Source organism: Trichosurus vulpecula, chromosome 2, assembly GCF_011100635.1.
Source record: "Trichosurus vulpecula isolate mTriVul1 chromosome 2, mTriVul1.pri, whole genome shotgun sequence".
Classification (NCBI taxonomy): domain Eukaryota; kingdom Metazoa; phylum Chordata; class Mammalia; order Diprotodontia; family Phalangeridae; genus Trichosurus; species Trichosurus vulpecula.
In genome coordinates, this window is record NC_050574.1 from 202057571 (window position 1) to 202201749 (window position 144179).

Genomic DNA, 144179 nt, shown 5'->3' on the forward strand with positions numbered 1-144179 from the left:
CATAAGAACATGCTAAAACACATATATACAGCTTTTTATTTTTAATGGAAAAATAAAGACAAAACTTTTAAAGTAATATTTACTTTAAAAAAAATCTTCCTCATTCATGGAAATTATAAAAGCAAAATGTTTTACATAAACTCTAAATTATCTTGTGAAACATTGCTACCTTTGTCAAAATCATAAGCTTATCTTAAAGATTTCCCACTTCTAGTTCCATGTCAAATAAGCATTTGACATGATTAGTACTATTAACTATATATATTTATATATATTTATACCATAAACACAAATGGAGTTTCTCTGAAGGTAAACTAAAGTAAAAATAAGCCCCTGCCGCCAAAGCTTTTACAATTTTTTTTTTGGTTCTAAATACAACAGTAGAGTAAAACCTTAAGCAACTCAAGTTGATTGCTTCACATTTTCTCATACATATACAGTTTGATTCTCATACCTTCTGCAGAGCCAAGTATCATCTCAATGCAGTGCAGAAAAATTGACTATTTGGAGAAGAGAAAAGTTGGGAGAAGTCACAAAGCTTTGCATGGCTTTGCTGTAGGAAAACATTGCAACCGATGTCACAGAAACATTTCCCTGGTTAACACTAACCACTTTCAACTCTAAGATGGTGAACTTGGGGGTAAAATAGTCATTCTAATTTTTGCTAACATTGAACTTAAAATAAGGTTCTACAAAATAACCAAAATTAATGAATAAGATAGTGACTGATGGGTACCTAACATTCTTTTAACACCAGATGTGGGGTATGCTTTATTTAATGTGAAAAAATCTCTTGGACAAGAAGTGCTCCCTGATAACAAAAAAATGCTATAGCCAGTTTTATCTTTCAAGTGACAAATACCAACCTCTAGAAGCAAGAATATAAAGTGATGCCTCTAGCTTCACTTAAACCAACTTCTCACAAAAATATTATGTATGAACATTTTAGTTTGAAGCACAAATAAAGGGGGCCTCATATGCACTGATTTATTTATAAGTACTCTTATAAGTATCATTAGAAAAGAGAAGTAAACTACATGGGAAAGGAAGATGAATTATTAAGTGAAACTTCGACGGGCTTAGAGTAAATACACCACATTGTTGCTTAACTGAATCATAAAATATCCATATTTCTGTTAGAGCTGTACAGTGTATTTCAAGTAGAAATAAATACTAGTACACGCTAGAAGAGAAGGTTTAATAATCGATAAAAATGTACAAAAATATTCAAATCAGAAATGCTTTAGAATGTGTACCACAGAAGTCAATACTTCTCACTGAGTAGGGAAAAGTTTTCCTCAATGAAAAACTGGACAGAGGATATTAAAAAAAAAGAGAGAAAGAGAGAAAGACGGAAAGAGATCTGATTTCTTTTTAAATCAAGACAACTTTTGTTAAAGAAAATGTTTAAGTCGACATTGATTTTTTTTAGACAAGGATATTGCAACTGTCACTTAAAATTTGGTGGCACATTCTTTAGTAGGTCCTTAAGGCAACATATTTAAATTAATTTACAATCTGATTTGATGTTAATTTCTTTTTTTAAAACATCGCCTCAAAATAGATGTTCAAATAATGCCCTCACAATAAATAGCCTTCTGTTTTATTCATCCAGATGCTCTTAAAATTAACAATGGTGGCTATAATACAGCAGTGCCCATTAGCACTACTATATAGTTAAGGGTTTCCATCAAAACACCTATTTTTTTAGTTCACCATAAAAATTCACATCAGTTAAACCAGTTAGGAAGTGCACAAAAAAGCATTTTGATCAGTTGCTGGTGCTTTTTTTGTACCACTATGCATCAAAAAAGGTTTCATTATATCTTCAAAATCCAACTTCTGCAAATTTCAAACCACCTCAAAAATGTATCATTGTGGCATTGACTTTAGAACACAAAAGGACGGACATCTGTGATAATCAATAAATCACCATCTCTAATCTATTTTGCTGTACCCTAAAAAGGGGCTTCAAAGTGATGATATGAAAATGATTCTCTATACAGAATCAAAAGTTTTCACGTTCAGTTTTGAATTTCCTTCTCTTTTGCAGATTTAAAGTCAACTCCACTATAACATTACTTAATGCACTTCTTCCTGTGATATAATTAAAACCCAGCGTTGCTTCAATGGAATTTAAAACATCAGAATCCCTGTCCTGAACTAGACATTTTTTAATTATACTGTAAACATTTATTTGGTATAATTAATTTATTGATCATCATCCAGTTGTTCCAAGAGGGTCCTTCTCCGCTTTTCTAATTCCCCTTCACTCAGTTCACTGCCAGAAGTATCCCAATTACCCTGGAAAGACATTAAGAATTAACAGTATTTTTAAAAATCTTGAAATAACATAAATTTTCTTAAGATGAAAATTACATGGTATTTTTAAACCCATTAATCCTTGCTGAGAAGAAAATTTATTATAAGCTATCACAATTTTATGCCGAACTGATAAAGTTGTTTTTCAAAAGTCATGTTATTGTCTACTTACCTCTTTGTCGCTTAAGAGGAAAAACAGGAAAACAATACATACAATCCATTAGAATCATGTGGGCAGTCAAGTATACAACACTTGTGTTCCTTATTCAAATAAACTGAGTAGTCTAACCCACTCAATAGACTTTACCATGAATAAACCCAAAGTATGATGCAAAAAACCTATTTCATTAGTTAAGACTTTTTACACTACAGGATTAGAAATCTAGAGCTAAAAGGGCTATCTGATCAAACTCACTCACCTTTTCATAAATCATAAACCAGGGAGGTTCTACTTGACTTACATGAGGCCACACACACAGAATAAGCATCAACTATACATACTATCATTGTTTATTGAATATTTTCATGTGCAAATATGCACACTTATCTTTCCTGTTTTTCAAAGCATACCATAAAGTTAATCCTTAAATACAAAGAAAAACTCTAGAGAAAACTCCAAAAGGCATTAGGACTTTGTCTCAGAACCTGACATAAACCTGGTCCCTTTTCTTCAGGTGCTTTGGTTCTACTGCCAGATGGATTATCACTTTATACAACCTTCCACATGGTATCTGAAAGCAGCTCTCCAGGTGTCTGTGGTGGGACTTCCACCTGCTGTCTTGTAGGTTTCATCAGTTTTCTTTCCCTAGCTCCTTCAGAACACCTGAGGGCCTAGCTTTTTAAGGGAGTAACTACACTGGAAATTTCTGAAAAAACAAACAAACTAGTGATTAAAAAAATAATAGCTTGGATTATATATGAGATGCTCCACTGTCCTTTCTTTTGAGAGAGATCTCAGTTTATGAGACTATTCACCTGGCTCCAAATGAACAGATAGTCTCTCATTCCACTTCTCTTTCCTGAATCTCATCCTCCTCTCATCTACAACACAAAAGAGGAAAGACCCTAGAATTCAAGTCACTATTTAATTTTACAGATAAGAAAAAAGCAATCTTTTGCTATGAAGAGTGACTTTGTAATCATACTATCATACCTCACTCTTCAGTGAAACAAGTCCTGCTATGCTACCGATTTTCATTAAGTTTATATAAAATGAAAAAACATTTTTAGGAGACACCTGATTAGCTGAGACTGCTGTTTTTCTTAAGGGATGTTATACTTGGCCTAAGATTGGCCTCTAAACATAACTTAAGTATATACACTTTTGTGTAAATGGAAAACATACACCTGAGGCAAAGTCAAAAATACTTACAGAATCCTTTCCAGTCTTCTTTTTAGGTGATTTGTGTTTTGATTCTGATCGTTGCCTAGTTCTATCCTTTTCAGTTTCTCGTTCTTTTTCTTTTTTATCCTTTTCTCGGTCAGCATCAGACTCTGGAGAATCCTACAAAAGGCACATAATTAAGAAAGTGCATCACTATTTAAAAAATGTTCACTGGGATAACAATTAAGATACAACTTGTATGAAGTAGCACGGTAGTGTTCTCTTAGATCCAGTAATGAGGAAAAATTTGTCTTTTGCTCGAGGTTCACATCAAGGACATGGCATTACAATATCACAAAGAAATGCTTCTCTGGCTATGGAGAGATGGGCCCACTAAAAAGCACTGTTGGTTGAGATGGTAAATGATTTATTAACTCTGGAAAATAACGTGAAATTATGCTAATAAAGTGACAAAAATGTTCCTAGTCTTTGACACACTATTAGGTGTATACCCCAGGGAGGTAAAATCAAAGATTGAATATATATCAAATTATTGTTGCAAATAACTGGCAACAACATTAATGACCATTAATTGGGAGACGGATAAAGAAACCTGTAACATGTGAATACAATAGACTACTTCAGGATAAGAAATGATGAATTTATAGGGAGGTATAGAATATGAACTGGTACAAAGTAAAGTAAATAAACCAAGAAATGATGGGAAAAAATGAACTCAAAACTAAGCACCGAGCACTTAAAATAAACAAGCTTGAGCCTGAAGAAAAGTTATGAGGAAGCATTCACCTCTGTTCTTTGTGGTTATAGACTATTGCATATATGGTCAGATTTAACTGATGTATTGACTAATTTCATTTAACTACTCTTTTTACCCTCTTTTTATTCTCATAGATGCCCTCAAATCAGGCAAAGATACTAGGGAAATAAAGATATAAACAAAAGATGGTCAAATAAAACTTTTTTAAACTGGCTATCTAAAGTTCCACTTCAGATTGTAACATATAAACCTTGTCATATTCTCCATCTCTCACAATAAAATGTTAGTTGAGCATATATGCCTGTAACATCTAGGTAAATCTCACATATTAGGCACAGGAATGACAGTTTGTCCCACCTACCCAAAAAGTGAATATGAATTAAAGGGAACTATTATGAGTATATATTAGGAATCCATTAATATAGTGTAAAAGGTATTGATGTAGTGGAAAGAACAATGAATTTGGAAGGCAAAGTTCTGGGTTCAGTTTCTGGCTCTGACACTCTGCTGGAACTTATCTGCAAAATGAAGATGGCTGGAATCAATAATCTCTAAGGTCACTTCCATCTCCCAACCTATAACTCTATGAACTAAAGCTCAGTTTGTCTTAGGGGTAGATGTAAGGGGACCAAAGACAGAAAAATGACAGAATACAGAAAATAAAGGATTGGTTAATGCAAAGTGCAGAGGCTAAAAGCCAAAAGAGATGCAACTGGAACGCAAACAGGAAAACAATCAAGGTAGAATCAAAAACTTCAGGGGTCAGAACCTAGCAGGAAAGTTACCCAAGACTAAAAATATGATAGGGTGGGTTTAAAAGTGACAAAGAGAACACTTAAAAGACATTAGTTGTAAAATATTATAAAGCTGTGCCAGTTGGATTAATTTTCCATTGTACAGTGTGGAGCCCCAAAACAATGCAGTAAAATTTAGTTTTGTAACTGAGCTTTGTGTGCTGGAATACAGTGAACCAGGAAGATTGTCATCAAATGGTATAGTACTGAATGGAAAAGTTTTTTTGAAAGGGGAGGGAGGAAGGAGAGAAAGGAGAGATTCCTGCAGCAATGGGACAGTGACTTACAAACTATAGACTATAAGACCTCATTACTGTCACCCTGTAATTCCTCACATATGGAACTCCATCTCTGTGCCTTTGAGATGGCCATTCTCCACTGTTTTACCTTATCAGCTCCGCTTCTTAGATTTTCTGGCTTTTTCAAAAACTTGGGTGACCCCCAATAGTTAGTGCCTTCCCCTTTAAAGTTAACTTGTATCCTTATTATCTACTTTGTATGTATCTTGCATATACCTATAACATGCACATATTTTATCCATCCTACCTCAAGCCCACGCTAGAATGTTCACTTCGTGAGGGAAAGATAACTGTTTTTTTTGAGAATGGACCTATATTTTGCCTAGGCTGGAACTGTAGCCAATACCCATTGGGCTTGATCCAAATACTGATCAGCAAGTAAGCTTTAATCCATTCTATTTTTCTAACCTGGACTGGTTTGTCCTCTCTTCAGTTAGCTTGGTGGCCTATCCTCTCCAGGGGGTCACCAACCATACTGGTGCCAGACTTAGTGTGGACAACTAATTGGCTTTAGCTCTAGTTTAGCTGAGAGCTCCTGAACTCAAGTGATCCATTAGCCTCAGCCTTCCCAGTGGCAGGGACTACAGGCTTATATCACTACACCTTGTCGTTTTTATACTTTCTCTGTATCAAGACTAAGAACTTAATAAATGCTTGACTGACTACTGGTGAGCCACCAAATGAAGTTGGCTGACTTACAGATTTGTGTCTCCTCTTCTTGCTTTTCTTCTTATGCTTTTTTGATTTCTTGTAACTTCTCTCTAAGAAAGATAAGAGCAATAGAAGTTTATATTCTGAGGCAACGTAAGGTCAAGTCAGTTTAACAAGATAAAGAGAAAAGCTTACCAGACTCAGCACTAGAAGAACGTTCTGAAGCAGACCGTGATTCTGACCGTTGCCTCTTTTTCTTTGAATGGCTGTCATCATCATCTGAATCTGAGCCCTAAGGGAAGAAATCATTTAAGATGCAAATTCATGATGATTCTAAGGAAAACATATTTATGGTTACATTCTGTAAAAAAGAATCTTACCGATCGAGAACGTGAACGTTTCCTGTGATGTTTTTTAGATTTTTTAGAATGCTTTTTGTTCTTTGAATGATGATGCTGACATTCATGCTATAGTTTAAGGGGAAAACAGAGGTAGATTTGTTTTAGATAGCACTTTTCACCCACTCCTAATGATCCACAAGATGTACACATAAGAAAGGGCCAGATGATGACATCTAAATGAATTTCTAGAAGCATTCAAAATAGGCATTAAAAAGTAGTCATTTATATGCGATTAGCCAAGGCAATTTCCAAGTTGAATTTTTAATACTATCCAAAAGGTTGTACACCTCCCTCCAATACTGCTTTCTTACCCAGTGATCTAGAGAGTGTTCGTCTATAATGACAGAATGAGGGTAGGGAGCCAAGTAGATTAGGAGTGGCACAAATGAGGCTAAATTATTTGCTGCAGCCTAGGTAACTTGATTTTTAATACACTGAAATAAACACTCTTGTCTTTAAAAAGCACAGTGAAAATGATCGTATTAAAACAAGGGTACTCCGGTTAATTTAGTTCCCTATGTTTCTATGCCAGTAACCTCCCAGAATACAGAGTCCTGTACCACATAAAGTCCAAAAGCAGAATTATCCAGTGGCAAAAATTAGAAAACTCTAGTATAGTCTTTCTTTTTCCTCATTTCTACCTGCCATGCTATCCCCCATTCACTCTTCAGATACACAATGGTGTTCTTCCTACTTTTTAAACCACCTTGCAAAACAAGAATCTTCTGTAAGTTTTGATAAATACCAACTGTCTCAAATATTTTCAATTCTTTTTTCCTTCAACTATGAAATTTGTAATTCATAACCCCTGCAAAATTGCTGGGGGAACAAAAGGAGGCTATTTATTGCCTTGCCTCATAAAGCATATTCTGCCTAAGGTAAACCAAACTTGCCTTTTAATATTAAAAAGGCAGGAGGCTAAATCAGAAGAATTTCTCTAATGCTACTCAAAGACATTGCCTCCATCCCCTACTACCCCCTAAATCTTCATGCAGTGGCCAAACTGCTAGAGATGAGCCACTCTGTATTTAGCTAAGTTGGTCATAGATAGTAGACATTTTTACAGAGATGATTATAACAACAGAAAACAGCCAACATTTAAAGTAATCATGGAGTAGAGAAGTAAAAAGAGAAAAATTGATAACTTAATATTTAATATTTGTTTATAGGAATTTCCAGGACACTTTTATCCAATGATATCAAATTACCAATGTAACAAAATTATGTTTTATACTGAAGATTTCAAAAATAAATTCGTTTTAAGTTGGATACCATTAGTGACATAGTGAATTATATTCCACACGATCTAGTTGGGTCAACTATAAGAAACATTCCTATTGCGTTCTGAACTGCAAGCTAGGAAGCTGGAGCAAATGCTGAAGAGCAAAAGCTGACTGCCCAAGCAGTCTCAAGAGAAAGATTCAGTCTAAATTTACTCTTTTAGCTAAGAGATCCAGGTGCATGGTGAAAGTGGCTGGGCATAATTGTGCTTATCTTATCAAGTACTTTCCGACTGCCTTATCTTTCAGAATTTTATAGTTTCTTTTACTTCTAATCAAAAATTTTTGGGGGGTAATACCTGTCATTTCTCATAAACATCTCAAATGCTCTACCTGGATGACAGTTTGGGGATTTTAATTTCCTTCTAAATTTAGTTTTGGCAAATGAAGAATGACCTTAACTTTGTATAAGACCTTTTTAAAATTGTGTTGACACTGCTATCCCACCACCAGATTGAAAATTTGTGGCTGGATTCTTAAACATGTAATTAAGACTAAAAATAATAATAAATTCTATAATGAAAAGGTACTGAAGGAGGATCCTCACATGTTACGCAGGAGATGGTACTAAATTTAAAATGGGTTAATCAGAATATCTCCTTTTCCAAGCCAGATAACAGAGATGCTACTACCGTACATGCACTGAAAAAATAAATTTAACTTGAAGAAACTAAATGGTACTATAACCTTAAATTTTTGGACTGAACTATAGACTTAATATTTAAAAACAAAGACACATAAAATAGATGTAAAACAAAACGCTTCTGTGCTGCAAATATATTAACAATGGTATAAAAGACAGTTACTAAAACTAGATTAAAATTACCTCAAGCACATGCATGAAATCTTTAAATATCCTTTTTCTTTCAGACTCTAGAGTGATATCTTCAAATGCCGGTTCCTTTACAAATCTTTCTCGAATCTATATGAAAAATCCATAATAACACAAATAAACACAAATGAATCCCTAATTTTGAAAATTAAAAATGAGGCAAATCATTCTTCAACTTCTTTCCATGTTTATGCTTCAAAAAAGACAGTCCCTGTAAGCCCCAAAAAGCCTAAGGTAAAACAAGTGATATTAATAGTATGAATAACCTATACATTTTCCCCTCTCACATTAACCCGGGCTAACTACCTTCAACTTCTATTTAAGCTATACACTTAGACAAAGAATAGTAAAGTAAAATGAATTAAGAGATATTTTGGTGCAGAAAACAGTTTATAAAGAACATTGCATCTGGAAGTCAGAGGATCTATGTTCAAATATTGGCTCTACCACTCATTACACCTATTTGACTTGGTAAACGGTTCTTTCTAAGTTTTTAATCTACAATCCTTTGATCTTCATGGGCCTCAGTATCCTTATCTGTAAAATGAGGAGATTGGACCTTGAAGGACTTCTTAAATCTATGACCTATGATGCATGGTTTTGCAATATATGGCAATGTTACTAATGAAATATCTACAGCGAACTTCACAAATACAAGAAAGAATACATACATCTTCCCAGACTGCATCCAATTCTATTGGAGGAGCAGCCTGTTTCAACATACTCTTGAATGCAGACTCTTTTCGTTTCATCTTACGAGCCTCTTCCTTTTCTCTTTCCCGTTCACGGGCTTCTGCCTTTTCTAACAACTAAAAAAAAAATTTCTATCTTAGCAGTAGATATAGTAGCAAATACACACAGTTTTAAATTCATATTGTTTTTGACATTCTGAATTCTTTTACAACAAAACAGCATCCCACTAATTTTAACTGATCTAGCTTTAACATTAGTTGATATGGTACATTCCAAGGGAATTTATTTTCTCTACCTTGCAAAATACAACTGTTATCTTACCTGATGTCCCTTATTGTCAATAACATTAGAACTAAATATTGCTTCATTGAACGTATTTTCATAAATGTTAACTTTACCAGTAGAAAGTTCTGTAAGGTAAGACAATAACTTACACTATTAAAAGCCAATTTGATGTTTCCAGCATCTAATGTTGTTGATCTTTTAGTTGAACTGATTACTGCAACAAAATCTTCAAATGTAGTATTTACTTCAACCAGAAATCCTTTATCCTATAAAATAAATATCTCATTTATATGAGAAATACATAAAATCCCAATTCGGAGAGTTCTTAAATACATAGTTAGCTGTTTACCATTGTTAAACCACTCAATGAAACACATCCCATCACTTTACCTTTAGGATGTCTTTTATTATCTTCTTTTCATCATGATAACGTGCTTTTAGATCCTCAACATAAAACTTGAAAAGATCAAGTGCAGTTGATCCTAATGAAAAAACTAGAGAAGTCAAAAGCTAGCTCTAACCAAAGAGCTGCAATTACTTTTTTCATTTAGAAAAAAAAATCTCCCACCCAAAATGACCCTCCTGCCCCCCCATATGTCCGTTCCACATACAATCAAATTATAAGTTAGGAAGGAAAATAACCTTACCAGGCTGACCAAGCATGTTGGTAAATCTAATATCAGAACTAATTGTTGGATATAACTCCATCCAAGATGACATAGAATGCAACTGTCCATGTTCATGCAACTCATCTAAAAATATCTGAAAATATTCATATTTAGATAAAAAATAATCAGCTACATAAACATAAGTTACATGATATTTTAAATTGTGCTCAAGAAAACCCCATAAATACTCATCTCAGGCTACTTATATCAAAGTTGTATTAAACAGCTAAGTTTCCACTTTAAAAAATAATTCCTATCAAAGAGATACTATAGACAATTCTAGTACTTAAGAACTTGCTAGTGTGAAAGGCTGTCAAAATTCCTGTACTAACCATGCCTTTGCACATGATAACTGTTCAGCAAGGACTCATTTAATTATATCTCTCAACCTCAATAACTGTTTCCAGTTACACATCTTTCTGAGGAGACTTGTGTGTCATTTCTCTTTGGTACTCATAAGTTGGTAATACTGACATTGCTACCTACTCTATTTATCTCCCTATGTCCCTCTAGATGATCTCCACCTTGAATTCTTTAGAGACCATGGTATTCTATGACTTAGTCATGTATCTCCAAGTCAAATAAACAAGTATTTATTAAAAATATACTATGTGCCAAGCACTGTGTTAAGTGCTGGTAATACAAAGAAAAGCAAAAAATCAGATGTGTAAGTGTAGAATTGACAGGATTTGTTAATAAAATAGATATGAAGGGAGTGGCAGATGCATGAAAGTAGGGAAAAGTTAAGGATACCACCTAGGTTGTAAGCCTTTGTGACTGGGATGGTGGTGTCCTAGACTAGAGGCCCTGCTGGTAGGCTAAGAAAGGCATTTACATTTTAATTGTGTTCAAAAAAAATGTAAAAACCAGTCTCACAGGCCCATGAAAGGGCAAAGGCCATCCCTTCATTTTGGTGACTCTTATCCCAGACAGTAGTAGGGAAAATTAGGAAGAGGTTAGTGTGATGATTAACAGGCTCAATTTTGGGTTTAAAATATCTATAGGATATACAGTTAGAGATGCGTAAGAGGAGTTGAAGATTTAAGACTGGAGAGCAATTAGGATTAGATGAGTAGATCTGAGAATCATCTACATGTAGAAATAATAACTGAATTTATGGAAGCTGATGAGATCACCAATAGTACAGAGGGAGAAAAGGACAGAGCCTTTGGCAGTACCTTGTTAGTGAGCATGACCTATAAGATACAGTAAAGGAGAGTGAGAAGGAGCAGTCAGCCATGTAGGAGAACCAGGATAGAATGGTATAAAAAAAGCCCAGAGAGAAGAGAGTATCACTGTCAAAGGATACAGAGAAAACAAGGATTAGGACTGAGAAAAAGCCATAAAATTTGGCAATTAAGAGATAATAAGTAATTTGGAAAGAGCAAGTTCAGTTGAATGAGATTAGAAGCAAACTATAGAGTTAAGAAGAGGAGAAAAAGTGGAGGCAGTGACTACATAGAATTTTTCAACGAACTATGAAGGGAAAGAGAGATACATGAGTCAGCAGAGATGGATGAAGTGAGGGTTTTATTGAGAGAGACATGGGCTTATTTATAGGTAGTAAGGAAGAAGGCAGCAGACAGGGAGATATGGAATAGAGATGATTGAGAAGACATTCTGCTGAAGAATATGGGACAAAATGGGATTGCAAGTGCACGTAGAGGGGTTTACCTTGATGAGAAAGGCCATCAAAAATTTGAGTTGTTTTTTTTCAGAGAAAGTGTTGGGTCACATAAGAACTGCATAATAGCCCACAGGCAATCCAATCTGTTCTATTTATTTCTGAGCTTACATTCTCTATTCAATCGTAGTGTTTGTCCAAATATATATGTACTGATGGACCAGTTTTATAGGTATTCCACCCAACTGCCTAACAAAAGTAGACATTAGGCATCCTTCATCTAGGTAGAGAGACTTCTGAACAATGATGTACTACATTTTGAAGGCTCTGAAATCTAAGGAATGATGCAATCAGCAGTGTCAATTGCAAAAAAGGAATGTCCAAAAGATCTCATCTTCCTTAGAACTCCTCTTCTATCTGGATTACGCATTTTGATACTGGAGATAACAACAGTTTTGCCAGTCATGTCTTCTCATTTTATTACTGCTTAACATTAATCAAAAGATCAGTTTTGCTATAGTCACAGACTTTTATACATCTTACACTATTCTAATATACTCATCAGACAAATCTTAGTGGAGGAAGTAGTTAAGGAAGCTCTATCTTGAACTACTGAATCAATTGCGTTTTTTATACCCCCAGCTCCCAATTAGTATGGATAAGAAAGATTAAGTGTGAAGTGGTTGCATTTTTCTAATTCAGGCTGCACCTATTAGGTGATTCAATTACTAGAGATTACAAGTGGGATCTTATATATTCTCTTACTTTTTGCTGTATGACCATAAAGAAACGGTCTGCTATAGACTATCACTTGCAAATGCCTATCTGTTCCCTTCTGGTAGTTTCATTGAGGTTGCCCTCAATACATATATAAATGACTCTAAAAGAATATATATATGAGTGGGAAAAAGATTATGCACCAGCAGTTGATATTCTCAATTCCTTTCCATGAGATTATAATAACCACCTATGAGCCACTGTTTCATGAGTGACAATAAGAAGGAAGTGTAGAGCTTAGTTTTGTGGTCAGAAGACCTGGATTTGAATCTTGGCTCAGCTACTTAATATCTACATGACTTTGGGTAATTCACTTAAACTCTCTGGCCTGAGTTTATCCATCTCTAAAATGGAGTGTTAGACTAGACTACTTCCTTCTGTATTCTGGTTTCATTTAAAGTGATAATATAAAGATGAATATGATTAAATTCTTCTAAAACCACTTAACTTCACTGATCACTAGATAAGAACTTAACATTTAGAATATACTAATTAGGTTTTCATTAATGGCCTAAAAAACTATGTGCTCTTTAATATCTTCTACCTGCTTTTCTCTCAGTCACGACAGACATCTCCTCCAGAGTACTGAAGGTCAATTTATGTATATATTGTATGTATATATTTTTAATTGCTTGTGAACTTTTAAAAAGGGGAAAGACCCCGAAAAGTACAACTTATAGATAATGAACTTCTCTGCTCTAGCTAGACTGGGTCTCAGAAAGCAGAGAGCCTGCTATTGAGAAAATATCTAAAGGCTTTCCAGTATGAAAGAAGTTGCCAAAGCTTTCACCCTGCTGATATAGCCATCTAAATGTCAGGGTCATCTCCATAACATGGGGAAAGTGAGATACTAACCTGAAAAGATTCTCTATTTTTACGCTGCCGTCTCCTTTCTCGTAACAAACTCTTCTGCTTTTCTTCTTCCTCTTCTTTTTCTAAGGCCCGGATATGTTCTTCAAAGCATATCAACGCATCTTCTTTGTCCATGTCTAAAGGGGGGATGAAAATGCTTTTAAAAATACGTACGTCAGTAAGGAAAGTAAGATTAATTGCCTGTCAATAAAATTACTTTGTTAATAATATACTGTACGATAATGACTTACTTTAGAAAAATGACCTAACATGTCTGAAAAAGGAAAAACAACTTAAAGATATGGAGATAAAAATTGTGGGGTAATAAATGTAATATGAATGATCAATGAAATTCACCTAAAACCGACAAGATGTGTTAGTTAATTTCAATCATCTCTTGGGAATTTTCCATCTTAGCAACAATTAACACATTTTCTAGAAATGGACAAATTCTAATAGTGTCCAAATGACTTCCCAACAAACAATTCTGAAATAGTTTCATTTGTGATAGCAATGGTTATATGTGAATGCTTCCATTAACACAAGGGTGGCACTGATCAAATGAAACTAGTTTGAATCGGGTTCCCCATCTTTAGTTATCTCTTGTCATCTGAGTGCTGGATTTTGTACCATACAGACATGTTTCAATGCTGTCTTTTGTGTTTTAGTCATGTGATTTTAAAAAGTGGGGAGTACTCGAATGATATGCTAAGCTTTGAAGCTCTAATGAGCACAATTAATGACTACTAGTGATATTGCGGAGCTGTTGGTGTAGGGAAATATGTCAACAACTGAAAGTAAACACTTTCAGAGGGATCTATCTACTGGAAAGGTTGTTACTTGAGTCCTCTACAACGGAGCAGTATATAAAGTTGAAAGCACAGCTATAAGACCGGTAAAAACAGATACTATTGGCACAAATAAAAAAAATTTATCATTGAGTAAGATAAGCCAAAGAATGGAATACTGAAGATGGGAAAAAAAGGTAATTTTTACTTATGAAAGTCACCTTTTAATTCAAAGATACATCCAAATCATTTTCAGAAGTCTAGATGAGCCTGCAAGACCTGAGCATCTTATCAGATCCAAACAGTTTGTCGGAAAAATGTTGTTAAACTTTTAGTGAGTTTGGAACATTTGTCCACAGAGGAAATGAGGAACAGATGCTGCCAAGAATTGTTCCAAATTTCAAAAATTTCACATGGAGATGAAATATTAGAAGATGATGACTTTGTGTCATACATCAGGTAAAGAAAGACATGTAAACAGACTGCTTTTGATGACTTGGAAACTTGCCTGATTTAAACCTATTATCTATAACACAGGTTCGATGTGGAAAAATTGATTGTTTGTCGATAGTTAATATTTAATATGATGAAAATATGGTTTCATGAAGAATTAAGGATGCAACAAAATCTTGTGAATTCAATGACAAATCATGTGACTGCATCGAAAGGACATATTACATATTTTTTTCAAAGATATAAAACATTGTAAGGCTTACTGTATAAACTAATAAATTTAAATATTTTACTTGGTCCCAGTTAATTTGTATGCCACTGTATATTATACGGCATTAAAAATCCCTCGAGCCAAGTGAAAATAATTCACTCATTCCTAGAAAATGCTGAGGTTTTTTTTAAGGTATTTCTTGATCATCCTTACTCTGTAGCTCCTCATCTTCTGCAAAGGTAGGGTTATCCATCAGATATTGCTGTGCTTCAGACCAAGTAGTGGAGTAGGTAACGTTAGCCATGTTGTCAAGTATATTTTTTAAGGCCTCCCAATTTCTCTTTCGCAATTGCTTTGCTTGTTCCTGCAACAACAGTATCAAAACACAGAAACAAATGACATCTGGATGTCAAAGAGTCACTGCTACTCTTATCTTCAAATATATGTAATTTATTAGCCAACTCAATGAAAAATGTTTTTCTTTTGGGTTTTTGGGGGAAATTTAGAGCATGCACAATAAGGGGTAAGGGTTACAATTTATCTCCTTACATAAATTTTCACTAGAGTATTGGATGTAGAGTTAGGATGACAAGAGTTCAAACTAGCCTAACACTAGTTAATAGCTGTTGAGACCCTAGGCAAGTGACTTAACCACTTTACGCCTGAATTTAGTCATCTATACAATGGTGATATTAGCAGCACACACCTTGCAGAACTGTGAGAATTAAATGAGTTCATGCTTCCCAAATCCTAAGGCTCTACCTAAATGCTAATATTTTTATATTATCATCACTTAGGGCAATAATAATTTAGCTGGTCCAGACTCAAGTTAAATTGGTTCTATAGATTCTCTAAGCATCACTAATTCAGTTCCTCCTTTTGTCTTATTTGGGCTATTCGTATTCAATCTCTTTATCCTCATTCATGATGACTACATTACTATCTTAAAACTGCAGTTCAAAGTCAAGTTATTTGGACTATGTCACCCCTTAGGTTGTCATGAAAGCATTTATGTTGTTCCTTACTTCCCAATTTATCAAAACTGAACAGTGAACTATACATAAGCCATCCTTAAAGCCTAACAACTTTTGGTTAGGTATTTCTACTCAGGAGAGAGTAGGTTGTTTCCAACCTGTGGACTAAGTATTTACAATTTCCAAAAACTAGTCCCTTTGCAGTTACTCAAAAAAACATTAAGTACTACTTATGTGCAAAAGCAAGCACTAAGTAAGATATAAAGAACAATTTTATTTTTATAAGCTTCATTGCTACATTTTGCCATCATTTCTGTATTGATCTATCCTTTGTCAATGTACCTTCCCTTATAATGAACCAACTCATACATCAAGCACAAAGAATCTTTTTTAAAAACTCAGATGCTTCATAATTGTCAAGACTATTCAGCTTGTTAACAAACCATTAAGTCTTTCATGACTCCATTATTTCTTCAAATACTGTAGAACAGGTACATGTTCCTTTTTGCTGATTTATAAAGAAGCAAATACCTTAGTACAAAGTATTCTGAGTAAAAATTATTTCCACATCCTCAAGTACAGTCAACCTAGCATAACAATACATTATTGGCATAGCTAAAATAAAAGCTTTTACTCTATGATAAAATCATGATTGTGGTTTTTTAAAAAAATTGTTAAGTGTTTTCATAGCATTGAGCTATACTTGCATCCTTGGCACAAATACTGGTCTTTCTCTTTGGTTTACCCTTCCTTGGCTTATCTCGCTAAGCAAATTTGGTAGGCGTTTTTTCTCAATATTTAAGAATCAATTTAGTGTTAGGTATTAATTTTTTTTAAAGTCTGGGAAAATTCTGTAAATGTGAACATATTCTCCACGGCACCCCCACCCTGAATTTTTAACATTATTTTAATTTCTTTTCTGAAACGTGATTAATTAGTATTTTGATGATAATTTTTTTTCAAAAATCCTAAGTTTTAGTAGTATATAACTCTGAATAGAAGGTTCTGATTTTTAAAATTCCTTTTCTGTTCTGATATAACTTTGTTTATTTTCTATTTGTTTACTGTTAATATGATTTTGCTCCGTCTTCCTTTTTTACTAGGCTGGCTAGAGGTTTGTCAATATATAGCTTCTGCAAAGAATCAGTTTTATTTGAATATCACAAGCTTTTTTCTTTCCTATTTATGGTTTTTTTCCTTGTAATTTTCAAGATTTAAATTTTCATGCTTGGTTTACATTCACATAGGCAAACTTGTTTTAGCTATTCCTCAGCTGACTAGCATCTACTTTGTTTTTAAGTTCTTTGCTAACACAAAAAATGTTACAATGAATATTTTAGTATGTATAAAAGAGCAGAAATACTAAATTTCTGTGTTCTATCATACAAGTCTCATGTGTTACTAAGAAACAGGTATTCTCACCCAGAAGACTTGTGAGTTGGGTCAGGAAAACGAGTTCAAAACCAGGGGCAAGTAATTTGTTTGCCTCACTTTCCTGATCTGCAAAATGGGGTAATAATAGCAACTCAGAATGTTGTAGTGAGGATCAAATATGTTAATATTTATGAAATGCTTAGCACAGTACCTTGGCACAAACAGCCACTATATAAATGTTTTTCCCCCTCCTTCCTTTTCCTTTCAAAGCATCCTTTTCTTTTCAAAGCATTTTATAATTATGCTAAGAAAGTGACTACTTTCTGACCCAAGACCCCACTATTAAGTTTATGCTCCCAACAGGTGAATGATAAATAGGCTCCATAGATAACAAAATTTTCATAGATGCACTTTGTTGTAGCCAATAATTAGAAAGAAAGTAGATGTCAATTGACTGAGGAATAAAAAAAGTTATGTTACATGAATGGAATGTAATATTACTACCCTGTAAGGAATGATACATATGATGATTACAAAGAAGCAAGGCCACATTTACATGAACTGATATTAAAAAATAAGGAAGAACAAGGAAAATGAAATATATACAACGACTATGTAAAAAAGTAAAACACATACAGAGAATTACGGAGTCTGAATGCAGATTGAGGCAAACTATTTGCTCTCCCTTTTTTGGTTTCATTTTTTCTTTCTCATGATTCATTCCATTGGTTATAATTCTTCTTTACAACTGGACTATTAAATGTAAATAAATTCAATGGGAAGGTACATGTAGAACCTATATCAGATTACATGCCATCTTGGGGGGAGAGGGGGAAGGAAAGAAAATTTGGAACTCAAAAACTTGTGGAACTGAGTGGTGTAAACTAAAAATAAAAGATAATTTAAAAAAAGTAAAACAGTGACACAATAAAACTTAATGCTGTGAAATTATTACCTAGACTGACTTAAGATATGAAAAACCAACTCCCCTAGTCTTTCATGGAGGTGAGGAACTATAGATAATAAATTTTATACATTTTATACAGGGAATGCTGTATAAAAATGCTAGATTAGGTTGATCTTTTCATTGGTTTTACCGCTCTTTTAATTCTTTCTTTTAAAGGATGACTTTCTGGGAGGGAATGGGGGAAAAGATATTGGGCAAACAGGCTGTTTCTACTCATGTTCAACTCTTCGTGACTCCATTTGGGGTTTTCTTGATGAAATCCTGGAATGGTTTACCATTTCCTTTCCTGCTCATTTTACAGATGAAGAAACTGAGGCAAACAGGGTTAAGCAACTTGCCCACGGTCATAAAGCTAATCACTGTCTGAGGCCAGATTTGAACTCAGAAAGATGAGTCTTCCTGACTAGTTCTGGTACTTGCTGTGCCACCTAGCTGCCCCAATAAAAAGTAAACTCATTAAAAAAACCTCTTCAAGTGTAGGGAGGGCTACCATTTCTATTGATATCTCCAGTACTGGCACACAGAAGGCACTTAAGCTTGACCAACTGGTTTGTGTGTATGTGTGTAGGGGATACTTCCCCCCCCCGCCCCCAACCAAACGTATTCTACTTCTGAGAAGCTAAAAACTCAGATTAATGGAAAAAGAAAATCCTGAAACACTGCAAAAGGAACATCTTTTTATCCTCTAGGCTTCAGGGAACTCCAGATGGGTAGAGAAAAATTACCTTTTCTTTCTTTGAAAGAAAGAACAAGACATCTTCATAAATTTCAAGACGATCTCGCTCAGATATTGCATTCCATACTTCCATCTCTCCAAACATTTGTTCAGCTTTTCTACATGTCAAAAAAAAAGTTAGTTTTCAGCAAATTTCTCAATGTACAAATTCTGCTAAGCCTTTTTGTCATTTGATCATATCTACTAATATGCTGTCATAATATTTTAAAGTTGATTATTTTAAATTAATGCTTTAATAATGATTTTGCATACCTAAGAAATTATTTGGGCACTTTAAGTTAAAAATTAATATAATTTGTACACGTCTATATAAAAATTTCTAAGTTTAAATGTGCTTTAAGAATTATTTTCCCTGGAAACCAAAACAAATAGTTTGAAATGCAAAGAAAAAAAAAAACACTGAGAAATTACTTATATCTGGTTGTGGAAGTCATTTTTTCATGGTTTTCAAGAAACCGTTGAAAGGATTCTTTAGCTTCCTTATATTTTGATCTTGCTTCTTCTTTTTCTTCTTTCTCTGTCTGGACTTTATATGCATTAAAGGCTTGCTTTTTTTCACTAAGCTTTGCCAGGGCACTGAAAAGGAAAAGAAAAAAAATCCTGTAATATTAACTTTAAAAAGGGAAAATATAGCCCATGCCTCAGAAAATACTGTACAATGTAATGGAGGAAATAAGTAGTTATTGTTCATGAAAAGGAAAATATGAAGGATCTTTCCAAAGAAGTCCTCTCTATCCTGAAAAACCAAAACCAAAACCAACACCAACAAAACCAAACCAAAAAACCCCAATAAATACTTATATTTCTTGAAAATAATTAAAAATAAAAAACTCAACCAAAACCCCCCCAAACCAAAAAAAAAAAACCCCTCACGATTAATCTGAAAATGTTTGCAAGCCTGCCCATGTATAACCTATATAAAATTGCTTGCCTTCTCAATAAGGGGAGGAAATTTGGAACTCAAAAAAAAAAAAAAACCCGTTCAAAATTGCTTTTACATGAAATCAAGGGGCAAAAATAAAACATTTAAAACAAAAACAAAAACCCCAACACAACCATGTAGTTGTTACCATACTGAGTTCACAGTGCTTAATCCACTAAAAAAGTTTAAAGGAACTTCTACTGTATCCAAACTACTTCACAAAATTCCAAAAGAATTGTCAGGTTCTGTTTCTGAATGATTAAATTTTCAAGAAAACTAATCCAAAGTATTCTAAACTTGAATTTCCTAAGAAACATGAACAAAGAAAAGGGTATGAAGTACTACCTGTATCGGGGATCATTAATAATCATTTTCATTGCTTGCTCCCATGAGGCATTAGATGGTACTCGCTGTTAAGATAAATCATATAATTTAAGTGGGCATATTAATAGTTATGACATTAACTTAAAAATACCTTTGTTTTTTGTTACAGTCTTCTATGGAAATATTCTTTTCTTTGCATATATTTATAATAAAAAGGGAAGCATGTGTCTTCAAAGTAATGAAATTCTAAAGCTATGCTATTTTCTAACAAATATTTTTTATTAAACACAAACTCAAGTGTTGAAACGAGTTTTGCTATTCTAATTCCACCATCTTTTAAACAGGATAGAGCATTGACCCTGGAGTCAGGAGGACCCAAGTTCAAATCTGGCTTTAGACACTTGACACTTACCAACTGTGTAACCCTGAGCAAATCACTTTACCATGACTGCCTCATCCCGGCTTCCCCAACTCCCAAAAAAAGTGTGCAGGGAAAACAGTGTCTTAGCTATAGTATACACTAAAATGTACATTATTTCAAAAAGAAAGAAATACAGGCCTATTTCTAGGGTTATATAGTATTACTAGCTACACATGTCTTAAAGCAGCTCTAAAATAAGGCAATGACATCAGGCTTTTTAAATAACCAGTTAAATATAATTATTTTATCTCGTAAAAAACCATCAAAAATGTTCAGAGACATCAAATACCTTTTCTTTTAACAACTCTTTAAAAGCTTGCTTTGCTTCTTCTTTTGTATTCCAAGTATATGTTTTCTTAGCAGGTTGACTATCTTCTTCCTCCTTTTTGGGGGTGTAACTATGAAATCATGAAACAAAATTAAAATGTTATTACTTTTAGAAAAAACCATAGGTCTCAATAGGAAAAGCACAGACATTTCATTAGCAAATATTCGATCAGGTTTTTATCTTTTGTTGTGGGCCTCAGACTTCATTGTTTGTAAGGAAATTCCCACTAGATATCCCTATCTCTAAGTGTTCTGCAATTTATAATCCTAAGAGTTGCCTGAGGGCACTGAAAGGTCCAATGTCATTAAATGGCTAAGCTGCATCAAAGGCAGAACTTGAACCCAAGTGTTGCTGATACTGAGGCTGGCTCTCTGACAACCATGCCAAGTTGCTTCTAAATTGGGGGTATCAGTTTTTTTCCTTAGCATAGATTCAAAGGTGGAAAGACCTTAAAGGCTACCATGAACAACCCAGTCATTTTTTCTGATACGGAAAATGAGACAAATTAATAATGATAATAATAGTGATTTGTCCATTATCACAGCTTATCTGAAGTAGAACTTGAACTTCCATCTTCATAATTCCAAGTCCAGTGCTTTATCCATTATGCCATACTGCCTCCATAAGCCAACAATGGCATTTTTATTTCAACCTTGTTGAAAGTTTTCAAAAGTACTAGTACGCTTTTGTGTCATTAAATATATAGAACATAATTTTCTTTTATGAATCTGACAACTGAGAACACAATTAGGCAAAGCAACACTCAATGGGCAATACTATAGTTAGCAGGGGAGAAACTTGGGCATGCATTGATGCCATGACCTTCTAAGCTAGTTTTTTTTTAAAAAGACTGATTCTTATCAGCATGCTTTTTTTGCCATCTGTCTGTGTTTCTCTTATTCTTTCAATCCCGTTCACTATACCAGGGCTTCTTAACCTTTTTTTCACTCGAGACCCCTTCGGCACTTCTTAAACTATGCCTTGCAACCCACAGTTTAAGAAGCGCAGCTCTATGCCATTTCCTTCTCTCCCTTATTTCCAATTTTCCCCTCTCCATTCAGCTAGTGTGTTTTTTTGTAGTAAGATTCAATTAATTGCCTTACAATTTTAAAACTACCATGCTGATGAGTCAGTTTGAAGTACTGACAGTTTGATGGGTGCAGTATCAGCTGGTCTATCTCCAATTCCACCCTTAGAATGTAAATAATCACATTCCACTTACTGAAGATTTTAACGGATACCTCTTGTGTGGGGGTGGGAGAGGGAAGGGGGACATGAAGAGGGCAGAAAGGAGGAAAGGTCTTAAAATTCTGAAATGCTGAAATTTGGTTCTGCTACATCTGGTAGTCATTATAAGCCTCAATGGTACCACATAAAGCCAACTTACTCTACTGAAGCCTCCTGCTTTGACGCTTCCTCTGGTACATTGCTAGATACTTCTGCACTTTGTTCATGAACAATAGGTGTAACAAGTTGTGCTTGTTCCTCAGTTGAAATTGTTACTGTATTGTCATTATCTATGACAGTAGCAACAATGGAAGTAACTTCAGGCTCAGTGACAATTGGTGCAGTTGAAGCAACAATGGAGGAAGGAGTTGATATGGCAGCATTAGCGCTAGCATTGGCTGCGGCAGCTGCTGCAGCTGCAGCAGCTGCTGCAGCAACAACAGCAGCTGCAGCTTCAGCAGCAGCCATAGTGCTCATTGTAGTTGTAATTTCTGTTGTAGGAACTGGGGCAGCTGATGTTGTGGTTGATTCTTCTTTACTGTGAAGTACATTAAGAAAGGATACATGGTTACTTCAATATTATATGTCACATAAAAAGCAAATCAACCATAGTTTGCAGCAGGATGGGATTCAGGGACAGAGGGGGGAGGAAGGGAGAGCAATGGTGCAAATGCACTAACGTTACACCTCCAATAATTCACCAAATCACTTCCACTCACAAAATAATACATCATGCTCTCAATAACCATGAAATATAACCCCCCCAAAATAATAAAAATCCAAATGACTTGATGAATTCTCCAAGAGAATTGGAGAAGAGTTTGAAAATTGGCTTGAAAATAAAGTGTGTAAATTAGTGATAAATTTGTAAGGTGTTTTTAATGTAATTTTCAAGGCTATTCAAAGGCACATTTAAGGACCAAAAATTTGTCACCTATAATTTATATAGTATGCTATCAAGATTTCTATTTTCTACAGAAGTATCATCTAGCAGGATGCCATTATGAATTTCATAAATTATAAATTTCCCAAATGAATTTAAAGCTGCCCAATTCAGCAAAGGTAGTATTAGACACCTACATACTACAAAAGCAAATGCAGAGTTAGAACATAAATGTTTTACTTAGAATAATGTCCGGTAACTGCATCTTCACATGTAAGGCATACCATAAGTGCCCACAGATCTATAACAACATTACTGAGTACCTACCTGCTTTCTTCAGCTTTGATCATAGCTGTTTAAAAAACAAAAAGAAAATTAATCCATTGATGGCTACCTTAAATATTGCTGAAAGACTTCAAAGAGAAAGGAACAAATAACTCCCACTAAGACAACTATACTATTTTTATCAACAGTTGCTTCACTACAAAGTTCTAATGTAGAAATTACATTTATCATCCATTAAAAGCTTCTCCAAACCCCAGTGATATCCCAATTCCTTTGTTTCTGCTTCCCATAAACCAGCTAAATTATGTCTTAACCTGCAGAATTAAGACAAGAGAAGTACTATTTTCCTAGGGATCAAGGAACTGATTGCTTAAACCTTAACCCAAGTTACTATAAAATCTGGAGCTCATGATAGATTAGAACTCAAGATGTCTAAAACCTAAATAATGCCACTCAAATTAAAGTTGTTAGAAATTAGCTTTCTTCTTTTTAAATGTCATGAGAAACAATCATAGACCTAGTAAGCAACATGGGAATTTAGACCAATTTCAGTCGCTATTTCCTACCTACCCTTTAATAATGGAAATTTTATATTCTGTTTCAACTTTTGCTCTTTCTCTAAAAGTCCACAGTAATGCCTCATTTATCCAGTATCATTACTTATATAGTATTCCTTAAAATGCAGATTTTCTACATAGAATTTTAACTTTTTAATGGGATTTTAAAAAAGTTTGTTCTTTCTGAAACAGAATGTATGAAAACCCAAGGACTCAGGGTCATAACTATGAATTTAATTGATGTACTACGCTATACTAGGCCCTCGAAAGCTACTAGGGTATATGAAGATATACAGAGCTATTTATTAGCTTTTAGAATTATGATGCACTTTGAGTTCATTCATCTGTTTCTTCATTCCTATCTCCTCCTTTGCTGTTTTCCATTTGCTGCACTTGATATACCTGCCTCTAATAACCATTTACTTAATTAGCTAATTCAATTAAATACAACTCATTTCAATAATCTTTCACCAAGTGCTTCCCATGTGCCTAGGAATACAAAGACAAAAATGAAACAGCACCCTCTCCATGAATTAGGTTCTGCTGAATGGAAACATGTACACAGAAACAAAATATGTATAAAGTAACTGGGACTGAGGGTAAAGGCTAAGTAACATTTAACAAGGCAACCAGGAAAAGCTTTTTGTAGATAACAGCACTTGAACTGAGCCTTGAAATGTTCCAAGAGGCAGAAGTGGGGAACGGGAGAATTCCAACAACAGGGAGAAGCCTATATAGGCAAAATCACTGGGGCAGGAGATGGAATGTTATGCAGAGGACACAGGAAGTAGGACAGTTTAGCTACAGAGTACCATGTATAAATGAGGGGAAGCAACGTGTAATAATCCTGAACAAAGCTACTGATAACAGTCTTTGGCTTTTTGAAAGACAGAAGCAATGTGGTAGAAATACCATCAACCTAATTATCCTTTGAATCTGTTATTAAATAGGCAACATGGTTAAGGAGACTGATGTCTTGTCTTAAGACACATTTTAGCTATATGATCGTGACCAAGTCACATCTCTGAGTATTCCAGTTGAAATTTCCACATTGGAAGTTCCCTACACAAATCATCTCTTCTCTTCTCTCCCTACCCACTCCAGTCTCTTTAACCCACCAAAAGAAGATATATGCTATAAAGGGGAAAAAAAATAGATGACCAAGTTTGCTTGAATTACACCCAAATAAGAGCGAATAAGGTCTGTATATAGCTGGCCTGCACAACATACCGCCCGCGGGTACTCTAAAATTAAAATACGCTTTAGTGAGTAGACTGTTCTAATTGTTTTGGGAAGCCTTTTCCTTCTTGCCAAGTTCTCAAGAAAATTTTGAATATATGAAGTGGCTGGATAAGTGAGGTATTACTGCACATTAGTTTCCTAATTGTTCTTTTATGACTTTGAAATATTACGCTAGAAATGAGAGGGCCTAACTTGAAATAACACATGCCATTTCTTACAGTATTCCCAGAACATAAAGCAGATATAGTTTCTTTCATTTTGGTTCATTTGCTAATACCATTAGTGGGAAACAAATACAGGCTGAATTTTATAGTGAAAATATGTACCAAACTAAAACCAGTCAGGTCTTAGAATATCATTATTGATAGTCAAATTTACCCAATGAGTTTGTCCAATAATGGAAAACAAACTCAAAATTGACATGAATCTACCTTTTAGTTTTACTTGATTTGCAAGAAATTAACATATCTTCAGTAAACTTAAGAACATATTACCAGTGTGATACAAGACCTAGATTTCAACTGCCAAAGAATTTCAAAAGAAATAAAAGCTCATTTCTAATGTAACTCTAATGGGAATGGTATTATTTATGTTTTGGATTTTCACTGAATAGTTACCCAAATCATGGTTAGTGAACAACTATAGAAAAGTAAGTAATGACAGAAAGTGAATTATCAAAGCAGCTCACCATGCAGGTTTGATTTTGTAATAAGACTTCCAGCAACAATGGTATTCTGGTATCCTAGTTTCAGTGGAATCAAATAAAAATCTATTTAATCTATAGAACTGGGATCTACAGCAACAACAAAAATAATATCCCATAAAACTGTTACACTATATAAAATAATTCCAATCATTTGATTTTAACATAATCGCCTTTATACAGTCCTTTAGAGGGGATGATTCATTGTTCTGAAAAGAAAATTTAGAAAAGTTATTGTTATATATTACCTTCAAGATCCTCAAGTTCCTTGGGTTTGGCCCAACGAGATTCTTTTGTTTGAGAATTGTAATAATAAGGCTTTCCAGAATCAGATTTGTATTCCTTCCAGGGGCATTTAGATAATAATTGCTAATGGGAAGTAAACACTTTTGATTAACAATAATAACTTTGCAACATACAATTAATACCTAAAGTCACAATTTTCAAAGCAAACTTCTGATTTTTAAAATATCAATCACAACATAACTCAGGCAAAATGAGTGTGAAATATAGAAATTAAGAGCTTGCCAAACACCAGTGATATGGAGGCATAATTAAAGTATTGATATGTGAAATGCAGAAATAGTTGAAGCAAATTTTGGTTCAACTGTGCCTGTAGTTTTCACTTTGAGAGTAATTAAAAGAAACCAACTAATCTGAACTAGTTTGTGTAAAAAAAAAAAAAATATATATATATATATAGTTCTGAGTCCGTTTAAGAAAATGCCAGTTCCCTCAATATCTTATAGGCATGTTTTCTGAAGTATGTTCAACTAGTCATTTATCAGTCACAAATATACAGAAGTCTAGCTGAAGTTGTTTATGCCCCTTTTATATATTGCAACTGTGTACTTTTTTATTTTTAAGTAAGTGTTCACTGATTAAAGTGAATAATTTATTCACTAAGGCCCCTTTACCTTTTCTGGTCATTTGTATTTTTCAATTAGTAAAAAAAAAAAAAGAAAAGAAAAAAAAAACACCAAAAAAACCCCACTACAAACTATACTTATTGAAAGCATATAATATGACCAGATTTTGCTATGTAAAACTGCTAAAAATTCTAACCTTGGGATTGTAAGCTGTAGCCTCAATTCCTCTCTTATTTTTAATTTCTTGTTCTGGAAAGGACAGGGTTTTAAGGGAGTATATATAGGATCCAATTCTGAAGTTCAATGGTATATAAGGAAACAAATATACCCATCTTGTGGTCATTTCAGATTCAAGTTTCTCTCTAGTAAAAGTCTTTGTCTCTATAGTATGCCTCTAATTGCAAAAATATAGAGGGGTTTAGTAGGAATAACAGTTAATAGTGTTCAGGTTGGCAAGGATGCTAGATAAACATTATTCTTACAAGGTTAAGTATCTAAGAAATCTTCTTTCCCACCCCCATCATATCCCCAAATATGATAAACAGACCACGATCTATCTTACTACAGTCTCCTCAATGTGATACAAGATGCTAAAATGATCCAATATTTACCTCAGCAGGTGTTTTGAGATCATCAGGTTTTTCCCAGGTAGACTGCTTTGTTTCTGTGTTATAATAGTAAGTTCTTCCATCAGGAGATTTATGTTCAGTCCACATTGATTTCTGAAGAAAAAATAAAGTCGACATGAAGCAACTAAATTCAAATTAAGATCTTGAAAAAAGATTAATATTCTTCTTCTGTTAGCCTGACAATGTAAAATGCACAATTAATTTTGAGTGCCATTTTATATATGTACATGCATAATATTTCTATCAAAGAGCTAACTGTCCTACTTAAAATGTTAAAACTGTAAATATTTTTGAAATCAGAAAGTATAGCTGATAAATCTACATACATCAAATCCATTAAACAATGCACTAGATTATATTTTGCACTTTTAAAAAAGGGTTTTTTTAAGAATTGTGCAGTACTTCAGGATATTGATAGTCACTGACAAACTCAAGACATGTCACAAAATAATAAATGTACGAAGGAAAGCCTGATAACCGTGTAAACTGATTGGGACCTTAGAGGGCCATGTTTTAATACTAAATATGTAAATTAACTTCTACTGCTATGTCTTCCACCAGTAACATGAAAAATACTGTAATACTCTGGCAAGTTAAACCATTTACAAGATATTATAACAAGACAATTAGAAATTGAAAAGTGGGATTTTTAAAAAAGTAGTTAAAAATAGGATTAATACAAGTTAAAATTATATTCTTTTACAAGTCTTAGAAATCACAGTCAGAATATTTAAGGCTCAACATCATTTTGATATTAATTTCATTTTCTCCATTATGTCATGTCTAAAATTTTGCTAATTTATCAAAAGTATTCTACATACATGACAAAACACAGGCCCATTTCTTAACAAGGCAGAGAAATATAGGCCATATGATACCATTAAGAGTACTGGTAGCTGGTTTGAAAACTATACCCAACAAGTGTGTATCAATGAATCAACATGAACTAGGGTACACACGTCACTAATGCCATGAATCTTTGTTGGGTTTAATATTTTAATCAAGTATTTAAATGAAGTCATTGAAAGCATATTAATTAGTGACTAGGGATGTATGACAAAATAAGGATTCATAAGCTTCTGGCTCTACTAAAACCAGTAATTTGTACAGTTAAGTTCAAAACAATGGGCTGCACAAGTACAGGATGAGTAGAAGAAAATCTGACCTGATATGAGTCCATGTGAAAAAGATCTAAGGGTTTTTCACTGACTGTAAGTTCAGTATGAACTGATGTGACACAACTACTAAAAACCAAAATAATCTTAGTATGTACTATGCCCCTTAACAGTGAAATATCCACATAGAAATTAGATGCCTATAAAAACCACTAACATATTTTGAGTTATTTTCCTAAACATTTTCATACTTAGCCACAAAAGTTTAAGACTTAAAAAATCTTGCTATTAAAATAATTCTTTCCTTCATACTTCTTTTCCCTTTTCTGGTTGAAAATTTTTTTCCCCACAGGAAAAAAAATGAACTGATGCGAAATATTTCATATTTTTTAAATCCCTTTACATGTCAACTGCTTTAACTATTAGTATCAGACCCATGAATTTTAAAATATTAGACAGTATTGCATTCTCATTTCTCAAAGGAGTTTTAATATTTGATCAGCCATCTTAGTAATCAATTAGCAATTTCTTAACATTGGGTTTTAAATAATTGGTTTATATGCTAATTAATTTAATGTTTTCTATTTGAAAAGAATGTCCTGATGTTACCCATGTCATTTGGGGAAAGTTTCTTTCTTTCTTTCTCTGGTTTTCAGTTTCCTAATTGGCAAATGACGGGAATAAGTTAAATTATTCCGTCCTGGAAGTAAAGGAGGAGGGGTAGGAGGAAACTTTACCTGACATCAAATCATTCCATAAGAAAATAAAAGACTTTAAAGTTTTAATAGACTCTAAGATCAAGTCATGGTAACTAATAGTTACTGCATTCTATGCTCCTCAAATCACATTTGGTGTACTTTATCCATTTATGGACATCACAAAGTTAAGAGGGCCAACGAACTAGAGAATAGAGAAGATCCTAGGGCTTATTTAAGCTCTACAGTCAATAGGCTATGGTTGTCACAAGGGATAATTCAACCAAAACTTGCATTAAGTGAACATGATGAGAAGGAAGAGATAGAGAGAAGCCAAAGGTTTGAGAGATGAAGCAGTTATCAGGGAAAGACTACTATACTAGTTCTAGTTTCATTATCATACTATTTTGCTGTGAAACTGTTAAAGAGATAGTGTCTAAATGACTTAATCACTGTTGACCTCAGTTTCCTCGCTGGCACATAAGGAAGGGGAATAGATAGCCTTCTCTGATCCCATCCAGCTCAAAAACTACGATCCTAAGATTGTTTCACCTCAAAATTTTATATTAAACTAAGATGGAATACTTTTGTATGCTAATAGTAGTATGTAACAGTTAAATTGAACCAGATATAGGTCAACTCCACGTCCAGGTATGATTTTTGTATTATACATATAGTATATAATCCTACTAGAACACTGTCTGTAAAAACAATAATGAAACTATTATGCAAAATTTTTTATTATGTAAACTTTTCTTTAACCTCTACCTCTCATGAATGCATCAAATTTGCAAAGTTATGTCATGATATAATTCAATGGCTTATTCTCAGAAACAAATAATGCTCCATTAGAAAAATACAAACTTATAATTATATCTACAATGTTTGCTGTCAGATAACATTTTACAGCACTAGCAGTTAACATTACTAAATGTTTCAAAAGTTACAGTGAAAAGTCCATAGAACTGACATGTTAAAAGTTGAAATACAAATAGGAATTGCTACAGAATTACAATGAAGATAATGAATTATCAAAACTGGGCACAACCCCCAATACCTATAGCAAAAACACGGGGATTTCCCCCTAAATCTTGATTTATAAACTTATACACTGGAACCTCTCCATTTCCAGGTCAGGTCAATAAGCATACATGACAACTTTAAAAGTCTCTGAATATATTTTATAATTCTCTATTGCTGCATTATCCCTAAAGCTATATACTGTGTCTTCCTACTGGAGTCATGCTGGCTTCAAATCTCAGAGACATTGTTAAGAGGCAGACACTGTTTTAATTTGGGCTTGTATGTAGCATAAACTTCAACTTTATTCCGAGTCCCTCAAATTATTCTGTTTATGATACAACCAAATGAAATACAAAAGGCCAAAATTTGAGATGTTTGTTACCTTCAATAGAAGTTTTGTTTGTGTATAATGGATCCCTTTAGTCTACAGACCCCCTTTCTCAGAATAATGTGTTTAAGTGAATAAAATATGTAGTATTACAAAGGAAATAAATGATACTGAAATAGATTTCTAAACATGTTTTCAAAAGTTTCTAGATCCCAAGTTGAGAACTTCTCCCATATATGTTTAGAATAGTAAAACAGGGAAAACATGATTTCTATTAATGTATTTTATATAGCTGCATTAACACTGTATTTTGTATGTCTAGGATTCAAATTTCAAAGGAAATGAAAATAAGCCAATGTTGAAAAGCTCAAGATGTAAACTGAAAAAAGAAATGTTTCCTAACTATCCCCAATATGAAAAGGGTAAAATTTAATAAAAGTCTTTTGGTTGAGATCTATCATTATAATTATCTATAATGAAAATCTAACATTTGAACACTAGTAAAAATTCCATGGAATGATTAAGAGCTGCAGTAGACCTTATAGATCATTTAATTCAACTTCTCTCATTTGACAGATGAGAAAAATAATACAAGAGTCTCAGAAAACCCCAGAGGTCATATAGAAAGTGGTACAAGCAGGACCTCAAACCTTTGCCTTCTAACTCCAAGTCCAATGGGCTTCTCAATATACCACACACCCTATTCTTTGCAGTAGCTTTTGAACAATACCAATCTAATCAGGAACTCTTGGTGTGTGAAATGGCTCTTGCCAGAGTCTTTTGCTAAATAAATAAATGAATGAATGAATGAATGAATGAATAAATGCTCTATTAAAACAATGAGCACCAAGTAATTGCAGAAAGTGCAAGAAAGAAACAATTTGTCCAAGTTAGGTCAAAGTAATAATGAGATTATGCAGACTACTCCCCCTCTTAGACATTGATTTAGAGCATCTAAGAATTTTTCTCAGTAATCCTTCTATAACTCTAGGAGGAAATATAAACATTTAGTTATATTTTAAGCTAATATGTTGGATAAAACTAAAAAAATTTAGAGATATATTACTAACATTAACTATGTCATATAAGTAGATAATGAGTCATTACTCTACCATGTTGCAAATGACAACTAAAAAAATGACAAAGACTACAAAACAGAGAGAAAAATTTGTTAAAACCAAACACCAGGGAAGAAAATCTAGGCACACAGGAAGAAAAGTCAAGCTGGAGACTAAAGAACCAAAGACAGACCCCAATCTCTTAAAACTGTCAATTCAATCACATACTGTTTTATTTTTGTCTAGCCCCATGACTTTACTGGTATATATAACTTCATTGGTATATGGAACTCCCAGGGTAGAAACTTCCTCCAGCACTGCAGACTAGAAACCTTTCTGTAAAGTTTTAAAGAGCTACCTGGGGCAAAGAATAGTCAAGTGACTTACCCATGGGTCTCACATCTAGTATGTATCAGAGGCAGTACAACCCAGGTCTTCGTGATGCCAAGACAGGCTCTCTATGCACTATGCCACGCTGCCCCTCTACTACTTCTTTAGAGCATAAAATCAACCCAGAATATAGGCTGACTGATTTTTTCTATACTAAAGAACATTTCATAACTTAATGCAAAAACAGGAAATTATCTCAGGCAGATTCTTGCACCCTAAAAAGCTGGTAGCTGTAGGAGGGAGGGTTCTACCAAGGCTCTAAAACTGATGCTCAATTTTAGTCTTAAACGGCCAATTTATATGCACTAATAAATGGTAGCAATTATAATAAGATTCCTATTCTTCAAATGACAACTATTTCCATTATTCAACCTACTCTTTTCTCATTAACCAAGCTCAATCTTAATGTTTAACAAATATACCTTAAGAGTTACAATTTTTCAATGGTTCTTAAACCTTTGGCTCTATAAAAAACTGACATTATCAATGAAAGAAGCAAAGGGTCACATCTTAGGAGTAGAAGCTAGTCTTCTAAAAGGGGACAAGAAATAAGTAGTGAAACAAAATAATATCAAACTATCTAGGCACATCTAGTTTAAATAAATCCCAAAGCCTTAGATTTTTACTTACTTGTGTGCCAGATGTTGCACCTAAAAAACAAAAAATGGATATTTATCAAGTGATTAAAATAATTCTCTTAAACAATTAACATCCATAAAGATCAAAAGTATTATTGATATAAATAAAATCATGCACAAGCCAGAGACCATCCCTAAATTCAACTTCTTATAATTGGTCAAAAACATTTTCTAAATATTACCTGTCACGTTATTTTTTCCTTCCAATTTGTCCTCTCCTCCCCCAATACTGTATCATATGACATTTTTCTTCATTTCCTCTCTCTCTCCTTCCAAAATAAAACCATGTAGCTTAAGGACTTCCAGCAACTAATGACTCTGAAACTTCAGTCTTCAATTCACTCTAAAACTTTTCCATTAACTACCCTTGAACACTGAACCATATTTTGACAATTATCATTTAAAACCCTTTGCTTCTTTCTAAGACTGTCTACCTTTGGCTGATTTGTAGCTCTCCAGAATACGACTCAACAACTGACAAGAAAGGTATAGTACCACCTCACTTATCCAGAACACAACAAAGTAAAGGTTTCTAATCACCCATGCAAATTTACTTCACAGTAGAGGCAGCATGGCATAGTGGAAAGAATACTGGACCTGGAATCATCAGATCTAAGCTTAGTCCCAGCTCTGCAATTTACAAGCTGTGTGACCATGGTCAAGTCAACCACTTTAAACCTCAACTTCCTGAACTATAAAGGAGATAATACTACTAACCTCATAGTCTCAGTGGGAGGAAATTGCTTTGTAAACTACACAGTATTTTTAACTATAAGCTATTATATTATTAGTCATCTCACTCTGAGTCTAATGATTCAGAATTACCAACTGTGTGCAAGTAAGTTTACTTTCTATAGGTTATAGTAAATTAAAAGCTAAAAAGGGCAGGGATATTGCCCTGCTGCTAAACTGCAGATACAATGACAAGAAGAAGAAACAGAACTACAAAAGCATGGCAGTTAAACATTGCCATTTGTTCTTTGTTCTCAAAGAGGACCATGACATCAAGGAGGTGATGCCATGACTTGCAAGTGAACTGGACTTAAGTGAGGGAAGGCTGTGCAAAGTCACCAGCCTCACTCTTTCCTCTGGAACCATCTGGGTCCAGTGGCAAGATATAGATCAGGATGACTGGAGATGGCCCTGGATGCAGTGGGAGATGAAAATGAAGTTTGGGAGTTTCAATTACCAATGCCATCCTGGTTTTTCATTTCCACAGATGATCAAGAATGTCCAGAAGTTATCCTACTTTCACACTGCATTCACTACCATGTGGCAGAAGTACTACTCATGCAGTACAATATGCATTGATGCCCACCCTGCACTTTAATTCATTACATATTCCTCTCCCACCTTCTCAACCATAGCCACTTCAATTCCCTCCCGGGGCTTCAATGAAATAAAAAGAAATGAACATTTTATCAAAATGATGAATTTGTACAAAGACATCCTTAGCTATTAGATGTATGCCTTTATCTCAAAATCCTTGCAAAAGTCAATCTTAAAAAACATTTAGCAGAATGAACACTTTATCCTTTAGATGAAATGTTATTGCTAATTTTTGGTCCACAGACTCCACATCTGCTCTAATGACAATAAACAGAACCCATTTAATACAGTATTTTAGCTTCTGACAAAATAATTTTAAAGTCTAACAGGGAAAGGATTCTCACTACTTTTTTTTTCCAAGTCCCAAAACGGAATACATTAATACAAACACTAAAAAATACCTATTTACTTAATATAGTGTCTTATATTAACAGTCACTGCAAAAAAATTTGTGACAAGTGTTAAGTAACCTACTTGTTTTTTTTTTTTTTAAAAATCTTTTATTACACTGGGTCAAGAATCTCATAAATTATATTCTTTCCCATTAATAAACCGATATTACATACCTACTGCTACATCCATATTGTTTACTCCTGGCTGTAAGAATAAAAAATAAAATTGATAAAGCATAGCATTTTATTTGCAGTTTATCAATTCCTAATAAGAACACTATTTGGCTCTGTCTGCATATAGTTTTCCAAGGTAATCTTTATAAAAAAGCCACCAAACCAAACCCTTCAGAAACTACAACTCTGATGCCCACATAGTATAAATACAAACATTTTAATTTGAAAATTACTGGTTTTTTCAGGGTAAATATTTTACTTACCTAGGCCTGTAAGTTCTTTTTTTTTTTTTTTTTACAGGAAGATGACTTAGAGGAGACATCTAACCATTTTTCAAAAGCTCTATATTTTATAAAAACTATTAATTACATTTCGAAATAAATCTGTCCCAACAGTTATACCTGTTAATCAATAGCCAGTGCTATAGAGAATAAGAAGGCAAACTAATTTGACTCCAGTGCAGTGGAGTGTAATGATATCAAAATTTGGGCTACAGCAGGATACAGATTAAAATGTAACTGGGAAATGTTTAACAAAATAAATAAAAATGTAATACAACATGTTTGTGGTTTTCTAAGTCAATATGCTACCTTCAGGAAGCACAGGTTCCAGAATCAATCCTGAATGACATTGCCTGTGTGACCTTGAGCAAATTATGTAAGCCCCTCAGGCTTCAATTTTCTCTTATGCTGGACCAGATGACCTCTGAGATCCCTGCCAGTTGTAGAAGCTAGACAGTGACATGGAACAGTAGATGGAGTGCTAGGCCTGGGAGTCAAGAAGACCTGAGTTCAAATCTAGCTTCAGATACCAATGTGTCACTTAACCTATTTGCCTGTTTCCTCATTTGTAAAATGGGGATAATAATAGCACCTACTCCCAAGGTTGCTGGGAGGATGAAATATTTGTAAACTGCTCAGCACATAGCAGGTGCTTAATAAATTCTCATTTCTTTCCTTCCTTCCTAAATCTATGATCTCATGTTTATAAATTTTTACTTTTCAGCCTTATAGTTACCAGTTTCTGAGAAAAGATAATGTATTTTTCTACTTAGGTGAATTCATTTAACATTTCTGAGTTTTAACTTCCTCTTCTATAAAACAAAAGATGATTATCAGGACATCACTTTTTACACTGTTGTGATATATGTGATTATCATTACCACTTTTCTGGTTTTCACGAATTGTAATTTTATATCCCCCTTCACCTCCTGTTTTAAAATCTTTTACAAAGAGGAAGACATGGTTTTCCCAACTAATTTATAGAAACAGAGTTCAAACATGGCAATCTGCTTTACAACTCACACTTTCTGATTTCAAGTCCTACCCATTTGATCATACTGGCAATTTACAAAAGAATAATTTCTGCTATTAATGAAAAACAAATCTTCATACCTCAATGTAATGTATTCTACCCTCAATAGTATAGATGCTATTCCCTGAACAAAATTGTGTAACGAGGGAAACTAAATGAATTATTTCACTAGCGATTTGAGTTAAATGGTAAAGTACTCTTCATAAGAAAAAAGCTCAAGAAATACAACTTAGTCTCAATAGAAGTAGAAACTTTAATATCTATTAAACATAAATTCAATGTAATTGTAATCCTCACACCACAGTGGAATTCAGACAAACTTTTTCAAAGGTTAATTGGATGTTCTAAAATTATCAAAAAAGCAAAAATTAAATTTGTTTTTAGAGTACGTATCTAACAATATGCACTCCAAAATACTTTTTCTGAAACAAACTTCTTCTTAAAATACCAAATCAAATAAACTTTCAAAAGATTACCGGTAAAGCAGGCTGTATGCTAGCCTGAGACATATGAGTCATCATCATCCCAGGCATGACTGAAGACATCATTCCAGGCATCTAGAATAAAAGTAATGATGTATTATTACATTGTGTAGAAGTATTAAAATAACACTAAAATCTCAATGTATCTATCATAAAGCTAACAAAATAAAAAGTTTAAGAAAAATAATCTAGGTACGGGCTTAAATACTTATGAAAAAGATAAACTCCTTTGCAAACTGTTTTCCTATTTATACCATGTGTATAGGTCATGCGTAAATGAAATATTTACATTTAAGAAAAAAATTTACCATAAACTTTTTATATGTTGCTTTTGATCCCCTAAACCAAGTGTTTCTGACTTTATGTTTTATTTTTATTGAACATCAGGAAAATTTTACTTATTTATTTCTTCCCCCTCCCCCAACATTTTAAGAAAAGAATGACAACAACAAAAAAGGTTTCTCCCATTAAACTTTAATACAACTCCTACACTTTCCCCATTCTAAAAGGGTTTTAAGCAGTGGGCTGGTTCTTTTTTCCATTCCAATGAAAGCCCCAAAAGAGAAACTAGAAAAAAGGAAAACCTTAAATATAAATACCAGTTTTAAATCACTTGCAAATCACCAACCTCTTACTTCCTACAGTCTCCACCCAACCCTCCAGGAAACCTGTTAATTAGCTTTTTGTTCTAAGGGTCATGAAAACACTTCAGGAAGAAATGTTAGCTTAAATTCGCAACGAATTCCAGTATAATTATTGGTAAGCTACTGTACTCTAGTAAATATGAGCAAAAACTGCAAAGATTAATAAAGGCACTCAAGGGTAGCAGGAGACAATGTCCCAGATAAACTAGCATAATTATGACACCCTTCCCCATATTGCAAATATGAAAATATGGGGGGGGGGGGAGAAGAAGAGATTATTCAATTAAATATAATAGCACATTAAAAACAAATCATAATCTAAAGCACTCACTTAAAGAGATTCAAGTAAACAGAAAAAGTAAGAAATTAAATGGTAAATCTTAGTGATAGGATAATAGGCTAATATACAAGGAAGATGAAAGCCCCTTCCACTGAGAAAAGCTCAGTAATCAGGATAACCTCTACAAACTGAATTCCAATCCCTGTTCATGTCAGTTTATTTTATCTGAAAGGAAAAGATAAAATAAATGATTCATTTTATGAAATGATGGGATGAATAAATAACAGAAGAGAAGGTATTCTTAAAGAGCATAAATTTCTGTTAAAAATGATTACATAAAGCATTAATATTTATTTTGAATAATTTCTATCAATCGCTGAAAAAATAAGCCCAACAATTTTTCAATCAGGAGGATGTGGTCAAGTGAATATATATATATATTTCCCCCCCCCAAAAGCTGTCTATTTAGTAGATCTGAAAACATTGGGAAGCATAGGCAACTCTTAATTATCCAGGCTAAAAGAAGTATGTAGTAGGAAATATAACTGCAAACACAATGTTAAGTAGTACAATTATGTGTATAACCTCTCACCACTTAAAAAAACCAGCGCCCCCCCCCCCTCCACAACTTTAATTTTTGTAGATTTTGGTTGTCCTTCCCTACAGTTTAGAAATAATTTCATACTTAAGGAATACTTAAGGCTAAAAGCACAAAGCTGAAATTCCCTAAATGAACAGCAATAGAACATTTTAGAGGCAAAAAAAAATCAGAAACACACTGGGTAGTAGGTAAAAACCAACCTAGGACTAAAAGTAGCTCTGGATAACAGCTGAGGACATACCAAAAAATTTCAAAAGTTCTAAAGCAAAATTTTAGATAGGAGTTTACACCTTTCAACAAGATATATCATAGAAACTTTGAGGAAGCACACATTAAAACTCCTCAAAGTAGTCTTAACACATCCCAAATTGTGGGTGCATTCAGGCAATATTCTTAAAGTAAATACAACCTTAACCAGGCATTCTGTCAGAATAAGGAATGAACATAGGCTAAGTCCCATTACATAAAAATAATACAAGGTCTAAGTGTAACAAGAAAAAAAAAACCCTCCAAGTCAATAAGCTATCCTTTGTAACCAATGTTGGATACAACAGTATTTAATTTTAGTAGAGAAATATGGATTATCCCTCAATTTGTTGAAATGGGATTTAGCCTGTAAGAATTCTTGCAAATTTCTTAACTGCTCACATTTTGGGGGTGGGGTTTCATATGCATGTAACATTAAAATTATCTGCTTGCTATGCTGAATGAGTAACTTTTGTGCTAAGCAAGTAGAAAATAACAATTTCACTCATTACTGCCTAATTACTTCTTAGGTGGAAAATGTTGGTTTCAAACTTCTGCAGGATTACAATTTTTTTTATTAATTTGAAAAACTTAAATTACATCAACCAACCGAACATTTTTAACCTACGCAGAGTATCATTAATATTAATTATAAAGTAGCATTCTGCTTCATAATTTACCATTTAGGAATCACCGTTACTCTTTAAGTCAATAGTGTCAAACTCAAAGAGAAATGAATTCTCTATATGATGACTCAGAAAACCACAAATTGACATGATCTCCATTTTACTTTATTTTTATTTGTTAAATATCTCCCAATTAGATCTGGTTTGGGAGGCACTTGGGAATCTCTAACACCTCTTTTCTAAGCAAAAAATATTTCTAACCTAAAGGATTTTCTTAAGTCTACCGAAGACCTTAGGAAAAGACAATTATTCAACTCAGGGAAATATGTAAGCCAGGGAAAATGTCTTAAAAAAAAAACACCAACTTTTTTTTTTTTAAAAAGATGTCTCTACTGGTTAATATAATCAAATTTCATGAGCATTATTTTTCTTAAAAAGTAGAACTGGGCAATTAGTAAGCTTAAGACTAAATAAAATTATAACATGTAAAGCTTATGAAATTGATTGAACTTTATATAGAAAAAAATTATTAAATTGCATTGTCAGTTTGTAAGACCCATAAAAACAAAACACTATTGTACTATTACTTATATTCTTAGCAAAAATTCCTGAAAGGATAACTTATGCAAGTCTCTATTATTAATCATCTTTAAGGCAAAATAATGGCTTAACATCTCAAAATCCAGCTAAGTTATTTTACTATCATTTATAAGGAAACCTGTAATACAACACAAAAGCTACCTACTATCATTAATAAATTGTTATATATCCACACGTAATGATGACAGCAAATAGTTCCTCTGTTCTATTACTAATTTTGTAAAATTTAATTTATTTAGGTGTTTGGATCAATTATTTAGACTTTGATCAATACTGATCATGATCTAAGTAATTTTTAAAAAAAATTTTAATAAAATTTTTTAAAAAATTTGAACCAAGAGAACACAACACAGTATGTTAGAAAACACTTGTCACAGCTATTTGTAAAGGTCAACATAATTTTCTGCTGGACTACTTGCTCTCAATGCTGTGTAGAATATAGAATGTATACTAAAAAAATTCAGATCTCTACCTTCTCTACAACTAAGAGGAGGGAAATGAGAGTCAATCTGATGATGGAAGCTCCCAGAATTTAGTTAGGCTGGTTCTTGAAATACAAACATAAAGGTGGACATAGGATTCACACCTAAAATTTTTCTGGCTTGTTAGGACTAGGCAGAGGTTATGGTCCCTTGGCAGACACATTATGAAACCAGATTCATTGCCGCAACACAATGAAGAAATGAGTAGGGGGGTCTACCAGAAAATATCAACAAGTATTCGTCACTATAAATAATGGGAAAATAACGAAAGAGAAGTTTCTCTTTGGTGTTTGTTACACAAGGCTTTGTAAGAAGAGGCTTTAGTACAGCAGAAAATAATTAAAATTTTTAAAAGCTAGGGTAATCATAGTAGTGACAGTGTTGAAGTGATCATCACTTCACAATTCTATCCTATTACAGAGTCAAATAATGTCTTTGAAAAGAAATCATTCACAACTTAAACTTGTCTAATCCTAGAGAAACAGCAGCATTTCATCTATGGTAAATGATATAATTATCTTGAAGTTAAGAAGTATTTTTTGCAATCAACATTCAATCTGAACTTGACAGCCTACACAAATTTCTTTCATGTATCTTTACTTTTTTTCCCTTTTGAATAAAACCCAACAAACTAGAAAAGCACACTTAACTACACAAGGATAATGAAAACTAGTAGCTAACATGATGTTTGAATGCTATAAAGACATTTAAAATGCAAAAATTTATTCTTCTCAAAACACAAATGGGCTCAGCCGGAAAAGGAAAAGAGATGACTGTATGATGAGTGATCCTTAACTTACATTTATTACGTAGGGAAAACTAGTTAATCTAATTCCCGCCCCGCCCCAACCAGATAAAACTGAACAGTCTAGTCACAAGAAATAGTCAGATTAAGATGATAGCATCTTATATTCTAAACATAGGTTTTATTTCCTCAGCCCTCCCACCTCCAATCTGCCTTACTTAAAATGAGTATGGCTAATAATCAGTGTTCTTTTTCAGAACAGACCTAGATTCTTATACCCATGGTTAGGGAAACAACCTGTATTTGAAAAAAATAAAACTACTTACTTAACTGATCTGTGACCGATGTGAGGACTCCCTCCCAAAGTATAGATCACAACCCTCCACATGTTCTCATCCTGTAGGACTTGTCCATATCAGCTATAGAAGTTCCAATTCTTCATTGGATATTAATGTCTTGTGGCCTACTTAACCCATCATTCATCTCTCCATTGCCTTCCAGTGACCCTTCAACTTAAATTCTTCAGGAACAATACTACTCCACACGTCACAGCCACATAAGCATCGCTAGATAATTATTGTTTAAAAGATGACCCTTTGTTTCTAGAAGTTTTGAAGTCATTAAACATAATGTACAACATTCCAGAGGCAATCCAGCTTGCTCTCTTCCTTCTGTGCAATTCTAGGCCCAGCTTATTGTCCATTGGTAGCACTGTCCAAGACTAATACTTAATGGACAAACTCTATGGGTCATCCATCCAATAACATATAAAATTCTGGACATGCAGTATTCTTCAGTAAATTCAATTAAACCACCACTTATCAAGGGTCAACATTGTGCACTTGGTTTTCCCTGTGTGGCTAGTTTTATCAAACTCAAGCAATCACGGATCTCATTTATGAGGCTCTGTAATGTTCTTCAGTTTGATGTCATCAGCATGTCATCTGTAAAAAGGAAAACTGGAGGACCTCACTATATATAGGGAATCTCTCTTCCATCTGGATTCTGCCCTGGACATCTTCCTTGACAGTGGCAAGCAAACCCCCCTGTGAGTTCCCTGTTTTAATGCCTTGCTGAATATTAATCAGACACTGCTACCCCAAAGAAGTTACCTCAATTATTGTTACTTCTCTCAAGAAATACGGTATAACATGGGAAACATCTTGTTGGAGGAGAGCCTTGAGAGCATTTTTTCCTACTGAATGAAATGCTTTTCTATAGATCAAGAGAACTATAGTTATAAGAATGAAGAAAATTCTAGGAAATATGATACAGACATACCAATGCCATTTATAATAATATAATATAACCAAATCCCATAGTGTATCATGAAACCCAACTGCAGTTCAGCTGAAATTCCAAGATGCAAATTGGATGGATGGTAAATAACAGAGATAACTCCTGAATGTGACATCAGTCTGTTTACTATTCTGTCTAGTAAACTGTTCCTATGGAACTAACTCCCATATGACACTGTAAAGTATCTCCCAAACTTTTTGAATAGATCCCTTTTAACATCAAATTTTACAGATGTCCATATGAAAGTATTTATATCAGTTAATTAAGAAAATATGATAAAAGCAGTATGGCATAGTGAATACAGAACTTGGAGTAAGATGTGGGTTCAAATCCCACTTCCAACATTTATAAGCTACATAGTCACAGGCAAGTCACTTAAACTCTTTAAGCCTCAGTTTTCTCATCTGTGAAGTGGTCCCTACTTGAAAAAGCTGTTGAAAAAGGCTTAAATGACAATGCTCTCAAGCCTTAAACTCCTGTTTTTCAATAGACTGGTGCTCTCACTGACGTAGGTGTTCCCCCCATGATGCAGATGATAGATCAATTCACTGGTATCCTTGACATAACAATAACTTTTGCGAGGCAAGAGGGTTGGCTCTGATATCAGGAAGGGATAGGTTTAAGTCACTTCTCTAAAATACACTATGACCCCTCTGCAAGTCACAATCTCTTACTTCACCAGGCAACTCTCTTAAGCCCACAAGCTGCAGAGCAATTGCCAGATTTGCACTGGTAGAAATGTGTTGATGAAATCACAGATCCACACTATCCTCTCCTATTTAAAACCATACCAAACAAAACCAAAACCAACAAAAACTTTGCAGTTTTACAAAGGCAATAGCTTCCTTCCTCCTGTTCAATATTCACTATCCATTTGCAAGGCATGGTCAAAGTATATATGTACTACCAAGAGACTACTCTATAGGCTGCCCATTCGACTGCATAGCATATTCTAGATCACAGGCATTCTTCATCCATGTGTTTTCCTGTAGGAATATGGATTTCATGTCTCAGCAGTGGTCTAGGGTTTGATACAAATAGTTCAATGTCAAACACCAACAGGAACATCTGCAGGACCTCACCATTGCTCTAGGTAGGATTTTCCTTTTATTTACCAGTCTTATTTTAACAGAGGTGACCTACCTCAGATATGGAAGGCCCCTCCCCACCAAAACTAAGTTGGGGCACTATTAGTTATCATTGTTATTATTCATCAACCACTAAAACTTCATAAGCAAACCCCATATAGAGATTCCTTTCCTAAACAAAAGAAACACTTTTATTTGTGTTAAGTATGGTATATTGTAATCCTTTTCACTTGCATAGTAAGAGTTAGTTTTTGTTAAGGAAAGCTACTAGTAACCTCATAAATTTCAATGTCAAATGTTGAACAAGTTTCTCCTCCCCTCCCCCTTTTCTTATAACTTACACAAAAGGCCTCCTCTAAGATAACCAACAGTAGCTTCCAGCAAGGTCATTCCCAGGATGTTCATTAGTATCCAAGCAAAGCAGACTCCCCATCCAGAGATAACCAATTCTTAATGGCATTAACTGTGTATTATTCTTAGGCTAATTATGAGAAACAGCACCTATATATAAGGCCACAGAAAATTTTGAATATGTGCCAAGTGGTTTCAATGACCAATTATAATTAGTTGGCCAGTTAACAACTGCCAGAAGAGCCCCACTCCACCCCCAGGGGAGGGGGCTTGTGGGAACTCAAGGTTCAAACTCCATTGCTGCAGAGGAATTGTCATTTAACCCTATAGAATACCAATGCTTAAATATAAGCTTTAAAGAAAAGGAACAGAGAATGAATCTACAGGCTCAGGAGTGCGTCCATTATCTGAAAGTACCAGATCTAGAAATTTTCGTGGAATGTATTAGATGTTATTAGGTTTTGTTTTTATCTTTTAGTGACACAGAGCTAATTACCATGTAATTACACATTTGGAGGGTATCGGTTACTAAATATTTGATAATGGGCAAAAGATCCTGATCAACTATCTAACCTTTGAAATTCATCCCAAAACTGGGATCATCCATTTTCATTAGTCCCTTTTCCATTTGAATAGTACCAGAAGTTTTCCATGACAGGGTAAACACCTTCAGCAAGTATGTCTCTTCCTACATTAGGTATGCCTTGCTTGAAAACTAATATTCTATAGAAAATGAAACAAAATCTTTTAAGGAACTTATATGATTTTGACATGTATAGGAGACACGTTGTAGGAGAGATCTTTAAGGAAGAATTTTATTCTTAATCAAACGCATTTTTTATAGCATTGTAGAATACTGCTTATAAAAGACCACCTTTTCCCTCCTAATGCTTTTTTCTCAAGGATACTTATCAACTGTGTAGATTACAGGAGTATAGATTTAGAGATGGAAAGGACCTTGGAGGCTACTGAATCTGACCCCTTCATTTTTAAAGATGAAGAAATTGAGGCACCAAGTGACTTGCTCAGAATCACATAGCAAATAAATGTGTATGGCAGGATTTGAAGTCAGGTTAAGTCTAGCACATTCAATTATAGACTATGCTCAGAAAAGTTCTGTAGAGATGGGAATATAGGCACACAAGTTATTGATATTTTCTCTGTCGCTTTCTTTTGGTGACAAAGTACATCATTTCCCCAAGTTTTGCTATACTTCATTCTTTCAGATGTTAAGAATGGATCCCTCAGTGACCTCAAAACTGTTGCATCTCCAACATGAACCTCCTCTTTGCATACCTGCAATGGTCCAGGTGTTCTTCCCATTATTATTTTTCTTTTGTGCCATTTTTCCTTCCTAATTTGGCACGCGATGTTAAGAGTACAAAGTAGTACTCAACTGTCAGTGATGATCAAGAGTTTACCCTAAAAAATGTTGCTAATCTTTTCCTTTTGTCATCTCTCTTGTCTACATTCCAGTTCGATTCTTAAAGTCCATGAGTTGATTTCGTTAAGTTGAAATTCTTGCCAAGCTTTCTTTGAATTTTATAAAAAATTTCCTTCAATGCTTCTCTCTTTGTATGAAGCAATATTTATCATAATTTCCCACCACTCTCTTCCATAAGATGTCTAAACTGGTGTTGCACTTGGCTAATAATGTCCACTTACAAGGAAGCCAAGTTTTGTTGGATGAGGCAGTTTCCAGGTGCTTATGATGTCCATCAAGGGAATTGATTTAGATTGGTTATACCTTAGAAAAATGGTTTGCTCTTTACCCTTTATTTGTGATATCAACATGTTAAAATAGGTTAGGTTGGGGTTGTCTCAAATGTATATGCCATATCTCATTTCTATTTTTCTTTTGATGTGGTTTTCATTTTTGATCTTTAATCTAAATTGAACAGAGTTGATTCAGAAATAACTCCTTTCATGGTGACAGATCATTACCCATCTGTTCAAATCATCAGTTTTAAAGAGGCAACCTAGTGTAGTGGCTAGCTTCTAAGCTAGAAGACCTGGATTCAAGTCCTGCTTGATGTACTTATTGGCTTTGTGAATCTTAGAAAAATCATTTTAACTTCTCAGTGCTCTAGGCAACTAAGACTCTAATCTGCAAAGATGACATTGGTAGTTTCCTTGCCTTGGAATTCCCTACTCTAGCAAATGGGTTCAGTTACCACCCCTCTACTCAACCTAACTTTTTATGTTGTTGTTTGGTATTTGTTACCAAATACCTCCCAACTCTTCTCAAAGAAAGTTTCTGTATAGTCTACAAGTTTTTAAACGCCTCTCACCTTTCTTTTCTTGATGAATCCTTTCCAACATTTTTTGCTTTCCTCTGCTCTATCTTTGCATTAGGATTACTGATAAAGTATATGTTGATTTAATTTGGAGAATGCTATTGAGTACTTTGTAGAATTTCACTACTTCCTCATCCTCTGTAGGAGATCTTGGTATACTAGAAGCACTAACATTCACAGTGGTCTTTTTGAAATTGCTTTTCATAAATACTGCAATATAAGATTAACCAAAAGTCCCATGAAATGCTATTTCTTGCTGCTTTTGTACCCAAGATAAAAAACACTCTGCAAACTCCTTTATTTGCCACCTTTACAAGATAATCTGTGAGCTATCCTTTCACTTAGATGCAACTTCTCTTTGTCTTGTGCTTTCATTTATAGTGAGAATGTTAAGATTGATGTGGTTTAGCTTCTCTAGGACTATGCCTACTTGCTGGTGCTGGTCTTCTTGCATTTTTCTTATTTAATGGGCTCTGTGACTATAAAGTGACTAGTTATATAGGTAAGCTGATTCTTAGAAAACAGTCGGTAAGCTGATTCTTAGAAAACAGTCTGCCTCTGCACCACAACACAACCTATCAGAGCTTATCTTTCAACAGTTAAGGTCAGTTGCATTCCAAAATAAGGTTTAGGGAAAAACAGGATAGGAACTGCAACTATGATTTCATGGATAAAGGAATTTCCAGATGAGGAAACTCTTTATCTATACAGATTGGCACCTCCTCTGTAAATCAGTCTTAGAAAGTTACCTAGCACATTGAGAGATTAAGCCACAGTCACAAGCCAGAGATTAACCAGGATCACACAGCTCTTATGTGTCAGAGGTACACTTTCAATAAAGGTATCTGTGGTCAGCTCTTTTTCCAATATGCCAAGCTACTTCTATGAAAAGTAGGACCAACAGTATCTCTATAAAGCACTTTAACAAATAAAATACACTAATATGAATACAGCAGTATTTATTTTAAAAAATGGCATCTTGCCACTATGATATTGTTATGATACAAAAATTAGACGATCATGTTTCTCAAGCTGAAGGGTCATGACCTGAGCTAAAGTTGAAGAAATTTATGACATGTCACTTTGATAGCACAACCTCAAACTCCTAACAAAACCAGAGAAACCTAGATATAGAGCTATCGCTGTCTTCTTTGCCTAGCCTGTAATAACAATACCTTGTCCTGTTCCCTTTCACTATCTCATACTTTGCCTACTTATTCCTATTAGATAGTTCTCTCCTAGAAGAAATAAGGGAAACTCTTAATGCTACAAAGAACTACAGCATACATCACATCAGTCATGAAAATGTAATTACTAGATAATGAGACTTGGCTATCCATCACTCACTAAGAGTAAAAAAAAAAAAGGTATGTCAAGAATTTCTATCAGAAGTGGCAAAATTACACAAAAGAATTTTCTGAAAAAAAGTAGCCACTAGAAGCTACTAGGGAAGCTGGAAATCTAACAAAGACCAATTTAGAAAGCATCCTTCTGGTCACTGAATTTTGGCAGTGGTAGGGAAATTTAGGAGTACTGGAAAGAAATGTGAACGAGGATAAAATAACATCAAATACATTAGTAATATTTAAGCATAGAATACCTTTCTTTCTTAAAAAGTAGTAAAGTGAAGGGACAAAGATTTCTAGATGTGATCCTACGAGATGAAAAATTTAGAAGATAAACTTGCCAAGTCAAATGAACTATGCAAATTGTAGCAAAGTTTTCACATTTAACTGCAATATTACTGTACAACATTCTAACACAAAAGGAACTTGAGAGATCATGTACTACTTCTCCCACCAAATACTATTTTATAAATAATCCTGCAAAGAATGTCTAATGTATTCTTAAAACCCTCTAAGTAGATGAAATAAATACCATCTGTATAAATGTTAGGAAGTCACTTTATCAAGCTATATACTTCCTACAGGAGGTAGGGTCAGTGTTATCTTCAAGGAGATGATCATTGTCCTCTGTACTATACCTCTGTTTATAAAAATAAAGACTGAAATTCATGAAAAAGCAATCTTTCAGAAAAGCAACACATTTCTCTGGTTAGCTCAATCCACACATAAGCCAAATGTGCAAACTGTCACTTAATGTTTATTCCCATAAGCTAAAAGAAAATATGTAATACAAACAGAAACAAGAAGTGTAGAATGTAACACTTGTTGAATTTCAATGTGAGACCAGCAATAAGGAGGATCAAAGACTAAGATAAAGAAAAATTCTGTTCTGATTCTTATGGGTTTGTTTTTGCTAATGATGTGTCCTTATCCATGTGATTAGGTGCAGTACTTGAATTTGAGACACATGCAGGTCTACCTATACACAATAATCAAAAATCAGCCGGACCAAGTCCACAAATTTTAAGCCCATTACTGCCAAAGTCTTTGTGTTTATTGACCACAAAGAATAAACAGCTTGATCCAAGAATGGAAATGTTGTTTGTTCATAAAGGAGTCTTAGTATAGACACCAGGATAGAGGCAGCTCCAAACATAGGATTCATTACCATTGGTCAAAGGGAAATAAGTATCTTAGCTGCCACCTCAGTAATCAATACATTTAAAGACATAGTGAAGTCTGAAAAGAGGAATGGGAAGCGATAGGGATTAAAAGGAGCAATAACAGCTTCTGGCTTAGAGAAGAGTTTTTAACTTACAATTTTATCTGTCAAAATCTGGCAAAGTATAAAAGATCACTTGGATGTGAGAAACAGTGGGTCAGTCTCAGGTGTGAAAAATGTCCACACAATCTTAACATCTATAAAATGCTTCATGATTGACAAGTTTCCAAAATTACAGGTTGTAACATTAGTCACACTGTCCCCTACTACCATCCACAATGATTAATAGCTGTCTATTTTGTTTTCTACATTAAAATTTTTTATCTGTCAGCCCTTTGGGCTGTCTTCATTTCTCTTCTCCTCTACTTATCAAATCCAATTCTTTCTCCTCCCTGCCTGGATACTCTCTTTTCTAGTGAAGCATACACACACACACTTTTATAATATACCTGTGCAGTTACGTATATATCTGCAATTCTTACTGTTTCTTATTTCTCACACCCTTCCCATTCCTACTGCCCCAAACCTGCCTCTACCCTCTCTTTTCAAATATATGTAACACAGGACTGCAAGAGTAATTTTCTTAAAAGCAGCTTCAATGATGGCCGATCCCAGTTCAGAGTCTAACCCCTTAGCTTAGAATTCATAGGCTTCCAAGTTCTGGCCCCCACCTACTTTTCCAGACAATTTCTTCCATTCTTCAACATGAACCTTGTACAGGGGTAAAAAATTCCAGGCAAAAAGAGGGCTTTGGTTAATAGGATTCTGATTATGCACCAAAATGAAAATGAATGCATCTTCTGCCTTGTAATAAAAATGTATGACAGTAATGGCATTCATTGTATCTGGGGAGTAGTTCACAATGAAGATTAGACTAAGATAAAGACAATTCTTTTCTGAATCTGATGAATTTTTGCTGGCATCCTTTGTTCCTATGGATGTGTCTAGTAGATACCGTTGTACCATTAAGGCTGTGAACATCCACATTTAATCTAAATAATTTACACCCATATTAGGACAACCAATTTGTTAAATGATGAGTATATTATCAACACAAACTATTTTCCATTTAAATACTTTGGGTACACAGGCTGAATAACTTATGCCACTCTTTACAGCCAGGTAGTATCCAGGCTCAATGACATTTGATTTTGTTGATACTTGAATATCAAAACTAATGCGAACAGAAGAGTTAATAATAGCCTTTCTCCAAATAATTTCTCCCAAGTAGTTTAAATCATCTTATGAACCTAACATGCTAGGACATATGAATTCAGCTGCTTATGTCCTAGCAGCCTGCATTTATTATATATTCTTTGTAAGAAAGTGTATTCCATTCATTTATTTAAAAATATGAGTATCTACTTACATTTAAAACACTGAGAGGGAGAAGGGGCACAAAAGTATAAGTCATGGGATCACAGATTTAGAGCTGAAGGGATCTGAGACCATCCAGCTCAATATCCCCTCATTTTACAGATGAGGAAACTAAGGTCACATGATTTGTCCAAGATAACACACTACATAGCGGAGCTGGGTTTGAAATTTATTGCTGACTCAAAATCTAGTGTTCTTTCTAATTCACTAAGCTGCCTACCTTCCAAGACCTCATAATCAAGTTGCAGAGATAAAATAATAAAATATGCGCAGATAAATTATAAAACAAGAAATTGCATTAAAGTCAAAATAGTGGCATAAATATAGGATAGTCATGGAAGGACTCTTAGAGGAGATAAAACTTGACCTGTATGTTTTAAATAGGCAGAGGCACTCCAGTTGTCTGTTGGGAGAGAAGGGAGGAAAAGAGAAAGGAGAGCATTCTATGAATTAAGGGTCATAGTCTGAAGGAGACCAAAGCCTGGTTAGAGTTAGGGGTTTGGGTTGGGCAGCAATCTTTAAGGGACAAGGCTAGATACAGAGGTTGAGATCAGAATGTTAAAGACCTCAAGTAAGAAGTTTAAAAGTTTGACTCTTATAGAACATGGGAACCACTGGAAGGAGACTAGAGTTAAGGTAGTTACACAATGAAAGGAGCACTTTAAAGAAGGTTAATCTAGCATCAGATTGCAAGAAGAAACTAATCTAAGGTGGAATGAAACTGTTGAGCCTACAGGCATGGAGTTCAGTTAGGAGGCCATTTTAATAGTCCAGTAAAGTTTTACTGAGTATCTAAAGACTAGAGTTTCAAGACAGGTCTACAGCTTCCCTTCTTGGTGTGTAAAATCTAAGAGTAGGAGTAGGAAACTGAAGCATACTTGTACAATGCAAATACACTTTCATTTGCAAAAGGTTATAATCAAGGCCAAAATCTATTATTAATAAAACCCCCACTACTTTATTCTCCCTTCCCTTCCGTACCAAGTCATAAAAATTCTTTTATAAATTACTCTTTGACACCATATTTTAAAATCAAAATCTTAAGAGCCAGGAAATATCACATACTCTGAACCCATTTTACAGATTAAAGAAAGCAAGGGAAGAGAGGTTAAATGACCTGCCGAAGGTCACACAGCTTCCTGAAGTATAAGCGAAAAAGGTGAGTGAGGAGGATAGAAACTATATAAATTAGGAACTTTAAAAATGTCTGATTTGTAAAGGTTATTCCTGAGGAAAAGTGCTAGACAAATACATTCTAAAGACAAAGAATTATTAATAAAAAAAACAAAGAATTATTAACAAAGGGCATGGAGCAAGATAGCCTAGGCAATTCAATCACATTTAAATCTGTGAAGCCTTATTCCAATGTAATTTAAACAGGCATAGAACAGCATTTTTAGCTATTCCTTCTCAAATCCAGTACATTTTAAACCAGTGGTCCTTGGAACACTCTATGAATATCACATTGTTCACAAAACTTGGATGCTTTATGAATTCCCTTTAGGCTCTAAAACTGATTCTGTGAATTCAGAAACACAATTTGCTATAACCAACCATACAGCTATGTTAGTTGGCAGTAGGAAAGAACCAATGAGTGGACCTGAGAAACGACAAGAACAAACATGGAAGAGCCAAAAACAAACTAGCTCAACGTATTTCAGTTTATTATCTGGGAACAGATAAGATATCTGAGCCTATTTAATTTTGTTTATAAATATTAAAAAGGGCAAGGACTGATCTTTTAAAGTGTAACTTGAACCCAAGTCCCCTCCCTGTCTTTTTTGATGTGAAATAGAGATTAAGTTACAGCAAAAATCTTTATATTTTTTTAACCAATTTTAAGGAAATATTTTGCAAATAAGAAAAAATTTTAAGTTTACTTCATAAATCACATTTGCTGTTTGAGTGTCAAGAACTCCACAACTTATACTGAACATATAAGACTGACATCAACTTTTGCTTTTTATATACCCTACATCAGCCCTAGAATGAAATATGAAGACTAGGCATCACAAAGCTAGGCTCCCCAAATTCTAAGTCCCAAAGACAAAACTCTACTAATCAAACTTCAGAATTGGTTAAACTATATGGTAGAAAAAACTCCACCAACTTTGACACTCTGATGCATACACAGGCCCTTTGCTTTTGCTTCTTTATACTTCAAGCCATTTCACTGCTCATGAATACCTCTATCAGAGGGTGGGCAAGTGAAATGAAAGAAGATGAAAAGTGAAATAATTTTGCTATTTGTTAGTAGTTCTTTGGTGGTTTAATAGTGTGTGGGTTTAAATGGGGTTTTTGAATCATCCATGGATTTTAGTTATCCATGCCGTCTCTGTCTCCTGTTACCATTGATAACCAAGAATTGGCTGTGCCAAGATCCAGGGCTCCATTTTTAAATTCTAAAGATATCAATAAAAATAGGAGCATCTATAAGTATCTAGGGCAAGCATTGGAATGAGATTCTCTCTGAGGATCAAAGTTGAAGTTTCCTGAGACAGCCACTTGTTATATTTACAGGAGTCAGTAGAGAGATGGACTCCTCAAAATTTGAGCAATCAAGTGAGATGTGTAGGCACATGACATGGTGGCTTTTGGAAGAGAATGTGGCAAAAACCACAAAGCACAACTGTACAATGTCTGAATGAATGGGTAATTAACTGGGAAATAAACCCCAAAAGAAAGCGGTCACTTCAGCACCTAAACCAGAAAGGCCTCATGGTAAACTGTGACCAGCTGACAGCACACTGAGACAAACCAAAACAATTATAAAAAGGTAAAGTCTTTGCATTTAATTAGAAAATGACTAATTGGTGTCTTGGTTTTGAAAAATAGTGCCATGGCACCATAGCAAGGGTAAAAGCAGGTCAATCCCTTGCATAACTTACCTTGATTGGCCCAATGGAAACAGAAGGCCCCAGAAAAGAGAGAAGCATCTGGCAGTAGCAAATTGTTTTATTTTATCTTTCTGTGGAAAGAAACTAATTTTAAATAAGAACCAGAGCATTTAAAGAATAAATATTTTTTTTAAAAGCTCAATATCTAGTTAGAGCAGCTGTATCAAGAAACCAAGAGCTCCTTGCTGCTTGGGAGACTGTAAGGAACAGAAGAAGGATCACAGAATTGTTTTTCCACCACCAAGAGAGTTTTGAAACTTGTGTTCTTCCTAGATCAGAAGGCCAGTGGCTCAGTTATTTAAGGAGATGCTATAGGCAAAGAGCCAGTCTCTTGGGCCAGATACCTCTGAATAAAGAGTTTAAAACTACTTACTGGTTTTACTACAGAAAAACTACACAGAAGAAAAGTATTTGTGATAAACCTTTCTATTCTTAATTTAAAAAAAAAAAGATTCCTTTTCCTTCCTGGCTGCTATACAATTTCACTATGAACTCAATGATCTTTTAAACAATTATCAAACAAACAAAACTAATTAGAGAAAGATCATATTCAGTACCCTTGATTGCCTCATGTGATATAACAGTCTAGATTTCTGATGATTTATCAAGACTCGTATGGAGAGAATCCAGCTACTTATATTTCATATATCACCTAACAGACTTAAAGCATAAATATCAGTCACAATAACTGAATTTAGTTACTCTCCCTGATTAGAACACTACAGGGTCACTGAGTTAGCACTAATGAAGCTTTTTGATACAAATCACTCCTATTTACAACTTATACTAGAGAGAGAAGGGATAGTTCATCAGTAGGAGTGAAGAAAATCAACAAGCACTTCCTCAATTCAAAATAAAAGTGGCCTACAGAAAATTAGGAATGTGGAACAGGAAAATGCAAGAACACTGTTTTGGTATCAAAAAACGTATAACACTCAAATTCTAAGGCAAACACCTAAACAAAGCTCTTGATGTAAGTTTTCCTATTTTTATGTACATTTACCTCAGTTGGGTAACCCACAAAAGACAGTGAAATGAACAAAAAATTTCTAGATTTGCAGCTAGGGCGTTAAGACCAAATTGACTTGCTTGAGAAAATCAACTAAAAACATAACCTTTAAGCTACCAAAAAACTGCTATTCAAGTGCATTTTTTCAAAGTGGAAATGATGAGCATTTTTATGTGGACCACAGCCTCAGTACAGTGAAAACTCTGGTTACGGATATCATTTCACTTGAAACCTTTGAATATGTTTTTGGGGAAATATCAATCCTTGACTTATTTACTAATATTTATCCATGCTTTAAATTATTATCGCAGTGATGCTACAAAGCAAATATAATTTTTAAAACTCTTACTTGTCCCATTGGAGGACCTCCCATAGGGGGCATCATTTGCTGCATCATTCCATGAGGTACAGGTTGCATATTTCCTCTCTGACCCATAGGGTGCATTCCCATGGGTGGATAATGCATGCCAGGGTGTCCCATCTGAAAAACAGTGTTAGTAAAGAAAACATCAATTAACAATAAAGTCTTCCCACCCCCAAAAGGACCAAGAATGCTATCACTGAAGTGAGGTGGTAAGATATTTGGCAAGATTGAGGAACTTTACAGAAATTTTGCCCATTTATAAAATAATGGACTTCAGAAAGAAGGGAAGATTGGGGGGGGGGACTGACTATTTATGGATAATCAAAAATGACTAAAAATAATTAATACCTTAATAAGTTATTGTGCTAAAATAGTTTGCCAAGGAAACGAAGAACCCATTTTAAGACCAATTCTGAGGAAGACCTGATTATTCTGCCTATGTACCAAGACCAGCTTTTAAATTTTAGACTAAATTATTTTGTCTAACAAATAAGGACAAGTTATTTTAAAAGGTTCATTGAATACTACAAAGGCTACCTGTGGATGTTTCTCTAGCGTCAAACCTGTCATTCCCCCGAAAAATTCTTACTAAGGTAGATCAAAACATTCTGTCTCTCTCCGAAAAGCTACATCACTTCCAGGTCTTAAAGTCAATAACTACTGTTGGTTGGTCATTCGGCAAAGCTATGTACAGAAGGTCCAACAGAAAGAGTACCTGCTTTAATAAGTTCATAAAATCAAAATTATTTAGGCCACGAAGGTGCCCAATGCCTCAAATCACGTAAAGTAATTATACGCTTAGCAACTCTAGTCAGCCTTGCTCACTCTTTTCTTTCATCTGAAGTCACATTCCTCCCTTCTCTACCCTGGTCAAATCAGGCCTGCACCCCAAAGCAGACTTCTGCCACCACCCAGCCCCCGGTTCTGTCCAGGGCTCCCTCCTCCATCTTCGCCACAGTAATACCCACCTCCCAGGGACCCACATCCTTTCCTTTGTGCTACTCCGCCCTCCATTTCCCTCCCTCAGAGCCAGATCCCGCCACCTCAGGCCTTCTCCTCCGTCCACCTTTTTTTTCTTCCCCACAGAGAGAAGGCTTCCTGTTTCTTTTTTTCATTGTGCCGCTTTTCCCCCGCCCCACCGCTCCCTTACCGAGGGCCGTCTCCTCAGGTAGCCGTCCGCAGAGGCCCATGGGCTGGAGCAGAGGCTTGAGCTGGACAGTCTCCGCTCCCCGTTCCCGGGACCCCGCGGTGGAGGGCGGTTCTCCATTTCACTCACCATGAGGCCTCCACGCTCGACTCCCGTCCCCGGCCTCATCGTCGGGCTGAGGCTGCTCCGGCGGCGGCCGCTGCCGCTACACATTCCAACAAGAAGCGATCTGAGTGGCTGGCGCCCGCTGGGGCCAAAGGGTAGAGGCTGCCCGGAGCTGCGGGGCGGGATCAGCGGGGCCAATAAGCTGACTGGCTTCCCCGCCGTCCAATCAGAGCGCGCAGCTTGCACGCAGCTCTGCGGCGATTCGCCCCCGGCCTCGGCCTCGCTCGGCGTCGCCTGCATGGAGGGGGGGAGGGGGACGGAGGAAGTTTCTGCGCCGAGTCCCCCGCCGGGAAAACTCCACCAACTTCCCCCAGGGAAGAGAAGAGTACGTAGGCCCCAGCCTCCCGGGCCTAACAGCCACCTCACCCCGTAGGGGGAGGGGCAGTGGGGGTGCTGCCGCCTTTACCCCCCACCCGAGTTACGCACGCCCCACAAACCTGAGGCCGCCGGGGAGCCAGGAGGGGGGGAAGCAGCTTCTAGCGTTAGCGGTGGCTGGGACGGGATGCGCGCGCGCGACGCTCGAGGTTGGGCGGGGGAGGGGGGAGGAAAAGGGGAGGGAGGAGGGGAAGAGGAGGGGGCTCGAGGACGCGGAAGGCACCGGGTGAGAAAGCGCGAGACTGGCGAAGCGCGCGATGGCCAGGGTAAAGAGGGGGGAGCGTGACGCGGCACTGCGCGAGAAGGGAAGTGTGGAAGTGGGGAGAAGGTTGAAAGCCGAGTAGGGGGATGGGGAGAAGCGATTTAGGCAAAGGAAGAGACAGGCCGTAGCGCGCTGAAGATGCCGTTTAGGCGGAAAATGAGAAAGCCCCCTCGCGTGCTTAGGAGGGGAGGACGGGGGAAAAAAAAGCGGACGGACTGGGGAAGGGGTTTCCGAGGGGGTGCGGACGGCAGCAATGGCGGTGGACGCTAGGACCGAGCGCCCGGATTTGCGGCTTAGGAGTGGCCGGCTGGGCCCGGACGCGCGCGGCTTGCCTGGAGGCTACGAGGTGGCGGAGGCGGAGGTCTCGAGGCCGGGACCAGACACCACGAGGGGAGGGGACTGTATTCTTGGAGGTGTCCGCCTTCCCCTCCCGTCCTCTCCTCCGCCTCCCCCTACTTCCTTCGGCCTCCCTCCTCCCTCAGTCCCCAGTGTCGGGTTCGTCTTCCGATGCACTTTTACCGGGCGCTCCTGCCGCCCCCTCCCCATCCCAGGGGCGCACCCCCCCCCAGGCCTCGGTTGGTAGGCACCGGGGATTCTTCGGGGCGCTAATTGGCCAGTGGGGGGCAGGGGGAGGGAGGAAATCCCTGAGCTTCCGGGTTCCGTTTCCCGTTTTCCCGCCATGTCGTTCTTGGCTAGTGGTAGCCGCTCGTTTCGCCACCGCAGACCCGGGCCTCAGGCCACCCTCGTACTCCCTGCCTACGCCTCGCCCTCCCAGGTTGGCGGCAGCTGGGGGGAAGGAGAGGATGACTACGAGGACGAAGGGGTAAACGAAGTGGTCCGGGACCTGCGCGCCGAGCTCTTGGCTGACACGCCGCAGTCTCAGCCACATAAACATAATGGGGTCACCCTGAGAGTGCCTGACGCAGCCCGAGCTCCCCGGGGCCGGCGGTGGCCGGTTCAGATCCTCTCGGTGGTCTGTTCCCTTCTCTTCGCCGCCCTTCTTGCTTTCCTCCTAGCTATCGTCTACATGGTCGTGAAAGGTACTAGAACTTAGGGAGAAAGTGGGGGCAGAGGGATGCTCGGCAGACGCTGGGTCGAGGGGGCGAGGGACCTCGGCTTATCAGTCTGCTAGTGTTTGTTTAGCACCTACTAGATGGCTGGGCCCTGGGTTAAGTGCGGCCTGTAACCCTGGCCAAAGACCGCTCCTGCTTTCAAGGACCTCATTGTCTCATTCGGGGATAACTACTTGGAAACAATCATGTACAGACTTAAATGGGGGTGGTCCCAGAGGGAAGGCGTTTAAGTAAGGACTGGTAAAGGCTTCTTGCTGAAGGGCGGGGTCTTAATGCTCGGATACTTTACTGCCCCACCTGTTAAGTCTTTTCAGTGTTGTATTCGTTGTGACCGCGTTTGGGGTTCTCTTGGCAAAGATACTGGAGTGGTTTGTCATTTCCTTCTCCAGCTCATTTTACAGACAGGAAAACAGGCAGACAGGGTTAAGTGACCTGCCCAGGGTCACTCATCTAGGAAGAGCTTTGAAGAGGCCAGATTTGATTGAGCCCAGCTCTATCCACTAGCTACTCACCACCTACTTACCGCCCGTCAGAGTTGAGCATACTGATTTCATTGTATTGAAGCTGCTGTTAGCTCAGTTTATTACTTGTTGCCTTTTTTTAAAAAAAGAAATAGGTACTTTTCTCTTTTTTTCCCCTCCTTTTTGGAAGTCGGAAAACCAATCAAATGGAAGTGCTGGAGTTAGGGGCTTTTTAAAAAATGGCTATTTATTGGCTCATACTTCCAACATGCTTTTCAGGCACTTTCATGGTAAAATCAGCAGTGGAGATCAAGCAGTAGTAGATGGATCTACTTCATAATCAGCTGTCAACCTAGGATTGTTTCCCACACTATGCCTACTTCATTTATTACTGCCTAACAACCAGATTTTGCTTCCTCCATAGCTATGCACCCTCCCAGTCTCTCCCATTTGATCTTATTTGGGCCCGTAGACAAGTTATAACCTAATCAAAACCTGGGCACTATGCTAGCTGGTAGTACAACATCTGTTGAAACTGTACCCTTCTCTCTACATTCAGCCACTGCCTTATTTCAGGCTTTCGTCATCCCCTGCCATTGCAATAGCTTCCTAATTGTTTTCTTGTCTCAGATCTCTTTTTCTCCAGTCTTTTCTGCACACAGTTGCCAAAAGGATTATCCTGAAATGCTGGTCTGATTATGCATATCACTCCTGTACTCAGTCCTATAGCTACACATTATAGGATCAGATATTATCATAATATTTTTGTGGAAATTTTGTAATATAGATTATTAGTACAATAGTACATGTTTACAACTTATAAATAAGTACATTTTTGTATTAGGAGTATGTGCTCAAAATTTTTTTTATTGATAAGAGGTGTAAGATCAAAAAAGTTTGGAAACACTGGTCTGAATTTAGACCATTTATCTTATCAATGTCTGATAAAATTTTGTGTGTGTGTCAAGTGAAAATAGTACCTACCTACCCTACTTATATGAAACCTTACAAAGATATATTAATAACATGTAACTATAGCTATAAGTCAAGTAAATAAGTATATATTAAGTTTCTGTTATGTGATAGGGATAAATATGTGGCACAGAGCTCATAGTCTAATGGAGGAGACAACATACAAGCAACTATGTATGAAGAGATTGTATACAAGATAAATAAGAAATAATCTCAGAAGGAAGGCACTGAGAAACACTTCTTGTAGAAGGTGGGACTTTAATTGATGCTTGAGGAAAGTCAGGAAGTAGAGATGAAACAAAAATGAGAAAAATTCTTTGTTAGGAACTCAGTCCAGAATCCACCTCCCCCCAACCCCCATTTTCCATGATTCCTAACGGAAGACATTACTATCTGGTATCCTGCCATGGTAGGTTTCATACAAAAAAGACAACTTAGCAAACTGGTTGAAGGATTAAGTTCTACCCCCAAGTACTCTTTTAATGTGACCTGTCAATGTTAAGTTTCTCCTTTTTAATGAATTTATTTATGGTTAGGGTATTATCCCCATCACAAGAGTTCACAATGTTAGAGTCCCCCCCCAACCTCATCCTCCTTATCCAGTCAGTTGACAATTTGTGAAAGTTTTCCCCTCCAATCTCTTAACATCTGCTACTTGTAATTATCTTTCCATTCTAGCCATTCACCTCTTAACCTGACCTATTGCAAAGCCTCATTATTGGTCTTCTAAGCATCTCACCTCTCAATCTTTCATACAACTGCCAGAGTGATATTACTGAAGTATAGGTCTGACCATGTTACTCGAAAAGATCATGTCTCCCTTCTGCCTTTGAGATACAATAAAAATGCTTCTAACTTCATCATACCTTCCAGATTTACTACATGTCCTGTCCTCCAAAACACTTTAAATTAGCCAAACTAGTCTCCTTACTGTTCTTTACATGTTACATTCTATGTGTGCCTTGAGGCTTTCTACTCCTTTGCCTCTTAGAAGTCTTAGCCTTCCTCAACGCTTAACTCAGGCAGGAATTCCTACTCAAGGTTTTTCCTGGTCACCACTCCTCATCCTCCATTATTACCTTGTACTTTGTATTTCCTTACGTGTATACCTGTTTCACTTACGAGAATATAAATTTCTTGAGGGCTGGGGTTTTTGTTTTTGTTTTTTAATTCCGGGTTTCTTTCATGTAGTTGGTGAACAAATGCTTGCTGATTTATTAGGAACTAAATTTCTTATCAGTCTAAGCCCTCTTTTGTATTTACAGAATTGCATGCTGAGAATTTGAAGACTGAAGATGGTGTAGAGACTGGTTTATTAGGTATGAACAAAATAGGTAATTGGCTTACTTGATTTTTTGCTTTTTTCCCAGATGTGAAGTTTCCTGTGCAAATTATTAGTTAATATACAAATCAAAGTTGGGGGATTATATCAAATGATAAAACATGTTCTAAAGAAGAGTAATGGGATTCAGTCCTAACTAACCTATTTCTTTCCTTTGGTATTTACCTCGTATTTGAAAGGCATCTTATACTCATCATGTAACAGTAAATGAACACATTTCTCCTTCCCTAACAAAATAGAAAATGCCATTACTATTCTGTCACTGAATGAGAGGTAGAAAAATTACTCAATATACATTTGTTAGGCAATTTTAAGAAAAATTGGATGGAAGCATTTGAGAGAGTATCTTAAGCTATCGAAGTATACAACTATTCCCACCATCTTCCCTAAGAAGTTACTGGCTTTTCGTCTGCTCACCCTGAGAGTAAGAAATGATTAAGCCTTTCATCTGAGGCCTACTTCCCATATATCATTACTTAGGTCTAACTCCAGGAAGTTGTCTTTCAAAATCCTACCATTACTATTTTGTAATGTAACCATAAAAATTAAGTAAAAGCAAGAAAGTAACAGCAAGTTTATTTAGAAGAAAAATCCATGGCAAACTAGGAAGAAAACAAGGGCTACAATGCTGATTTTGTAGATTTCTAGAGTTACAATTCTTATATTTCTCTTAAATGGTCTCAGTAATTATACTAGCATTTATATAGCACTTTAAGGTTTGCTCCTCACAGATTAGGAAACTGAGGCCAAAAGAGGTTAAATGACTTGCCCATGGTTACTCAACTGTTAAATAACTGAGGTAGGATTTAAACTCAAGTCTTTCTGAATCCCAAATCCAGCACACTGTCCACTGTGCTACCCAGCTGACTAATTATGTACCAGCCTATTAACCAAAATATATATTGGGAAATGCTGGTCCAGGACCTTAGGTAAGTTAATGAAGATAACCTATCTTCTTACTGTCTTAAGTTTGTGTATCTGTGTATACCAGGGCTTTGGGGGAAGATAGGGATAACTGGTTTATAGACATTTATATGGATTTGTACATTGTTCCTACAAGAAAGCAATAGCACTTTGGAGCCAGAACTTAAGTTGTCACAATGCTGTGCCACTTTTTTTAATCATTTGTGCCATTTGTTTTGGGTGGATCACAGCGCTAAACTTAATAAAATAACCTGTTAGTATGCAAAATTGGTGTCCTTCAGTTTCTAATGCGTATGTTGAATATTTCTGAAAAGGAGGCAAAAGGATTTTCTTCCCCTTTGTGCTGGCACTTTCCTTTTTATATGTATTTTCTAATCAGACTTTTAAAAACGTAGTATCTGCTTTGCTCCTTGATACAACAAAAAGCATTTTCAGAAGGCTTTCAGCAAGGTGCATGTTATGCATATGTTAAGTGTTTGAGATTCTGTGACAGGTACAACCACAAAGATGAGATTGTTTATCATTCCTCCCCGTATTGGCATCAGTCAAGGTATAAGATATATTCTTCAGAAATGTTTGGGGTTGTTGTGGAGGATGTCCTGAGAAAATTCAAATAGACAAGATGGTATGGTCCTCCAGATGGTTCTGTTTGCAGATGACATTGTATTGATTGCTTGCAAATCCAGAACACAATGTAACACTTCTTAAACTTAACCACAATTTAAGAAGAACGGAAGGGTCATGAGTGGAACAAGTTTAAGAAGTCCTGTACTCTAGTACCTCTGCAATGAGATCCATGGTATATAAACTTATGTAGAGTAACCCTAATAGATGAAATAATACCATCTCAAAAGAATCAAAATGATACCAACCAATGGATTACTTAAGGTTTAAGTAGATTGTGGCATTATAGATTTGTGATCTGTGATCTGTTGCCAGAAGTGAATGACACTTAAGAAATAGTATAAAAAGCATTAGCAAGGACATGCACAACAGGAAGAGGAGTGGGCAGAAGGTAACAAATGGACAGCCTAACCATTTATTAAAAGGTAATCATTTATTATTCATTTATAAGTGATAACCTATAAGAATTAAGTGAAGACTGTCAGCATATTAGATAGTGGGTTTGTGGCAATATGGAAAAGAATCATACAGGTAAGGCATAGATGAGCTATGATTTACATTAGTGGAAATGATTCCCACATTGGAAGCATCAAAGATACCATACCTTATCACCTTTATGTATATGTCCCTTTAGTCCCTTCTCTTCCCTAAAGAAAGAGTACCCTTCTGTCTTGGTGATCCTGAGAAATAGTTTATGGCCCTCATTGTTCCTCTTTTAGGACCTCTAAAGGAGATCAGACTCCTCTACAATAAGGTTTTCAGCTGGGTTCCAGGGTTGTAAAATATTAAATACCATGTGTTCACAGAGACTCAAACTATGTCTATTTAAAGGCAATTTCACCTGCATACTGAATTGTATTAGATCTACACATAATAGATATTACTCCAAGTCACCTATCTAAAATAACTTTCTAGAATTATTAAAAATGCTATGTAAACATTCTATACAATATGATATTTTTCTTTTATAAGGAAATATGTTTATAGAGGAATTGTTGTGGGACATATATCCAAACTTAAAAATAGCCATCTATGCCATTTACCAGTTGTGTGACTTATTTTTTTCCCCTCACTGGGAAATGATCAAAAGACTTAAAGATTGACTGTTGCTTATTTGTTTATTCACAAAAGTTCCTTATAGTCTGTTAACTACTGCTTGAGTTCATCAGACTTTAAGCTAAAACAAAGCAAATATAGTCTCTAAAATAGAGCATGATTTTTCAAGAAGATAAATGAAAAACAAGATGTAGTATTCTAGTGCTAAAGTGTTGTTATTATTATTGACATTGAAACACAGAAAAGTTTCAATAGAGCTTTTTTTTTCCCCTCTAGATAACTTAGAGGATGGCCCACTTTCAGGTATCTAAAAGTGTTACCTCTCTACTACTGCTACTGAGCTCATCAAGATTTTCTCCTTCAGATTGAATCTGTCTTTAGAATCAAAAAGCTTAGAGCTGAATTATATCATAAACATCCAGTTTATCTTACAGCCAAAGATGCAGGCCAGAGAACTTTTTTGCCTGAGGTCACTTAGGAAGGACCCAAGTGTGATTTAAACCTAGATCCTCTCAAATCAAGTGCACTCTCTGTGTCACTCTGCCTCAAAATTTGTAGTGTCTACTTAGATTCAAATCTGGGTTTTCTACTAGGAAGGATGCTATACACATTATACAACAAACTGGAACATAATGCATAAGACCCTAAGACTTGTCAGGTGTGTACCATCTATATGAATAATAATGTGATTTCTCTTTGTTTTTGGTCAAAAATGTCTCAATTTAAGCTACTGCAGCTATGAAAATGTGAAGTGTCATTATATAAATTTAGCAGTCTTATAAATTCACATTCCAAAGTAGTTCATCCTAAAGTGCTATGTTGTTAATAATGGTGACAGCTTTTAAAAATTGTATGAGATATCTGTCCCATATGGTAAGATAATATAGTATAATGTCTTAAAGTAGTGCCTTCCAAGTGGCTTAAAGTATTTCCCCAGATATAAACTGTCCTCACAATATGGGTAAAGAAACTGAAGACTTAAAGGTAGGTTATAATATCCTCAAGGTCATATGGGGATCAATCAACTAAGTGGTTTTGTTTTGTTCTTAACCTAGTATATGCATAACACTGCTCAGCTGGTAGTGGGGGCAGAGGAGTGTTTCAAAAATAATTGTAAGAAATAGTACCTGCCCTCAATGATATTTTAGTCTCCTGAGATGATAAAGCAATCATTAAGAACAACACACATTTATGTATTAATTTAAGGTATATGAAGTGTAACTCAAAGGCTTTGTGAGGTTGATAATGCAAACAAAAGTCAACTTTATAACACTATATCAAAAATGTTATAAAATTATTTTTTAAATCACATAGGTGTTCTAGAAACTACATCTTTTAGACTTGGTGTCTTTATATATACGATAGGGTTGTACTTGGACTCTCCAAAAGAATTGTATAAATGAATTATTAGTATTTGTGATAATTAGAAAATAAAGCTAAGTTGCTTGTTTCTGAGCAGTCATGTAAAGTTACTAGTCAAGTCTTTCAAGATATTTCATTTACTGGCCCAATTCTGGGTTCTATAAAAATTGACGCCACAAGGTATGATTGAACAGATCTCATAGACTGTAGATATCAAGCCCAAGCCAAGATTCTTTCCACATAGACTTTGTGTGTTAACTATATTAATTGGTGAGTTAACTATTAATTCGTAAAAGTTCAATACTTAGCCATTATTCAAAGCAGGAAGGACATCTATGAGAAATATCAAGGAGGATGACCTGGCAAGAAAGTGTTGTAAATGGAGTTTGATAGGTAGAATTGATCTACATTATAGAAGATATTAAAAACAACAAGATAGAAAAAATTGGACTGTGCTAAAGGGAGCTACTTTAGATTCTTCAGCTGGGAATTGAAACTGTTTCAGGATTTTATGGGAGTGACTGGAAAGCTATTAAGATAGTCCAAGTATAAGAGGACATGTTTCTGTTTTAGAGTGGTAGCAGCAGGAGCTAAGAGTAAAGTGCAAATTCAAGATACATTTCAAAGAAGAAGCTAGACTTGGTGACATTGGACTTAGTAACTTGTGTCCAGTGACTCATGAATGGCTTTTTCTGCTAGGCTCTCAGTTTAACTGGGTTATGGTAGAGATTCCTAATAATAAAATCTAGTCTACATCTAGTTCCATTTTGGAAAGTTCTGTAGAGTTAGGATATGGAACAGGAGCATATGTATGTTTTCACTTCAAGAAATTAAATTGAGTCAAATTGAAATACTAATTTATTTGGAGTTGTAGAAAATTAAATCCTGGTTTTTCTTTTATAAAGTAGAAGGGCAGAAATACTTGAGATACTGGATATTGTAGGAACCAGGTAAAATGAATCCATATAAAATCACTTCTACGTTTGTATCACAGACAAATGGACCATACACCAGTGGGGCAAGTACAGACAGATTCCTGACAATGTCAATGGACTGATTGGAAGTAGAGATCTGATAGAGCTAAGTGGACACATTCCTAGTTTTAGGAAGGGAAATGTGGCCTGGGACAAAGGTAGGGGAGGCAATAGAATTAGCAACCCTAAAGCGGAAGTGACAGCCCAACAGAATGTTTTTATATCCATTAGCTGGACAACAGGGAAAAGGTATTGGCTCTTTACTATTTTTTACTGGCAGATGGGGTTTGTTAGTTTTTTTTTTCCTTCCTAAATTCACCCTTTTTTTGTGATTGGCAGAGAGGAAAGGAAAATTGATGAAGATAGAAAAATAATAAAAGGTTTTTATTAAAAGTACTGGGTGAAAAAAAATTTGAAAAGAATGGTACAGGTTATTGGCATTGTATGATAATAGTTTTAAAACAAGAAGTGACCTTAGAAGTTGTGGAGCCCAAACCCTTCATTTTATAGATAAGGATCTGAGACTCAGATGTTAAGTAAATCCCACAGTTACACAAGAAGGTAGAAGCAGAATTAGGATTTAACCTACTGTGCCACACTAATTCAAGCCAAATATATATTAAAAATTAATTTCATAAACCTATGGAAAATTAAAATTGCATAAAGGATTCATTTCGGAAATGCAGTTGGAAAAATTTGTTGGTGATAGAAAAAATAAGCTTGAAGTCACTTCCCTCTAATACATTAAATTTCAGCTACCTGATAGCATTGAAATTCAGCTACCTGGTAATGTTGAAAATTATTTTTTTTTAAATTAGAAGAATAACAATTATGAAAGGGAGGGTAATCTATCAAATAATGGGAATGAAGTAGGTTCAAGATGCTGGGTTTTATAACATTTCTATATAGTAACAACATTAAAAATGGGACTATTTCAAAAATAACAAAAACATCAAAATTACAAGGGACTGGTAAAAACAGTAGAGCAAAATCCAGTTCCTAAAGAAACTGTTTATAAAAGGATATGAATTGACAATTTATAAAAGGGAACAAATTTATAATTTTTTAAAATGTTCAGTTATGTTTTACTCTTCCTAACTCCAGTTGGGGTTTTCTTGGCAAAAGATACTAGAGTGGTTTGCCATTTCTCCAGCTCATTTTACAGATAGATGAGGATACTGAGGAAAAGAGGGTTAAGTGACTTACTCAGGGTCACACAGCTAGTAAGTATCTAAGGGCGGATTTGAACCCGGGAAGATGGCTTCCTTCTTCCAGGCCTGGCACTCTAGCCACTTAGCTTCCCATAAAAAATTTGGATCAATTTTAAGATGATAATTTTGATGGGGCAGGTCAGCAGCATAATTATACCCTCTGGTCCAATATTCCATTATTGGAAATATGTTCAGAGTATTATCAAAAAGTTAAAGTTTATTGCAACATTTTAAAATTTCATTTTTCCAATTACATACAAAAATGATTTTTAGTATTCTCTGAAAAAGACTTTTTGAGTTCCAAATTCTCCCTCACCCTCTTCCCTAACATGGTAAACAATTTGATATAGATTGTACATGTGCAATCATGGAAACATTCCCATATTAGTCATGTTGTGAAAGAAAAGAGATTTTTTTAAAAGCCATGAAAAAATAAAGTAAAAAATAGTATGTTTTTATCTGAATTCGGACTCCGTAAGTTTTTTCTCTGGAGGTGGGATAGCACTTTTCATAAGTCCTTCTGAATTGCCTTAGATCTTTGTATTGCTGAGAATAGCTAAGTCATTCAGAGTTGATAACCATATAATATTGCTGTTACTTTGTATGTATAATGTTCTGGTTCTGCTCACTACATTTTGTATCAGTTCATGTAAGTAGGTTTTTCTGAAAGCATCCTGCTCATCATTTCTTATAGCACAGTAGTATTCCATGGTAATCATATGCCACAACTTGTTCACCCATTCCCCAATTGAAAGTTATCCCCTTAATTTCCAATTCTTTGCCACCACAAAAAGAGCTATAGTGACATTATTATTACAAAAACTAGAAATAGCCAATGTTCCAATGTTAAATAATTGAGGAATGGCTGAACAAATTGTGATTATATTCAAGGATGAGCAATATAAAGATGTTTTTGTAGATACCCATGTGAAATTACAGTTGTGAGAAGAAATGAACCAAATCTGTTTCATTTATTTTTATCTTCAACACTTCGCATAGTACCTTGGAAGTAGATGCTTAATTAAGTCGGTAATCAAAGAGCTTCCTGAGTACTTGGTACTGTTAAATAACTGGGAATTCAAAGAAAAACTCAAGACAGTCCCTGCCCTCAAGGAGCTAACTGCTAATGGAGGAAACAACTTGTGAAACACTGTGTGCAAACACTATATACAGGATAAGTACTTGTTGATTAATAGAGACTACATTGACTACAACTACATAAAAAGAAATATGGATATACTTTATATAGATGAATAAGAACATTTGTGGACACTTAAGAAGTTAATCCAGAAATATTTGAATATAGTTATGAGCATATTTGTTAAATGTTTAAGTCATAATTCTTTAATATGTAATTATTCTTGTGCAGAAGTAGCTTTCAGAAACCAGATTTAGATTAAATATAGGAGATGGGACTAGATATGTGATTTCACTGTGATTTTCCAATGAGAAAATTACCCCTCTTAAGTGACTGCTTTGTGCCAGACACTGCTAGGCTCTGGGGTACAAAGAAAGCAAAAGATAGTTCCAGCCTTTAAGGAGCTCACAATCTAATGGGGGAGATGAGGGAAAGGACTGCCAACAATCTGTTTGCAGATTAAATGAGAAATAACAGATGGGGAATGACTTCCTATACAAGGTTTTATTTAAGCTGGATTTGGAAGAAGAGGCAGGTATGAGGAGGTAGAGCCCCAGAGAAAATACCCAGGGAGGAGAGGTGGAGTAACTTGTTTGAGGAACAGGAAGGAGGCCAGTAACATTGGATGGAAGAGTGTAAGAAGTACAGGGTGGTAATGTCTGAAAATGTGGAAGGTATGTTTTGAAGGGCTTTGGGACAACACGGCTTCTTGTAGTTTATCCTATAGGGGATAGGGAGCTCATGAGAGTTTATTGAGTTGCAGTGGGAAGGGTGGGGGGAGGTTGGGGGATATGGTCAGATTTGCTCTTTAGGAAAATCACTGGTAGCAGAATGGAGGATGAGCTGGAATGGGGAGAGACTTAAGGCAGGCAGCCACACCAGCAGGCTATTTCAGTAGTCCAAGTGGAAAATGAAGGTTTACACCTGGGTGGTAGCAGTATCTAGGGAGAAAACAGGGAAGGCTGATGTTAGGTGAAGTCTACAAGGCTTGCTACAGGTTGGATGGGAGGAGGGGTAGAGTAGCAAATGATAGGAATCGAGATTGCTAACCTGAGGGGCTGGCAATGTTTAATCCTCCTTCAGCTAGCTACATTCTAAAAGACCATATTCCTAGCATAATTCTGGAATTTGGGTGGGTAGGTGGTGCCAAGTATGAGAAGTTATTGCCACCTCAATAGTAATAGAGAAGTTTGGGAGTGGGGTGGGTTTAGGGGGAAAGATAAGTTCAGTTTTGGACATGGTGAGTATAAGATGTCTACTAGACAGTTTGAGAAGTCAGGTAGTTAGATGTTTGAGACTGGGGATCACCAGTAGAGAGATTAGCATTGAATAAATAAATTTGAGATCGTCAGCATAGATAATTGATCTGTGGCTTCTTTGCAACTTCTAGTATTAAGAGAATTTTCTGTGTACCAAAACCCTGCATCACAGCCAGTTTGTCAGAAGTAGAACCTAGACATCTCATTTCCCACCAGCTGTGCTTATTTTGGATTTATTTTTTGACCTCACTGTGCCTCTAGTAAATTCCTTTTTGGGAAATCTCATCTTTAAAGATCCAATCAGCTTTGGTATTCACGCCTCATGAAACCTAACTCTGGAGGATTAAGTCATGTACTTCCTCTTCAGCTTTCTTTTGTGTCGTATTCCTCTATTAAATTGTGAGCTCTTTGACAACTGGGATTGTTTTTGCCTTTCTTTGCATTCCCAACGCTCATCACTGTGCCTGCTCTTAGTAGATGCTTAATAAATGCTTATTGACTGTCGACCCAGGTCTTTCTGACTTTGATTTGGAATCAAAATCAGTTCACTAGATCACTTGCTTCTCTATTGAATACAAGTAGTCCCAAGTTTACAAAGAACCCATACGTTCAAACTACTGTTCCAAATGTGGTAGTGCTGATGTTCTCCCCTTATGCCTCAATCCTATATCCTTTACAATCATTGTTCAAAAGAACTTGGATAGTGTGTGTGTGCGTGTATGTGTATGAGAGAAGGAATTCTGTGGTATTGAAAATGGCAAAAAAAAAAAAAATGCAGGTGCCAAATGCAGGTAGTTGGTACCAACTACCCACCCATATTCCAGAATTATGCTAGGAAGAAATAGTCTTTTAGAATGTAGCTAGCTGAAGAAGGATTAAGCATTGCCAGTCATTCAGACCAATAATTTATTCCTATCTAGCTGAGATGAATGATGAAATGGATGTTTTGATTCGGTAGAGGGGAGATCATTTTGCAACACTAAGATACAGAGCAAGCCTGAGTAGGGTTGCTCTGTTGGGGAACGTAAGGGAAAGAGGGAGCTGAGCACTGAGGGAGGGGCTTGAGGAGGTAGTTAAAAAAGGTAAACATTAATAAGCTAAGGGTCAGCTCGAATACTGATGAAGGGAAATAGAAATTATTTTCTTCTTCCCCATTGCACTGCATCCATCCCCTTTCCGTTCCCAGAACTCAGATAATTAGTATTATAGTTCAGCTATATTAATAATAGATTCTTGACATTGTTTCTTTGGGGAAACATTTTGAATTACAAATGAATATCCAAAAGGTCTTGTGAAACAACTGGTTTTGAAACAACTGATAAATTGGAAACTATATAGGTTGGTGACTGCCTATTTTCAAATATAGAGCAAGATTACATAAGCTTGGGATTGCTTTTAGCTACTCTCTCTCCTATTAGGATAAAGATTTGAAGGTGAAAAGGGAAAAATCCTTAAATGTGTTAGTTATAGAAAGTGCACTCTAGAGTGCAGATGTGACTTTCTTGGACTTGGAGTTAGGAAAATGTGGGTTTGAATCTGTTCTGACATTTTCTTAATGAACCTGGACAATGATTCTGAACCTCACTTATTGAGCCAGCTCCCAAGGACTTATCTGTTGAGATAAGAGGATTGGAAAGGTGAGAGTTGTGAGAATCAAATGAGATCCTAAATTTGAAGTGCCCAGCAAACCTTTCAGTGCCGTTGTCAGCATGAGCTATTCTGTAAATTGTAGGAGAGTTGCCAGGCTTTATCAGGGGAGGGCGTTTCTATACCAGTTGTTAACTGTATCCACTTAGTGTGGTAGAAAGGACCCCACCCTCCAAAAAGTGCCATTATAAGGAGTAATGGCACCAAAGAAAGTGTAAAGTACCAAGTATAGGGATGATAGAGGAAGTTAGGAAGAGTCAATACATCTTGATAGTATGAAGTTATAACTTTGATTTTTATGCTTTTTTGTTTAACAAAGAAATTTCAAGTATAATTTTACTAATTTCTGCTACTTTTGATTAACTTATGTCTCTATAGTAGTAACATTTCTCTATTACTCATTCGTGGCTTCAGTTAAACTTTATACTGACATGTAGGTCAGAAGAAAGCAAAGTTGTAATTTAGATACTGATTTGAGTAAAATTGGGCTCAAGAGTTTTAAAACTTCTAAGACTTTTTTCTTCTCTCTCCCTTTCTCTCTTATTAAGGATTCTGGACTTTGTTTGTTATATCCTTAACAGCAGGATTCTCATGTTGCAGTTTTTCTTGGACAGTGACTTATTTTGATTCTTTTGAACCTGGAATGTTCCCTCCTACTCCTCTTTCACCAGCAAAGTTCAAGTAAGTATTTTTGTCTTTAGATGTTGCTTTTTTTGTCCTTTTCTGTCTGGGAAGGAAATTAAATAGGAGTAAACAGAAGCCTGCATTATTTTTGAAGTGATTCGCAGGTCCAAATTGTCCATCCATAAAACGTATGTGAAGCAAGTTATTTAGTTCATATGCTTTAGTTTTGCCTGTAAAAAATGAACTTGAATATAACATAGACTGTGTCTAGTTAATTGTTTGGCTCTGCTGCATGACTTAGCAGGTTATCTTCATAACAAAGCCAAAGAATTGACTAGAGGCAGAATCTTTACTATTTTCATACACATACACACATCCCTAATTATTGTTAAGGATTTGGAATTCATGCCATAAGTGGCATGAAAAAATCTGTTTTGTAAATTTGCAAGTATGGATACCTGATTGCTTATGATATAAATACTATTTAAAGTATATCTATGTTACTGGGGTGTTGAATTATAATGTGATAGTTTGTGCTGTTGTCATTATCATCAATATCATCTGCCTAGCCTACCCCATAGGGTGTGTTCATGAAAATGAAATGAGAAAATGTTCTGTGAGAAAATGTCCAATCGAAGGGCCACACATAAGGATCTCGAGGGCTACGTGTGGCCTGCAGGCCACAGATTGCCCACCCCTGTCCTAATGTGTTGTTTGGTTGTTATTTTGTGGGATAGGGGAAAGTACTCAATGACTGAGTTGAATATTACCTGTTTATTTCAGAAATAGGAACTCTATGTCTGTCCTTCACCTTCTGTCTTCAGAAATTTGCCCTCTTTATCATCAACTTTTCCCTTCAGCTTCTCCTTACGTACTAGTTTCTTTTCTACTGCCTTCAAACTTCCTAAATCTTACTCATCTTAAGAAGCTATTGTCCTATAGATACTAGAGGCACTTAGGTGATGCAGTGGATAGAGAGCTGGGCTTGGAGTCAAGAAGACCAAAGTACAAATCCAGATACTTTTTAGCTGTGTGACCCTGAGCAAGTCATTTAACTTCTGTCCGCCTCAGTTTCTTCAATTTTAAAATGAGAATAATAACACCTACCTCCCACAGTTGTTGTGAGAATCATAAATGAGATGATTTTTTTAAAGAGCTTAGCATAGTACCTGACACATAGTAGGTACTTAGTAAATGCTTGTTCCCTCCCTTTCTCTATGTCTTTCCTCCCTTTATTTTTAAAAAATAAACTTATTTATTTTTACATGCATTTATAATCTGTTCCACTATCCTTTGCCCCTTCCTCTCTAAACAACCCCCAAATGAAAATCAATACCTTTATTGTGAATACATAGTCTTGCAAAACAATTTTCCCATTATCTCTCCATTTTAAGTTAATAACTTCTATGGCAGAAAATGAGTGGCATGTTTCATTTTTATTCTTCTGGTCTCATGGTTTATCGTTGAATTAATTGAGTTCTTAAAGTCTTTCAAAATTGTTGTTTTCTACAGTGTTGCTGTCGTATAAATTGTTCTCCAAATTCTCACTTTGATTTGTTTTAGTTTACAAATGTCTTCCCATATTCCTCTGAAGCTGTCTTTTTTTTTTCTGTCCCATTATTTCTATATACCATAATTCCTTTAGTCATTTACCAGTAGCTTTCCTTCCTTAGCCAGACTTGTAGAAAAAACTGTCTAGACTTGTTACCCCTCCTTCCTTTCCTCTCTTCAACTCTTTGCAGTCTGGGTTCTCACTTCATCACTCAACTGAAACTACTTTTCTGTCTCAGTTGCATGTAAATGGTCTTTTCTCAGTTTTCATTCTTTTTGACTTCTCTCTTGCATTTGATATTGTCGACCATCTTATCCTTCTGGATTCTGTCTACTCTCTGGGTTTTTACAACAGTGCTATCTCCTCTCATATCACCAGTGGCCTTTTGGAAATTTTAAACTGGACATCTTAGACTTAACATGTCCAAAAAGAGAATTTATTTCTCCCCACCTTCCAAACTTTCCTATTTATATAGAAAATAGTACCATTCTTCCAGTTTCCCAGTTTATAACATTAGTGTTATCTTAAGTCTTCATTCTCCCTTACCCAAAACATCCAACTCAATCTGACTGTTTCTGTCTACATAACATCTTTGAATCTCTCATTTCTACTACCATACCAGCCCATTTTTCCTGTTGGAGAGTTTTAAGGCTTCTATTTAGGGATTACCTTAGGCTGGCCATGCGTCACTCTCCTCTTCACTGGGCTGCTGACTCTCCTGGACTTCATCACCCTAACTCAGCTGCCTTCCCACCCTGGAACATCGTTCCACCATGCCAGCCCTTTTCTCCCATTGGTGAATTCTTTCTGTCAGTCTCCATTTGGGGGATATGCCCAGGGCAGCCATACTTCATTCATTTTTCTGGCTCTGCAGACTTTGCCATTTTGCCCTTTTGTGGGTATCTTCTACTCACTCCAAACTCCTTTTTAGGTCTTCTCTATGTGTTGTCTTCCTCTATTAGAAAGTATGCTCTTTGAGGAAAGAGGCTGTCTATATTTTTGTTTTGTTTTTGTTTTATATCTTCAGTGCTTTAGCACAGTGCCTGAGCTCTTAATAAAGGCTCATTGCCGTATCTACTTGCCTCACCACCACCTGAGTTCAAGCGTTTATGACCTCTCACTTAAACTCTTCCTCAAGTCTCTCCCCACTCTAAGCCATCCTCCATACGGCCGCCAAAGTGATTTTTCTTAATAAGGATGGATCTGACCTCATCACTCCCCTCCCCCATTGGCTTTTTATTGCCTCTATAATGAAATATAAACTCCTTAGTTTGGTTTTTAATGACTTCACAATCAGTTCTCAACGTATCTCTGTAGCCTCATTGTGTTATCTTTCCTTCTCTATTTTATAATCCAGACAAATTGGCCTTCTCTATGTTCCTCACATAAGGTAACTCCATCTCTCATCTCTGTGCCTTTGTTCTAGGAGCCCCTCATACCTGGGATGCTCTTATTTCTTAAGTAGGCCTTATAGAGTCCCTGTCTTCCTTCAAGATGAAATTCAGGCCTTGTCTTGTACGTGAAGTTTTTCCTGTTCCTTCAATCTGCTAGTGTTCTCCCCTTCTGACTGACTTGTATTTATCTACCTTATACTTATTTAGTATTTGTTCTCTTTATAATTATTCTGAATATTCATTCTCTCTCTCTCTCTCTCTCTCTCTCTCACTCTCTCATACATATGGGGGCCATCTCCAGTCGTCCTGGTCTATATCTTGCCACTGGATCCAGATGACTCTGGGAGACTTTAACACAGCCTTCCCTCACTTAAATACAGTTCACTTGCAAGTCATGGCATCACCTTCCTGATGTGTTGGTCCTCTTCAAGAACGAAGGACAAACAACAACAACATTGACCACACACACACTCATACTCATCTCTTCCCCTAATAGAGGATGTAAATTCCTTGAGAGTAGAGATTGTTTCATTCTTTGTATACCTAATGTCCATCATGGTGCCTGACACATAGTAGGTTTGCTGATTGGTTTATTACTAAATTCTTGTTGATTTGACTAAGGAAGAAAAATATTGTCAATTTAAATTTGTAGTAATCATAAAGGCTACAGATTCAGATATAGTATGGTACAGTGGGAAGAGTGTGAAATGTGTAGTCAGGAGAGATCTGCGTTTGAGTCCCAGGTCTGAAACATTAAATGTGTAACCCAGGCAAGTCATTTAATCTCTTAGAACTTTAGTTTCACTTCAGTAAAACATGAAAGTTTGGATTAATTCCCAACAAATACCAAACATCAAGTTGAAATAGAATAAATCCAAGTGTCGTCAGCAAGGGAGAGATACAGTTGCTAAGAAGCCTGGACCAAGTTGTGTACTTCCCTTTCCCCATAGCCATCAAGGACTCTGGTGTTATCAGGGCAAGATAACAGAAGGCATATGTAAAAATGAGTTGGAAAGATGTAGAGCCAACCATTCTCTTTTCCATACCCTAGGCAGAGCCAAAGTGGAGGGTCAGTCAATATGAATCCCAAAGAACATGATTTAACATTGAAGCTTAGACCTGTTGTTTTGTAGATTACAATCAAACGATAATTGTTAAAAATATCAAAGCACCACAATGAAATTGTTGATTACTATGGGGGGCTGGTACTTGGAGTTGGTCAAGCCTTCTCATTAGCCATCTATTTTGTAATCCTATCTAAGGCTTTATTAGGAATCTCACCTCTTTTTGATGAAAAGTAGGACTTTTACAGTTCTGGCATTCTTTTTGCATTGTTCAGTTTTTCTGTGAATACTAAGAGCACTCTATTTACAAATTCTTCCAGGACTCTAACATATAATGTCTAAGCCTCAAGTGTGATAATAATAGTTAGTATTTCTAGTAACAGAGTGACTAGCTACTTTCTTACAAACCTCTCATCTTTATTAGTTTTCTGTTTCTAATATTATACTTTTGTTTTATCATTTCTTAAATTGAAGGTTCATTCTTGTTAATATGATACCGTTTAAAAACTTCCTTCATCTTCTTGGTTGTCTTCAACCTTTTTGGAAAGTCTCTAGTTATTTTGGCTGTTAGTCGTCCTGGCTCTCACTGGTTTCCATTCATTCTTGTGTGCTGGTTACTTGCTTCCCCTTCCATCTTTATACATGTCCTTTTTACATCTCAACTAATCAGAGAGGTTGGTAGGCTCTTTGGTTTCTTTAGATGTCTTCTCCCTTCATTAGAATTATCCACCACTATGTACTTATAATTTAACTTTTCAGAATCTTTCATCTGTCCTGAAATAAATTAGTCTTACATTTTAAAATTTAAGTTACTGAAATGGAATTTATCTCAAGAAGGGTGGAAATACAGGGTGTTCCTAAAGTCTGGACACATAGGCAAAAATTCATATTTTCAAGGAATGAAATGAAATGAAATTTTCAACATTTTATTTAATTGGAATATTAACAAATAATATCTTTAATATGATTTCCATCACTTGTGATGCAAAGGTTGATGGACTTTGCAAGATTCACATGAACTAGATGCAATAACTCTCCACATTTCCTATGTGTCCAGACTGTAGGAACACCCTGTAATTTATTTTTAGTTTTCAAAATTCACTTTGATAAGATTTTCAGTTCCATGCTTTGTCCCATCTTTCCTCTCCCCCCCCACCCAAGATGGCATGTAAACTGATAATAGGTTCAACATGTACATTCATATTAAACCTATTGTCATATTAGTCATTTATACATAAGACTTAGAACCAATGAGAGAAACCACAAGAAAGAAGAAACAAAAAAAGAAGACGAAAAAGAGAGCAAATAATATGCTCCGATCTGCATTCAGACTCCATGGTTCTTTTTCTGGATGTGGACAGCCTTTTCCATCATGAGTCTTTTGGAGTTGTCTTAGATCCTTGCATTGCTAAGAATAGAAAAGTCTATGTTAGTCATAATATAACATGGCTGTTACTGAATACAATGTTCTCCTAGGTCTGCTCACTTCACTCAGCATCAGTTCATGTAGTTCTTAGCAGGTTTTTCTGAAGTCAGCTTGCTCATCATTTCTTATAGCACACTAGTGTTCCATTATATTCATATATACCACAACTTGTTCAGCCATTCCTCAACTGATGGGCATCCCCTCTATTTCTAGTTCTTTGCCACCACAAAAAAAGCTGCTCTAAATATTTTTGTACATGTGGGTCCTTTTCCCATTTGTATGATCTCTTTGGGATGTAGTCCTAGAAGTGGTATTGCTGGATCAAAGGGTATGCACAGTTTTATAGTCCTTTGGGCATAGTTCCAAATTGCTCTCTAGAATGGTTGGATCAGTTCACAACTGGGTGGAAATATTTTTAAGTAGAAGATAGAAGCAAGTGAATAAATCAGTTGTTTATTGTATAGCAGTTACTTTTAAGCAAACCCCACCCTGATGTTGACTATCTTTGGGAGCCCCAGCATTACCATGGTATTGTTTAAGGCTATATTAGGAAGGCTTAGGAGACTTTTCTTCCCTAAATCATCTGGGACATCTATTCTAAAATCAGTCCAAGCACCAAAATGTAATGTACAGAGGTACTGAGAAGCTTAAATAGAACTATATAATTGCATACACCCATTTCCTTTTGTATATTTACCTTCTTCTATTCTGTAAAAGCTACTTCTCTGAGGACAATCTTTAGGATTCCAAAGCTGCAGCCTTATTCAAACTGTTCAATTCTTCCAAACAAGGAAAAAAAATTGTCTTTCTAGCCCCTACAAAATCTGCTCTGTATCATTTTATGGCCACTAGAGGGAGATATTTAATGACTTTTCCTTTTCTTTTTCCCTTTCCTAACCTGACTTCAGCAAGTAAAGTGGGACTTTTTGAAATTTCCGTTCTTTGTGCAGCTTTAGGCCCTTAGAGGGGACATGGCTTGTTAAAAAGTGGGCATGTTCCCCATTTCTATGCAAATACAACCAAACAAACTGTGGAGAGTAAGGATAAAGTTTACCTGATGACGTTTTCCTGAAAGGATGAAGTGGAAAGGAACTGTTCCTTTTGACTAAAATAGGACATGAGGGGTTCACTTGGGACTTATGATGAGTCCAGTAAAAAACAAATAATGTAAGAAAATAATCTATAGAGAGTTACTTGAGAAATATTTCAAGTACTTTTACAAGCACAGATGTCATCAGTTTAACATAGGGCAATAATTCTCAATATCAGATACAGCCTTTCTTTGATCATTTAAGAACTCTTAACTTTTCCTTCCATACTATGTGTTTTTTAAGAACAGTGCCCAAAATGCTCCTGAACTTAAATACATTACCTACATTTCCTTATTGTAAATGAAAAGAAACAATATATGGGGTTAGGTACCACCCTAGTTAGGGTTGCTTTTCATCAGCTTTGCCATCTTTTTAGGTAATGAGAGTAACAACACGCTACTTCAGTTAAGCAGATATTACTAACCGTCTTTTTTATCCTAGGCCCTGGGAATACAAAGACAGCTATAACAATCCCACATTCTATATATAAATGCTCATTTTATTTGGTGTTTTTAAATTAAGAATAAAAGAAAATAAAATAGAAAAAAGAAGAAAAGATAGGAACCAGATGACAAACGGCTTTAAAAGCCAAACAGAGCAAAATGGAGGGAAAAGATTGTCAATATAGATCCCCCAAATGAGATCCTGTAGAAAGAAAAAGAAATTCACAGAAAACAAAATCCAAGAAAAGAACTAGTAAGTAAAACCTGTATCTTTAAACATCTATACAAATACGCCCAAAATTTAGGCAGCAAGCAATGGGAGCTAGAAATCCTAATATAAGGAGGCAAATTTAACTTCATATGAATTACTGAGATATGGTGGAATGAAACCCAGGACTGGGCCATAGCCCAAGTTGGGTAAGTGGAGGGTAATTAAGAAGATATACTCAAGTAAAGAAATCCAGGAACTGGAGTGAAGAAATAGTACAACATTTGGGTGAAGGGCACAAAGGAGAGAGAAACAAAGATGATTTTTATAATTGCAATACACTACAGAATACTTGTCCCAAAAGAGGAAATAGATGAAGAATTTGTTAAACAACTCACAAGTCTGGTACAAAGGCATGTTGTAATGATGGGAGATTTCAGTTTCTCAGACATCTGCTGGAATGCTCTCTCTGTCAAAAAGAGAGCCACCAATAATTTCTTGATTTGCTTTAGTGATTTCCTCTTTCAAATGGTAGAGGAACCAACAAAGGGAAATTCTACTCAAAAAATGATTCTCCCTGATAGGGAGGAACTAATAGCTGGCATGCAAATGATTAGAGTCCTGGAGGTAATGACCACTCCATTCTAGAATTTGTGATAGAGAAATAGAGGAAGTCTGATCTAGGTGAATTCTAGCCGTAACGAATTAGGCTCACACCCTTTGAAATCCCCATTGTTCAGCTTAAGTGGTCCAGTTGGAGATGGATTCTTTTTCCTAGGTAGTTGGAGGTAGCAAAGTCTTATCAAACCACTTCACAGCAGGAATTACTGAAGGCCTCTTAATCCACCTCCTAATTCACCAATCAGGGTGGATCTCCACCTGTCAGGGACACCTGCTTTTCCAAAGGTATTTAAGCAGCAATGATCTCCATGGTTTATCTTTGGTTACCAAGAGAGACCACTGACCATCACTCTATTGATTATTTGCTAGTCTAATTAATAAATTTGTTATTAATTACCCAGAGACTCTTGTCTCTTTGGACTTTTCATTCATCTCAAACTGATGCCTACCTCAAGCACACTCAGTATCCCCTTCTGCACCACCCACTACCAGCATGGATGCTGCACTAGCCAACTCAAGGAGCCAACACATGGGCTTACAGCAAAACCCAGTGCCACACCTTAGTCTCCCCTCCTCCTTTCCAGGGCCACGGGAGATCCTGGCTCTAGGTTATATGTTTGCTGCCATTATGACAGCCTGCAGAGGGTTGGTGGAGCTCTGACACCCAGTCAGCACCTCAGTGGCAGCGTTCTGTGCTATAAAAAATCTCTGTAGGAGAATGGAGGAATGGGGAAAGGGAGACGACAATGTCTGGACTGGAAACAACTGAATCCCACACGCTACTACTGTCTTCCCAAAATACAGAAACCAACCCTGTGGTACCGGGGGAAAGCTCTCTAAATAGCCAGCGCTGGGCCAAAGAACTGAGGAACAGAGAATGGGACAGGACGCAGTATTTGTTTGTCTAAGTCTATGCTAATTTACTGGTTCTGGAGGTCATATTAACAACATTTCCAGCTTAGCTTCTACTGTTATGGTTTTCCTTGTTGATTTACCCACTTACATTCAAGGTCTTTAAGTTTCTTCTTTCTGAGATGTTTGGTAATTTCCATCTTATTTTTTTCTTTATTTTCCTCTAATGCTCACTTTCAGACTCTCTCCCCTCTGATGGTAGTTTCCCTGGAGGCTAGATCTCAAATCCTGTGCTGGGCAATTCACTATTCACCTGCTTAGCTCTCTACTCCAATTGATTTTGGGTGTTCAGACCTGGCCTGATAATACCTTGCATACCACCTTCTTCTTGCCATAGCAAGAACAATGAGTAGAATAGAAAAACTTGAATCTGTGGTGGTAAGTTTCAACAAAGAAACACAAGAGAGAGCAATAGATTAGGAATGCAAATACACCAAAGTGAAGGACAGTATAGAAGAGGAAAATTTTTAAAAATAACATTAAAAGGAAATGTGTCCACTGTCCAAATGAAACATAATTGATTTAAAAGATAATCTGTGTCTGGAGGATAACCTCTAGATCTAGATCATAGTTCTCCCAGAGGAACACACAGCATTAAAAAAAACATGAACACCACAATGCAGGAAATAATAGAAGAGAACTTCTGAACCCAGAAAATGAAACACCAATTGAAAGAATTCCTAGATTGCCTCTCAAGAAAGAAGCTCAAGGCTGCAAACTCCAAGACATAATAGTGGTTAAATTTTAAAATTCAGAAACAAGTTCAACTAGCGTTTAGGAGAAAGACTTCCAAATACAAAGGAAATTGAAATAACACAAGACTTCTGAGCCCAACAAAAAGTGCAGGAGAGAACGGAATGTGTTCTGAAGAGCAGTGGAGCTCAAGATGCAACCTAGTATGATCTATCCTGCAAATCTGAGCATAACCATAAATGAAAACAGATGGATGTTTAATAACAGAGAAGTGTTTGAAACATTCTTAGAAAGAAAACCAGACCTGTTGAGATTATGTTCTTCTCAAATACCCCAGAAAACCCAAAATGCAAGAGGGATGAACATATATATCAGCCAAAGACAAAAACAACAGAATAATAACAGAGAGACAAGTAAGGGCCTTTTTCTAAATGTACACAAGGAAAAAGTAATGAAGGCAGAGGCCTAGAGGTGAAGAGATGGGCTTGAGTCATTATGGACTGAACCTGGTGAGATCTTATTTACAGTTGAATTGTTGGGTTTTTTGTTTCGTTATTTATTTCTGGTGAGGCTGCATTACAAAATGAAAGTGTATGTGGGGGACAGGGAGAAAACCCAGAGGATAGAAGGGAGTATGTAACATGCCTAGGTCAAATGAAGGACTAGCAATAAGGGAAAGATGACTTACGTAGTGTCTCAGGAAGAGAAGATCCTTTAGGCCAATGGGTGAGGAAGATGGAGGAAGTACTGATAAAATGGGAGAAGGCCAGATACCTTGCTTTGGTGGGAGATGGTTTCACTGATGCTACTGTGGGTGAAGGGAGATGTTTTGTAATGGGAAGTGGAGACTTGTGCTAGGTGTGGTCTGGCGGATTTTGTGCTTAAAGAGAACACTTACACTTGGGAGGGGGAGAATTGGAACTTCTGGAGTCTGCTGGCAGTTGTGGGAGTGGAAGGACATGCATCCAAGGAGGAGATTTTGAGGCAAATGGAGAAAAGAAGGTAATGTACAGGGAGAGGATAGATCAGTAGTTGCCTGCATAATCAGGGATGTGATGGGAGGGAGGGGTCCTACCATGGAGCAGTGGTCTCTCTGTCATCTGAAAGAACTGGCATTATCTGGGAGTGAGGTACAATGGAAAAGGGGACTCTGTAGGGCAGGCTCTTCAGGGCAGTGGCAGAAATAGAGACAAGATAGGCTCATGAACCAGAGGAAAGGGCCTTAAGAATAGACAGGTTGAATAATGAAGAGCATGAGAGAAATCCCCTCTGGAAAGGAGCACAAAACATGAAATTTTAAGAACTAGTAAATAATGCTAGTTGAAGGAGAGAAAAAGAAAGAGAAATCTATTTGGCAGAAAAAAATGAGGTCAAAGATTAAATAACCAGATAAAATCAGGTAATAAAAAGGACCTAATAAGCAAAACCCCAAAGGAAAGGACATAATAGTGGTTAAATTTTAAAATTCAGAAACGAGTTCACAAGTAACACACAGGAGGAGGGTTTCAAGGATGAGGGGGAAGAGAGCCAAGGGGACTAGACCCATCAAAAAAATTATGCTAAAGTAACCGAAGAAACCGTTCTGTGTTTACAGCAGAGGGGGGAGGAGGGAAATCATAACTTGAAAAAAAATATTTTAGAGACAAATGGAGGAAATATAAAAATTAACTCATAACTTTAAATGTGAATGGATTAAACAGTTCAACAAGATTAAGAGTGGCAGATTGAATAAGAAATCAAAACCCTACTGTCGCTTACAAGAAACATTTAAAAAGTGATAAAGATATACACAAAAGAAAACTAGGAGGGATGTAAAAAAATGTTGCAAGCGTCAAGTAAATCCAAAAAAGCAGGAGTTGTTAGCATGCTCTGACAAAAGAACACTGAAGTTCAGAATGAGCTGAGGTTGGCTAGAGAAGCTAAAGGCAACAAAAAAGCTGTTTGGTGTTTTTGTGGTTTGGGTGGTTTTGTTTTTTTTCCTGTATTGGGAGAAAAAGGATCAAAGAAACAAAAGGATCTTTGCTTAGGTTGGATTGTTCAGTTGTTTCAGTCATGTCTGACTCTTTGTGACTCCATTTGGGGTTTTCTTGGCAAAGATACTGGAATGGTTCCCCATTTCCTTCTCCAGCTCTTAGAGATGAGAAACTGAAGCATACAGGGTTGAATGACTTGCCCAGGGTCACACAGCTAGAAAGTGTTTCTTGGGCCAAATTTGAACTAGGGAAGATAAGTCTTCCTGACTCCAGGTCCAGCGCTCTGTCCACTTGCCAGAAGCAGTTGTTTTCTGTTTCCTTTGCAAAGGAGAATGGAAATTACACCAGAATTGACAGAACAGAAGTGTATGAAAAGGGAGTTGATACCCAAGGCAAGGAGATAGTAAGAGATGGTAAGAGAACACTTTAGCTGCCTTCAGGTAGCAGACATGCTTGATAAAACTTTTTTTTTTTTTTGCTTTTGAGTGATATTCAAAATACCAGTGGAAAAGGGTGAAATACAAGAAGACTGGAGAAGAACAAATGTTTTGATTTTTTAAGAAAAGGAAAAGAACGGGCTACAAACTATAGGCCAATGAGTTTCACTTTGATTCCTGGGAAGATTCTAGAATTGCTTATTTAAAAGACATTGGCAGACATTTAACTAGAGAAGGAAAGACTTGGCGGAGGGGAGGGGAACCAACATGGCTTTACTCTGCTCTCAAGCAGTTTATAGTCTTGGGATTAGGACACATACATTCAATCAGTAAGCATTTATGATAGCTTACTACATGCCAGATACTGCGAGGATACAGAAACAAAAACAAAGCAGTTTCTTTCCTCAAGCATTTTATATTCTACCTGTGGAGACAACATATACACACACTAGGTATCTTAAGGGTAGAAGTGTTAGCCGTTGGGGGCATCAGGAATAGTCTCTCATAGAAGGTAGCTTCTGAGCTAAGTTTTGAATGAAAATAGATATTCCAAGGTCTGCAGGCAAGGAGATGGTGCTTTCAAGCATGGGAGATAGTATACGTGATGTGAAATGGGAGATGGAATGTCAGGAGAGACAAACTGCAAGATTGGTTTGACTGGTCCATAGACCGTTTGAAAGGAAGTAATAATAAAGTAAGAAATTTGGGTTGGAGGCAGGTTATAAAGGGCTTTAAATTCCAAGCAGAGGAGTTTGTATTTGATCCTAAGGGTAAAAAAGAGCAACTGAGGTTTATTAAGTATGTTCCAACCAATTCTTTTTAAGAATATCACTTTGGCAGGTGGGTAGAAGATGCATTGGAAAGGAGGGGACTTGAAGCTCTAGCAACAATGTGGCTAGCAGCAGTTGTTGAGGTATAAGACCCAACAAGACCAGCAACAAGAGCTGCCAGCACAGGTTAAGGGCTTAACAATCTTACTTTAATCCAACATATGTGTATGTATGTATGTATGTATGTATACACACACTCACTTAGTTCAGGAGGAAAAGCCAGCAACCTGAACTTCAGAGCAAATAAAAAAAAATTACAAACACAACATATATTTAAACAAACCAAATCGTGATTCATAGTTACCAGGAAAACAGCATCTGGGTTCCGGGGAGCTCTTAACGGCTTGCCCATAGTCACAGGCCACTCTTCTAGTGACTGAAGGCCCCAAAAGTCAAAGGCCAATCTTGGATCTTATATACCTGTGTCAGGGCCCAAAGGATTCTCACCTAATCAGCAAAAGGGTGGGAGCCTGGGGTTTAGCACCTAATTAGCAAAAGGGTGTGGAACTGGGGCTTTGATTAAGTAGGCTTAAGTAGGCTAGTAAGGCTTAATCAAAGCATTTGATTACTTTAGCTTTCTAAAAGAAAACAATAAAAAAAGTCCCACCTTAATTACCAATACAGAAGCTTGGAGGCCAATTAGGAGGCTGTCATAGTCTAAGTGAAAGGTGTTAAGGTCCTGAACTAGGTTGCTGATGGTGGAAAGAAAGGGGGGTAGAGGGGATCTAAGTAATGTTGTGGGAATAAAATTGTCAAAATGTGGCAACTAATTGGATATGTGAGGGAGAATGAGTTGTCAAGGATGTGAATTCGGGTGCCTGTAACAGGTGGGCTGTGTGGTTTTGGTAGGAAAGATGATGTTCTGTTTTGGTTATGTCAAATTTGAGAAGATAGGTATGGGATATCCTGTTGGAAATATTTCAAAGGTGGTTGGTTACATGGGAGTGGAACTCAGGAGAGACACTAGGGATCATGGATCTACAAGTCATCGTTTCAAGTTGGTAATTGAACTCATGGGAACTGGTGTAGTCATCAAGGGAGAGTGTAGAGAGAAGATGGAAGGAAGAGGGCATTGGTCTGAGTCTTGGAGTACAATCAGAATTAGATGGAGAGATACCAATGATAGTCCGACGAAGGAGCTTGAGAAGGAGGGGTCCTAGAGCAGATGCATGAAAACCTGGAAAGGAGAAACTATCTGGTAGGGAGGGGTTGATCTATGTATCAGATCTTGCACTAAGGTCAAAAAGGATGAGGATTGAGATAAGCCATTGTATTTAGCAATTGAATGATCAAATGACTGTGAATGAAAGCAGAATGTTTTAACTGCCAAGGAAAGACAAATTGCTATTTCATATATTTAAACTGGACCTCATGATGGTTTTTCTTTTTGGAGGTAAGAAAGGATACATGTAAGAGTAGAAAAATTTTGTGGTGATTCTGCTCTTTTAGAAATCATTGCCATGGTTCATGGGATATAATTAGAATAGTTGCTTTGTACCTTACCCCCAACATCAAGAACTTGCACTACTTCTTCACTTATCTTGGGGAATAAGATATCTTTGAATAAAATATGTTGATTTTTTTCACATTACATTTTAGGAACTTTTGTAAGCATGTGCATTTTGGCAATGTTAAAACTTTTAGCTACCTCAGCATACTTTTATTCCTAATACAGAAATCATTCCATGTTAAAATATTACTTTTTAACATGAGAGTGGTGCCAGATTAAAAACAGGCTCTGATTCTATTCAAATCAGTGTTATTAAGTTCCTTTCAAAATAGAGTAAAATAATTTTGATCATAGAAAAAAACTACTAATCATTTCTTATGTCAGGCTGAAGTTTTGAATGATTATAAACATCAGAAAATAAATGTATGTAGTTAGCCCTTCATAAAGAATTCAGAAGTCATATGTGGTACTCTTGTAAGGTTATGTAACAAGTGGGGTTTCAGGTTAGGTTGTGAGCATCCTGCCGTCTCATGTCCTTGGTGGAAAATACATGGGTATTCAAAAAATGTCAAGTAAAGCAGTATATACTCTATCATGCCAGCAGGGTGAGTGCTTGCATAGGAAACAACTTTTCCAGTCTTTTATAGAATTAAAGGCTTTAGGCTTTATTTTTCATTGAATCTGATTGGTGTAGTACATAAAAGCTTTTTATTGGTGTTCAAACTCAAGACTTCTCTATGAAAAAATCAGCTTCTTAATAAATTTACATTAAATAATTCTTTACATTTTCATTTTTAAGCATTCTGAAGGACCTTGGTGGTTTTTTTTTTAATTTAAGGAAGAGATTCAAATACCATCTAGTTTCGAAGATAATTTGCCAGTAAATTAAATTTTTGATATGTATAGCAATTTTTTTAAATGGTTTTTATGATGACTTTCACAAGTCAGTTCACCAGTCTTGGGCTCTGTTTCTTCATATTATAAAAGGAGAGAGTTAACTAGATGAACTTCAAAATTCCTTCTAGCTCTTAAATCCTATGTTCTGATGCCAACTATAATTTGCTTATAACTAGAGGGAATTTTTTTAAGTTAAGACTATTTGCAAAAAAAAAAATTATATTCTACTTCCATAAATAAGACATTCAGAGCAAAGACAGGCATGCCTAATTGATCTGAGAGCAAGTGGTTGTCTATCGGTATAACATACATAATTTAAAATTTACATACTTTTTTTTTTACAATATTCCCACTAGTTGTCAAAAATTTAAGAGCATATTTAGTATATTACTCCAGTGCCTACTAAATTGTGTACCTGAAGAAACTTGTAAACTCCTCAAGGGCAGGAGTCTGACGATATCTTGTGTAAACCCATTATATCTAGTAAAGGCTGGGTAGATCACCTGTGGCTAAATATTGCTACTGCTAATACACAGTGTTGTCCTGTGGAGCCAGGGCTTAGACAGTGTTAAAAAAAAAAAGTGAGTCATTCCCGAGAAAAAGTGAACCATCTAATAGTCTCTGTTAAAAGAAACTTGTAAACTAATATGAGAGGTAATACATCAGCCAAATTTACCAAATTTAGATCACTGATTCATATGGAGATATGAAGATGTAAAACAGTTCTTATTCCTATTTTGACATTAGTGTACATTGCATATTTGTATTTCTGTTATTAAGAGCATATTGTGATACTTTGAAAAGATAAGTAAGTATAGTACTTTTGGGAAATATAAGAATACTAGAAAAAATAGTTGACTACCGAGTTGTAGTACACTGTGTAGTGTATGTATATTTCAGACATCTTCTCAATCAGCGGCTCTTTGTTTTTCCTCACATATGGTTGTCATATTGATATATATAGGAAATTTTCTGTTGCAGAAAAGAACATTTGAATGTCACTCTATAAACTTCTTTACTTAGAGGAGAGTGGTTTTTCTTCTTTCCTTTTTTATTTTTGTTCTCCCCTGATACCCTCTTGCAGTTTATGCCAGAGACCTATGAAGAAGAAAAGATTGGGATGTGGGGAAGCAGTGAACTCTTACCAAAAGACCGAATACTAACTACACAGTGAATTTTTTCAACCTTAGCAACTCATGAAGAGAGGAGTCAACTAAAGTTTACAGGATTTGTGATTTGTGGTTAGAGAAGTGCTTATGCCAATGAAATCTCAGGTTTTTGAAGTATTGAATACGCTTTTGTCAAATGTGTCAGTTGAGTATTAATATTATAACTGATTTTGTTATTAAACTCACTAAGGTGTGATAAGCATAGAAAATAATTCATTTCCATGGAGATATAGGCAATTCTTGCTTTTTCCTGGTTAAGAAAAAATCTAATGTTGTTGGATTTAATTTTTTTTTTAAGGCAGCTTCTTTTTACACTTTCATCAAGTATACATAGAAGCATAGATTTAAGGCTGGATGGAACCTTAGAGGACATATAATTTAAAACCTCTACTCCCTGGCCACATTTCACAAATGAGGGATAGAGGCCAAGAGTGATAAAGTAATTTGCTCAAGGTCCCAACGGGCAAGAAGTAACAAGTACTGCATTCAGACCTGTACCCTCTTTCCATTGTACCACTCTGGGACATGCATAGATAGATTATGCTCATAGAAATTTTAGAGTGATACAAAAAAAAAGGCATGTGGGTTGGTAGTTATTGATATTCTTTTTTTATATAACATAAAGGTCTCAGATTTTTTCTTCTCCTTTGGCATCCTTCCATTTTTCAGATACCTTGAAAAATCAAACCATCAGAGCCCTCAAAATTGTTGTATAAAGCACGGCTCTTCTGTGTGTAGTTAGTCCAGTCCCTCTGCTTTTCCCATCTTTGTGTTTTTAGTGACATTTAAAATTCCTCATGTTGGGGCAGCTAGGTGGCGCAGTGAGTAGAGCACCAGACCTGGAGTCAGGAGGACCTGAGTTCAAATGCCACCTCAGACACAACACATTTACTAGCTGTGTGACCTTGGGCAAGTCACTTAACCCCAATTGCCCTGCCCCCCCAAAAACAAAAAAAAAACCCTAAAATTCCTCATGTAGCAAAACTTTGGTATTATAATCCAGATTCATTGGCTATGTTGTCACTGATGGCAAAGAGTTATAAAAATTTTTACTGATCTTCCATATTTCTTACGAACCTGTTGTCCTTCTAGTTTCATCCTTAAGTGCCCTCAAGATGACTTTTTAGTTGGATCTATTGCTAAACTTTGTTTAGACTTGTTTTTTCTCTACTACTTCTTGTTTTATTACATGATACTACTCATAATCTTCCACCATCATCCTCTGTAAGAGCTCAGAAATTAGTTTGTACTCTAAACTGGTGTTGTCTTGGCTGTAATATCCTTTTTCTTGGCAAGGAGATCAAGTTTTGCTGACCAAGGTAGTTTCTAGGTCCTTTAGGTCTCCTTGTAGAAATGATGGATTAAGTAATTGTTTAAACATTTAGGAAATGATAATAGTCTTTGGCAATGCCTGGTCTTATATCCATTTCCCATTTTTCTTGATCAAATTATTCATGATATGTATTTGTGGGATTATATGGTCTAAAATCTTTGACCTATCTCATTTCTTTGTCCTGAACTGAATCATATTTTCCAATTATATTTTTTGCTTGTTGCCTGCCTTTATCCCTCTGAGCTGTTAACTTTTGCTTTTCTCCTTGGCCTAGCATAAAAGTCTTTTCCATAGGAGCAAAGACCAATCATTAAATTTATGGAAGCATCTTTATACTCTTCTGATCCTTTTTTGGAAATTGTAAAATATCTCCTTTACATTTCTATGTAGGTTTATTTCCCATATGGTATGACGAAAAATTTTTAAAGCTCAGGACCCTATATCTGCCTTGAGTTTTGGGTTTTAAAAATAAACCTATATGGCACAAATAGAATTGTAAAGTTGGAATTGAAAGGTAAGTGTGATTGGTCTTTAACTAAAGGGATGACATGCCCTCTAGAGATAAGAATTATTTTAATATTTAACTTAGAAATTTCTTTTCCAAAATACACTAGATTTGACAGTGAATGCAATGCATTGTACTCTTATAGCACTGTTGGAGAGTTGCCTCTTTGTAGAATCAGATTCTTTATTGCTATGAACTAATGAAACAGATGTCAGATGGCTAATTGCAGTAGGAAAGAAAAAGCTGCTGACAAAAAGAGGATAGATTAAAAAAAAACTTGGCCTTGGTGTTTGAATATCGTGAACTTTTCATTATCTAGTGACTATCTTTGGAGCCTCAATTCTACTGCTGTCAACATTAATGTAATTTATTCAGAAGTTGTGGTTTCTAACATCAGAGGGTTAAAACACTCAAATCTGAGATTTCAGTGGTATTATACACACACACACACACACACACACACACACACACACACACACACAGTGATATATTTGAGTGGGATAAAATATATCCCATGGAAAATAGAAGTAGACAAAACATAATAACTAATTCTGGTTTTCTTCTCTTTTTATAAAGTTCTCCAAATAATAAAAGTTTATTTTTCCTCCTGTTTGCCATGACTCTTGACTATAGATTGGTAACTTGAATAGGGAAAATTGATTTTTTGCCAGAAGGTATCAAATTTAGAGGATTTTGATCATATTCATAGTCTTATCTCCTGTGTTGAAACAACTGAGCTTGGCACTTAGCTAATAGGAATAATTCATTAAAATAAGAAACTACCAGATGATAGGTTAAGGGTGGGCTTTTACGCCCTTGCATAGCAGATTGATACTGATATCCTAGTCTTTTGTCTAAACCTCAGAAAGCTTTGTTCTTGGTGTCCTCCATCCCTACTCGTCTGTGGACACATTTAGTGTTACTTAATCAGATGCAATAATTCCTAGTTATACTTTTGCTTAACTGTGTTAATTAGTAGCAGAAAGAATGAATAAGTGGATCTAAGAACAGCTGAAAGGTCCAGAAGAGTGCTCTCTGCTGCTGAAGAGGAGTATTATTTGATAGGTAACACTAACACTTTCCTATTTTTGAACTTGTTCTCAGTGGTTCATTGGTTTTGAATACATACAGGATGGGGTGGGGAGGAGTGGTAGAACCATAATTTTTCTGTCTATAATATATATAACAAAAACTAAAATGAGGGTCTTTCTACTTTCTTGACTACCTCCATTTTTCTATTTAAGTCTGTTCAGTGGCTTGTCATTATACAAGATTGTCTAGGTAGGCTCTCTGTTTTCTGTTATTCAGAAAGTTCCTGAAATGCCATTTCATGAATGTAGTCTTTTGCAACCAATCTAAAAAGAGTTAAGAGGCAACTAGGAGGCCTCTAGGTCTGGAATCAAGAAGATGTAAGTTTAAATTCTGACTGAGACACTTACTATCTGTGTGCTCCAGGCAAGTCACTTAACCTGTCTGCCTCTGTTTCCTTAACTGTAAATTGCTGACAATAATAAAAATGTAAATGTAAAATAATGTTGAATAATTTTTTTGCTTACTGTTCCATATAGTAGGTATTGATTGCCTTATACATTTAGCTAACTCATGATTAAATTTAGGTATTTCCATTCTTAATAAAAATTGCCAATTTTTTTTTTCCTTTGTCAGCACTAAATTTGTCCGAAAGAACTACTGAGAAATTTACATTTCTACCTCTTTGGTAAAGGACAAGTGTTTATTTTGACTGTAATTTGAGTTTAGGTCATACCTTTACTGCTCTACCCTATTGCAATATTACTTAATCTTAGCAGTTATTTAATCTTAGTTATTCTTGCTGATAGATAAAAGCAAAAAATATCTAGAAGCGAAGGAAAAAATGTGTTATCATCTAAAATAGATCTATCTTTGGAGATTTCTTTATATGTAGAGAACACTAGTTTAAGAGCTAAGTTGTTAAAAGTGGTTTTAATTATTAAGAGAAAATCAGTTAACACATAATAAGTTATCTATTTTAGCCATGAATTTAGCCAGCATATGAGTAGAAGAATGAAAGTCAAAATAATAATATTATACCAAATAACATTTACAATTAAAATCTATTTCTATTTTAGATCTCCTTGTATACTGCATTTTTAATGTTATTTCCATATCACCTCTTAAGAACTAAGAAACAGGAAATAAGGAAAAGTAAAAATTATAGGCAAGGATGCAAGGAAGATAATTTCATTTGAGATTTTGAAATAGAGAACTCAGAATAAGGAAATAAAGTTTGGTTGTAAGGTACAGCAAAATGAGTTTCACTACGACTTCTGTAAGTTGAGGTAATAGAAGAGAAATATCCTGAAATTTAGAAGAGTTAGAGTTTAAAAAAAAGAAATAGATGACAAACTAGAACAAGACTTTTAATAGTTCTCATAGCAGAAAGCCTAAAATTTCATTCTGAAATAAAGACCTACCATATTCAGAATGAGAGTAGTAGTGAATAATTGTCTTTTAAATGTTGGAAGGTAAAAATATGTCATATATATTAAAACCTGTATAAATGAGACTTGAGGGACATAAACACAAAGAAACAGTGGAGTTACGTGTAAGAAAAACATGAATACAATAGATAAATAATCATTTAATTTCCTTCCCCCTATCTTCTTCCCATTTCCCCTTTAATATTTTCACTCTGAACAGGTATTTGGGAATGGAGGAGTATTGGAGAAAGTAAAATTCTCTTGTAACATCATGCCGTGCATCCTTCTTTAATCTTTGAGATTATCAACCTAATTAAAGTTGATTGGATGGAATCTGAAATTGCTAACTTTTCTTTTTTAGCACTTTTTCTGTTCTCATGAAAAGTAATACCAGTACAAGAAACTTTTATTTCATTCATATCTTGCAGTGTCATAACACAAAATTTTGCACACAGTAGGAACTCAAACATGTCAGAGAGCTGAGGCAAACCTATTGAAGTTTGCTTTTGTTAACCTGGAAAAGCTGGATATGAATCATATATGTTTATGTGATAAAAAGGTAACAACACCCTCTGTGGGGTGGGGATTAGTGTTGGAGCCCTTGCTCTCAACCCCAAGACCTCTGAGACTCCTCTAGGGTCAGTATGCATCAAGGTACAGAGTGGGTGCAGTCCTTGGGTAGCCTGACCAATACCTAGAGGAGTCAGACTCTTTATGTCCCAACCCCGGAGCCCCAGGGAAAATTACTCATATCTGGTACTATATTCCCTCTAAAGAGAAGAATAGAAAGATGCTCAATTTAAAATGGAAATCAAGTGTAGAATAGCTATTTCCTCTATACACAAAAGAAATATTTGTTAACCTGTAAGCACACTGACAGAAAAACTTAAAACAAGCAGTATTATAAGGGGGCAGCTAGGTGGTTCAGTGGATAGACTGTTGGGCTTGGAATCAGGAAGACTCATCTTCATGAGTTCAAATTTGACCTCAGACACTAGCTATGTGATCCTGGGCAATTCATTTAACCTGTATTTGCCTCGGTTCCTCATCTGTAAAATGATCCGGAGAAAGAAATGACAAACTGCTCCAGTATCTTTCCCAAGAAAAGTTGGATACAACTGAAACAACTCAACAGCAAAAACTTAAAAGTACTATTGTGCTCTCCCAGAAAGTTGATCCTTAAAATATCGAGACATTAAACAATTCTGGGGACTGCTAAAGTAGCATTTCACTTTTCACTTCAGCTCTCCACCATCCAAACCTTTCTCTCTAGACCTGGGTCTTCTGGCAAGCCAGGCCATGGGTTGAGCTCCTCCTCCTGTCTTAAGTTATCCTCTGTGGTGCATCAACTCTGCTTCTGAGAATTCCCAGATCTCACCCTTTCCATTCTTCCTAGATCAAAGTGTGCTCTCCTTCCTCAGATTTTCCTAGAGCACTATGTATTATTTTTTCCCTCATTTTACTTTTTTCTCCCTTCATTCCATCTAGCATTTTCATAGTGCCTTTTACTTTTCAGATTTTCATACAATCTATTTATGTACCTATATATGTATACATATATATACACACACACGTATATCATCTATTAGGAATGATGCAAAAAAGATTTTTTTTTCCAGATACATATGGGGAAATTGAGGTGTAAAGGTATTGTGACTTTTATCCCAATTTACTGAGTCAGAATTGAGCTGTAAGCCGAGATCTTTGTAATTCTAGCTCACTGTTCTTTTCATAGAGTATATGAATTTGAATTTAAATACCAAATTTAAAAAATGATAGAATGGAAGTCAGTCCCTTTTTTTTCTGTCTGTGCTACTATGGACAATAATACTTTGTAACTGATTTACTCCATGGTTTCTGCATAATGATAATGAGGTCAAATTTATATGCATAACCTCTACACAAACAACTCAGAGAATAAATCAATTTTACAGATATACACTGCAGTTCCAACCCAGACCATCTTTAAAATATGCTTTGATTACCGGGAGAATAACTAATATCCAAATTCTTGCCTAGTTGCTATCCTAGTAGTCAAAAGAATGTATTTGGGAACTGGCTTCAGGGCTTAGGGGTACAGCCTGTACTTGTAGAATTGATTTCCTCTCTAAAAGTTAACTAGTCTGTATAAAGATTGAAACTTACAACCATAGCATATTTTTGTGGAGAGAGTACTACAGTTCTTAAAGCAACCCAGGTTTGCTACCTTGGAATCATTTTTGACTTTACTTCTCCCTCATTTCCTTTATCCATCCAATTGCCAAGTTGTCAATTCTGCTTCTACAACATCTCATATCTGTTCCCTTTTTCTCTCATATGACAACCACCCTAGGCAGTCATGCAACCATAAGAGCTTCCTATGTGCCAGATACTGTGCTAAACATTGGAAAAGACAGTGTCAGTCTTAAAGGAACTTAAATTTAATCGAGGGTGGGGGTATGGGGAGGTGGTAACAACCCAATTAGATGAGATGAGAAGTTGAAGGATAGAGGGGAAAATATCTGTAGAGGACATGGAGGCAAAGTCTTTCAAAGTCAGAAGCATAGCCTGGAAGAGAATGAAATAGAGGCCTCAGGTGATTGATGAGAGAAAGGGACTGAAGGGAGGGATGTTTTAGTGTGAGAAGGCCTTGGGCAATGAGGAAAGTTCTAGAGTGAGAAAGTAACTGAGGCACCTTGGGAAGTCTGGAGAGTTACAAGCAGAACTGGGAGAGTTCAGGCCTTCATCACTTCGTTTCTCACTGATACTAATGCAGTGGCCTACCTGGTGTCCCTTTTTCTAAACTTCTTCTCTAAGACATTCTTCACATAGTTACTATATTAATATTTTACTCTCCTACTAAAAAAAATATTCAGTGGGTTTCTATTACCAGTAGGATAAAGTACAAGTTCCTTAGCCTAGTTTTTTAAATTCTTCATAATCAGATTTCTGCCTGAATTTCTGGATTACTATTATTCTCCTTCACTCACTTTATGTGCTAGCAAGACAGTCTTTACTAGCTGTTCACCAAACTCATTCTTTGATCTCCATGTCTTTGTACACTCTGTCTTGCATGCCTGGAACACCTTCCTTCCCTGCCTCTGCCTTTTGTAGGCCTCAACTTTCTTCAGAGCTATCTTGGGTGTTCTTTCCTGCCCTAAGGCTTTGAAGGTACATGTACATTTCCTACTTCCCTGGTGTTAGTGCTTGCTTCCTCCTCAAATTAAGTTCTATTTATCCATGTACGTGTTATATTCTCCTTAAGAGAATGTAAGATCCTTGAAGATAGGAATGATTTTGTTTTTTGTTACTGCTTTTAATATGAAGACTCATTATTTCCAATTATTAGAAAGAATACCTTTAAGTTATTCCCTCCAAATGGTGATAAATTACCTTACTTGGCTGCTGTTTCACTGCTTCTCTTACCAATTTAACCATTCCTTTTCCTCTGAAGTTTTATCTTCCTCCTCTCCCTAGAGCACTTTTTCATCTGTCCTTGTCCTCTTTTATAGTTTATTTTGTATTAGACTCATTTGTGTACATGACATTATCTCCTTGAGGGTAGGACCTGTGTTAACTTTTTCATCTTTGTATTCACAGTACCTAATAGAGTATCTTGTTAATGTTGTAGATATGTCCAGATAGTTTGTTCATATTGGACATGCATTGTAGTGAAAGGACTTTTATCCTCTTGTTTATTTAGACACACACACACACACATACAAATGCATATAGAGTAATCACTAGTAGTAGCATCAACTTTCAAAATAATCTGTTTCGTCAATTTTATTAAATTTTTAATTAACAAAATTTGATTTTTCTCTCCCACCACCTCACCATTTGAAAAGAAAAACAAATCACTTACTACAAACATGCCCAATCAAGCAAAACAAATTCCTGCATTGACAATGTCCAAAAAATGTCATCAATTTTGAAACTTTCCTGTAGTCTAAAATAAAGTGGAAGGTCTTTTAAAGGTAAATATTTTTCATCATGTTACCATGGAGTTTGCTTTCCTGTGTTTTTTCTCCCTCCATTCATGAATGTTAACCAGATTGGGAATCCATATGGTATAACGAAGAAAATCAAATCATTTTGACAGTGCCAGGTATATTATCTTTCCATCAGCCTGAATTTGGCACTATTCAGCATTAAACATGATGTACTTTTGCCTATTATTCAGTGGAAATATATATATTTCTGTCAAACTTAAAAGACAGTAAAAATATTTCTTCATCTGTATCAGCTTTTTAGAGAGCTAGACAGTCCTCTTAGAAAGAAGTACGATGGTTAGGAGCACTATTTGTCTTGGGGTAGGTACCTTTTGTATATGTATATCAGATGTCATTCTCACAAAGGTATGCAGGCCATTGGACAACACTTTTTCCCCCTCACTTCCATCCTTCCCCATTTTCCCATCATCATTTGTTTTCCTGTTACCTTTTTTTTTAGTAGACATTCTATAAAAGTGAAAGAAAATGGTTGGGTGTTTTAATGTTGCTTCAGTCATTCTCCATCATGTCTGACTCTTTTTTTACTACATTTGGGGTTTTCTTGGCAAAGAGATTGGAGTAGTTTGCTATTTCTTTCAGTAGCTCATTTTACAAATGAAGAAGACTCATGCAAACAGGGTCACCAGCTAGTTAAGTGTCTGAGACCAGATTTCAACTCAGGAAAATGAGTTTTCCTGACTCCAGGCCCAATTCTCTAATTCAAATATACTGTAGTATGCTATGCTATACTACATCCTATACTAATTTAAGGCATAAAGCTCTCTTAACAAAAACAAGGTAGTTTCTTCTTTATCTGGAGTACATCAAGCATCTGGACATTTGAAATACCAGTTCATTTCTTCACATTGATAGGAACCACGAGATCACAAATAAATTGCTGGAATAAAAAGAGTCTGCCAGAAGTCTTTGGTCCTTCTCTACTAAAAGATAATTGGTGAATATTTTGAAATAAGCTGTGGAGCATAGTGAGTGACAGACTTGAAAAAGATCTTATCAGAGTAGAGCATTGGGGCTGAATTCAGCAAAATTAAATTTAGTAGGGATAGTCTTGGGGTTCAGAAACAAAAAACTTCCCAAGTATATAGGAACTATAGTTAGACATTTTTGTCTGGAAAAAAAACAAAACATTTGTCTTTTAGGGGACTTGAAAGGTCAATGAGTCAACAGAATGATGTGCAGCCAAAAAAAAAGCTTCCAAACATAAGGAAGAGATAGTGACTTTGTACTTTGCTCTGATCAGATTTACACTATTGGCACCACAGTTTAGAAACAATGATAAGCTAGATAATGCCCAAAGGAAAGCAATCAGGTTGGTGAAGGTCCTGGAGTCTGTGCTATATGAAGATCAGTTCAAAGAACTGCCCATATTTAGCACAGAAGAGAACACTCAGATTGGATGTTTAGCTGGAGAAGAGAAGGCCTGATTGCTGCCTTCAAGTAAACGAACGGCTGTCATGTGGGGGAGGAAATGGGCTTGTTCAGTGTGGTTTCAGAAGACAGTGTCAGGAGTACTGGGTGGACATCACAGACGAATTGAGGCTTGATGTCAGGAAAAACTATTAGAATTCTTCGAAAGGGGAATAGACTGTCTTAGGGTTTGTTAAGTTCTTCTTTATTAGAGTAGAGGCTAGATGGACCACTGATTAGGGTATAGGGGAGAATATGTTACAGTTGTTTAGTTGTGTCCAACTCTTCTAGAGTGGTTTGCCATTTCCTTCTCCAGTGGATTAAGCAGACAGAATTTAAGTGACTTGCCCAGGGTCACACACCTAGCAAGTATCTGCGACTGGTTTTGAACTCAGGTCTTCCTGACCCCAGGCCCAGTGCTCTATTCACTAAGCCACCTAGTTGCTTCCACGTAGGGTTTCTGTTGAGGCATAGGCGGACTAGATGGCCATTGAGGCTTCTTCTAGCTCTAAATTCTGTAATGCTCTGCTGTGCTTTTAAAATACAAACTTAAATTTCAGTGCAAAATGAATTAAATTTGCCTGGTTTGTAGGAGACAGGAAAACAAAACTGAATGAAATCCAAATCTATTTCTATTCTAAGGAAGGCAGGGCAACTGAATGGTAGGAGCATGAGCCTACTTTGATTAGCATTGAGCTGCTTTACTAAGCTATGACTTCCTTTTGCCAGCAGGGAGAAGCATAAGTTCTGGGCTAGTACTAGTTAAGCTGGTCATGCTACTGCTCTTGCAGAGCTGATTCTTTTGGAAATTTAGAAAACGAATCAAGTGAGACCCTTTGGTACCAGAGCAATATTGCTTTGAGATTCTGTTGTTCTGAGGTTTTTTTTGTAGTGTATTAGCCTGTGCTCTTTGTGTTCCTAGGGTAATTTGGCAGACCTAAGCTACTGTAGTGGCAGCTTAAGTGCACACTAGATTGAGTGCCTCACCTGGAGTCAGGAAGACTTGAGTTCAAACTCAGCCATAGCTACTTACTAGCTGTGTGACCCAGCGCAAATCACTTAACCCTTTGTGCCACTATTTCCTCATTTCTAAAATGAACTAGAGAAGGAAATGGCACTCCAGTATTCTTGACAAGAAAACCCCAAATAGGATTGTTGTGAAGAGTTAGAAATGACCAAAAAGAACAACTTCAAAAAACATCATCATCAAAAGACTGCTACAAGGTGTTTGAAATCTGGGGCACAGAGAACACCAAAGCATTGTGATTTATATATCTGTGTCACAAGATCAATGACCTCTCTTCTTGACGTTACCTACTGATGATCCATTCTTTCATGTGTGCTTATATCAGATCAAAAGATTCCACCAGATCTGTTTTATTTATTTTTGTTATAAGCTAGTGAAAAATGAATAGTAAGTAAATCCTAAAGTTCTTTTCCATGGTTAACTTCATTTTGTTACTACTTATGTAAATTTGTCTAAGCTATCAGTATGTCTTTGCCATAGTGGATAATAGTACTGATATTTCAACTTGATGATTAGATTAAAATAGGTTTATGTTCCATGAATACTTGAGAATTCACTACTTTTAAAAGAGCAAGAAAATTAATGGAACTGTTTTATGGAGTAATGTGTAATCCAGTCATGCAAATTAGTACTTACTCACACTGCAGATATATCTAAAAATGGGCCTGGGCTAAAAGTGAGGCCTGGGTAGGTCAACAACTAGAAAGAACAGAAGTTCTTGTTTGTTGTGTCTTTCTGAAGCAATTTCTCTAGACTTTGAAGTATGGAAAATAATATTTTTAAGTACTTTTTCTCTTCCGTATCCTGATGGGCCAGGATCTTAATTCTATAGTTCATTGAAAATGTTTGATATTACCTAGGACTCAAACATGTCATCCAACCCCTAGGTTTTGTAGCAAAAAAAAAATAGTAGTAATCGTGAAGATTTTAAAACTGGAAGGGAAGATTCTCTGGGTACTCCCATGCTTTAATACTTCTATTTCTCTGCATTTCTTGTCCAACAATGCTCCTAACCCAGGTCTTGAGTCTCCACTAGGAAATTTGGTGGTTGCTGTAACCAACAGGAATCTATTCTGCTTTCTATGAATTGTAGAACTATAAAGCTCACTCTTTTCTTTTAAATTAAAAATTTTTTCCCGATCAAAAATCTGCCTTTGAAATAGTCATTTCTCTGTTATATTCATGACCAATTATTAATTAAAATTAAGATTTTTTGTATTTCCTCATTCAGAAATAAACTCCTGTAAATTAATATGACCAGTCTTTGAAAGACATTACTGACCTTGCCCCCAAATTTTCCCTACCTAGACCATCTTATCTAGGTGGAATTGTTACCCTACTCAAGTAGAAAAACCTTACAGAGAGAATCTGATCAAGGTGAATTCTGGCTCTTTGTGTCCTACTCAGACTTGGGGGATAGGGTAGATCCTTTGTCTAGATTGCCAAGATTGGGGGTTGTCTGGGAGTAAGAGTGACATAATCAAAGTCATGTGTCCCCCACTCCATCCTGTCATTAGAATAGGTCCATCTCATTATAATATTCATTCTCTCATTAATTGTGATAACCAATCAGAGTTGATTGCCCCTGTCAGGACCACCTACTCATCCAAGAACATATGAGCATTGAGAGGCCTCCATGATTAGTCTTTGGTTTATGAGAGAAGGCCAAATGACCATCCTTTTATTAATTACTCACTGGCCATAATTAATAAAATGATTACCCAGAAACTGACTCTTGAACTTTTCATTCATCACATCTCTTACCTTCTCTCCCTCCTCCCATTGAGAAAGAAAGTAAAAGTAAACCTGTGTTACAAACACATAAGCAAGACAAACTCCTGCATTGACTATATCTCCCACCCCTATGCCCCCCAAAATGTTTCAATCTGTACTCTAAATCCATCACCTCACTATTAGTTAAGAAGCATGTTTCAATGTAAGACCACTGAAATGATGGTTGGTTATTGCATTGATCAAAGTTCCTAAATATTTCAAAGTTGTTTGTTTTTAAATATTATTGCTGTTGTATAAATTGTTCTCCTGGTTCTGCTCACTTCAGTATGCATCAGTTCATATAAGTCTGTAGCAACAATTTGGCTAGCAGCAGCTGTTGAGGTGTAAGATCCAACAAGAGCTGCCAGCACAGGTTCTTTGATCTGCTTTACTAAGGAAAGTAACTTTAAGGGGTTAACAATCTCACTTTAATCAAACATACATATATATAACTCACATAGTTCAGGAGGAAAAACCAGCACCCTGAACTTCAGAGCAGATACAAACAGAAATTATAAACATCAACAGACCTTGTCTGATTCAAATCACAATTCATAGTTACCAGGGAAGCATCAACATCTGGGTTTACAGCCAGGGGGGCTCTTAACAACAGCTGCCCAGAGTCTCTTCAAGTCCCGAAAGGAAAGGAAAAGTGCCAACCTCTGAGTTTATATACTTTGTTCAGGGTCAGAGGGCATCACAACATGTGACTCAAACCCATGTAAACTAGGCTTTCCCTTGAGGTAAGGAGATCATCAAAGACTCCTGATTTAACCAAAGAAACAAAAAGCTGGACTCATCAAGGGCACTTGATTAAATAAGGGCTCCAAAAGAGAAAGCAGTAAAAAAAAAAGTCCCGCCTTAATTACTGATACAAAGTCTTCCCTAGTTTCTCTGAAATAAAAACAATAGCTAGTATTTATATAGCACCTACTGTGTGCCAGGCACTGTGCTAAGCACTTTATAAATATTGGCTCATTTGATCCTTAAAACAACCCTCTGAGATAGGTGCTATTATCTCCACTCTACAGATGAGGAAATTGAAGCAGACAGAAGTGACCTGTCCAGGGTCACACAGTAAGTATTCTGAGGCTGGGTTTGAATACAAGTCTTCCTGACTCTAGGCACAGAGATCGAATATTCTATCATATAGAACACCACTATATGTATACAAGTTATATCACCATAACTTGTTCAGCCATTCCCCAATTGATGGGCATCACCTTAGTTTACAATTCTTTACCACTGAGAAACTAGCTACTATAAATATTTTTGTACATCATTAGTTAGAATTTGTTTTGCTTGGAACCAATTCCTCATTTAATTTATCCTCCCTCTTTTTTCCCCCTGTCCCTTTCCTTTTCCCTCCTATTCCTCTTGTTTAGTGAAATTTATTTCTGTACCCAGCTGTGTGTATGTATATTCCTCTTCCCTTTCACCAGTTTAGAGGAAAGTGAGGTTTAAGTGTCACCTACTCCCCCAATTCACTTCCGCCTTGTTTGTATCGGCTTCTACTTGCACACCCTAATTATATTAAATAATTTTTGCTAACCTTCATGTCCCTTTTCCTCTAATGTATTCCTCTTGTCCCTTTCCATTCTTCTTTTGAGATCATCAAGATATAACAATCCCTCTCAGGCCCTCTTTTAACCTTGATGACCCCATATTATGATAATAACTTTCAGAGGAGACACATATCTCCCAATATTAGAATGTAAACAGTTCATCCTTGTTTAGTCCCTTATGATTATCTGCTTAGATGTTAATCTTTTAACGTTTCTCTTGATTCTTGTTTCTCTACTTGAAAGTTTCAACGCATCACTGGTCTTTTCATCAGGAATGCTTGGAAGTCCTCTATTTCATTAAAGGTCAATTTTCCCCCTGTAGGATTATACTAAGTTTTGCTAGGTATGTTTATTTTGGCTATCAGCCTATAGCTTTGCCTTCTGTAGTATCATGTTACAAGCTCTCTGTTTCTTTATGGTTGTAGCTGGTAAATGTTATGTGATCCTGACTATGCTTCCTCAATACTTGAATTCTTTCTGGCTGCTTGAAGTATTTTTTCTTTGACCTGGGACCCCTGGATTTGGCTATGATGTGCCTTGGAGTTTTAATTTAGAGGTTTCTTTCAGATAACTGGTGGATTCTATTTACCCTGTGGTTCTAAAAGATCTGACTGTTTTCTCTGATGATTTCTTAGAATATGATGTTTCGGCTCTATTTTTTGGTAATGGCTTTCAGGTAGCCCAATGATCTTAAATTGTCTCTTCTCAGTCTGTTTTCCAGATGAGTTTTTGCTATGAGTCATTTGGATTGTCTTCTATCTCTTCAGTCTTTTACCTTTGTTTTAATATTTCTTATTGTCTCATGGAGTCATTAGCTTCTGTTTGGTCCATTCTGATTTTCAGTAATTTTGTTGCTTGGGCAAGGTTTTGTACCTCATGTCACAATATTAATTTTCCTTCCAATTCTTTCTTCTATAGCATTTATTTCTTTTCTGTTTTTTTTTTCTTTTGTGTCCTCATTTCATCTACCAAAAAATTAGCTTCTTTTAAAAAAATTCTTATCCCCAGAATTCTAATTCTAGCTGGACTTATGCCCAAGCTCTGTGTTTTTTTTTTGTTTGGTTTGGTTTTTTTTTTGTTTTTTTTTTTTTTTGAGGCTTTGCTTGTAGGTGTTTCAAAGTTATCCTTTTTTTTTTTTTCCTGCATTTGTGTCTTGGTTCTCCCTGCCACCATAATAGCTTATTAGAGTAGGGCAGTGAGGTTTTTTTTGTTGTTGTCTTTTGTTTGGTTTAGTTTGGTTTGGGGTTTTTTGGTCTTGGGGGGTTTTGTTGGCCATTCATTCAGTCAGCTTTCTGAATTTAGACTTAATGTTAGGCCTGGACTCTGCCACAGTTCTGGAGAGACAGTGCTTTTGTGGCCTTCTTAAGGTGTTGTGCTATTCCAGGATCTCAGGGACAGGTTGTATACCTGCAAGCTTTCAGTGCTATCAGAGTGGTCTGATCCAGGACAAAGTCTGGTAGCTGTCTCCCTGGTCTGAGCTCTACAAGTTGCTAGCCTGGGTTTGATTATGTGCAAAATTAGCTGCTGCTGAACTCTGCCCCTGTCAGATAGCTGGTAAACTCTGTTGGTTCATAGTAGCAGGATTGTAGAGTCTCCTTTGGTTTGTGATTCCCTACAGGCTTTGAATTGAGGTCAGAACCAATAGCTGCTGCTTGTTTCTGAACTTGCTCTTTAGGAGGTACACAGTCCAGAGTCCACAACTGCTCGTCACCCTGGAATGCCACTCCAAGACACAGGTGCCCTCCTCCATCTACCCTGGATCTTGTGACACATAACTGAGTAGTAAGCTACAGAGCTGCCAGTTAACACCTACTCCTGCAACCTGCACAAGGTCAGGACCCTCTGTGATGGGTCTAGGACTTCTTCCCCTTATACACAGCTTCTCCTTGCACTGGAATGCTCCATGGAACCATTTCTGCTTAGATCCCTTCCCCAGTATCTTTAGACCTGTTTTCGGTTGCTAATATTCTGTGGAAAAATTACTACCTGTAATTTTTTTTTTTCTTCTTGGATTTCCCAGTCAGGACTTGGTCTGGTGGGTTTTCTGTATTTGTATAGAGGAGTTCTTCCTGCTACCCTGCTATTTTAGCTTCTCCCCCTGTGAATCATACCGTTGATATCCTCTTACTTTCTGTATCCCTTTTTCTGTATTAAGAGGGAAAAGATATCAAGAATATTGTTTTATTGGAGATAGTGATGTGTACTAAAAACAGAAGTTAAGAATTCTTCAATTGTAAAGAACAAATTTCAGACAAAGTCATAAGTATAACAAAGCCTAAGATTTATTTGCTTTAATTACTGTCATATACAAAAATATGCCTTTGTTGACATAACATAATTTGTCATAAATGAAACCTCAAGTACTTGTAAAAAAATTAGAGGAGAGGATTTATTTAGAGAACCTCTATGCCTAATGAGTCCATTAATTATCTTTTAAGTCAAAAAATTAGGATGAAAATAAATACCAGCAAAGACAATCTCATTTGCTGATTATGGTTGTTTTCAGTTGTGTGGTTGTTGTCAGTCATGTTTGACTTTTTATGACCCCATTTGGAGCTTTCTTGGCAAAATACTAGAGTAGATTGCCATTTCCTTTTCCAGCTCATTTTACACATGGCAGACAGGGTTAAGTGACTTGCCCAGGATCACACAGCTAGTAAGTATCTGAGGCCAGATCTGAAATCAGGAAAATGATTCTTCTGCCTCCAGGCCCAGCACTCTATTTACTGTACCACCTAGTACCAACTATAATTGGGCATGTCTTAATTTTTGTGTATAAATATAAGACAGGTTTCCTTAGCATGAACTATCTAAGGTTTTATAGATGGTAAAGCAAATATTTGAAATAAAATGTGTATTTATAGTTGGATCAAAGTAAGAAAAGGATGGATTTTTAATAAGGAACCAATGGATAAACAAGATTCTAACACAATAATTAACGCGTTATCAATGTGTCTCGTCCAGGCTGGAGTCTATGGCCATGAAGCAAGAGTTAAAATAAAACCATAGTGTTGTCCATGCTCTGAGTTAACTGGCCGAGAAATTAAAGTAACTACATTTGATTATCGTGAAAGTAGGCCCATTTTGAACTAAAGCTACAAAAATGAAAAGATAGGTATTCAATTACTAATTCTTTTAAGTAGCCAATTTTACTAACAGCCATATTATAACTTCTAAAAAAGGTTTGGGGAACTAATTCCCAGGTTTTAAGAATTTTAAATGAATAATTATAATGTCTTGTTGCACTAATTGACATTTTCGTTTGTTTCTTCCCTAGGAGATTGACAGGTCATTCCTTCCACATGGGCTACAGCATGGCAATTTTGAATGGCGTTGTGGCTGCTCTCACTGTAGCATGGTGCCTCATGTGAATCCACGTTGGTTCCCTGGCAAAATCATTTTCTACAGAATGCAGAATATCCAATTCATGTTTTTTTAATAAAACAGAAGAACATCATTTCCCATTTTAGAAAACTGGATTATCTGCTATTCATTGAATGCTTCAAATTCCTCGTCATCAACAACAAACCACTGCCCTTTGAGTGCTGATGTTCTGTGTATGTCACTGTCTTAGACAAGGAGAATCTCTAACTTTTAAAGTTTCAGGTGCTTTTATATGGAATTTGAGAGTTTTACCTCATTTTTTTAAACATTTGTATGTTTATATGTTTTTTTAAGAAAGTAATCCTAAAACTTGAATGTAGGTCCTAAACTTGACAGTATGCTTCTGTATAAGTATATTGGCCTTCCATTAAGAAACATTGGAATTACTGAAATAGTAGAATTTTAATTCTCATTTTTATATTATATCAAACTAGTGTTATTCGATTAGATTAGCAAAGGAAACACATGCTTCCTACTTTTACATTTCATACTTTAAAAATTGTTGGTGATCTGTACAATCAGAATTTTTAGACTTTGAATTATTCATCCACTAAGAATGATATTTATAGATATTTTTCTATTTTAATATGCATTTCTATAATGCTTTTTGTATTTTTAAATTTTTTTAATTAGTTCTTTTAATATCAGTGCCAATTTTAAGAGATTTTCAAAGTTATTAAGTAATTTTAGAATGTCATTAATTGGTTTATATCTAGTTCCCTACTCTAATTGCACATTGTTTTGTTTTTGTTTTTTAAAGGAAAAAAACACACTACAACCTTAGATTTTTAAATATGTTTTTACAAAAATAGCCTGTTTTGTTTATTGTGAGAACTGATTTAAAAAGCAAACATTGGAATTAGAAAACCACCTCAGTTCTAGAATGTGGAATTTGAAATAAGCTATTCTAACACCAAAATTATATTAGGAAAGATTGTGTTGTCAGTCTACTTGTGTAAGATAAACAAGAACAGAGAATTTTCGTCACATTTCCCCAATTTTCGTTAAGTATTTTGCTATGTGAAGTGATTTAGTAAACAAGTTTTCTAATAGCATAGAATTTTGTGTGTATGTATGTGTGTGTGTGTTTCCTTTAGAATCTTTAAAAAGCAAAAAATTACAATGGCTGCTCCAAAATAAACAAAATGATGTGGAATACTTTCGTAGATTAGTGTGTATTTAAAGCAATCAGGATTAAGTATTCATCAGTTATTTATTAACTGCTCACATTCTTAAGGGTATTTACATCTTATTCTGAATTACTCTATTGGTAATAAATACTTAGGTCCTCAGATCAAATCTTTGCAAATATTAGAATTGCCAAAAGCTTTCATGTTACTCAGCAATCCCTTCTAGGCTGGTGCTAAAGTGCTATTTCCTTTCACTAGCATAGCAACACATTACATCAGGAATTCTGATGGTCATTATTGCTTGTGACAAAGAATGATACATCTATCATATTTTGTTTAATAATGTGGTTGACCCATGGTCTTTCTTCCCTTTTTTTCTGGTTTGACTTAGCTCGATGTGAAAACCAGTATTGTCTCACTATGTACTTCATCTCTTTGGAAGGGCACATAGATGATACTCTTTGTGATAACCAAGAAATGGACTCATTGACCTCAAAGTGCTTTGAAGCTGACTAAAATTAGTTCTGTTTTTAATCTGTATGCTACTTTATAAGGAATTGGTCTTTGAAACACAAAAAAAAAATTTTTATTTGTCTCTTATTGGTCTATTATTCTTTGAAAATGTTTTTGTTGTATAAATTACATAGCAAGACCTACAGTACTGCCATTGTGTATCAGGAATATAAACCTATTTCTACAGATTTTTGTGGCATTAAATAAGATGAAGACATTTGTTAGATTTCAGAGATACTTCAGCCCCTAAGAGCAATATCACTTCCAACTGAGGAGATCACTGCTGAACCTTCCAAAGAAGCTCTTACAAGACTCTTAGGAAATTGTGAACATTTTAGCAGTAAGTACATAAAAGAATGATAATAACAGCAGTAACACATTTATGTTGTGCTTTAAGGTTTGAAAAGTGCTTTATAAATATTATCCCGTTTTCTCCTCACAACAACCTTGGGGGTAGGTGCTACTATCATCTCCATTTGACAGATGAGGAACCTGAGGCTGAGAGAGGTTAAGGATCTTGCCCAGGGTCACATCATGGCTAGTCAGTGTATGTGACAGGATTCAATCCCAGATCTTCCTTGACTCCATGTCCAGTTCTATTCACTGTACAACCTTGATTCCTAGTTTAAGGAAGGAGAATATTTCTCCTAGTTGAGGCAATATATGCTTTTGTCTTATAACCAGTTTGTTTTTGCTTTTGATTCTCTTTTTTCCTCAGGGGATAAACCATTGTTAGCTGATAAAAAAGCACCTTCTTTTCAGGGTTTTGACTAATCTACTCTCTGATGTTTCTTGAAGTATGTCATGTATAGATGAGGCAAATCGCTAATAAGAGAAATACAAATAAAAACAACTCATTATTTCACTTGACATCCAGTCAGTTGGTAATAAAACAGTCAGTACTGGAGGGGCTGTGGAAAGACAGGCACACAAAGTGATCCAACTCTTCTGTAAAATATTGTGAAATTATACAAGGAAACTGAATAACTATTCATGTCCTTCAAGCCAGTAATTGCAGACAGAATATTGGTTCACACTGTGATTATATATGTGTACCTAATGGATGATAAAAAAAAATTATATTTACCTCTCCTCCCCAGGATGTTATGAAGACTAATATCTGTTTATGAAATGCCTTATCTCAAAACTGCTTAAAGAATCAGTACCAGGTATTTCATAAGTATTTGAAGGTGGTTTTTATCCATTTGTCTAAGGTTGCAAATTTGAATCCATCCAAGGTTGAATATCCCTCCCTTTCCCTCTCCCCTACCCAATGTGCACACACAAAATAATCTGGAAGAACTATAGAATCATAGAACTGGCGGGGACCTTAGAGATTATCCTAGTCAAATCTTTTCATTTTATAAATGATGCTGAGGCAGAAGGTTAAATCACTGCAATTATTTCATACAATTAATAAGAGAACCAGGACTAGAACCCATATCTTACACTTCCTAGTCCTTACCAAGCTTTGTCTTGTCCCCTATTTACTTTTCACTTTCAATTTTGGGAAGAAAATTGTAATTTTTTTTCTATATAATTTCCTTTTGACAGCCAACTGCTATGGCTGGCATCAAGAGCCACTCAGAAGGCTTGATCAGAGCTGAGCCATATAAGCAGATATGAACAACTATCAAAAAAGGGAGATTACTTAAGTACTAATTTGCTTATTCTTAAACCATCGGAGGTTCAACCTGGAAAAGTTTGTTATACACTATAACTTTTGTGCTTCATCCTGTCAGTTCACATAAACAAGCATAATTCTTTTTTTTTTTCTAGTTAGCAAAATTGCCCTAAGTATGGTATGTTGCCTATAGCCTTATCATGGTCTTAACTGAAAGATTTTTTTGAACCACTCTATTCTTGTTGCATTTTTGAGATTCTTCATGTTGCATGGGTACTTAAGATCCTGTTTTATGTATCTAGTAATTTTTTTTTACTCTTAAGAGATTGGCTTTGTAATTTCTTAATATCTATCTACTTTTTTTAATCATGCTGAACTAAAACTATGTTCATCATATATAAAGTTTTACCATCATGTAACTGCCCTTTCCTTTAGTGTATGTGTTTACAATACTGAAATAAACTTTCAAAACCGATTTTCTGAGTTTTTTTAATACCATTTCTTTATAGGAATACTATGTTAATTTGAATATTTGAGTAAAAATATTTCCAGGTAGTTTAATTCTTAGGAGTTTTCCATTCCTCTTGAGTTGATTACCCCTGAAGAATTTTGTATTATGGATGACATCTTTCCCTTTTCTGAACTGATTGAAATATGCTCTTTGAAAATCTAGAGATTAATACTCCAAATCATTAATAAGAGAAATAAAAATTAAAACCACTCACTATTTCACTTGACACCTAGTCAATTGATAATAAAACAGTCAGTACTGGAGGGCTGTGGGAAGAAAGGTACACTAAGGCACAATTGGTGAACCCATAAAGTGGTCCAAACTGCAGGAAAACATTTTGGAATTATGCGAGGAAACTGATTAACTATTCACGTCCTTTGAGCCAGTAATCCCACTCAGTTTGTCGCTTGTCATGACCTATTCCTTTTCCCTACCTCAGCTATACACAAAGATGGTCACACACTTGATCTCGCCATCACCTGCAAATGCCCTACCTCCATGTTCAAGATTTCCAAAATACCTTATAATCTATTGGCTTTTTACCTCTCCCTCTTCCTTCCCTTACCAAATCCTAGTTTTTGTCCACTTCCATTCCACCCCTCCCTCAGCTCTCTTCCAGGCCAAATTCCATTTGAGTTGTCTTAAGAAGATTCTGAAGATCACCTGGCAAGGTAAGGTACTGGACACCGAGATCCTTTCTTGATCTGAACTGCCAAGCATTCAAACCCTACTGCAGAGAGCACAACTCTGATGGGCTAGCCACATTGTTTGAATGCCAAACACAAGTTTGCCTGAAAAACTTACAGAGAACTCACACAAGGCAAGCACTTGCACTGGAGGTCAGAAGAAGTGATACAGGGACACTCTCAAGGTTTCTCTGAAGAATTTTGGAATCAATTGTGAGACATGGGGAAGACACTGGCAAGGACCACCCAGCATGGCATGCTAACTTCAAAGAAGGTGCTGTGCTCTATTGCAGTAGCTCACAGGAGAATTATAGTAGCTCAAAAGAAACATGAGATGCTCAAATGTAGAGCCATCTCCACTCTGAACGTTCACATGAACTGTTTGTTCCCAGCCTGTGGTAGAACCTGCCAAGCTTGAGCTCATATTGGTCTAATCAGCCACAGTTGGACTGTACCTTGACCCCAACATAGTGCTGTCATTTTGGTTCTCTTCAAGCACAAAGGACAACCGCCACCTCCTTTACTAGCCACTCTCTCTTCCTTTCCCTATTTTAACTCCTTAGTGAACCAGTTCAACTCTACATCGTCTTGAGGCCCTGGCCTCCTTCTAGTCCTGTTGGGCATAAAAACCCCAAAGAGGTTTATCATATTATTATGTACTATAGATAATGCTTAACATATATAATATATAAATTTATGTATAAATAAGATAATATATTACGTATATTTTTTAATATATGATTAAATATACACCACAAAATAGCACATTCTGTGTTAGGAAAGAATTGTAGACAGAGTTGGTGCTCATTGATTGGCAAGCAGCTAGAAAATTGTGGTATAAGACTGTAATGAAATATTGGTCAGTAAGAGATGACAAATAAAAGCAGTTTAGAACATTCATCAGAACTGATGAATGATGCAGAGTGAAATCAAGAGGACCTGAAGGATGATCCACCCACTGGCTACAATAATGTAAATTAAAAGAACACTAAAAATGAGGCCAGACAATTGCAAAAACCAGTTGGTCCCAGAAAACAGATAATAGAACATAGGTCCCTTTTTTTTTTTGGCAAAGGCAGGGGACTACATTCACAGAAAGATACATGCATTGTCATATAAGATCACTATCAGCTGTTTTTACATAATGAATTTTTATGGTTGCCAGTCCAGGGCAGAGGTAGATACCCCAAATACTGCCATGTTTTTAAAAAAAAGGCATCAAAACTTTCTTTAAAATCTAGTGTTCATGGGGGCAGCTAGGTGGTGCAGTGAGTAGAGCACTGGCCCTGGAGTCAGGAGGACCTGAGTTCAAATCCGGCCTCAGACACTTGACACATGCACTAGCTATGTGACCTTGGGCAAGTCACTTAACTCCAATTGCCCTGCCTTCTCCCCTCCAAAAAAAAAAAAATCTAGTGTTCATGTTGGAGTAGACTAGCTTATGTCTCCTCTGTCACAAATTCTAAGGTAACTGCTCACATCCAGTCAAAGTTCCTATCACTTTAAGTTCATCTAGTTTTTCATTTGTTGTGATCAGATCTAGGATGGCCAGAACACTTAATTTCATTCACCTTTGAAATAAGGAAATTATTGAGGTACCAGAAATGTATAAACTGCTCTGCGTTTGGTAGATAACTCTAGCAAGTATGGAACCACCCTGCCACTGTATGATAGGCAAGTTACTTAACATCGTTGGGCTACAGTTTTTAATCTGTAAAATGATGTGGTTGGTCTAGATCAGCACTTAAACTGTGGGTCACGACCCACTTCTAAGACTGATGACTTCTGAGGTTACATCCAGTCTTAAATCTATGATGTTTCAGCCTAGAATAATATAGATGATTACTAAAAAAATTTTTTTTCCATTTCCACTGGGGACCTAACAACAGGAATGTGGCAAGAGACTAGAACTTGATGAGAATTGTGATATGCCAGAATGAGTTGATAAGGGAAATCATAGTATTTCCTTTGGAGTTCTTTAAGCAGAAAGTTCTCATTTGCTTTGAGTCCCTAAAAGTGCTGGAATTTTGAAAGGTTTCCAGTCTTTGTGCTCAGTTGTAATTCATCAGAGTTACAAAGAGAGTTGGCTTTAAGTATTTTTGTGAAATTGCTACTTTTTTTATGTTTGAAGGTATTTATGAACCTAGTTCAGTTCTCTTTTCTTCTTTCTCCATGTTCTTCCTTCTTTAGCTGTTCCTTTGTTTCCAAATGAAATCACAAATGATCATAGAAAGTTAATAATAGAACTTGATACTTCATAGATGTGGCATAGTGAGGTGATAGGGCTAGACTCAACATCAGGAAAACCTGGGTTAAAATATTACCTCTGACCCTAAGTGTTTGGCCTTGAGGAAGTCATCCCCTCAGAGGCTTATGCATCTCTCCAAGACTATGTAAATGGTTAATAATCTGTGTGGTTTGAAGGAGTTTTCCCAATGGCAAAATTATAGGTCCTTGAGGTAATGATCACCTGACTAAGGTTCCACAATTTTTTAATGAAATATTAAGGTCCTAACATTTTTGAAACCATGTGGATCAAGGTCCTTCCCACCTCAATCCTATTGTAGAGTTGAAGGGTAGATTAGTTGAGGAATTTTCAAGGTGACAAGTACCACGTGGATGGACAGTTGCACAGGATGTAATGGCATTGTAGGCGCACTGTTTATGCCTATGAGCAGCTGTTCACAAGTGCCTGATCATGACCCTGGTACCACGGTGACCAGCACAGAGTGGAACCTGAGAGCTGATTTTGTTCATTTAATGAAGAGAAAGTAAGGTCAAGGTGAAAATGTAAAAGGCAAATCAGAATAAACACATAATAACTCAAAGTATATTAAAGTGGAAAAAAGTCCTTAGAACCACATAGCAAACTACAAATAGATCCTTTCTTTATATTAATAACTATTTGCATCCTTGTCAGCTATGGCTACCTTTGCACTGACCTAATGATTACTTTCTGAAATTCTCCTAAGAATGATTTGCTTTTTAATTATCTCTAAGTCATCTTTAATGCCTCCTTTGGGTTTTGTTATGAAAATGTCATACAACCATGCTGACAGTGAACACTCAAAATTTATGCTCTTAAGCATGTGTACAAGGTATGCCAGGTGTGTGCAAGTATACCCTAATGCTTCCCCCCAAAAAAAGTATTTTGTATCTGGAGGGGTTTTTTTGTATTTTTAAAGTTAATTTTTTTTTTAATTTAGTTTAACTTTATTTAGTCTGATGAATGGAAAAATATAAAGAACTTTATGTTTGAGTATGCCATCGATGTGTACTCTAAAAACATAAAACTGCCTGGATATACACCCTATGTTTATGTTATCTAATCTCAACTGGGCCCTCACTGCTTCAAGGCAGGCATTTTACTCCTCCCTAATTGATTCCATCACATTCCCCATGGCAGCTGTTCTAAACTTCTCAAACCTACCAAGCCTCCAAATACTCACCATCTCTCAGTAGGAGACCTCTCATACTTTACTGAGAAAATAAAGGCTACTTACTAGGAGCGCCTACTCTACAACTCTACAACTATGAAATCATACCCATTCTCAACTCTGTTATCTGATGAGGAGGTGGCCGTCTTCCTCACCAAGTTTAAACCCTCCACTTATACCCTTGATCCCATCCCCTTCTGTCTATAGAAGCATTTTCTTTCTAATTTTCAGTCTCCCTATATGTTGGCTCATTCCTTACATTGAAACATACTCAGGGTTCCCCAAACTTAAAAAAAAATCTCTTATTCAAGTTCAGGTTGCCACCCTACTTCAAGTTCATATCACCTCCTGCATGGACTATTGCACTAGTCTTCTAAGTCTCTTCAAATCTCTTTCTTCTCCAATCCATTCTCCATGCAGCAGTCAAAGTTATGTGCCTGAAGCATGGGTCTGATCATGTCATTCCCCTGCTCAGTAAACCCCGGTGGATCCCTATTACCTCTAAAAACAAAGACAAACTGCTCTGTTAGGCATCTCAAGTCTTCATAACCTGACTCCAATCTAAACTCACTGTCCTTATTTTATATCATTCCTTTTCCCAAACTCTGTGGTCCAGCCAAACTGGGAGCTTGACAAACTGAATGGAGCACTAAATTTGGAGTCAGGAAGACCTATGTTTAAACCATACCTCAGATCCTTACAAGCCACATTACCTTAGACATATCACTTAAACATTCTCAAATTCAGTTTCCTCATCTGTAAAATAGGGATAATAGTACCGCTTGTGTTGGATTGTTGTAAAGATCCTTAGAAGAATCAAATGACATAGTATATGTAAAATGTTTTGCAAACCTTAAAGTGCTATACAAATGACATCCATTATTGCTGTTTCTTACGCATACCATTCTTTGTCCTCTCTCAGTATTTGCACAGGCTCTCTGTCCCCATACATGATATGCATTTTCTCTTTATGTCTTAGAATACAGTTTCCTTTAAAGCTCAGATCAAGTGACAACTGCTTCAAAAAACCTTTATGAGAGAAATGCACTTAATTGATTTCTGTATCCCGTGACCACTAGGGCCTACTCCTAAAAATCGCCTTGCATTTACTTAGATCATTCTTGGGTATGTATATATTGCTTCCCCTAAGATATGATAAGCTCCTTGAAGGCAGGAACTGTTTCCTTTTTTATTTATGTCTCTAACAGCTAGCACACTTAAGTTTATAGCAAGTACCTAGTAAGTGTTTTTCAATTGAATGATTCATTTCAGTCGTGTTTGGTCACTCATGATTTGCTAATAAGTTCCACTGGAGTCACTCTTAATTCTGGCTCTACCTCTCCAGTGCAGTGGAAAGAATGATAGATATAGTAGCAGAGGACCCTGGTTCAAATCCCAGCTTGTCTACTTACTGGGGAGCCTAGTATAAAAATTGTTAACAGAGAATTGAAACCTAGGTTAAATGAGGCAATCTTATGATACCAAGATGCCCCCTGTTAGTTCAAGACCCCAGGGCTATGAACCATAGCCTAGCACACTGAAAGAACTGCTTGATGCGATTGATAACCTATTGATAATCTTTCCAAGTTTATGGAAAATAAAATTGGATGGGAGAAGAAAAATATTTCAGTTTTCAAAATAAGTAAGAGTGTGGAGTTTTTGAATGATTAGTTGGTGAGCTTGACTTTGATTCTTGCCAAATTTCTGTGAATTATTAGAGGAATGATTTGTGGGCATTTAAGAAGGAAAACAGTTATGAATGACAATCAGAAAACTTAAGAACAACAGGTTATGCTACTTTAATCTTATTTTTTTACATAGTAACTACACCGATTAGAAGTATATAGTAGTATAAACTAGGAGAATACTATAGACATGTATACTTATATTTACGCAAAAATATTTTATCGTTTCTGTCAGCCAGTCTATCATCAAGCTTTTATGAAGCACCTGTTGTGTCCTAGGTACTGCGCTAAGTTCTGGAGATGTAAAGAATGGCAAAAAACAGCCCCTGGTCTCAAGGAGTGAGGGAAATGATTAAGGAGTATTGGGAAAGGCTTCTGTAGAAGGTGGGAATTCAGCTGAGACTTGGAGGAAGCAAGGAGGTGGAGATAGGAATGAAGAGAATTCCAGGAAGGGGGATCATCCAGTGAAAATGCCTAGAGTTGTGAGAGGGAATATAAGAGGAGCAGCAAGAAGGCGAGTGTCACTGGATCAAAGAGTACATGGAGAGGATTAAGGTATTAGAAGACTGTAAATGTAGGAAGGGTCCAGGTTATGAAAAGTTTTAAAAGTCAAACAGAAGGTTTTTATTTGATCTTAAATAGCCGTTGGAATTTATTGAATAAGAAGGTGATATGGTCAGATCTACACTATAGGAAGATCAGTTGCACACCTTAGTGGAGGATGGTCTGCAGTGTACAGAGACTTGTGATACAGACTATTGCAGTAGTGCAGGCATGAGGCGATGAAGGTCTATACCAGGGTGGTGGCAGTGTCAGAGAAGAGAGGGGGTAAGGGTTTATCTAAGAAACATTATAAAGGTAGAATTGATAAGACTTTAAAAATTAGCCTTATAAACAAGATACAGAGATGTGAGCCAGATGACGGTACAATTAGATGGATTTGAAGCTGGTCGATGGCTGACCCCAAAGAGTAGTCATTATTTGATTGCTATCAAATGGGAAGATTTCAACTGGAATACCAGAATATTTAGTTGGCCTTGTGCTGTTTGAGATTTTTATCAATGACTTCAACGAAGGCATGAATAGCATGCATATTAATTTGCAGATGGAGTGAAGCTGGGTAATTGTAAATGTCCAAGTAATTCTGAACAACATAATTCAAACCCCATTCTCCATCTTCCACCAACTGATTCCTTCTTCCTGTCCTTCTTAATGCTGGAAAAGATGCCAGAGGCATTCCACCACACTTCCTTTCATCTTCTGATACTCTGGTATACTCTGGTGCAGGCGCTCATCACCTCATGCTTGGACTATTCCAATAACCTACTGGCAGCCTTTTTTCAGGTCTGGCTGCCTAAAATGCTCTCCCTCCTTCTTTGTACCTCCTGGATTTTCTGACTTCCTTCAAATCCCAATTCGGTATCTTCTATAGGAAACCTTTCCCATGCCCTCTCAATTCTGATGCCTTCTCTCTCTTAATTATTTTCCATTTTCCTGTATATAGCTTGTTTATACATATTTGTTTTCTAAGTTTTTTAAATTTAATTTTTTGGTTATATTTTAAGTTCTGAACTATCTCTTTTCCTCCCTTCTTCCCTCCCCACACCATATATCCATATATCTGTGTGTGTGTGTGTGTGTGTAAAACTGTACTATACATGCTTCTATTTATCACTTCTTTCTCTGGAGGTGGATAGCACCTTCCTTCAAAGGTCCTTTTTAGTTGATTTGAGTATTTATAATATTCAGAATAACTTATTCATTCACAGTTATTCTTCAAACAATATTGCTGTTATTGTATATAATGTTGCCTTGGTTCTACTCATTTCACTCTTCATTATTTCATGCAAGACTTTACTAAAATCAACCTGCTCATTGTTTCTTATAACATAGCAGTATTCCTACATAGTTGTTTGCCTGTTGCCTATCCCATTAGACTGTGAGCTTTTTGAGGGCAGGGACTTTCTTTTGCCTTTTGTTGTATGCAGTGCTTAACATAGTGCCTGCACATAGCAGGCACTTAATACATGTTTAATAAGATGAATTTTAGTAGAAATAAATGTAAATTCAAATCATTCTCACATGCATACGAATGGGTAAACCTAGCTAGACAACAGTTAATCTTAAAATATTTGGGGAGCATAAGAGGTTGGGGATGCTTAGAAAAGAAGAACTGCTGCATGCTTGAGACCGTGAAAGCACATATTTGTCAGTTGTTCCCTGAGTGGTTTGTCAGACCTATCAAAAAGCATGACAAAGTAGTCTCACTGCCAGTATAGACTGTGGATTGGTTGGGAACCAGAGGTTGCAATGAATGATGAATTGGGAACAAAGAGCTTACTTTATTGTGGTGGAGTAAGCTAATAAATCAAGCATCTAAGAAAGCATTCATATTGAGTGCTTGGAAAGTCATGAATACTTAGAGAGAAAAAGTCATATAAATGAATTAGTTTAGTGTGAATCTATTAATTGAGTGAGAAAGAAGTGAGGGAATGAATATTTGGGTAATAGGTGGAACTGCCCAGGTCTGGCTCTGTATTGAAACTGTCTGTGGTAATTTGGGCCTTAGGATTTGCCTGTACAGTATATGAAAGGTCAATGATGAGAGTGTTTGTTTTTTTAAATCAGATTTGGCCATATGTCACTTACCTGAATCTTGCATTTTCTGATACTCTCCTGGTCTGTTTCACAAAGACCACCTAGTGGGTTCAGGGCAACCAAGGCTAAGGGCACACATGAATGAGAATAAAAGGTTTACCACAGCAACTCACTGGCACTCCCATAGAATTCCCAAGGAATCTATGGATAGATTTTAGCATTTCTGTGAACTCGAGTGAAAAAAAATAATCACAGCTCTATTTCACTTATCTCTAACTGAAACTTAGCATTTCTTTCAGTTATGAATGTAGGCAACAAACATTCTTCTGAGGAAGGGTCCATAGATTTCCCCAGACTACCAAAGAAGTCCATGACTCACATAAAAATAGGTTAAGAACACCTGTTCTACAGGAAGTTGATTCAGGGCAGAATAGAGCTTAGGGAAGGAACTCCAGATGCTACAGTCTTGGAGCAACAGAATCACCTAATATGTTATATTGTCTATTTTCCCAACCCCCACAATTATTAAACATAAGCAAGTGATCATTTCCCAACCTATTTTCTAAGTGGGAGGAGAGTGACATTTTGAAGACACTAGTATCATAAGTGGCACCTGAACACGTCTGGATACCTAGTTGTGCAGTGAATGCCTATCTAAGAGAGATTATGTGGGAGAATAAGGGTTTTTAATGGAATTTTGAAGGTTTTAGTGAACTGCAAAAAATATGAGTCAATTTTGTGATATAGCAGTCAAAAAAGCTAATGCAATCATTTAGAGCAGAGGTTCCAAACTTATTTGGCCTACCCCCCGCCTTTAAAAAAATTATTCAGCACCCCCTAAAAATCTACTTTCTTTAATCCTTTAACATATTTTTTAAAAAAATTTGTGTCATTTCAAAAAAATGTAAAATATTTTTTAAATGGCACATCTTAACTTTAATAATTTATTATAAATTTGTGGATTTTTTTCCAGCATTGAAATTTTCATGACACAGTATTGCTTCATGTAACTATAGTATAATACTGTAAACAAGTCATTACATGCACATATTCCTGCCAATGCATGCTAGACTTTCCAACAGCGCACAACACACTTGCCTGCCAACCACTTGTTTGTTAAGACCTGTCAGCTAACTTGACCACTGATGAGTTATAACTTGCATTTTGTGTATTTATTTGGAAAATAATGTAATCACTATGACTTTAATTCTGTTATGCAACAGCGGAAACATGTAAGAATGGTTTTCAAAATTTTCCTCTCTTCTTTCCTTATGCTTCCACTGCCCCCTTATTGTTATTCAATGCCCCCCAATTGCACCCAAGGCTACTACTGCTCCTCTGGATCATTCCAAAACCCCCCAGGGGGCAATATCGCCCTCTTTGGGAACCTCTGAGAGGTATAATGTACAGAAAAACACAGGAAATGATAGTACGTCATCTGGAGGTAATGTGGTGCCATGGAAGGAATGTTAAGCTTGGTTTGGGGTGATTGAACCTCGTTTGCTATCCTGAACCTGCCACTTAGTATTACCTGTACGCCCCTGATCAAGTTGCCTGACCTCTCTGGGCTTCAGTTTCTCACTTATAAAATGAAGGAATTAGACTAGAAAAACTGTGGGTCAAGATCCCATATGGGGTTACAACTGACAGCTTAAGAAGCTCTGAAGGGGTCAAGAGTGGAAAAAAGTTTAAGAAGCCCTGGACTAGATGACCTCTTAAGTACTTTTGAACTCTCTGTCTATGAACTCCTCATCTAAGTAGCTTCTTGAGCTGCTCCTTTGCTGCCCCACTTATCCCATCTGTAGTAGCTGAAATAGCAACTGTGGTAATAAGTTAATATAAATCATTTTTCTTCTGGATATATAACTATATAAGGTTTTGCAAACCTGGTTAAATTCTCTCTCCAAAAAAAAGGGAGCAGATATTGTTATATAGTCCATGGAAAGAGTATCTTGTGTCTTCCTTTGTTAAGAAATTAAAAAAAAAAAAAAAGCTAAGTACAGCAGCAAAGTCCCTAGGGTTGACTCATCCTCCACAGTAGGAAGTAACATCTCACTTTGGAGCAATCGTAGTTGATTTTTGACTTTTCAGTGGAAATGCATCTCTGAGTTGAGGCTAGATGGTACAACACAAAGGAAAAACTAAGGAAAGGCTCTGATGTAAGACAGCAGTGTGAAAATTTGAAAAGGTGATAGAAAAGTTTAATAGAAATAGAAAATGCACAAAGTCTTATAACTATAGGAAAATAAATTAGACACAGTCAAGTTTAAGATGATGTCTTGCATAAAATAAGCCCTTAGCAAATAACTGAAATGTTAAAGGCCTACCAAACTGTGCCTCTTTCCCTTTTATACATTTAACTAATGTTAATTACTTTTATATTTCCAGGAGCTTTAATTTCATCCACCTGGTATGATAACATCTCTCTTCACCTGCATCCATCTATATCCTTCCACCAATGCAAATTCCAACCCCTTCCATCCCTTGGTGAATAAATTTCTATCAGATTGTTGTGACTGAAAAATCATTATCTGGTGGCTAATAATGAGCCTTTTTGAATGTAATTAACCCTTTGGGGGGGGAGTAGGACAGTAAGAGGGGGTCTGGACCTATTATTTTATCAAAGTAGGGGAAATCTCCAAAGTAAAGGAAATACCTTACACCAATGAAGGTTGGCAGCTGTTCAACTTAAGGCCTTAGAGAGTTGATTTAGCTATGCCAAGGAGTGAATTTCTACTGGAATCCTCTTAGTCAAACCCTAATAAAGGTTAAAATGACTCTGGGTTCTAAAGGGTTCGGACAATGGAATGCAGTCCCTGGGAGATCCTGCCAGGTTGACAAGGCCTCACCTGAAGATCACTTTGGCTGGGTTTGGTTCAGTTGGCCACCAGATGATGAATATTTTGTAGCCACAACAACCCCTGAACACTATACTAGAGTGTAGAGGGACTGTAATATGTGTGTTGTTATTGTTTAGTTGTTTCATTCATGCTCAACTTTTTATGATCCTTTTTGGGGGTTTTCTTGGAAGAGATATAGGAGTGGCTTGCCATTTCCTTTTCCAGCTCATTTTAGCAATAAGGAAGTTGAGGCAAACAGGATTAAGTGACTTGCTCAGAGTCACACAGCTAATAAGTGTCTAGGCTAGATTTGAACTTAGGTCTTCCTGATGCCAGAACTGGCACTGTATCCACTGAATTACCTAGCTTCCTTTTGCTGTCTGTCTGTCTGTCTCTCTGAAGGCTACAAAGCTACAAGATCTCAGAAGGGGAGGATAGAAGGGCGAACATGTGTGTGTGGGTGGAGGGAATAGTACCATCAGTGAAATCAGATCTTCTGAAATACAGGCACTAAGTAAATGATTTTTCATTCATTCATCCATTCATTCATTCTTTTGTTCATTCATGATAAAGTTGTGTGGCATAGAGAAAAAAGTCAGAAGGCCTGAGTTCTAATCTCAGATCTCTGTCACTTATTTATTAAGTCATGAGCAAGCCACTAAGCCTCAGTTTCCTTATCTTCAAATGAGGGAATTGGATAGTCACTAAGGTCCTTTCCATTTCTAAATCCTAGGATTCTATAAGACAGTACAAAGGCAGAATGAACAGCAAATGTTAATTGATTGAATGTGGGAAGTGAGGGAAAAGGAAGAGGAAGGAAGGAAACAAGCATTTGTTCAGCACCTGCTATATGCCAGGCCCTCCGCTAAGCATATTACAAATATTGCCTCATTTGATCCTCACAGCTACCTGGGAAGTGGTTGCTATTATTATTCCCATTTTACAATTGAGAAAACTGAGGCAGGCAGAGGTTAAGCGACTTGCCCAGGACCACCAACCCAGCAAGTGTGGAGAGCTGGATTTAAGTTCAGTTCTTCATGACTCCAGGCCCAGGGCTTTATCCACTGCTCCATCTAACTGCCTGTAAGTCAAAGACAACACAGGTTTCAAGCATCAAGCAGGCAGAAATGACAAGACATATTCTTCTGGAATTCCTGGAAAAATTTTTCTTCAATAAATATACATGTTTTAGTCCAGGGCATGCTTTCTCAGATATAAATTATGACCATAGAAATAAATCTAGGGATTGTTGTAATTTTTATCACTTCTCATAGACTTCTCCTTACACGTTCAGTTTGACCCAAAGAGGAATTTTTTCAGTAGCTTCCTATGACTCATTCAAACCTTAGCAGCATATGACACCCTCCCTTGACTCTGGCAAGCTTCAAATGCCTTGGAGCAGCATCAAACCTTGAACACTCATTTAACATTTCTTTATGTTATGGTTTGACATATGAACATGTCATTTTGGACATCATTCAGTGCATGTTTCCTGAAAGTCTTTTCTTTGGTCATTTTATTCACAGTTGGTGATAAATCCTTACTCAGTTATAAGAGGAATGAAACCAAGCAAAATACTGAAAAGATGTGAGTTCTCAAGGTGGGGTGTGTCGACCTAACAAAGTTGTTGTTGAAGTCTCTTGTGTTACTCTTCAATCTAGTCAGTCTGATTCCCTGCAGAATTCTGAAGTGGCTAGATTCAGCCCTTAGCACACTTCCCTTTTCTGTCGTGTCTCCTCTTTCTCAGTGTTTTTCTCCCTCTCCCTCTATCCCTCTCCACACTCCAGGACAAATAGCCTCATACTGTCTCCCCACTGGCTAAGGATTCTAGTGTAGAATCCTACATAGGACCCAGGTAGTACTCCATGATTCTGTGGGCCCTTCTCTACCCCATCCCAATTAAGTGTACCTTTCTCATGGCCACATCCCTTTCTGCTAATATGAGAATGGGTAATCAATTATTAGACATGAACTCCAGTTCTAATAGGTATTTGTGTGACCTTTGTTCCTCATTTGTTCTCTGTGGGCTTCAATTTTCTCACCTGTAAAGTGAGAAGGTTTGGGTTAGAGCAATAGTTCTAATGTTTTTTTGCTTACTATAAAATGTTATTCTTTGCCATTGTGCCATCTGGGCACAGTACAAGAAAGTTGGGAAATTCATACATGTGTGCACGTGATTGCACCTGTAAGTTTTGTGTAATTCCCAAGATATCCTAGTCAAAATGTTTCATGGCATACCCTTTGAATTTGATGATCTCTAATAGCCCTTCCTTCCAGTTTGGACTTTTTATGCTTCTTATCTTCAGGCCTAATATTACTTTCTCCAGGTCATACAGAATTACAGAATTTGAAGGTACTTTAGATATCAAACTAGTCTAACCTGTACCTGAAACTTGATACTCTGTATATCTGGGGCTTTCTAGAGCCAATACTTTAACCCAAAGGAATAACTGTAATGCTGAGATTTCAGGTATTGTGGTGACTAGGTGGGGATGATATTGTAGAGAAAGTGTGCCCCTTTTGGCCCTCAAAATGACATCACATAGGTGGCTAACTGTCAAAACATACTTTTAAAATAGGTATTCCTTCATTCATTCATTCCTCCAACAAATATTCACTAAACTACTTTGAGCAAGGCTATGTGCTTTATATTTGAGGATATAAAGGTTGTTATGAATATGATCCTGTTTTCAAGAAGCTTATAATCTAATAAGGGAAGAACAAATACACAAATAACTGAAATACTAAGAACGTAGGATAAGTACAAAGGAGAGTCATTCAAAATCTTTATTTCCTTTCTTTTTAAACTGGATCTCTCTATCTCCTCCCAGGCTGGAAATGAAGCCAGCTATTCACAGGCTGATACCACTACTGATTGGCACAGAAACCTCCACTTTACTCCATTTCAAACCTGAATCAGCTAGTCTTTCTCTCCTTAACCTTGGTAGCCTCCATTGTGTGTGTGTGTGAGTGTGTGTGACCATATTGATACTGAACTTATTGAAGACCCAGATCATCCTAGCCTCACTGAAGCTCAGGTTTTACAGGTTTTTTTTTCTCTTATAATCTAACCTCCTATGGAAGGCCTAAGTTAGTCCTGCTTACTGAGACAATTGCTTCAAGTATGAAAGTTCATTAATGTTTCCCAGTTTTCTAAACTCTTTGGCTACAATCCTTAGAAGTTTTTCTGGTTGGTTGCATTTTAAATCTTTCAAGGTAACAGAATCTACACAGACATTTTACATTTTATAAAAGCATAAACAGACAAAATGACAAGACAGGTACAAACAGACACAAAGAATTTCAACAAAGCATACAATCACAGTCCATACCAGGAACAGAGGCACAGAGCTAACCAAATATTCTCTTAGACCTGGGCGGGGGGGGCAGGGTGCGCAAAGCTGGACTAGAGCAAGTAAGAACCTCCTGGCCTGCAGAGGCTGAAGCCAAACAGAGCAGGCAGGAATAACTGGTTAGGGGAACAGAGCATGCAGAAAGGATATCCTTACCAGAAAAACTTGATCAGGTCACTGGAGGGCCCAGTTTTCCTCACAAAGAATGGTGAGCTTGACCAAGGCAGGAGCTTGGAGCTTGGAGCAATAACGAGAGCAGAGAACTCACCAGATGAGGTGGGGGGTTGGACTCAAGAGAAATAAATCTCCAGTGGTACCTGGTCCATTCCCACTGGTACTAGAGAGTCCAATAGCCCAGTTCCATGTCTAATCCCACTTCTGATACCAATTTATGTCAACCAGATGGAACCAGCCTCTAGCCTGTGGCTGGACAGATCTGAACAGAGCAGGCTAGAGACTGGAGGGTCAGGAATCAAACTGAAGTTTAATTTCAAAGTGAGGGAAAAGGCTTGCAAGCAAGGACACATGTGCTGGATCCCCACCTGTAGTCGGGCGACCTGCTTTAGTATGGGGAGATCTCAATACTTATACCAATGGCTATGCAGTGAGCTGTAGCCCTGGCAATGAGGGGTAACAGCATGTAATAACAATGTTACTGGCAGCTACTGTGGCTGTGTAAGGCCAATAACACCAGCACACAGGAGGGGTGCTAGCACAGGTTCTTTGGTCTGCTTTTCTAAGGAAAGCAATTTTAAGGGGTTTGCAATCTCACTTTAATCAAACATACATATATCATTCACTTAGTTCAGGGGAAAAAGTCAGCACCCTGAACTTCAGAAAACACAAATAGAAATTACAAGCAGAAATTATATAAACAGAGCAAATAGCACAAATCAACAGACAGGTTTCTGTCTGACCATAGCAATACACACATAGTTACCAGGGAGAGAAGCATCAACATCTGGGTTTTCAAAGCGGGGGAGGGGGGGAAAGGGGGAAGGTCCTTAACAGCTTCTCAGAGTCTCCACACCAACCCTCTTCCAATGAGTAAGCCCCAAGCAAAATGCTAACCTCAGAGTATATATACCCTTTTTCAGGGCCTGAGGGCTTCACACCTCTTGTGACCTAATAAGCAAAAGGGTGTTGGCCTTCCTACAAACAAAGACAAGACTCAGGCAAAGGTACTTGATTGCCTTAGTGCTGAGAAGCCCTCCAAAACAAAAGACAACGAAAGTCCCACTTTGCTTGCTATTACATCGCAACAATAGGATAAGTTTGATTCGTAGCAGGGCTTCATGAAAATGAGGGATAACAGCAACAATGTGACAAATTCGAGTCATAGAAGGGCTTCATGCACTCATGAACATGGAAACAGCAGGCGCTTGTCTGAGCTCATAGAATACCTGGTGCTTGTCAAAACAATATAATAATTGTATGAAATAATTCTGGGATTTTGCTGTGTCGGAGAGCATCCAGAGGGTGAGCACAAAAGATTGCTGTTATGCCAAGCTCAGGGCACAGCTTGCTTGTTGGGCCTTAGCTCTAGAAAACAGTGTGTCTCCTAATATCTTGATGAAAGTCTGAAGGGAAAAATATTACTGTAACCCAGTGATTTCAACCATGCTGCAGTGTCCTTATCTCTCTGGGACTTAATTTCCTCAATGACAGTATGGCAAAGGAAAGAACATCAGTGGGTTGGACTAGAAGACTAGGTTGGACTAGGTCTCTTCCTACTCTAACCTGCTAGAATTTTAAGAACCTTACTATGTATTTTCAGGATCCTGTACCAGTCAACACTCTGTCACATGTGTAGGATTCATGGACAATTTTTAGATGCCATATCACTTTCCCTCTACCTCCACTTTCCCTCTACCATGCTCTCTGTCCATATCCTTCACCTTCCAGACAATATTTGTTCAGGGAATCAGCAGTAATTTTAATATTGGCCTAAGAAGAAAGGTTGTTCGTCCTTCATTTTCTAGCAGACCAGTGACATCACAGGTAATATCTTGACTTTCAAGTGAATTGGATTTAAGTAAGGCAGAGTTGCACAAAGTTGTCAGCCTCACTTTCTTTTCTAGAGTCATCAAAGTCCAGTGCCAAGACAAAAGTCAGGATGACTGGCAAGGGCCCAGGATGAAGGAATGTCTGTCCAAGCTCTAAGTACTTCACTCTCTACCAGAGCCGTAAGAATCCAGTGGCAAGGCAAAAGCCTACTTCAGTTGCCTTCATGACCATTGGAACAAATTGTTTTCATCTATCCAGTCTACCAAGAGAAATCTTCACATACTTGGGGTAGGCATTCTCCTAACTCATAGCCAGAGTTGAGGCCTGTTGGTTACCCTCAATGTGGTTTAGGCTCTCTGCCCAGACAGTTATCCTGGGGTGTGGCTGCTTCACATGCTATAGCTTCTTGGAGCACAGGTGAGAGTTGAACAACAGGTGAATACCAAAGATGGATGAGAAGCCCTGGAAAGGGCTCAGCAAACCCTCTCAAAAGAGGGGCAATTCTCCTCGAACAGCCCATATACCCCAAGTAGGAAGGTATAATCTGCTGGGAAAAATATTGAGTAAATTAATTATAAAAATGTAAATAATTTTGAATTATTTTTTTCAATTATCTCACTATTTCCTTTACAATAATGGATTATAAATGTAAGATCAGACTCTCAAAGTGTTAGTATAGAAATTGGTGCCAAGGGTTGTAATTGGAATCATGGGTTACCTAAGTGAGCATGATAGGGAGCAACTGGACAGAGATGACAGCTCCACTTCTTACAGGTCCCTAAGCAGCCACAACTTAATGGCCTATTCTACAGTTTTGTATATAACAAGGAATAGTACAGGCTGAAGCACTGGTTGCTTTGGCCTTGCAAGTACAACACCCTGTTTCAATGATTAGCTCATTTTAATCCTTAAGGAAAACATAATTGTCCCTAAGGTTCACTTGGTTTTCCTTCTCTTCAGCGTGAGCAAATTTTATTTTAGATGAAAAGTTCTGAGTTTAGTCATTATGGCTTCTAAACTCTTAGGAAAAATTCCTAACTCCTTGGCAGAGGTTGAGTTTCCTGCCTAACCTATCTTCTAGTTAGTTATTGTGGTTGAGGGAAAATTCACTTTACTAGAAACATTTGGGTAATAAAACAACCAATTATATTATAGTGTCTGTGTATAAAAAGGCATTGGAAAGGAAAAGTTCAGTCCCTACCCTCAAGGAGCAATACACTCTAACGAGGGGGACAACATGCAAACAAATAAACACAAAGCAAACTATATACAGGACAAATGGAAAACAATTAATAGAGGAAAGGTATTGGAATTAAGAGAGGTTAAGGAAGGCTTCCTGTAGAAGGTAGAATTTTAATTGGGACTTAAAGGAAGCCAGGGAGGTCAGTAGTTGGAGTTGAGGAGTGAAAGTGTTCTAGACATGAGGGACAACTAGAGAAAATGCCCAGAGCCAAAGGATGGAGTGTCTTGTTCATGGGACAACCAGGAGGCTAGTGTCACTGGTTCAAAAAGTATGTGTTGGGGATTTAATCAAAAAAAGTTTGCACCTAGTTAAGGCACCAGAGCCAAAGGGGATGATTTTGACCCCACCATTACACATAGTTTTCAAAAAGTCCAGGGATTTTCACTGGCTGTCCCCTAAGTCTGGAACTCTCTCTCTCCTCACCTTCATCTCCTGGCTTCATTGGCTTTCTTCAAGTTTCAGCTGAAGCCCCATCTTCTTCAAGTAACCTTTCTTATTTTATCACCTTCCCTCAGATTTTATCTCCAATCTATCCTGCATGTGTCTTGCTTGTACATAGTTGTTTAGGTGTTATCTTTCCCATTAAACTTTGAACTCCTTGAGAGTAGGGACTATTTTTTGTTTTGTTTTGTTTTTGCCATCCTTTGGATCCTCAGCACTTAACACAATGCTTGCCCATAGAAGGAGCATAAGTGCTTGTTGATTTGACTAATTTATGGAGTGAGCATGATGTAGCAGAAAAAGCACTGGCTATAGAGTCAGAAGATCTGGATTTCAAATCCTGCTTCTGATGCTTACTACCTATGTGACTGTGGGCAAGTCATTAAACCTTCCTGGCCTCATTTTTCTTATCTATAAAATAAAAAAGTCTCTAAGCTCCCTTCTACCTCTACATACATGAACCTATGAGAACCACCCCCCCATTCAAATGCATTTTTATTTCTCTCTTTCAATCCAAAGCAAGTACCATAGGATAATGAGAGTGAGGATCCTCCTCTTAGAAAAATGAGATACTTTCAAACTGAGAGGGTGCCCAGGAATAATAGTGCTGCTAAAGCCAAGCTTTTCTTGTTTAAAGGGCATAAGAACTCAAAACGCAGCTATAAGAGTAGCCATTGCAAAAGAATTCTTCTAGCTCCTATAAATATAAATGACCTTAGTTTTTAAAGCATTGGTCTCCAAACTTTTTTGCTTGCATACCTTTTAACAGCAAAAAGTTTTTGATCGTGTAACCCCCCAAATGTGTCTATTTTTATAAATTATATACATGTACTACTGTATATGCTAATAATATGTATGCTATGAAAATTATATAAAATAGAAATTTTAAAAAGGAGAGCTAAAGAAGAAAAGCATTTTATTCTAAAGTCAATAGGGAGCCAATGGAGTTTACTGAGTAGGAGAGTGACATGATCAGATCTGTACTTTAGAAAAAATCACCTTAGCAGCTATATGGAAGATGGAGTGGAAAACAGAGAAACTTGAGGCAGGTAGAATAATTAGGGGAGCAGCTAAATGGCACACTGAGCTTGGAGTCAGGAAGACCAGAGTTCAAATCTGACCTCAGATATTTACTAGCTGTTTAATTCTGGGCAAATCATTTAACCCCTAACTACAACTGGAGAAAGAAATGGTAAATCATTCCAGTGTCTTTGCCAAGAAAGCCCCACGGATTGTTGGTGCAAGAGGTGTATTAAGTAAGGTGGATTTGTTTTCTTTTTAAGATGCTAGTTCCCAGGATCCATGGCTGTAAACAATCTACTAGTTTCCAGGCTCATGGCTTGTAAACAATCTTACCATATTTGTACATCATATTATAATCTTAATATAATATAAACATTTGAGTTAAGTTGTAAACAGCACACTGCTTGTGCTCTGTACGGTCATCATGATATTGCTAAAGTTAATGTAAACTTATGAGTCTGTTGCTGGCAAATTGCCTTCTTTGTGTGCTCTTCTATAAATCAAGTGAGCACTGGTCAGTAAGTGGGGAATGCACAAATATAACTGCTGTGCCTACCCTGACCAGCCCCCATCCCCCTCAGGGGGATTTGTGGAATGTGTGTGTGTGTGTGTGTGTGTGTGTGTGTGTGTTGTGTGTGTGTACTTGTCCCCACTGAGACTTAGAGAATGCTGTAGGAGTTGGTGCCCTTACTTTTATTCTAGCCCACCTCTGCCAGAAGAGTAATTAGAGGATGCTACAGGATCTGGTGCTCCCATTATCAGCGACCTTTGAGAAGAATAAATTAATTAACCCCCTATCATGTCTACGTTGCTGTCCTTCTGGCTGCCCAGATGAAGAGTGAACCTGTTAGAGGCTGGAGCCCAAAAACTCCTATGTGTGCTGTCTTACAGGGGGTCACAAAGAGTAGGACATGACTGAACAACAACAACAAAGAATAATTAGAAGGTAATTACAGTAATCTAAATGAGACATAATGAAAGCCTAAACTAGGATGATGGCTTTGTGAATGTATAGAATGGTAGAAAGAGAAAGAGGCTTTATTCTTTATTCTTTGGACTTCAAAATTGTGTTTCTTCTACTACTAGAGCATCCTGGAACTTTCCTCATGCCTCTCTGTCACATATTCTGCCTCCCTCTGCATACCACCCCCCCAAAATTAAGGCTTTCCGTGAGTGATTCCATATGTACAATGGCTTTTTTCCTATCAAATCTACATAGAACTCAAACTGGAATTTGAGTCTTAACATCAAATTTCATGACAAGTCTGTAACCCTATGTGAGTTTTTAAAAAATAGAATATTCTTATAGAAGAATTGGGGGGTCGGGGAGGAGGAGGAGATTGCATTCAGTAAAACAATTGCTATTTTAGTTTTTCACTTAGAAGTTTTAAAAAGTCTAGATTTTCTTATGGCCCCGTATCTTTTTTTTTTTTTAAGTTGAATCCAGACATTTATTGTCAAGGTATTCATTAATGTTTTTAATAATACAGACCTCCATGCCAATGATTAGACAATTGCTACAAGCATGTAGACAGCCTGTGGGTTGAACCTAGATTAAAGTCTCCCTGAGAGTGTCCACTGATGTCAGAACTCTGAGAATAGAGTGTGAGTGTGAGTGCATAATGAATCCCACAGAGCATCAGCAACCACTGGGGCATACATGTTGGTCATGAAACAGAATCCCCTATTTTAATTCTTCTCTGATTGGCTTTATAGTACATTCTCCACTTTCCACAGCCATTTCCTCAAGCTCCAGATTTCACTTCTATTCCTCCCCCAATACCTGTGTATTCCACATTATTTAGAATAAAGAGCTCTCCAATTTCCTTTCCTTCCTCTTTATGTCTCCATCTACCCTCTTTTCTCATCTTTGATCTGAGGATGAGATTTGTACCTCTGATCCCACGCACCTTCATCAATTTGCTCCAATTATCATTCCCTTTCTCTCTCTGTTTTTCTTTCAAATCTGTAGAGAATTCCCAAAATGACCTTCATTTTCAGACACATCAAATTTAATAGCAATTCTGCAACTCTACGCTTTGAGTTTTGAAAAAAAAATTAATAGAATACACTTCTCTGTAAAAATTATTCCAAAAGTGCGTTCTACAGTTAGCATCTTGCTGTTCTTTTATCTTCTACTGCCTCTTTTTCCTTTGCTCAGGTAGCCCAAGCAAACAAACAAACAAACAAGAAAAACCCCTTCTTTTTGCCTAAATATACAGGCTTCAGGACCTGGAGAGGAGAGGAGACAATGGAAAGGTGAGAAGTGCCTGAAAGCTACACAGATAACCTTGTTGAGATAGCAGCTGTTTGAAGCTACTGGTTTCATTAGGGGATTTGCAGGAATCTACTAATTGCAGACCAAATGCACCTGAGCACCTGAACAGGTAGCATTGTGTATTGTGAGAAAAGTGAGGGAAAGCCCTCCAACAAGGCTGGCAAGACAGCTATGAATAAAGCTTCTCCCAGAAGCGCACAGCAACAGCACCCTACATGGTTAACAGATGTGGCAAATAGGATATAGGCTGCAACAATTAGCTTGAGAGCTAACTGTAAGAAAGACAAAGAACTAAAGATTCCCTTTTCACAAGTATGGAGGGTAAAGGAACTAGTCTAGTGATTGGCAGAAATTTTACCATATTGTTTATTCCAGTTTTAAGTACAGTTGTCTTTGCACAAAATGTTGGTCTATTTACCCACTAGAAAAGAGGTATATTTTAAAAAGAGTTGGAGAAGTACAAAAAAATAAATATGAAAAAGAACCCAAAGAGACAAAGGAGACTATTGACTTATAGCTTAGAAGAATGTGAGAGAAGACAAAAATTCTGCTGTGTCTTTGGAACTATGTGTTAACTTTGAGCATTTTCTGACAGAAGGGAAAGATCAGCTCCCTGAGAAGCAATGTGTTGTACTCCAAGGAATGACAAATTCAATCAGCAGAAAGGGTATCTAGTACTGGGACAAGGAAGGAAAAAACATGGCCTGTTGGTTGGTGGCCCCTTGACAAGGTTACTAAGAGAAATATATATTGAGTAATATGGACAATCAGCATGTATGCTGCTGTCTTTGTAAGACTTGTTTTCAGGAGTCTCCCAATATGTATTAAACTGCATCATCATTACCAACTTCTGGTAACTCATCTTGAGATAAATGAGCTACTAGAAGGAATGTAGAAAGCATTAATAGAGATTTTGAGGTCCTAGGTTGCCAACTAAAGATAGGTACTTAGAAGAAAGGCAGATTTTGAAAGTGAATGTCTTAGGTAAGAGGAAATGGCTGAGAATGGGATTTGCATTTTTGGATCAAGGTCTTAGATACAAGAATAACAGATTGCCTTTTGCCTGAGGTCTCCCCAAAGCTATAGACTCTCTGGCTAAAACATCTTCTCTTTCCCTTTTTCATCCCACATAAATGAATGAGTGAATAGATAGATAGATAGATAGATAGATAGATAGATAGATAGATAGATAGATAGGTAGGTAGATAGATAGATGGTACATTCCAATTCAGCCTATCTGTGAAAAGTAAAGGAGCTGGAGCCCTTTGGGGATGGGGAGGTGGGAATGGTGGTTCACCATGCAAGGCAGCCCTGGGCCTGTAGGAATGGGAACTGAAATCTAGCTGAGGACAGTACTGTTCCCTTGGAGGATACCCAGGGTAGGGATCCAGGCCAGGGAACTCTAAATCCTGTGAAAAGTCTAAAATAACTATGTAGCCCAACTTTGGAGATTTACACTAAAACAAAGGGGGAAGAACCACAAAGTGAATGAAAGAAGAGTACTGTTAAAAAGGCTTGATCACCAAAGTTTTCGAGAGACAAATTCTCAGTAAAAACCTAGAACTTTTAGAGACCTAGAAATCTATGGGTTTCTAGGGGAGAGGAGAGAAGAAAAAACAAAGAAGTATCAAAAGATACAAAAGGAAACAAAGGGATAAAGATATAAGCAGAATTTAAAGACATGAAAGAGTAGAGGTAGAGGAGCTGGAATAAAATATCATGGACTAACCCTGTGATTCCCACCTCCCCCGAGTGAATCAGATAATAAACATTTCAGAATAGACTAGAAGAGAATTAATGAAGAGAACAAAGCAAAGGAAAAGAGATAGACAAAAAAATTTTTAAGCCTATGATTTTGGAGGAAAGAAAGAAGGGAGGATTATGAAATAACCACTTAACTGAGAGGAATGAGAGAAAAGGAAAAAAAAAGGGGATGAAACATAAAACTAAATAAAGAAAAACAAATCCTTAATTTAACTAAAACTTCAAATTAAAATAAAGGTAAGTAAATGGGATTAAGAAATGTTGAGAGAGCCTGTGGGAATAGAGTCAAACTGTTTAAACAACATTAATCATAGGAGCAAAGCATAGATGTAACAGAGGAAAGATACACACACACACACACACACACACACACACGTAAAAATACTAAAGAAACCAATGGAGGACAACACAAGCCTAACTTTCCTAACTTTAAATATGAATGGACTAAACAATCTAATAAAATAAAGAATACCAGAATGGATAAGAAAATAAAATCCATTAATCTGTTACTTTTTTAAAACATAAAAATCAAAGACATGCATAGAATCAAAAAGAAAGGCTGGAACAAAATTTATTTATTATTCAGTTAGTCAACAAACATTTAAAACACCTACTATGTGCTGGGAACTATGCTAAGTGTTGGGGCCACAAATATGAAAAAGAAAGACAATTCCTACCCTCGAGGAACTTACAGTATAGTGGGGGGTGGAGAGGAGGAGAGAAACATCACACAAAAAGAAGCTGAAAATCTCTGGGGGTTAGAGAAGGAAGAGGAGCTGGGGAAGGTACCAGGCCTGGGGACATGGTGGAGTACAATCCAAATACTGCAAGCTGTTAGGACATGAGGATTGTAAACTGGTGCCATGAGGAGGTAGCTGGTCTGAGAACCTCTTCACATGGAAGCTTTGGGAGTTCTTTGCTCTTTCTCTCCCCCAGCCTTCCACACCAAGGGGCTCACAAAGTACTGAGGATGATGATGGGTAGTGAGTTCCAAAGCTGATGCAATCCTGGACCACACCTCTGGTAAAGTTATCTCTGTTGACTCCCTGAATTTTTCCATACATTCAGGAAGCCCAAACCACTGGCACCTCCACCCAAGGCACCTGACCCAACCCAGACTATTTGCACCTATTGACCACTCCTTAATCCCACCCAGATCACATAATTAGCCTACTTGACATTCCTTTCACTGTCTGTTTTGCATATAAGCATCATCATCATTCTCATTAGTTTGAAAGTTCCAAAAAGAACTTTGCCCACTTTATTGGCATTGCAATAAACTTTGCCACTTGATTGGAAGACATTTTCAGTGCCTGAATTCTTCCCGGTAATGCTGCTCTGGAACCTGACATTTTGGGGGTCCCAGCAATCCTAAACCATATCATATTTGTGAGAGACCCTTACAGATCTTAGATATCAGATTTTGATTGAGTTTACTGCAAAGTTTTCTTTTTTTTCCTTGGTTTATTTCATTCCTCCTTATTCTGGATTGCTTGCTTTACATTGTGAAGACAAGTTTTTATTTTTATATAATAAAATTTATCTATTTTATCTCATAATATCTTCTAATTGATGGATAGTTAAGAATTTTTCATTTCTCCACAGACATGAAAGATATATTTCATCTTAATTTTATGATCTAATTTTTTCTATCATTGATCCATTTGTAATAAATTATAGCACTTGGAGTAAGTAGTAAATCTACTGTCTTTTTATCACCAAACTGCTATTAATTTCATTAAGAGTAATTGTTGAATATTCCTCAATGTTTCATGATCTTGGATTTATTGAACAGTGGTCTAAAGTTTTCATTTCTTTCTACATCATGACGTTATGTGCTATTCTTTGGATCTATTTTTTTTTCATTCAGGACCAGATAGTTTCATTAATTACCAATTGATAGTATACTTTGAAATCATAGGATCAAAAGATTTAGAGATGGAATGGTCTACTTATTTTACTGGGAAGAAGCTGAGGCTCACAGAATTTAAGTGACTTGTTTAGAGTTGAATAGTGAAGATCATTTAATATCATTTTTGTAACTTCAATAAGGGCCAGAGCCTGAACTGATTAACCAGCTGAACCTAAACTTCTTTGTTCTCTGAATAAACTCTTCCAATGTCAACAAGGACAGATGGGGCTGACTTAAGAGCATTCTTTCCTCCTCTGCCTATGGCCATTAAGGATGAGACCCTTAACCTGAGAAACTATCTTGAATAATGTGACTTTTTCTTATCTTAATATTTTATCGACATATCGACATAATATTTTATCGACTATGTTATGGCATGTTAATGGTAAATTAAACACAGAGATCCTAGGTTGTGATTTCAAATGACACTTTGTCAACTCTCTTATCTTATTGTATTTACAACCTCTTCCATTAAGGAAAATCCTTTTCTTGTATCATGGTTAAACACACATGGGGATCATAAAAGTGAAGTAATGCAGGTATGCTGAGCTGGGACTAAAAAAATGTATTTAAGCCTTCTCATTCCTTTGTTCAGGCAGTCAAACTTTGTCTGGCTCCATACATGTATGTATCCACTAGCTTTAAGGGAATAAGCAATATGAATTTACATATCACCTCATTGTTTGCCTCCTTTAACCAAACTTTCAGGCCGACAATAGCTAGAAGTGAGATTTAAAGCCAGCTCTTCCTGGACCCAAGTTCAGAACATCCATTATGTCACCCTACCTCTTTTGTTGACTTCTTTGCTGGATGAAATCCTTCCATCCTTTCAAAGAATCAGATGCCAATTTCTTCATGATTCTTGCCTCCCCCCTTTCCCCAGTCAAAACTGATCATTCTCTTCCATTTTTCATTGCATGATGTATAGAATTCATTTTACCATGTATTGGAGACAATTTGATGGTTCAATAGATAAAACAATAGGCCTAGACTCAGGAAGAATTGAGTTTGTGTGACCCTGGCAAGTCACTTTAACTCTACCTGCTTCAGTTTCTTCAATTGTAAAATAAACGTAAAAGCATCTACCTGCCAGCACATATTAAATGAAGTATTTGTAAAGTACTTAAAATACTTTGTAAAATACTTTGTACAAAGTACTGAAAAGTACTTTGCATAGTGCCTGGGACAAAGTAGGTACAGAATAAATGCTTCTCTCCTTCCTTATTGCCTAATTAGTATATACAAATATCTGTACCTTGGTTATCTCCCTTCCCAGATTGTAAACTTCCAAATAATAATTGTGTTGGATTTCATCTTTGTGTTCTCAGAACACAAAGTGCCTTTTTTTCACTTTGTGCTTAATAAATGTTTGCAGAATTGGACTATATGCTAGTGGAAAAACTACTTTTTCGTTGGAAATGAGTGGGTTGGTTTCCAGAAGTATTTTTTTAAGGCCATAAAAGTAGACAAGCCTTTTTATTATGGAATATTGGATTTTCTTTTCTCAAATTTGATTAAGATTTTCTTCTTACTCCTTCCTCTCTCTTTTGTATCTCTATCTATAGGTCTATTTCTCTTAAGTCTAACATAAGGGAGCATATATATATGTGTGTGTGTGTGTGTGTGTATGAAGTAACCCTTCACAGGATGAGAGTATGTTTGGTTATCTATTTAACATCTCTTTTCCCTTTAAGATAGTGAAAGCATCCTTATTAGCTCCTGTCTTATTTTTAAACTGTGTCCAACTTAGAGATCCACAATAAATATAGCAATCTTAAATGAGATGCAGATTTTCATAAATGCAATGTGAAAAAAAGAATAAAGGAACCATTATTTAGAAGTCTCTAGTCAATTACTTTGGTTCTATGGAAGGGCAGCTGTGTCTTGACACAAAGCTTCACAGTTTGGTTAAATTCAGCATTATTAACAATTGCTTATTTAAGAAAAGGATGAAACTTTAAGATTGGGGTGTTTGTAGAGAACTGCTCTTAGAAGTGCCTGCAAGATTAGTAGGCCTGACACAAAGATTTCAGCGTTTGATACATTGTCCTTGGTCAAAAGCAGCACAAATTGTTGTTTTTTTGTTTTTTTTTTCTCTCAGGTATTATAAAAACCTCAAAAGTATGGGAACTTCCAAATGATGTTCAAGACACTGCCCAATTGCATTTGATGTAATTTAGTCAATGCTTAAGTTCATGATGACCTAGAAGTGACATGAAGTTTTTAGATGTCATAGCCTTGAAGCATTGTGATAGAGCTTCAACCCAGGAATCAGTCTTCCTTATTCCTAAATTGGGCTCAAATTTGACCTTTGACACTGACACTTTGACTAGGTTCTTAACCCTGGGCCTCTCAGATACTTAATCTCCCAGTAATCCAGGAATATAAGTGGCTTATGTGCATTAATGGAAGAAATAGAGAGTTCTGTAGGGTTAGGGACTGGGTTAGTTCTATAGGATTAGGGATAGAGACAGGACCTGTGATTTCCTTTTGTATATGGAACTTCAGATTGAGAAAACCCTCTCTACTAATACAGATTGCACCTTCTTTGCAATTTATAGACTTAAGGGATTTGCCTGCAGTAGCACTTCTCAAAATATGGTCTAAAGACCCTTGGGGGTTCCTGAGACACTCTCATGGGATCCTTGAGGTCAAAATGATTTCCATAATTGTACAAGACATTATTTGCCTATTAAAATACTCTCCCCTTTTCCAGCTACATATCTGTGTGAGGCCAGACTTTCTTCTTACACTTCAACAAAAACAACATATAGCCACATAGAAGGCAGAAGTAGATGGGAATACAGCTGTCTTCTATTAAGCCAGACATTAAAGAGATTTGCAAAAATATGTAAAACAATGCTCCTCTTTTTCTGTTTTGTAAAAAATAGTTACCTCTTATAAATATATGTTTACTATTATTGTTTTAAATAAATCAAGTAAATATTTAAATTTTTAATCAATTTTTTAAAACTGTAAATATTAATAGATAAAACCCACATAAACAAAAGCTCAATAACTTTTAAGAGTATAAATTTAAGAGTATTTAAGAATATAAATTTAAGCATACTTAAGAGTATAAAATCTTAAAAATATAAATTTTTTAAAGCATAAAGAGATCTTGCAACCAAAAAGTTTGACAACTACTGGCCCAGAGAACTGAGAGGTGTGCCCTGGGTCATTCATCTATCAATATATATTAGACACATTAATGTGATCATACCTCATCCTCACCTGAAAAAAACATATTACAGCCAGACCAGGAGAATTTACCATTTATTTATTATTCAGTGATAGAAATGCTCATTGGCCACACTTAGTCCACGTGCGTTATTTAGTTTTCATGTACATTTTCTCTAATTCTCTTTTCTGTTGAAAGACCTATATGAATGTGCCAATCTTGAGTATAAAGGAGAGAGAGCTATTCTTTCTTATTTTTCTCCTTGGGCCTATGGATGCCTATTTCCAACTTCTTCAAAACCTATGTGACACCAAAGTAAAGACCTTTAATGAATAGTTTTCAACAATATGGAATAAACCCTGGGCAAAGGAAGCCAGAGTATACCAACAAAGCAAATTCTGAAGAATTTCTGGTGGTTGTTTTTGGATCTTCCTCACTTAATCCTTCCTTTTAAATCTATGTACTTGTGATTGCATAGGTGAGGAGGAGTCCTCTAATGCTTTAGAGGTTGGCACTGGGAGCAAACGCTCTCTCCCCCACTGAATTTTGACCATTACTGTTCTCTTCCAGTTAGAGGAAGTATCTGGCTTATTAAATGCCAAACATAGGATTTGGAGAATACAGGATAGACAGAGTCCCTGACCTTGAAGCCATCTGTTTCATTATCTCAGACATCCTTGTTTCTATTTAGAGTACTCTTAAATAGTAAGACTGGCTAAAGCATGAAGATATTCTTTCAGGAAGCGGCTTCCAACATACAGGTAAAACTTTGGTTCATCGGCCTTTCTACGTATGAGATACATGAGAGCACCACCGTACTAGGGTGGAAAGTAGGACATTTCTAAAACAAGTGACTGGCTAATTAAATCCATTTTTTCAGAATGGAAGTGCTTTTTCACTTCTGACATGGAGCAACTTAAATTAATTTCTTCTTCTTGTTGTGAAGCAGGAAGACCACTGAGTGATTTTAGTCTAAAATCAACTATAGGTTATTAACTTTTTTACTTAACCCATACTAATATCCAGGCCTCAGAATGGCTCTCAGTCCAGGGTAAAACATATGAATCTATTCTCTTTTTTTCCTGCAGCTCATTTCTGTACGAGTAAAATAAGGTCTAAATGATCAAATAGAGTCTGGAAAGGAAAAGATAGGGTGGAGCCTTGACTTAGCAAATTAAACTGAATGTCTAAGATACAGCAGTTTGTGTGTCCAAAGGGGAAGGGCCAACTCAGGATTTGCCTAGTTGATAACGTGTTATGGGGGAGGCAGAGAGGCTGAATCCCCCAAAATCAAATGTTACACGGTCAAGGTATCTGGAATCTGTTGCAGCTCAGTCACCACCAGCCCAGGTTAGCATGGTGTAGTGAATAGTACTGGGATTTGGTGTCAGAAAGATCTGGGTTAAAATCCTGCTTCTGACACTAGTTGTTTGATCCTTGGGCAAATTACTTTACTTTTCTGACTTCAGTTTCAGTATTAAATGAGGATAGATGGTGGAGTAAGCAGTATAAATTGAGAATAATAAGACCTGTGGTATTTCTGGCACCTTACAAGCTGCTGTGAGGCTCAAGTGAGACAAGGTGATGAGGGCACAGTCTCTGGGAACCCCTTGAACCCTTGAACTCTCCTTGAATCTTCTTGATCTGGCCTTGGCCTGAGGCAAGAGGACTGGGCAAGGTAGGCATTTGGGCTTAATGGTTATAGCCTCAGGCCAAGGCCAGGTGGAGTGGGAGGATCAAGGTAGGCATTTGGGCCTAATGGTTATAGCCTCAGGCCAAGGCCAGATCAAGTTGGAAGATTCAAGGAGAGTTCAAGGGTTCAAGGGGTTCCCAGAGACTGTGCCCTCATCAAAGGTGTATATATATATATATATGTATATATATATACACATATATATATATACACACACACACACACACACACATACATATACACACACATATACATATATATGCATATATACATATACATATATATGCATATTCATATATACGCATACATATGTATACACACGTGTATATATATATAAAGCATTGTGCAAAGTAGAAAGCAGTGGATAAAAATTATTGTTATTAATTTTGTATTGTAACCTTGGTTTGTGTTTTTGAGGTAAATTTATGCAATAGGGCCTGCTTTGTAGCGATTTTGAGATGTCTGGTGCTTAGGCTCCCAGTTACAGAGCCAACTCTATTAATGCACTGGGGTTTTTAACTTTCAGCCCTGTGCTTTAAAAAGGCTGTTCTCTCTTGAGTAGCTTCCAACATTCTTCCAAAGCCTCAAGTCACAATGAGTGCCTAACAATAGTCAGTCACACAGACTGTTTATATCAAATGACCACCACTTCTCTACCCTTCTCTCTTCCTCTGTCTTCACATCCTCCACACTCCATTTTCATTTGTAGTTTTTCACCTCCTTCAAGTCCCCATTTAAGGTCTGATCTCACATTAGTTTCTTTTCTTCCCAAACCAGGAAAACTACAAATCCCAGAAGGCTTTGTGGCCATCCTACCTTTTGCCGTGGGTGGTTACATATACATATGTGAATCTCAGGTCTTTTTCAGTACCTGCTGAGCCAGCTCTTTTTCTTTCTGAGTCCATTTTCTTTAGTGACTGTTCAGTGACCAGGTTCTTCTTATAGAACTATGGGCCCTAGGACAATCTTCTGAATTTACTCTACTACTAACACTCTACCACTTTTACTCTCATTCTGGTGAAGACTTCTAGAGTATAAATGAAACAAACCTAAATAATATTGGATGTATGTAGGAAAAGAAATATCCAAATTACCTGCTGTCATATAAATATAAGGTCGAGTTCAGGCTCAAGTGAGACAAGGTATGTGTGTGTGTGTGTGTGTGTGTATACATATATGTATATACATGCATATGTATATATAAAGCATTGTGCAAACTATAAAGCAATGGATAAAAATTGTTGTTATTAATTTTGTATTGTAACCTTGGTTTATGTCTTTGAGGTAAATTTATGCAGTAGGGCCTGCTTTGTAGCAGTTTTGAGAAAGCCACATTGGAATGGGTTAGAATATTTTATTGATACCCAAACCCAAGGCCAAGCACAGCACAGGAGTCTATAGCAATTCAGTCAAGCATCCTTTGTCCTCACAGTCCCATGGGGTAGCATCTAGTGGGTGGTGGCCTGGATGAGAAGTGGGATGCGTTCTTTGGTCTACGTCACAGAGCTTTCCCAGTCATAGGGATACATAGAGTTTTCAAACAAAGGTCTGCCACGGCAGCTGTCACATAATGGGTAGGGCAGTGGTGTCAAGAAGCACAGACCAATAGCAAAAGAGAGACTTCTCAAAACTGACTAGGAAAGCCTATTTATGATGAGGAATTACAATTATGGATGGAATTATAATTGTGCCACGTCAGCAAGCTTGCTGGAGAGTTTCAGCAGCCAGTTCTAACTAGAACTGGGGGTGCTTTAAACTTTAAACATACCAGAGCTATGTAACAGGGGACAGTCTTAAGATAGTATGACCACAGTCTCATCTCTTTATTCAATCCACCCCCTGGCTCCACTGTCCTGGCACAAACTGAACAGGAGATTCACTTCAGTCAGACACAAAATAACTGAGGTAGTATCTGTTGAATACAGCTCAGGACATATTGGATCAACACTAATACTGTGACAATTAAGTTGAGGATTAGGGTAGTTAATTGTAGAAAGCCTCTGAGTCACCATCCCCAAGAGACCAGAAGGAGAAATCCCATGGTTCTACCTGTTAGATCTTGGAGAGCGAGGTGGCTTGTTCAGTCAAACTGAGACCTCTTAAAGATCTTAGCTTAAAAAGGTCAAGGTCTCCACTGCATCCGGGGCCATCTCCCCTCCTTCTGTTGTATATCTTGTCACTGGACCCTGATGGCTATTCAGGAGAAAGTTAGGCTGGTGACTTTGCACAGCCCTTCCTTACTTAAATCCAGTTCACTTACATGTCATGGCATCACCTCCCTGATGTCATGGTCCTCTTCGAGGATGAAGGACAAACAATAACAACAAAAACAATCTGTAATCTCCAGGGATTGTTTTACTTCTCCATTGGTATTCACCTCACCCAACAGATGTGAGATAGGGCAAAGACACCTCTTTCACTAGCTACCAAATTATCTATGGCAATATATTCATCTAAAACCATCTGTGTTGTAGAATGAAGGCTTCTTTCTTATGGAGAGAAATGGCCTTATCTGTAGTAGGACTTATCAGTTGATTGATAAGTTGAGGATCACGTATTCTACCCTCTATTTTCCCATCCAGGGTAGGAAGACCCTGACAAATCTGTGGAACATAGTATCTGAAACATCCTACTGGGCTGTAGAGACAGACCCTGAGTCAGCCAATGAAATAAGGATTCAAGGGACTCTAGTGTATAGTAATGATCTGGCTATTGTATCTAAGGGTACAACCTTATTAAGGACTAGTGTGGGGAAGACTTGTGTTTGTCCTTCATTCTAGAAGAGGACTATGACATCAGGGAAATGATAACATGACTTGCAGTGACTTTGATTTGAGTGAGGGAGAGCTAGAGGGAGACTGTGTCATTACAAAGAAATCTGGGTCTTTTATTCTCTTGCCAGGATGGAGAACTTGTATTAAAACAAATGTTCTAGGAGGGGCATATGCAGGCATTTAGGGGAAGTGCCCTTCCTGTTCACAAAATCTGAGACTGAAAAGTTATAAAGTTGAGAGAACTTGGTTGCATACCTAGAAAAGGTATATTCACTGCTATCAAAGTATTTGTTAATGGTTTCTAAAATGCCTTTGTCCCTTCCAAAAAAGTTGGTTTGTCTGCTAACCATCAGAAGACTCTCTACTTGGAAGTCATAACCTGCAGGTTAAGTTCTCCTTTTGGCAGGGAGCACCCTAGGTGGAATTCAACAAAAAACTTAGACATGTCCATTGAATGTTTCTGGGGCCAGGTTGCAAACACAGAAGGCTGTAAGGTTCCCGGATGAGGCAACTACCTGATTAGTTTCATTGGTATATTCTGGTTTTGTGTGGAGCCTCCTGGGAGACAGGCCAGGGTTGCCCCCAAAAGTATTGTGATCCATAATGCCATCCTAATGGTAACATGAAGATGTGGTCACAAATGGTGAGCCAGTGGAACAGGCTACAAATCAGGTAAATCAAGAGAACCCACAGGAGAAAGAGAATGAGGTAGATGATAGTGTCTCTATCTCTTCCTATGTATCAGTGGTCAGGTCCAGTCTGTGTTACCTGTAACAAGAGACAAGCTGAAAAAAAGAGACATGTACAAGGCTCATTGCTCTCTTTCCCATTACTTTCTGTCTGACTCATACTTGAGGTCTGGTGGCTTCTAATTCTGCTAATCTGTTCATCTTTTCCTCTCCTTTCATTATCCACAGGGTTTTGCCTGTCCCCTGGTCCACCATCTCCATAGAAATGCACCTATCATGCCTTCCAGCTTTCTATCATGTTTTTCCTCGCCCTCCCTGCCAATCAGTACAGGATCTGATGTACTAGTTGCAAATTCCCTGTGGATTCCCCCAGTTGCAGATAAAAAGTTTAGGGAAAAATTCACAACTCTGGGGAAAGAAAACATTGTGGATGTTTTCCTTGTAAGAGTGACTACAAAGATGACCAGGAGGGTTCAGAGTATCTAGGTGGGTGTCAGCATCCCCAGTATTTGTGGAATCTGCTATAAACAAAGTCCACTCCCTGGCTTACTGTGGTTTTGATGAGAAAAAAAGAGGGGCATCTGGATGTGTATTTATATAACCAAGAACAGCTGCCCTTCTGATTATGAGTTTCAGTATTGGTTTCATGAGTTCTTCCCCCTCCTCCACCTCCTGTTAGTGGGCTTGCAAGGAGACTAGTGAGGTGTGACAGCTTCTCTTTTGCATATTTGGAGAATGGAGAATGCTCTTGGGAGGCTGTCAATCCAGCTTTAGTGTCCTGTATCTTTGAGGCATGTGTGAGGTGGCCATGGATCACATGGGAAGTAGAATGCCCATATGATACCTTGCTGTTTTACCCATTTCTGGATAGAGGCTGATGTGAAAGTAGTCACTGTCACTGGAGATATAGTCAGGGCATCCCAGCCTGAGGCAGATGTCCTTTCTTGGGGCATTGATGGAGATTCAGCATCAGAATGGACTTAAGGTGTGACAACCCCATACCTTGTGTAGTCAGTCAGTCAATAAACATTAAATGCCTACTATATGCCAGGTGCTGTGTTAAGTGTTGAGGGTACAAAGAAAGGCAAAAGACAGTTCTTGCTTTCAAGGAGGTCACGGTCTAACGGAGGAGACAACTTGCAAATAACCATGTACAAACAAGCTATATGTAGGATAAATTGAGGATAATCAACAGAGGAAAAACACTGGAATTAAAGGGCTTCAGGAAAATCTTCCTGTAGAAGGTAGGATTTTTTGTGGGGCTTAAAGGAAGCCAGGAGATGTGGAAGAAGAGGAGCATTTGAGGTATAGTGGACAGCCAGAGAAAAATACCCATATTCAAGAGATGGAACATCTTGTTTGAGGAAGAGTAAGGAAGCCGGTGTCATTGTATTACTGAGAGGGGAGAGGATGAGGGAGGTGTAGGGTGTAAGGTGTAAGAAGCCTGGAAAGATGAGGTGGGACAGGTTATGAAAAGCTTTTAATTGCAAACAGAATATTTTATATTTGATCCTGGAGGTAATAGGGAGCCACTGAAGTTTATTGAATAGGGGGATGATATGGTCAGATTTGCATTTTAGGATGATCACTTTGGCAGCTGAGTAGTAGATGAACTAGATAGGTTTCCATAACTATTTAAATATATGAGAGACCTCTCCATAAGCTATTGAGGATTCAAAGGAGCCCTCTCATTTGTGTTAAAGTTGCTATGCAGTCTTTTCCCCGGAGAAGTCTCAGTTCTTTTAGTTCGTAGTCCCAGTGGTTATCACAGTTCTTTATGATTCAGGACTCATAGGTAGCCAGTCAGAGAAGGCCTTAAATAAAGTCTTTTTTTTTTTTTAAACAGCTCTTTTCCCCTCCTGCTTCTTCTGACTCTCCTTTGATTCAATTCCTTTGAAATGCTTTCAATTCCTTTCAGGTTCTTGGTCCAAGCAAGTCTTCCTGGGAGTTTCACGTAGCAAGACTGAAAGTGGTGCTGTAGAACTAGAAATCTTTTTTCTGGCTTTCCTCCTTAGCAACTAAATTGCTGTCATATGAGCTACATAGATTATATTCTAAACTGTTAGGCTGGTCAAGGTGATCTTAGGTCCTGAAGGAGAGTAGAGAAGGAGAAAGGAAACCAAGCCAATAGACAGGATCCCAAAGAACAATGGAGAGACTGAATATTTGTGATGAGGGTTTGGGGTGAGAGGTGCTCGACACCCCAAAGTACCGACACGCCGGGTCCTGCCGAAAGAATTCGACTCAAGCTTTCTCAGCCAAGGGAAAGGACAAAGTTTATTAAGAGTTAGCCAAATAAGCCTGCCCCGAGAGATCCCACCCCTTGCGCCGCCTGTAAGGAAAAAGGGCCAGACCCATCTGAGCTAGATTGGTTCTGACCAACCTCATGGAGGCAAGATGGAGATTATATACACAAAGGTTGTGGGAGGGATTGAGGGGTGGTCTGGGGTGACCAGGAGAGGGGTCTAGGGAGGGACTTAAGGACGAGGTCAGACTCCAGGGTGGGGGAAATAGCTGAAGGCTATATGGAAATGACAACCCATCAAGGGCTGGGGTAGCGGAGCTAGGGTATAGATATTTTGATCAGGATTAAGGATGGGAAACAGGATTAAGGGTGGGAAACAGCTGACAATAGAGGACTGGGCAAGGTAGGCATTTGGGCTTAATGGTTATAGCCTCAGGCCAAGGCCA

General features: G+C 36.7%; 2 protein-coding genes across 9 annotated transcripts; one reads left to right on the forward strand and one right to left on the reverse strand.

The window, feature by feature from the left end:
- Positions 1-432: 432 nt before the first annotated feature.
- Positions 433-55683, reverse strand: PRPF40A (pre-mRNA processing factor 40 homolog A). Of its 7 annotated transcripts, XM_036744684.1 has the most exons (27): positions 55635-55672; positions 55036-55431; positions 53871-54002; positions 36406-36486; positions 34616-34646; positions 32713-32732; positions 27456-27566; positions 26224-26344; positions 25961-26014; positions 23516-23540; positions 22466-22843; positions 21040-21148; positions 20351-20415; positions 19495-19659; positions 19073-19181; positions 15246-15396; positions 13584-13717; positions 10307-10421; positions 10050-10153; positions 9809-9925; positions 9353-9490; positions 8676-8771; positions 6549-6635; positions 6364-6460; positions 6217-6278; positions 3695-3826; positions 433-2304 (listed from the first exon to the last, which is right to left on the reverse strand). In XM_036744684.1, the coding sequence occupies exons 2-27, from the start codon at positions 55243-55245 to the stop codon at positions 2212-2214; spliced, it is 2937 nt and encodes a 978-aa protein (XP_036600579.1). In that variant the 5' UTR covers positions 55246-55431; positions 55635-55672; the 3' UTR covers positions 433-2211. The 7 variants fall into 7 exon arrangements, with proteins under 7 accessions (XP_036600579.1, XP_036600577.1, XP_036600576.1 ...); XM_036744682.1 differs by having other exon boundaries at positions 10050-10141; positions 55162-55683; XM_036744681.1 differs by having other exon boundaries at positions 55162-55683.
- Positions 55684-56471: 788 nt separating this feature from the next.
- On the forward strand, positions 56472-107848 carry ARL6IP6 (ADP ribosylation factor like GTPase 6 interacting protein 6). 2 transcript variants are annotated; one of them, XM_036744686.1, is made up of 4 exons: positions 56472-56874; positions 59606-59659; positions 70426-70558; positions 104000-107848. In XM_036744686.1, exons 1-4 carry the CDS (start codon positions 56514-56516, stop codon positions 104091-104093), a joined length of 642 nt encoding a protein of 213 aa, XP_036600581.1. In that variant the 5' UTR covers positions 56472-56513; the 3' UTR covers positions 104094-107848. The 2 variants fall into 2 exon arrangements, with proteins under 2 accessions (XP_036600581.1, XP_036600580.1); XM_036744685.1 differs by having other exon boundaries at positions 56502-56874; positions 59606-59674.
- The last annotated feature ends 36331 nt before the right edge of the window (positions 107849-144179 follow it).

Coding starts and splice junctions, on each gene's coding strand:
- ARL6IP6 (XM_036744685.1), top strand. CDS start 56,514: ATGTCGTTCTTGGCTAGTGGTAGCCGCTCGTTTCGCCACCGCAGACCC. Junction 56,875..59,605: donor CGTCTACATGGTCGTGAAAG/GTACTAGAACTT, acceptor TTGTATTTACAG/AATTGCATGCTGAGAATTTG. Junction 59,675..70,425: donor ATTAGGTATGAACAAAATAG/GTAATTGGCTTA, acceptor TCTCTTATTAAG/GATTCTGGACTTTGTTTGTT.
- PRPF40A (XM_036744678.1), bottom strand. CDS start 55,437: ATGCAGGCGACGCCGAGCGAGGCCGAGGCCGGGGGCGAATCGCCGCAG. Junction 54,003..55,035: donor ACCTGAGGAGACGGCCCTCG/GTAAGGGAGCGG, acceptor ACTGTTTTTCAG/ATGGGACACCCTGGCATGCA. Junction 19,182..19,494: donor ACTTCCACAACCAGATATAA/GTAATTTCTCAG, acceptor TTTGACATGTAG/AAAAGCTGAACAAATGTTTG.